General features: G+C 44.4%; 1 protein-coding gene across 1 annotated transcript; it reads left to right on the top strand.

The window, feature by feature from the left end:
• Positions 1 to 37,909: 37,909 nt before the first annotated feature.
• LOC115472531 (UPF0160 protein MYG1, mitochondrial-like) lies at positions 37,910 to 121,450 on the top strand. The gene is made up of 4 exons (XM_030206825.1): positions 37,910 to 38,456; positions 88,340 to 88,503; positions 93,426 to 93,469; positions 120,387 to 121,450. The coding sequence occupies exons 1-4, from the start codon at positions 37,910 to 37,912 to the stop codon at positions 121,216 to 121,218; spliced, it is 1,587 nt and encodes a 528-aa protein (XP_030062685.1). The 3' UTR covers positions 121,219 to 121,450.
• The last annotated feature ends 22,729 nt before the right edge of the window (positions 121,451 to 144,179 follow it).

Here is a 144,179-nt window from a genome sequence, read left to right as displayed (position 1 = left end):
TGGGGCTCCCTGCCTCCCTGCTCCTGGGAAAAAGTGGAAAAAGCCTAGAACATGCTTGCTGCTGCTCTGGGCTCTGAGGAATCGGCATCAGGGCTTGGTTCCACTCCCAGCTGTTCCTGCTGCTTCCTTCTATTGGCCAGCTGACATCCTAGAACGCCCATCTCCCTGAAGATAGACTCTCATTGGCTGGCTGCTGTCCCAACTCCTCCTCCCTGCAGCGCTTCCCTGATGACATCACTCTAGAGCTGCGAGCTGATTGGATCCAAACTTCCTGGTGTCCCCCTCCAGTAGTGAGTGGGCGGGACATCCCAGGCTGACACTGTCCAATTGGTATAGCCCCTCTCTGTTGTGCTTCTAGCGTGGGGGATGCTGTTTCCCAGCAGAGGTTGTTTGAACCTTGTCTTCCTTGCATATTTGGTAAGTCACCATTACTTTTATGCTTTACATTTACTGCCCCCCCCCCCCCCCCCATTTCTTGCCAGTAAAATATCATTTGAGAAAAGAATCATGGCATGGCTTTCATACACAGATTTCATACACGCAAAGAAGTTGCATGTAAGCCGGTGTACTTTTTTTTGTGTGCTCCATCTTCCCTGCCTTGTTTGTCCCCTTCTCCTACTTGCGATAATAAAGAACCGGCAGGTCCAGACCTCCCGTTAAAATTTTCATGGTAAAGGTAGGGACTGTTTTTGTGTGTGGGGTCAGAAACGGCAGTGCATCGCATTGCATGCACATTATAATAGTAATTAGCTCATTATAATAGCTTTGCATTCCATTTTCGTTAGCTGCTACCATGACAGGAAAATGGCTCGGAGAACCCTTTTGTGCATGTCCCGGTTTACTACTTGCGTGCTAAACCAGCTAGAACTAGTTTTAAAACCACGGTGCTGGCTCGTTTAGTGCATCTGGCCCTAAGTTTGTTTGCTTTTGAAGTGTTGCTATTCTAGTCTCACATCCCATGTTCCAGCACATACAAGGAAGCAGGCCATTGAACTCACTGCATGTAGGACCTAATTCCATAAAATGGAGCTCAAATTTAGGTGCCAATAAAAATCAGCACTAAGTACTATTTTATAAATGGTTCTCAGAATTAGGCACTATTTATAGAATACCATTTGGTGCTGAGATCTATGCCCAATTTTGGGCACGAGGATGTACACTAGGTAAAACCTGGTATAAATTCTCATGCCTAAATTACATATGGATCTCCCTTATTCTATAAAAATGCCATAAATTCCAGGAATGCCCTTGATCCACTCATGCCCCTCCCATGGCCATGACCTCTTTTTGGATCTGCATGGATTCAGGCACCTAAAGATGTGTGCACAAATTTCATATAATGTCGACTAGCACCAATAATTGATTATTATGTGCAATTATCAGTGCTAATTGGCTCATTAATCAATTAAATTGTGCACACAAAATTATTATTGTTTTTATTTATTGGGATTTATTAACCACCTTTATGAAGAGATTCACCCAAGGTGGTGTACAGCAGGTACAGTTTAACATAAAACACAATTTTGTTAACAGCATAACAATAGTAAAATAACCAAATATGAACATAAATACAATAAATGAGGTAAACTTGAAAACTGTAAATTGAAACCTAATAATAGAACTACTATGAAACAGTGTAAAAAATATACACATTTAACTACACTGGAATTCAAATATCAGAGATATAATACAATGTTAACATATTTGTGCAGGCAATTTTGAGCACCATATATAGAATAAGGACACAACTGTCTCACTGTTATATTTACAATTAAACCAGTCAGGAGCACATTTACTAAGAAATGAATTAGTCAAGTGCCTATGAAGAGTGGTCTCAGGGGTCCTTTTACTAGGGTGCACTGAAAAATGGCTTGCAGTAGTGTAGGAGTGGAGGAGTGGCCTAGTGGTTAGGGTGGTGGACTTTGGTCCTGACGAACTGAGTTCAATTCCCAGCACAGGCAGCTCCTTGTGAGTCTGGGCAAGTCACTTAACCCTCTATTGCCCCATGTAAGCCACATTGAGCCTGCCATGAGTGGGAAAGCACAGGGTACAAATGTAATAAAAATAGATGCATGTTTTGGGTGCGCGCAGAAATATTTTTTAGCGCACCTACAAAAAAATGCCTTTTTACATTTTTTGCTGAAAATGGACATGCAGCAAAATGAAAATTGCCGTGTGTCCATTTTGGGTCTGAGATCTTACCGCAAGCCATTGACCTAGCAGTAAGGTCTCACTTGGTAACCGGGCAGTAATGGTCTACGCAAGTCAAATTCCACTTGACGCGCGTAGCTGCCACACATCAGAAAATAAGAAATATTTTTCAGATACGCATAGCGGAGGCACGCCAAAATTGAAATTACCGCAAGGGCCACACGGTAACCGAGCACTAACTCCAATTTGGCACACGTTGAGCGCGCATAGTCGCCTACGTGGCTTAGTAAAAGGGCCCCTCAGTGTTTTAACACCCCTACTGAGGTGTCACACCATCTTGTGGATAGAGGGGCTGCTTGTTCATATCCTTAAGGGCAGACATCTGCCACTGGCCAATATACTGCTCAATATTTGCATGTGCAAATTCCCTACCCCCAAGCCAGAGAGGTCATATGACATCGAAAAGGTCACAGTGGTTGGGACAAAGCAATACTGAAATTTTAGTTTCACCAATGCTGTCTACTCAAGGAAGGGAGGAAGAGGACTCAAGAGGTCTTCCAGGAATTGCTTCCTGTAGCTACAGTACTGCCATGAATTCTACATATGAAGGATCAATATCAACCCTTGTTCAGCTTGTAATTCTATCCCTTGTGTGACATCTGTGGGTGTATAAATCATTTCCAGTAGACTGGAACTGAATTCTAAGTCACTGATACTTGCCAATTTGCCAGGACATCTCAATACAAGGGTTACTGAGCAGCACCATTCACTGTTCCCAGAGAAATCCCTGAAAGCAGGGGAAGGAGAGAGGGAACCAGTCTGTAAGATGCACATGAAAGGCTACAAGTCCTTTCATCCTTTGGCCAGGGCAGCTGCCTGATAAAAACCATGAAATGTTTCTGAGATGAAACAGATTACATGCAGTGTTCACTCTCTGATAGTTTGAATGTCAGTGACAGAAAGGAAAAACACATGAAAGGAAAGGAGCCCAGTGACTCAGCAACCTGGAAAAACTGGCATTTCAGAACTAGTTAACCATTTTTCACTATCTAGCTAATCTGGTCCCTGTCTGCTCTGCGTGTTCGGGCTGAATGTGAGCCAGGCTCTATCTCCTCACTGACTAAATGGCCTTTAAAAATTTAACTTCATCTGTTTCTAACATGCACAGTGATCCATTTCATTCTCTATTTACTGTGTTAATATCTTTCTCCTCTGGATAGTGCCAGCTGCCTGCTGATGCTGTTGGAGGGGGAGCAGCCTAGTGGTTAGAGCAGTAGGCTGCAAGCCAGAGAGTCCAGGTTTACATCCCACTGTCACTCCTTGTGATCCTGGGCAAGTCACTTGACCCTGCTTTGCCTGAATTACAACCTAACAGGGCAGTTCTAAAATGGTTGTGTGCAGTTATGTGTGTCTTGCACATAAGTGGTGTCTTAATTGGCATTTGGACACTACAGGCTACCCTGTAAGGAAGCATGAAACTACAAGGGGCTTTACGCATAGCCAGATAACTTTATGCTTCATGCACAAAGTTGGACGTGCAAGTTATAGAACATTACAAACGTACAAGAGAAGAAGAAAGAAAGACCACGCACAGGATCTTCAAGGGAGGCAGAGTAGTGAGGAAAAAAACAGGATGAAAAACATTGCTGATAGCTCACACACTGGAAGCACTCCTCAATGTTTGAATTGTTTTGCATGACTGCTTTTAGAAGCTCACTACTAAATTTGGGTGACATGATCACTGGAACATAAGACTACTGATGCAGGCAGGCCATGTTGAGAGTCTCATTGTTTATGCCACCATCATTTGTAGCTGAATTATAATATTGTGCATTGTTATTTTTGTTGGAAATATAAAAGTTATAGAATACTGTCAGTTATATGTGTAACATGATTAATGAGCTGCTAATTGGCATTAACAGCCAATTATTGGGTATAATTGATGCTAACTGGAGGAGTGAAGGAGTAGTCTAATGGTTAGTATAGCAGGTTTTAATCCTGGGTTCGATTCCCAATGCAGCTCCTTGTGACCTTGGGCAAGTCACTTCATCCTCCATTGCCCCAGGTACAAAAAACTTTGATTGTGAGCCCCCTAGGGACAGAGAAAAGTACCTAAATATGATGTGTACAGAGCTGCGTATGTCTAGTAGCTGTCTAGTAGCCCTATAGAAATGATTAGTAGTAGTAGTAGTACTAACTGACACTGATTAACAGTTACATGCATTGCTGTGAACCAAGGGCAGGGTGGTGGGGGCGGTCTTCTCCGGGTGCAGGCAGCAAGGGGGTGCACTGAGCAGTCAAGCATCTGTCGGCTTTGCTGGTGCCTTGCTCTGGAAGATGAAGTTGACATCAGAAGGGGCAGGGGACTGGCAGAGCCGAAAGCCACACGACTACTTAGCGCACCCCCTTGGTCAGAGAAGAGAGGGCAGGGGGAGGCACCTGGAGGAAGGGGTGCTCCGCCCTGGGTGGCAACCAAGGTAGGTATGCCACTGGCCCTAAGTCAGAATTCTATCAAGTATGAATGCAAAATCCAAAATGCTTAAGTGCAAGGGAGACATGGACTTGGGAGGGGCATTGGCAGGTCAGGGGCATGCCTAGAACTTGCATGCACAGGTTATAGAATACTAGCAGTTAGGTGCAAACATTTACAGCAGCCATCAAGCTAGCATAGTTTATATTTTATTATAACTTGCTAGACCACTGTAGTTGGCAAGACAGTACAGAGCCATGTACATACTAAAAATTAAAACAAAAGTAAAAGGAACTCCTTAAACAGGAAAGATTAACAGTCACACCAAGATAGGTAAGAGAGGGGGGGACAGATAAATAAAAAAGGGGGGGAAGCCTCCTTCTGAGGAATCCAAAACAGCTGATCAGTCTGATCCCTCAAATGCCTGTTTAAAAAGCCAAGTCTTTAAAGAAGACTTAACATTTTTAAAGGAGGATTCAGAGCGGAAAGAGAGGGGAAGGATATTCCAAATGTGAGGGGCGAGAAAGAAAATTGCACTGTGTCTAACAGATACATAATGAGCTGCTTTAGGACTAGGAAAGACCAAACGATGGTCATTTAAGGAACAAAGAAGTCTAGAGGGAGACTAAGGGAGAGGTGCTCGCGCCTAAAGTTAGGCATGTAATTGCAGACTTACGCTAGTCTTCTATAATGGCACTTGCACTCTCAATTGGCAATATAGAATGTGCGCTTAGCACGTATCATTCAAGCGCTTAACTTTAGGTGATCTATATAGAATTACCCCCATATGGATATCACAATATGAAAAAATAAATCATGAGCTAATGAAACTCCAATAATATAGCAACAAACTCCCAGGAGACCTCTTCAGGCACATCACTGATTTTCAGATCGCAATAAAGCTTGTCAGACTGGAGGATATAATTTTTCATTGGAAGACTTATTTTGTCCTCTCAAAACTGTTCAGCATAGTATAGGAATATTAAGCCTAGGGATGGGCAGCCCCCCAATTTTTAAGCAATGTCAAAATTGTATGCTTTCTTTACAAGGAGGTCACACTTTTTCAGAAAGAGTACAGTTTTTCCCGATGGTTCACACATGCACATTTGTGTACTTTCAAGAATGTGCACTCTTTATAAATGAGTGTGCACTCTTTACTAAGAGGGTTCATTCATTGCAAATAGTGACACTATTTTCAAAGAATGTGCACCATTTGTAGAAAGTACATTACTATCTGCAAATATAAAAAACATAAAATGTAATGGTTTTTTTTGCTCGTTTTCATTTGTTAACAACATGAAATGACATGAGACATGTTGCTGACATGTCTTATGTCACTGCAAACAACAGCCCATCCCTAGTTAAATCATCTGCTGGCATTCTTCCCAATGAGGCTGGATCTTGTTGAGCAAGATTAAAATGTGGCTGTAAGAATGGACATTTTTGTTCATTATTGTTGATGAGGTCAGATCAATAATGTCGCCAAAGGACATCAAAGATAAAAAAAAAAAATTAGGCTGGGTATTCCCACATATAGGACTTGGCATTGATTCTTCGATTAGGACTTCCATTCCCTAGCTGGCTGGAGCTAGGAGTGCTGAAAATGCAATGTATACCCCTCCCCTTCCCTAGGGGGAATCAATGTCAGCTGTCATTCAACAGTGACAGCTAGTGGCCTGAATATAGATTTACATTAGTTGAGTTCTTAAGGGAACTGCAATTTGTTGCTCCCTAGCCAGGGATAGTACTATTAAGACTAAGTTACTTTGCAGAGGGGATAAAAATAGGAGGCACAGCCCTTACATTGTTGAAAATGTCCTATAGTCCAGAGGAGACCAGTTTTGAGTGAAATGGAAGCCCAAATGAGTAAAAGGAAATTGCCAAATCAAAAAAAAAAATTATGAACTGAGAAAATGAAATGATTTTTTTTTGCATATTTCTTTCACATAATGTAGGTCCATGATGAAAGGTATTTTATTTTGAATGTTAAACATGCCAAATGCCTGGAAGTTGGTCTGCTAGATTAGGGAACAGTAGTGTCAATCTCATTTCAGTATAACAGCCTAGTCCTGGAAAGGATCAAGCAATTGTATTTCAGATTCCTTATAATCACTGATAACGTGACAGTAATATTAACATTTCGCCTCAACTATTTTCAACGATCAGTGTTTGTTATGAAAGGTAGTTTATGCATATGTGGTTTTAAAGCTCTCTCTCATCTGTGAGAGATCCAGGCTCACTGCTGTATATCTACTGGATAACTCAGGGTGTTACAAAATTAACATCCACTGATAACTACGAGAGGACACATGAATGGTAAATGAGAGGTGAACTGAAATCTAAGGATGAGCCCCTGATAGTTGTAGCCCAGGACAGCTGACTACAGACAAGATGGTTCAGATCACAAATATTTATTTATTTGTTCATTTATTACAGATGCTTGATATTAAAAAAATGAGAAAAGAAATACAATATCTGTATATAAGAAGAGAAAAAAGGGATGACGGATAGAGACAAGACTGCAGGAGGGAAGTGGAGAAAAGGGCAGTAGGATTGGCATGGAGAGGGGAGAGGAGTACAACAGACCACTGTAAATTCTGTAAGAAAGAGCTGGAAATAGTTACTCAACTCCTAGCTAGTTGCAAAGTTCTGATGGCAATTCCTATACAGAAAGGTACAATAAGGTGGCAGGTCTCATCCATTAGAAATTATATAAACATTACCTAGTAATCTAGTAGCATAGTAAATGACAGCAGATAAAGATCTGAACGGTCATTCAGTCTGCTGCCCAACAGTCACACTAGCTACAGTGGGGGAAATAAGTATTTGATCCCTTGCTGATTTTGTAAGTTTGCCCACTGACAAAGACATGAGCAGCCCATAATTGAAGGGTAGGTTATTGGTAACAGTGAGAGATAGCACATCACAAATTAAATCCGGAAAATCACATTGTGGAAAGTATATGAATTTATTTGCATTCTGCAGAGGGAAATAAGTATTTAATCCCTCTGGCAAACAAGACCTAATACTTGGTGGCAAAACCCTTGTTGGCAAGCACAGCGGTCAGACGTCTTCTGTAGTTGATGATGAGGTTTGCACACATGTCAGGAGGAATTTTGGTCCACTCCTCTTTGCAGATCATCTCTAAATCATTAAGAGTTCTGGGCTGTCGCTTGGCAACTCGCAGCTTCAGCTCCCTCCATAAGTTTTCAATGGGATTAAGGTCTGGTGACTGGCTAGGCCACTCCATGACCCTAATGTGCTTCTTCCTGAGCCACTCCTTTGTTGCCTTGGCTGTATGTTTTGGGTCATTGTCGTGCTGGAAGACCCAGCCACGACCCATTTTTAAGGCCCTGGCGGAGGGAAGGAGGTTGTCACTCAGAATTGTACGGTACATGGCCCCATCCATTCTCCCATTGATGCGGTGAAGTAGTCCTGTGCCCTTAGCAGAGAAACACCCCCAAAACATAACATTTCCACCTCCATGCTTGACAGTGGGGACGGTGTTCTTTGGGTCATAGGCAGCATTTCTCTTCCTCCAAACACGGCGAGTTGAGTTCATGCCAAAGAGCTCAATTTTTGTCTCATCTGACCACAGCACCTTCTCCCAATCACTCTCGGCATCATCCAGGTGTTCACTGGCAAACTTCAGACGGGCCGTCACATGTGCCTTCCGGAGCAGGGGGACCTTGCGGGCACTGCAGGATTGCAATCCGTTATGTCGTAATGTGTTACCAATGGTTTTCGTGGTGACAGTGGTCCCAGCTGCCTTGAGATCATTGACAAGTTCCCCCCTTGTAGTTGGAGGCTGATTTCTAACCTTCCTCATGATCAAGGATACCCCACGAGGTGAGATTTTGCGTGGAGCCCCAGATCTTTGTCGATTGACAGTCATTTTGTACTTCTTCCATTTTCTTACTATGGCACCAACAGTTGTCTCCTTCTCGCCCAGCGTCTTACTGATGGTTTTGTAGCCCATTCCAGCCTTGTGCAGGTGTATGATCTTGTCCCTGACATCCTTAGACAGCTCCTTGCTCTTGGCCATTTTGTAGAGGTTAGAGTCTGACTGATTCACTGAGTCTGTGGACAGGTGTCTTTCATACAGGTGACCATTGCCGACAGCTGTCTGTCATGCAGGTAACGAGTTGATTTGGAGCATCTACCTGGTCTGTAGGGGCCAGATCTCTTACTGGTTGGTGGGGGATCAAATACTTATTTCCCTCTGCAGAATGCAAATAAATTCATATACTTTCCACAATGTGATTTTCCGGATTTAATTTGTGATGTGCTATCTCTCACTGTTACCAATAACCTACCCTTCAATTATGGGCTGCTCATGTCTTTGTCAGTGGGCAAACTTACAAAATCAGCAAGGGATCAAATACTTATTTCCCCCACTGTATCAATTCATGATTAAATCAACAATGAATGTGATATATATTATCGCAAGTCTTTCTTTGGCGTTTCTGGGACATAGACTGTAGAAGTCCACCAGGTTCTATTCTTATATTCCATCTACTGGAGTTGCCGTCAAAGCTCACTCCAGCTTATCAAATCCATCTTGTCATTACGGGACCCAGACCGTAAAATTCTACCCAGCACTGTCCTTGGTTCCAGCTACTGAAGTTGTCATTGAAGCCCTTTCCAGCCTATACTAATCTGTATTGCCATATATAGACATAGACTACAACATCTGCCTGGCACCGGCCTTAGTTTTTCACAGCCAGAGTAGCCATACAAGTGTCACTCACACATCCTCCCCCTGCAACCATTTACGGGTTTTTGTTTAATTTATTTTCTACCATTTTATTTTCTAAATAGGGTTCCTCTGTGTTCACCCCACACCTTTTTGAATTCTGTCACTGTTTTTGTCTCTTTCATCACCCTCAGGAGAGCATTCCAGGCATCGACCACCCTCTCAGTGAAAAAGAATCTCCTGACATTACTCCTAAGTCTACCACTCCACAACCTCATCTCATGTCCTCTAGTTTTACCATTTCCCCTTCTCTGGACGAGAATGTATTTAAATGTCTGTATCATATATCCTCTATCCCTTCTTTCCTCTAGGCTATACATATTCAGGTCTTTTTGTTGCCTTCCTCTGGACTGCTTCTAGTCTTTTTAATCCTTAGCAAGATACAGCTTCCAAAACTGAACACAATACTCCAAGTGGGGCTTCATCAATGACTTGTATAGGACATCAACACCTACTTTCTTCTGCTGGTTACTCCTCTCTCAATGCAACCTAGCATCCTTCTGGCTATGGCCACCACTTTGTCACACTGTTTTCTCGCTTTAAGGTCCTTGGACACCATCACCCCAAGGTGTCCCTCACCGTCTGTGCATATCAGCATCTCACCTCCTAGGACATACAGCTCCCTTGGGTTTCTACACTTTGCACTTTTTTCATTAAATTTTAATTGTCAAATGTTAGGTTAATCTTCTAACTTTTGCAGATCCCTTTTCATGTTTTCCGCTCCCTCCTGGATATCCACTCTGTTACAAAACTTGGTATTATATGCAAAAAAGCCAAACTTTACATTTTAATCCTTTAGCAATGTCACTCATAAATATATTGAACAAAATTGGCCTCAGCACCGATCCCTGAGTCACTCTGCTACTCACCTTTCCTTCCTCCGAATGAATTCCTTTCACCATCACCCTCTGGCATCTGTCTGTCAACCAGTTTCTAATCCAGTTGGGTCCTAACTTCAGCCTTACAAGTTTATTTAAGAGCCTTCTATGAGGGACCGTGTCAAATGCTTTGCTGAAATCCAGGTAGTTTACATCTAGCACATGCCCTTGATCCAGTTCTCTGGTCACCCAATCAAAGAATTCAATCAAATTCATTTGGCATGACTTACCTTTGGTAAACACATTGCCTTGGGCCTTGTAACTCATTGGAATCCAGGAAATTCACTATCCTTTCCTTCAGCAATGCTTCCATTACTTTTTCAATAAATGAAGTGAGGCTTACTGGCCTGTACCTTCCCACTTCTTCTCTGTCAACACTTTTGTGAAGAGGGATCACATCCACTCTTCTCCAATCCCTCGGATTTTCTCCCGTCTCCAAGGATTTATTAAACAAAACTTTAAGAGGACCCGCCAGAATCTCTCTAAGCTCCCTCAATATCCTGGGATGGATCCCATTTGGTCCCATGGCTTTGTCCATCTTCAATTTTTCAAGTTGTTCATAAGCACATTCTTCTGCAAATGGTGTGATATCCCCTCCATTCTTATATGTACCTTTACCAGCCAATTGTGGTCCTTCTTCAGGATTTTCTTCCATGAACACAGGATAGAAGTATTTGTTTAGTACGTTCGCTTATTCACCATCACTCTCCACATAGCCATCCACAGTATCTTTCAGTCTCACAATTCCATTTCTAGCCTTCCTTCTTTCACTAATATACCTGAAAAAAATTTTGTCACCCTTCTTTGCATTCCTAGCCATTTGTTTTTCTACCTCTGCTTTTACTAGACATATCTCCCTCCTGGCTTCTTTCGACTTTGCTGAACTGGAAAAAGGCTGGGATCACAACCCAAAGCGAATTACGCACAATGAAGAAGTTCTGATTACTTGGGACTGTCTGATTCCAACCAATAAAAAGGCACCTGCATTTTCATTCCCCTTGCACACATTAATGTATAAAATACTGTCATTTATGTAAGTATGTGCTTTCCCACAACAGTGACAGCAGGATGACTAAACGTTATAATGTAATGGAGCATGTAAATTCAAAGGGGGTTTATGCATGGGAGGAGCATGGGAGCTCTCAGTTATGCCTGTAAATTATGACTGGGGTAACTGCAGGCACATAGGGGCCAATATTCAGATCGCAGGAGTTATCCCAGCTAAGTTCTGCCATCCACGGTGATGCCAGATATTCAATGCCGGGCAATTTCCAATGACCAGCATTGAATATTCAGTTTAGTTTTAGCCGGTTTCAACATAACCGGCTAAGTAGATATTCAGACTTAGCCAGTTATCTTGAAACTGGTCAAAGATATCTCACGTTTTCAAATGGCCATATTTTGCCACTAAACTCGAGCTGAAAATCGGCAGATAGCCAGTTATATTGTCCAATATAACCGGTTATCTGCTAGTCACTAACTGGCTGCCCCCCACTGAATATTGTCAGCTGACTATAGGGCATTTAACTGGCCAGGTGCCGATCCTGGCCAGTTAAACGCTTTTGGAATATCGTTGGGATAAATGTTAGGTGCACAGATGGCACAATACACCTTGGCACCCAAGTGTCATTATACAAGAGGCTTCTCTCACATATTCTTGGGGTGCCTGAATGGAGGAACCCTGTTGTAGAATTGCCTCATGGTGGTGAAGGAGAAAAACACAAGAACTGCATTGATAATAGAGTTGTCAGTTGCAGGTGATTATTTCATGAACCAAAAAATTATTATCATTATGTACTAATATTCCACATATTTCTTGGAAAGTTCAATGCGGATAACAAGATCAAAAGGGAAAAAAACTGGGAATAGCCTAGGAAGTTGCAATTCCAATAGCATAAAATTGGCATACCATAGGGCCAAAAAAATAAAGTAGGTAAATTAACTGAGGTCACGTTTACATAACCACGATTTTAACTGGTTCTAAAAATTCAAATATACTGCTTAACCTCTAAGGTCCTTAGGTAAACTATTCCAAACACTGGCTAACATATGGGTGAATGAAGCTTTAAAGATGGCTAAATATTTAACACCTTTTGATGATGGGAAGTGAAGGATCATGGGATCATGTAATTTGGATAATATTTCAATAGAATGACAAAGAAAGAAAGAAAGCATATCACAACGCAACAATGATTTTACTACTGAGAGAAAAACATGTGATTTATACTAAATTGAACCTGCCGATTCCAAATATGAACTCCGAATTTGCCTGACACATCTAGATTTTAAGTTATACATGCAAAGCCCATTCACTTATAATATTAATGCTTGGGATGCATTTGTGCTAGTAGTGCAGAACTTCCTTGGGAACAGATGAGCTGAAAACTATGCTGAATTAGTAGACAACATGCTTAAAGCATATGAACAACTTGGCTGCCGAATGTCATTGAAAATGCATTTCTTACATTCCCATCTTGACTTTTTCCCACCCAATTTGGGACACGTAAGTGACGAACATGGAGAGAGGTTCCATAAAGACATTTCTACAATGGAGAACAGGTATCAAGGCCACTGGAATCCCAACATGATGGGGGACTACTGTTGGTTTTTGCAATGGGAAAATATGACCGGTCACAAACGCAAAAGTAGATGCCTGAAGCACTTTTAACAGTACTGAGCCTTGCTGAAGTAAGACTTTTAAACTGGAATACGAGACTTTTTTGAAATTTTGTTATTCCATTACATTTTCATATACTGTTTACTATGAAAACTCTGCTGTAGATCAGGTAATTGTTGGAGTAAAACTCGTTCTGTAAAAAATTATTCAATGCTTTCCAAGTGCTTAATTCATTTGGGCAAACTTATGCATAACAAAATTTCCTGACGTGTTACAACAATTCTGACTTCGGATTTGGAATACGCACATGAATTTAGTATAGGACAAATGGTTTTTGCCCAGTAGCACACGAAAAAAAAATTTTGTGTGCTGTGATTCGTAAGTATGATCCGTACAGTATTTTCAATACAATTATACAAATCTTGAATATTATTCTGGCTTGGATGGGTAGCCAGTGAGCTCTGATCAAAAGGGAAATCATTCTATCAAATTTTCAAGCTGAAAAAAATCAGCCTAACTGCCATATTCTGTAACGTTTGTAGCTTCTTCAAAAATGATTTATTGCAACCTACATAAAGAGAGTTGCAGTAATCTAGTTGACTCAAAATGAAAGATTGTGTTAAAATCTTAAACTGAGGATATCCAAAGCAACTATGAAGTCTACTAGTCATCGTAAATATTTTTTTAAAAAACTTTTTATTGGTTGGGTAATATGTTTAATTGAAAGATAGTGTACTATCTAAAATTATATCTGAAATCTTCATTTCAGAAACCAAAACAAAATTAGTTGAGTTAATAATCAAGCTCTGATATAGAGACCATGAAAATGTGGCAGAAAGATACAGAAATATTTCCCATTGTTGTGGGTGCCACAGCTTGATTAAAAGGAATTATCAAGCCCACCTTGATAGGTTGTGTACATGTTACATCTTATGAAATCCAGAAGTGAGCTTTCTTTGGCCCAGTGCAGGAACAATGACGAGTATTAGCAGTACATTTGAGAGACTAAGATCGTGCTCCACAAATCCTGGCTTAGGAGTGAGGTTTGTTATCGCCATGCACAAAACAAACCCATTTGGAGACAGTGCCCCAGGAAGAAGAAAAGAAGATTCATGTAACAGCTTTACTGAAGAAGATTCGTGCATAAAGTAGTTGTATGCCTGTGTATTCTATAAATAATGCACATAAAGCACAATTCCACCTGTACTACTACTACTACTACTCATCATTTCTATAGCGCTACTAGACGTATTCCACCCAGACAACCACAGAATATGCCTGCACACAAAACAAAAAATAAATCTTCTATGCACAAAAAGAAATCTGTTATAAAATTGCCCCTAAACATAGGGCAACCTCCAGAAAAACAATTAAACAAACAGACCTATGAAACTTGTGAGCTATGGTGCCATTCAGGAAGGCTTCAGCCCTAGCTCCTGTCCAGTTGTGTCTCCCTTAGAAATATTTATAATTCAATTACTTTTCCAAAAATTCTGCTTGTGGCAGATGAGGAATAGATGAGGAATGCTAGCTACAAGCTTTTAAAAATTACAATAGAAAATGTGTATATCAATAGGAAATGGGAGTTTACAGGTAAGAATATGAAGGGGTGGCAGATATAGCATCAGGGGTTTTGAGATGTTTTCTGTCACTTAAGAAAACAGATTTGGATTTATTTCATGTGAATGCAGCTATGAAGTTTTTAATATTCTTTAGCATCAGGTTGTATTGCTGCTTTTTCTTCTATGTACAAAATCTGGCTAGTTGGTCTTGGCAGACTCTGGAAAAGAAGGGGGGCATGTGATTTCATCTTAATTCCAACTCTACTTTTTCTAGTGGCAGAGGCAGAAAACAGCCTCTGCACCGCTGTGAGAATGACATATGGCAAGGCTTTGGCACGTGGAGATCCGATGGATGGCACTTGCCAACTCTTTCCCACCTTCCTCTGCTACCATCTGCCTCCGGGAAGCACTGAGAATCCCATCTGTCAGTTTTGCTATAAACACACAATTACCAGAGGCTTCAGGAATGCAGAGCTGAACCTTGGGCATTACAAACTATGGGCAAAGCTATGTTTGTTGTCAGCAGTTGGATGCAGTTCCACTTCACTCCTACAGGGGTCCATTCCATTGGTGGGTCCCTGCTGGCCTTGCCTGAATTGATGTAACAGATTCCTCTGAGCTCTCATCCTAGCTGCATCAGGAAGCAGTTAACCTTGCTGACTCCTGCTAACATAATTGCAGCTTTAAAGGATTTAGGAATCAGTGACACAGCCTTGGAATCAAATTTACAACAGCCTTGAAGCAGTTTCTCGGTTAAACAGCAGGTAGTATTTCTCAATTAAAGATGAACCCCAAAACGCTAGCAAACAGTAACATCTGTGACCAATGGAATGATTAGCTTTCTGTCAGCAATGCTATCATAGTGGCATTCAGACCTCAAGCAGTGTGTGCCTGGTTAACACCCAGCTTCAGCAATCACCATTAGCTTCCTAACAGGAGTGCCATAAATACCCCCCATTATGTGAACTCTGTAATTATGGTATCATACTAATATGACTTGTGTTGCCTCCAGGTTAAATTTCCTTGTACTTCCCTGTAAACTATTAGTGGACCTGCAGAACAGGCTGCCTCTTGTCTTTGCAATTCCAAGGGAGCTGTAGAAAATGGTGCAGCTTTGTATGGCTTGATTTTTCACACAGCAGGTGGCAAGGGTTGTGCTAGTTCAAGGCATCGCAATAGTCGCTGCACAGCTGCAGCCCTGAGATTTGCCATTTCCATCTGCATTTCTATCAGCTAGAAAGGGGCCCTGAAAGCCTGAGTAAGAGGCAGCTGATGGCAAGTGTTCCAAGGAGATAACGCGGACTGAGATCAGAGGTCACTAATTGGGTTTCTCATTGCCTCTCACATTTAATATGAACCACAAATAGAAACTCAATACTTATAATTAGGAGAGAAACTGCAGGATAGATAGACCCTGCAAACAATCTGCACCTGAAAGAGCCACAGACACTTTTCACTCCCCAGCTAAAGCTTTCTATTTTCTCAGTTTCCACCATTCCTGACTATCCCTTCTCAAGCATGCTATGCTAATTTTCTTTTTTTTTTCATTTTTGTTTTGCTTTTTAAGGTACTGGGTTCCCCCAACTTCTACACCAACTGCCAAGGGGGAAAATAAACAAGTTCAAAAAGGTACCAGGGTAGTGGTCTGGCAGAATATTGCCAGTACAATAATGTACCTCCATAATAACATAGTAAAATAGTAAATGATGGTAGATAAAGACCTGTATGGTCCATCTGGTCTGCCCAATAAGGTGGTTAGTGTTGTACATGCTTCTCTATGCAGATACCACCCCTCCATGCATTATTATAGGGTTGTAACTATCACTCTGTGCACTCTCTATCCTTTAGTTTAGGGTTGTACCTGCTGCTCCATGCAGCTTACCCCCTCTATGCCTTTGTACAGAGATGTACCTCTCGCTCTATATAAGTTACACCCCTCTATGCCTTAGTTTAGAGATGTACCTGTTGCTCTGTATAAGCTACATCCCTTTATGCCTTAGTTTAGAGATGTACCTGTCACTCAGTATGTTATATCCTCTATGCCTTAGTTTAGAGTTGTACCTTTCACTCTGTATAAGTTACATCCCACATTGCCTTAGTTTAGGTTGTACTTGTCATTCCATGCAGGTTACATCTCTCTTTGTGTTACTTTAGGGTAATACCTGTTGCTCCATTCAGGTTACACCCCTCTATGTCTTGTTTACTTTACGTATCTCTTCATAACATAAAAATGCCCTCTTGATTCAGACCAGGAGTTCTCAACCTAGTCCTCAGGATACACTCAACCAGTCAGATTTTCAGGATGTCCACAATGAATATACATGAGAGATCTGCATGCATTGACTCTATTGTAAGCAAATCTATCTCATGCCAATTGATTGTGGAGATCCTGAAAACCTGAATGGCTGAGTGTGTCCCAAGGACTGGGTTGAGAACCCCTGGGTTAGACCAGTTGAGCTCAGCCCAACATTGGCTAATACTAGACCACTGGAAAATCCCAGGCAAATTACCAGGCAAATCCCAATAGTTTATGGATTACGATTTCTTTGATTTAATATATCGCACTCCCTATTAGCGGAACTGCAGAACTGCCTAGGTACATAATAGAGCAGTTTACATATTATATGTACACTGGGTCAGTAGGCAGGCAGCAGGCACAGAGAGAAGTCATGGTATATACTGGGTCGGTAGACAGGTGGCAGGCACAGAGTGTAGTCAAAGTCCACACTGGGACAACAGGTAGAATTCAGAGACAAGGGTAAATAGGAAAGAGCACACAACAGAGCTTAGTACAACCTACCGGAGTAGAAGCCGAAGCAACAGGGAGACAGGAAGATCAGCTGATATAGTGCCAGCGTCTGACGTCAGCAGAAGCCAGCTGAGAGAGGGAGAGCAGCCATAGGGTAGGGAGGAGGAGGAAAGAACAACAGGCTGCCCAATAGGAGTGGAGCAGCAGGAGGAGGGAGCAGCAGGAAAGGGAGCAGCCAATAGGGTAGGGACAGCAAGAGAGGAGGAGCCAAGGAGGCAGACCACGGGGACACCCAATCCCAGCAGGGCAGGAGGCGGGACAGAGCATTCAGGATCGCAACAAGTACCCCGCGGATACAAAGGGGGAAAATGGTGCAGGAGCACTGGGAGGAAGTAAAGTGGCCGCGCCACCCAAGGAACTCCGATGCGCAGCGCCGGTTCAGGCGGCGGGAACACCGCGCTGCCCGTGGAGACTGCCAGAGTCACGGTAGGGACTGTGACAAATATCCATTTCTCCCAACTACTATCTTCCCCTCTCTACCAGCAGATTTCTCTTCCCCTACTTGCTTCTTCAAATCTTGTACTCTTCTCCTAGTTACTCCCTCTCTTTCTGATTACTCATCCATCTATCCCTCTGTTGTTAATACCCCTCCACTTCAAATATCATCTAGTTATAACTATCCACTATGTTCTCCCAAATATTTCCCTTCCCTTCCCCACTCCCAAAACCCATCACCACCACCACCACTCCCAACCACCTATATAAGATAGCAGTAAGCTGCAAAAATACAGAGACCACCAAGATGGTGGCAGGAAGGAAAAACACTGGGAGAAGCATGAGAGAGACAGAAGGCCATCTTCTGAGAGAGGAAGACAATATTAACAGTAGGAAGAGAGACACCTGTATGAAGGGAGAAACATATGCTAGAATGAGAGAGGCAGACTCCATTAGAAGAGAGAGAAGGACACTGATATAAGGGTGGCAGACAGTAGAAATTCATAATGTGCTTGCATTGAATCTTACTTTAAAGTACTGAAATATCACTTAATAAAAGCAAGCTACGAGGGAGATTGATTCACTGCCGATTGGTCTCAGTTCCTTCCTGTTTACTACCTCAGACAGAATTTTGTTTCTTTTCACTCCCATTTAATCTGTTGTGCACTTTCTAACTGGCCTCACTCATTAATCACTGTCACCCTGGATAAACGCAGGGCTGTAAACGCAGCAAAGACTAATGACATCATCCATCAGTAGGAGACGGCTTCCATATTGAACAGGTCGTTGGCCATATGGACTGAGCTCGCTTTAGTGACTCTTCCTTCCCTTCCTCCTCTTTCTCTCCCCCAGACTCAAGCCTGGCTATGGAGGCCTGGATGCTGCAGGGAATCTGGTAATTTTCAAGCATAGCACATTGTTATTATCATCAGAAAATCCTCAGAATAACAAGCCCATCACCCATCAGGGATTCCGAAGCCCAGCAGGAAACACAAATGACCATGAATTGCTGCCTTAAGAAAATAAAAACTGCCTGAACTGACAAAATATTGTAAAATGCCATTAGTGTATCTATGAGATGTGAGGCATGCCATGCAGTATTCTGTTTGCATTCTTTTAATAGAATGCATTTCCCAGTGGAGCATACGAATACTGAGCCGTCATATGGCAAGACACTAGTATTGGCTTTCGCAAGGAGTGGCCATGGCCACATGCTCCTAGGCTTGGATACCACAAATCTGGAGCATAGACAAAACTAGTGAGAGACAGTGACATCCAGATACTTCTGATCCCCCAATTCTCAAGTATTGCTGTGCAAGAAGAGACACTACTCTTGAATCATGTACTCTGGACCTCATCATTGGTATCTAAGTGAAGCAGACATGACAAGCTCCCAAGCTGTCATAGATCACATTCACTGTGCCCTCTAAGCTGAGTGGGAATCATCCAACTGCATTGCTGCTAGTGGGGGGGGGGGGGGGGGGGGGGGGGGGGGGTACTTCAGTATTGTGTTTTCAATTACTAGGGACAGGCAGGTTCCCTGAAGTCCTGCAGAGTTTGTCTGTCTCTCACTATGGAAAATGTGATAGTGAAACAGCATCCCCCACTGGCAGGACTGTAGGTGGAGGACTCCCACTCAGCTCAGAGAGAACAGTGACTGCATTACTATAGCACTGATAATCTAGGGCCTGGGCTGTGATTTGCTCTCAAACTGTTTGGCTGCACAACCAGACTGTTTGCTTTTTCCCAAATTCGTCCGTATCTTCTTCTTGAGGGAATTAAGTGGGTGAAACCAGAGGAATACAGTGGCTAAGAGCATACTTCTGCTTTAAAACACAAAATAAATAAATAAATAACTGAGAGTAGCTAGTGGGGCTGAAAACTGAGCAGGGTCATTTGGAATCACAACACTATTTTGTGAATCCTATATAGCTAGATGGCAATTCTATAACTAGGCCCAAGTGTGAGGCTCCACAATGGAGTGCACTGAGCACCAATTCTATAACTCCACCTGTGTGTACAGATGCCATTATAGAATACTGGTTTAAGTCCAAAGATTTGTGCACAATGTTAGGCGCACTCACACCAGGTCAATGGCAGGCGTGAGTGTACCTAAATGTGGAAGATATGCACATAACATACAGTGACCTATAAGTTATACACAGAAGTGGAAGACACTCCTATGCTCATGGCCCATCCACATGAATGCCTCCTTGCAGTTACACAATAAGGGCCTGGTTTACTAAGCCAAGCTAGTGCTTTTAGCACGTGTGTTTAACCATTAGCATGCGCTAACTGTGTAGGCGCCCACAATATTCCTATGGGTGCCTACATAGCGTGCGCTAATTTTGTGCACGTGCTAAAAACGCTAGCGTGCCTCAGTAAACAGGGCCCGAAGGCATTTGTCCTTATATCGTATAAGATACCGCTAAGTACACAGCTCATGCATATGTCAACCTCATTTGCAACTTTTTAAAAATTAGTCCCTTATTTGCTTACTCCTGTTATTCTAACTTATCTAATCTATCTATATGTTCCATCTTTGCTTACACCCTATGCTGTGTATTAAAACATTTTATTGTGTATTGTGTTGATGTAGAGGGGCATAATCGAACGGGGACACCCATCTCTAAGGACGTCCCAGCGAAGGGGCGGGGAAACTCGTATTATCGAAACAAGATGGGCGTCCATCTTTCATTTTGATAATACGGTCGGGGACACCCAAATCTCAACATTTAGGTCGACCTTAGAGATAGTCGACCTAAATGTTGAGATAGTCGACCTTAGAGATGGTTGTCTCCGGTTTTCGGCCATAATGGAAACCTAGGATGCCCATCTCAAAAACGACCAAATCCAAGGTCATGGGAGGAGCCAGCATTTGTAGTGCACTGGTCCTCCTCACATGCCAGGACACCAACCGGGCACCCTAGGGGGCACTGCAGTGGACTTCACAAATTGCTCCCCGGTGTATAGCTCCCTTACCTTCAGTGCTGAGCCCTCCATCCCCCCCAAAACCCACTACCCACAACTGTACACCACTATCATAGCCCTAAGAGGTGAAGAGGGGCACCTACATGTGGGTACAGTGGGTTTCGGGTGGGTTTTGAAGGGCTCACATTTACCAGCACAGGTGTGTGTGTGTGTGTGTGTGTGGGGGGGGGGATAGGCCTTGGTCCGCCTGCCTGAAGTGCACTGCACCCACTAAAACTGCTCCTGGGACCTGCATACTGCTGTCAGGAAGCTGGGTATGACATTTGAGGCTGGCATAGAGGCTGGCAAAAAAAAAAATTAAGTTTTCTTTTTAGGGTGGGAGGGGGTTGGTGACTACTGGGGGAGTAAGGGGAGATCATCCCCAATTCCCTCCAGTGGTCATCTGGTCAGTTTGGGCACCTTTTTTAGGCTTGGTCGTGAAAAAAAATGGACCAAGTAAAGTCGCCCAAATGCTCATTAAGGACACCCTTCTTTTTTCCATTATCGGCCGAGGATGCCCATCTCTTAAGCACGCCCCAGGCCTCTCCTTCGCTATGCCTCTGACACGCCCTGTGAACTTTGGTCGTCCCCGCGACGGACTGCAGTTGAGGGTGCCCAAAATCGGCTTTCGATTATGCCGATTTGGGCGACCCTGAGAGAAAGATGCCCATCTCCCAATTTGTGTCGAAAGATGGGCGCCCTTCTCTTTCGAAAATGTCCCTGATTTTAATGTAGCATACCATGCCATACTATGTATTGTTGTCTCAATATTTTACTCCTGTAATTGTCTATTGCTTATGTTTGACTTAGAGGGGCATAATCAAACAGCGCTGGCGAAATCGATCGCCAGCGATCTATTTTGGCGGCGCCGCAACAGCTGGCCAGAACCGTATAATCGAAAAAGATGGCCAGCCAACTTTTGTTTTGATAATACAGTTGGGGCCGGCCAAATGCCACAGATCGCCGGGCTTGAGATGGCTGACTTTGTTTTTCAGCGATAATGGAAACTGGAACCGGCCATCTCAAACCCGGCCAAATCCAAGGCATTTGGCCGTGGGAGGGGCCAGCATTCCTAGTGCACTGGTACTTCTGGATGTTTAGATCTTGCTGATCAGTTATGTTATGACTTACTTGTTCAGGAGTGCTGTATTTTGTGATACTGTTTTGAGAAATTTTCAAGAAAGACTTCATACAAATGAAAAAAGTCCCTGCCTTGCATTTTCCCCTGATGGCCATCCCTGACATGCACTTCCCTTAATAGCCGTCTTTCTCTTGATGGCCCTCTTTCTCTCCGAAAGTGCACTTCTCTTAATGGCCGTCTTTTTCCCTGAACAGGGAAATCAAAAGTTTTTGCTCACTGCTTTTTTTTGTAGTAACAGTGGGATTTGAACCAGCCACCTCTGCATTACAAGACCAGTGATGTAACCACTTGGCCACAGCTCCACTTACTTGGTTGTCCCTCCCTTTTGATTATACCCCTCCAGGTCTCTCTCAGCCACTCACAGACAGCTTAATGTGCTGTGATTGGCTGAAAGAGACCTGAAGGGGTATAATCAAAAGGGAGGGACAGCCAAGTAAGTGGAGCTGTGGCCAAGTGGTTACATCATGGCTCTTGTAATGCAGAGGTGGCTGGTTCAAATCCCACTGTTACTACTAAAAAAAAAAACTGTGAGCAAAAACTATTTTGATTTCCCTGTTTGGGGAGAAAGCCGGCCATTAAGAGAAGTGCTCTTTCAGAGAGAAAGACGGCTATTAAGGGAAATGCACGTCAGGGACGGCCATCAAGGGAAAATGAACGGCAGGGACTTTTTAAAATTTGTATGAAGTCTTTCTTGAGCATTTCTCAAAACAGTATCACAAAATACAGCACTACAGAACAAGTAAGTCACAACATAACTGATCAGCAAGATCCTTTTTTTTTTTTTTTTACGAGCTGGCCGACTAGCTTCCCCTCCTAGGAAAGAAATGTTTTAAAGGTTTTTTTTGGGTGGGACGGGGATGGTGATCACTGGAGGAGTATAGGGAGGTCATCCCCGATTCCTTCCAGTGGTCATCTGGTCAGTTTGGGCATCTTTTTGAGACTTGGTCGTGAAAATAAATAGACCAAGTAAAACCGGCCAAATGCTCGTCATCGCCGGTTTTCTTTTTTCCATTATCAGCTGAAGCCGGCCATCTCGTAAGCATGCCCACATCCCGCCTTCACTACCCTGCCGACATGCCCCCTTGAAGTTTAGCCACCTCCGCGACGGAATGCCAGCGAGTGTGTCCAAAAATCGGCTTTCGATTATACCGATTTGGCCGGTTTTAGGAGATGGCCGGCTATCTCCCGATTTGTGTCGGAAGATGGCCGGCTATCACTTTCGAAAATAAGCTGGTTATTCTTGCTGTACACCGCCTTGAGTGAATTCCTTCAAAAAGGAGGTAAATTTTAATAAATAAAAAATATGTGCTGGTGCTCTATAAACATACAAATTCAATAATCCTCTTCCTAACTTATCGGTTTATAACAGTTGACATCAGATCATAACTTCCATATCTAGCAAAACATCAGATGGAAAAAGGAGGAACATTGGAGAATGATGCCTCAAAAATTTTCTCTTATTATAAGTGGAACTTATCTGTGCTTGCTGTCCAATGTTACCAGAGTGCCATGGCCAACTATGGCCAGAGTTTCGAACCTTCTTCAGGGTCCGTGACAGGTCTCTCACTGTTCTGGCGTCCTGGGCCCCATTCTTGCAGCTCTAGAGAAAAAAAAAAGAAAAGAAAAAAAGATTAATAAGAAAATTTGTATTACTGAAAATATATAAAAACCAAAGGAGGTGGACGTTTTGAGCCGATGATGAGAGTGAATGCTCCCGGTTAATGTAGGCTGTGCCACAATAAGAGGGTGCACTTTTGAGGCATCATCCTCCAACGTTCCTTCTTTTTCCATCTGCTGTTTTGCTAGATGTGGAAGTTATGATCTGATGTCAACTGTTATAAACCGATAAATTGGGAAGAGGATTATTGAATTTGTATGTTATAAAGTTATCCCCTTCGGCTCATGCTATTATAAAATAGAAGGCTCTGTAAACATACACACACAAACGGTGTTTAATTTTAGGCATTTAACGTATAGAATGAGGGGAGGTAATGCTCTTTCCAGCTGTGAAGTTAAAAGATGAGGCAAACTTCTTCCCCCTTCCACAACATCTAGAATGTCTTAGCATGTTGTACCTGTACTCACCTACATTAAATTCACCCTTGGATCAAGATGCAGACAATACCTGCACCTTGGTCCCACATAAAGCAGGCCTCTGGCCCTTTTAGGGCTTCCTTCAGTGTCTGTGCAAAGGAGGTCCCCCCCCCCCCCCCCCGCCACAAACTCTGCCTCTGCAGCTGTGAATGCTGTCATCCCTCCCCACCTTTGCACAGTATCTGTGGTTATTAGGGTAATAAGGCCCTAGAAGCCTGGATCATCTGCAGGGTGAGGGTCCTGTGCAATGACTCACATTCTAGTACACCCAGGACTTTAATCTAATAGACTTGGTAGGTAGATGTCCTTTGAGGACAGAATGTGAGAGTCTGTTGTTTTGTTGCTGCTCACTCCCATCTCCTGCTGTCTCATTTGCATTTCCATTTGTAATTTTACTTAAAGCAGTTGCTTGATGGGAACCCTCTGTTCTTCTGCATGGACTGGGGGGGGGGGGGCTGCATCATCAGATCCAGAAAGAATGAAAGAGAGGGATTCCTCTTGATCTACAAGGTGAAGCAAAAAAAAAGTAATTCCCTAGTGTTTTTTGCAGTTATCTCAGCAATTGCTTTGAATTTCAACAAGAAATTGTATGTACTTATTTACTTCCCTGTTTACAAAGCCGCACTAGTGGCTGCCAGTGTGGTAATGCCGACACAGCCCATTCACTTTGGGCTGTGTCGGCTTTGCTGTACAGCTTTGTAAACAGGGAAGTTAGTCATCATACTTACATATTACTATTAAACAACATATAATTGTCTTAACCTATGTTGATGTTACTGACATTTTAGTATTTGCATGTTAAATATATTTGAACTAAAACACAATAAAATAGTGTCATTCAAACAATACAGGTAACAATGTGTCAGAATTTTGTAGTCACTGAGAGTGCTCAGTGTCCACCCCCAGCTTTAAAACTGGCCTTCAGTCACGCTGGGAATTTCTTAACAGTCTTGTTGATCTACCCCTGTGACAGAATCATCTACAGCACTTCCTAGAGTTCGGTGATTGGTTGCAGCTTTGGGTGGAGCTTGTGCTAGGTCTCCATCATTGCTCCGCAGACATGATAGTCCAAGGGGTTTAGGTCAGATGAATTTGGAGCTTCTAGTTCTTGAGATGATACACAGCCATTATCGCCTTTGCTCATGCAGAGTATGGATACTCATTTTGTCCGCTACTGCAACCTTGCCTATGATTGTCTTTCCAATCCAAAATGCTTTTAAAGAAATTATCTGTAAATTAACTTGTTATCAAATACAAATTATTCAAATTCAAATTATTGTTTGCAAAAGTCTATGTCACTGTGACATTATTAACAGTAAGTTGGTACTCCTTTTCTTTTTCTTATAATGGTAATTTTAATATGCAAACATTTTTGAATGTGTGAAAATCACTTACCAGCTTATAATTGAAAAAGAAAAATGCCTATATTGCGACCCAAATCGGGAGATAGACGTTTATCTCACAAAAACGAATAAAGCGGTATAATCGAAAGCCGAATTTGGATGTTTTCAACTGCACCCCGTCACGGATGCGGACAAAGTTGATGGGGGCGTGTCAAAGGCGTGGTGAAGGCAGAACTGGGGCGTGGTTATCGGCCAATCAGAGATAGGCGCCTTTCGCCGATAATGGAAAAATAATATGCGTTTTTAGCGAGAATTTAGGGCACTTTTCCTGGACCCTGTTTTTCCACGAATAGGGCCCCAAAAAGTGCCCTAAACGACCAGATGACCACTGGAGGGAGTGGGGGATGACCTCCCCTGACTCCCCCAGTGGTCACAAACCCCCTCCCACCACAAAAATATGCCGTTTCACAACTTTTTATGTGCTGGTAAATGGGAGCCCTCCACACCGCCCCCCAAACCCACTGTACCCACATGTAGGTGCCCCCTTCACCCCTTAGGGCTATAGTAATGGTGTAGACTTGTGGGTGGTGGGTTTTGAGGGGGATTTGGGGGGCTCAACACACAAGGGAAGGGTGCTATGCACCTGGGAGCTCTTTTACCTTTTTTTTTTTTGTAACAGTGCTCCCTAGGGTGCCCGGTTGGTGTCCTGGCATGTGAGGGGGACCAGTGCACTACGACTCCTGGCCCCTCCCATGAACAAATGCCTTGGATTTATTCGTTTTTGAGCTGGGCGCTTTCATTTTCCATTATCGCTGAAAAACAAAAATGCCCAGCTCACAAATTGTCGAATAAAACATGGACGTCTATTTTTTCCCAAAATACGGTTCGGTCCGCCCCTTCACGGACCCGTTCTTGGAGATAAACGCCCATGGAGATAGACATTTTCGTTCGATTATGCCCCTCTTAGTGAGCCTGCTAAAAAGTCTGTAACTTTGCTGTGTTTAAAGATAATCTCATTCCACTCACCAATCTACAACATTTCTTTGAAATAATAAATAGGCATGTGGATAAAGGTAAGCTGGTCAATATTATGTATCTGAATTTTTAAAAGGCATTTGACAAATTACCTCATGAAAGACATAAAAGAGGAAATTAGAAAGTCATAGGATAGGCAGTAATGTCCTTTTGTGGATTAAAAATTGGTTAAAAGCAGTGCTGTAGCGAGGGTGCCTGACACCCGAGGTGGGTCGCCGCTGCGCATCCCCCCCCCCCGGGTGCAGGGCACAGCGCCCCCCCTCCGGAGCGCACCCCCCCCTCCGAAACGCACCCTACCTTGCAGCGGGGGGCAGGTGGGAGGGCCGATCCGCCCCCAGTGCACGACACTGGGAGCTGCATCGGCTCTGCTGCTTTCCTGCTTTCTCTGCCCCGGAACAGGAAGTAGCCTGTTCCAGGGCAGAAAGAGCAGAGAACCAGCGAGCCGACACCTCCCCCCCCAGCGCGTGCACCCGGGGCGGACCGCCCCACCGCCCCCCCTTCCTACGCCACTGGTTAAAAGAAAACAGAGAGTAGGGATAAATGGTCAGTATTCTCAATGTAGAAGGGTAGATAGTGGGGTTCCCTAGGGGTCTGTGCTGGGACTGCTGCTTTTTAACATATTTATAAATGATCTAGAGATGGGAATAACTAGTGAGGTAATTACAGTACATTTGCTGATGATACAAAGTTATTCAAAGTTGTTAGATTGCAAGAGGATTGTGAAAAAATTGCAAGCAGACCTTAGAAGGCTAGGAGACCAGGCATTCAAATGGCAGATGACGTTTAATGTGAGCAAGTGCAAAGTGATGCATGTGGGAAAGAGGAACCCAAACCATAGCTATGTGATGCAAGGTTCCACATTAGGAGTCACAGCCCAGGAAAATGATCTAGGTGTCATTGTTGAAGCTACATTGAAACCCTCTGCTCAGTATGCAGCAGAAGCTAAGAAAGCAAATAAAATGTTAGAAATTATTAGGGAAGGAATGGAAAACAAAAATGAGAATGTTATAATGCCTTTGTTTTGCTCCATGATGCAACTGCAGCTCGAATGCTGTGTGCAATTCTGGTCACTGCATCTCCAAAGAGATACAGAGGAATTAGAAAAGGTACAGAAAAGAGCGATGAAAATGCTAAAGTAGATGGGGAGACTTCCCTATGAGGAAAGGCTAAAATGGCTAGGGCTCTTCAGCTTGGAGAACAGACGGCTGAGAGGAGATATGACAGAGGTCTATAAAATAGAGGAGTCAATCACTTGTTTACTGTTTAAAAAAATAGGACAAATCAGAGAAAATATTTCTTCACTTAACAAGTAATTAAACTCTGGGATTTTTTGCCAGAGAATGTGGTAAAAGCAATTAGCATAGCAGGGTTTAAAAAAGGTTTGGATAATTTCCTAAAAGAAAAGTCATAAGCCATTATTAGGATGGATTTGGGAAAATCCACTGCTTATTCCTAGGATAAGTAGCATCAAATCTGTTTTACTGTTCTAGGACCTTGCCAGATACTTGTGACCTGGATTGGCCACTGTTGGAAACAGGATACTGGGCTTGATGGACCTTCAGCCTGTCCCAGTATGGCAACACATATGTACTTGTGCACATAAGTGTAGATAGTAATAATAAATAAAGCTGAAAACTTTCACATTGAAATTCCAAGTAGTTACTGAGAAAACAGCAAAAAAGGACAATGGGGTTACTTTTTTTTGCCTCCTCTTGTATATCTTTAAAAGTACTTATATGGCCTTAAACATTAGCTGGAGGATTCATGGTCAAGTTTTAGGAAGTGAACACTGTACATTCATTTAATCTGAGGCTTTTCTATGTATTCGTCCTCTTCCCTCCTCTTCTAGTACACCACTTATTAGGTCCTTGGTCTTCACCACCAGTCCTCCAGGGTCGCCAACAGGCCAGGTTTTCAGGATACCCATAACAAATATGTGTGAGAAAGATTTGCATACAGTGGGAACAGTACGCATGCCAATTGTTCTCATCCCTATTCATTAGGGATATCCTGAAAAGCTGAGCCATTCGTGGCCCTGAAGTACTGGGAATGAAGACTAAGGTACTAGATAGAAAATGACACAGGGATGGAGAGACCTGCAGTAACCGCGGGGATAGGGACGGGGACAGAGCTTGCAGGGATGGGGCGGGAATGGGGACAGATCCCACTGGGACAGGGTGGGGATGGGAACAGAGCCCATGGGGACAGGAACAAACTTTGTCACCGTGCCATTTTCTACTTTGAAATCCGTTAATGAACTGGAATATTATTTTTGTTTGAGTGATGCAGACAACGATATTTTGATTTTTTGGAAAAACAAGCAAACATGCTGGCCACAACTAGTAAAATTTGCATGGAGGCTCCTGTACATCCTGCTATCAGCACATCATCTAAGAAGACATCTTCTATTGCAGCAAGGACTGTGGAAGACAGGAGAGATAGACTGAATCCTGAGATTGTTGATGACTTCTTATTCATCCACAGATTAAAAAATTATAACATTGCTTCATAGGGCATATTGGGTTGTATTTTGTACCCCTGGACATTTTAACAGGGTGGATTAGGATTCCTTAGGGTAGTAGAAATCAGCTATTGTTGGGGTTTGACAGGTAGAGGATGGTGATGAGGAGGGTTATTATGGCTGCTCACTGTTATTATTGTTTTCTATTTGTAATTTATACACAGTAGTTGCACAGCATATTGTTCCTTTTTATATTTTAATAAAAAGATTTAAATATAAAATCATAATTGTTCAAGGCTTCTGCAGATGAGGACGGAGCCAATGGGGTGGGAATGGGGACAGAACCTGCAGGGACATTGAGGGGATGGAGACAGGGCCTGTGGGAATGGGGCAGGGACGGAGACAGGACCCACGGGGACGGGGCAGGGATGGGGACAAATTTTGTCCCTATGTCATTCTCTAGGATTAATCCCAACTTGGATTTCTCTGGGGCACCATTTATTCAGAACAGGCAAATGTGGTCCTTGTTTCACACCTCCCCTCCCCCCTACACACACGTATACTGTATGTACATGAATTTTGAGCTCTGATTAGCCAAGAGAAAAATAGCATACAAGTCTACACCTACATGGAAGATAAACCATCCTGTCATGAAAAAAAAAATCCTCATAAGCCTGATTGCTTACTAGTCAAAAGTAATGGATAGATTATTAGAGAGAAAGGAAGAGATTAAAAACTGAAAGAGATGGGAGAAAGATGGAAAAAGTAGAAGGTGAAGAGAAGTGGAGAAAAAGATACCAAGTAAAAGGAATTTGTAGAGAGAAGCAAAAAGTGCTTTAGAATGATGCAGATGTTAATTTTCCTACTGAGCTCTGATCAGCAGCTGATTCACCCCCAAGGACAGATTGACATTTTGCTGCACCTAGTTAGCAAGAATATGTACCAGGAAGTGATATTAACAAGCAAATAAAATTTATGATCAGGATGCTGTGAGTTGAGTCACACTGTTTAGACTGGGAAATCTGTACATGGGTTGAGAGGGTGGAAGAAGAGAAAAATAGAACTGTAAGCAAAACTTTCCCTTCTTTCATCTTGCAAGACCATCTGGAAAGAGATACCAGTGCAGGGCAGGGCAGAGCTTACCTCTACACATCTGTGTCAAGAGACTTTTGAAACTCCCAGAAGCAAAGCTACAATCATGTCACATGGCTCAACAAAGCAAACCCAGTGATCTGGGTCGACTTGCCATCACTGAAAGTCGCTGGGGGACCATGAGCCTTCCAGTACACAACGGAAGAGAAGCCAGAGATGTTAGAACCATGAGATTTAGCATCGATAGCACTGCGTACACTAATGGTGCTATATTAAATTTTGAAAGCTGTCAGTTCCATGGAGTTCTTTCAGGAATGTGAACATAGGGAGAAACAAGCCTGCTTGTAATGAGAAGGCTACATCTGTGCAGCAGATTTGGGAAGCCAGTCATGAAAGGTACAGCTTATGTGTATTAAAAGAAAAAAAAAAGAAAGACTGGGTGCCTATTATCAAAGATCACTTAATCAAAAGATAGTGATAAGCCTCTTTTCTGAGAATGCCATGAGAAACTCCTGACAAGAGAAGACTGAACTCTTAGATTATAATATCAAAGAATAGTCATGTACAAAGAGCAGCCTGCTTGCTGAGTATGTATATTTTAAAAACAGCCTTTGCCAGGAGAAGATGCATTAAAAGGCATAACTATTTAGATACTGTCTTCTGTCAAGGAAAGACTGCTTTTTCACAGGCCATAGCCATGGTGGCAGCTAAGATTAATATTTGATTCTGATCCTCATGTGAACCAGGTCTGGCATGTGTTCCGTTAATGTGGTCCTCACTGAAAAAAAGCTAGAGTGGGCAGTCTCTAAGACAAATATACCTCATAAAGGCCATTGCTTTCTCTCTACAACACCTATCACAAAGTGTTTTATTTATTTATTTTATTTCCAGAACTTGAAGTATAGCAAAATAGGGCCAATACTGGCAGCTAAGCAGTTTACAACAAATTAAAATTAGCAATTAACAATCTGGTGGTGGCTGAGGCATGGGCAAAAAGATAGGAAATGTAAGGGAAGGGAGATATGCTGCAGCAGGTGGAAGAGAAGAAGGAACTAGTTGGAGAGGGCCATAAAAAAACTGAGGAAAAAGGAAGGACTTTAGCCAGTATTTGAATTCTTGGAGAAAAGAGGGTGACCTAAGCAGAGGGAGCCGGGAGTTCTAAATTTTGGGGCCAAGATAACTGAAAGCAGTCTCTCAAGTAAGAGAGACGAAGAATGGAGGGGGCGGAGACACAAAGAGGGTTATCAAAAGAGGAGTGAAGACTACAGGCTTAAATATAGGATTAAAAGTCTATTCAGGTAAGCAGAAGAAGAAGAAGAAGAAGAGGAATTTAAAAACCAGGAGGAGGAATTTAAAATGGATGCAGGAGGAAACTGGGAGCCAATGCTCAAGACGGAGGAGCAGGGTGACACGGTCAAAACTATGGACGCGGTGGATAAGTTTGACTGAGGTAGATTGGATAAGTTGGAGTCATTTAATGGAGTGGAGAGGTAGACCAGCATAAAGAGAATTACAGTAGTCTATGCTAGTGATGACCAAGGTTAGGATAAGCAAGTGAATAGAGTGTCAGGACAAAAAAGGGCAAACAGCACAGATGCATTGGAGGGTGAAGAAAGAGGAGTGCATAACAGAGTCAATTTGTGGTTTAAAGGTTAAGCCAGAGTCAAATATTACATGTAGAATCATGGTGGAAGAGCTGAAGCTGATGTCAAGTAGAGGTGCCGGGGACAAAGGAAAGGAGGATGGAATAAAGGCAATAGCTTCACATTTGGAGGGATTGAGATAAAGGCCATATTCTTTGAGCCACGTGGAGACAGCAGAAGATTGGGAAGAAGGATCAGAGATAGGGCAGAGGACCTGAATATCGTCAGCATAACAGAAAAGGAGACAACCTTGTTCTTGGATAATATCCAGAAGAGGGGCAAGGAAAATATTGAAAAGCATAGGAGACAAGATGGAGCCTTGAGGAACACCTGAGAGGACAGGTAAAACTGTGATACAAGAGATAGAGTTGGTCAATTGAAAAGGTCATAAAGGAGGCTGCGGAGAAGGAGAGAGAGGTCGACTAGATCAAAGCAGAAAAGAAGTCCAAGGAGACAAAGATAACAGAAGTGCTCTGATCCAGAGCCACCCGAATGTTGTCGTGGAAAGCCAGAAAGAGGGTTTCAGTACTGTGACCGACCCGGAAGCTGACCTGAAATGGATGAAGAGCATTTGACTGTTACACAAAGGATTCAAGCTGAACGAGAACAAGTTTATCAAGTAATTTAGCAAAAAAGGGTAGATTAGAGATGGGGCAAAAATTAGCATGGAGAACAGGGTCTAGGTGGGATTTCTTAAGAAGAGGTGTGACAAGGGTATGCTTCCAGGGAGCTGCTGGAACTGTACCAAGAGAGACTGTCATGAAGGGGGAGTAGCAGGAAAGGAAGGAGGGCTTGACAAGACGTTTGACAAGGTGTGCTAGCCAAGGATCCAGGGATGAAGAGGAGAGATTAAGAGACTGAAGGGTCATCAGTACCAAAGTAAAGGAAATAGTATTGAAGAAGGACCAGGAAGAAACCAGACATGATGGAAGAACAGAGGAATGGGGCGATGGGGAGGGGGGCTGGGAACTGGGAGGGGGAGGAGGAGGAGGAGAGAAGCCCAGAGAAGAGTGATCTTGGATGTCCATGCATCAGCTAACACAGAGAGGGGGAGCAGCGAAGGGTCATAAGAAGGCGAAATGGAATTGGATGATGAAATCTGATTGAAATACCAAAAGAGATCCTGGGGGCAGTTTTAGGCCTGGGCAATCCGGCAGTTAAAATATTGTTGTTTGGCTACTTTTACTGTGACTCTGTAAGAATGAAATTGGGCGCTAAAGCAGGCAAGACAGGAAGCAGAGCGATATTTGCACCAGCAGCACTCCAACTGGCACGATTGGAACTTGAGAAGGAGAGAGGAGGAAGAAACCAAGGGGGCACATATGAGCATTAACAGAGCAGGTACACAGAGGGGAGTGTCTGCAATTACTGTCTGGAGGGCAGAAGCCAATTCAAGAGACCAAGCAGTGGGAGAACTGGAAGGGGATAGGGAGAGAGAAGTGAGAGAGCAGGTATTTATTTATTGCATTTGTATCCCACATTTTCCCACCTCTTTGCAGGCTCAATGTGGCTCAATGTAAATGGCAGTTACAGATTCCTCAGAAAGTAATTACAGTGAGGGGCCTCAGTATATTCTCAAGGCTACTGTCCACTTTTGTGCAATTGTTTAAGAGGGGGATAATTTGTAATGGAAAGGGGGTAATTTTTCAAGTTGGCTTTTCCTCACCGGTATAACTAAGGAAGGATTTGGTGAAATTACCAAATTCATAACTTAATTACTTTGAGGGGATGGAATCTTATCTATGCCTTCTTTCTGCTATGTTGACATGTGGGATCACAGGACTGTTGAACAATACCCCGGACAAACAAAAGTGAGAGGACTTTAAGTTTTTCTACTTTTCAGCTGCAAGAAATTTGAGGTTGGCTGAACAGCCTATGGCCAGTGTGAAGTTTATATTGGAGTAGAGGACTAATTGCCTGGAGTTTTCCTGGCATCCTGTGAGATATGTGAAGATTACCAGACTGGAGTCCCTCAGGTTGTGGTGCTTAGAAGTATCATTGCAGAGTTGAGAAGGAGATGTGGTGGGGCATTTTCGATATGACATCTAAGTCGGACTTGACGTTTTGCACTAAATTTCCCAAATCTGAATAGGAAATATAGCCATTTTTGAAAAAGCAAAACGTCTAGCTTTCTTCTTTTTTTTTTTTTTTTCAAAATACCGTATGTAACAACTTTTTGTGCTTTGTGCATTTATCTTTTTGGGCCATATTCGAAAAGAAAAAAAAACATACAAGTGAAAAATGTGAATGTAGGAGGAGCCAGTATTTTTAATGGAATGGTCCCCCTGACATCCCAGGAGAGCAATGGGGCACCCTAAGGGGCACTGCTGTGGACTTTATATAAATGCTTCCAGGTACACATCTCACCATAGTGCTCTTATCTTGTCTCCTGAGCCCTACAAAACCCACTGCTTCCAACTGTACACCACCGTAATAGCCCTTATAGGTGAAGAGGTCACCTAAATGTGGGTACAGTAGGGTTTGAGGGGTGTGGGGAGCTAACACTTTCCACCACAAGGGTAACAGAGGGCGATATGGGCCTGAGTCCTCTTCTCAACAGTGCATGGCACCGCTTGCTGCTGTAATAGGACTGGCCATAACATCTGAAGCTGTCGTAGAGGCTGGTAAGTACTATTTTTATTCACATTTTTGGGGGGTGAGATGGAGTCAGTGACCACTGGGGGAGTAAGGGGGTTCATCTCTGATTCCCTTCAGTGGTAATATGGAGGGGCATAATCGAATGGGGCTGGCCATCTATATGGGTGGCCATTTCTAAGGCCGGTCCTGGAAAACGGTATACCCCACAGTATTATCAAAACAAGATGGCCGGCCATCTTTCGTTTCGATAATACGGTCAGGGTCGGCCAAATCTCAACATTTGGGCCGGCGTTAGAGATGGCCGGTATTAGAGATCGCCGCCATTGTTTTTTGCCGATAATGGAAACTAATGGCGGCCATCTCAAACCTGGCCAAATCCAATGCATTTGGTCATGGGAGGAGCCAGCATTTATAATGCAGTGGTCCCCCTCACATGCCAGTACACCAACCGGGCAACCTAGGGGGCACTGCAGTGGACTTCACAAATTGCTCCCTGGTGTATAGCTCCCTTACCTTCAGTGCTGAGCCCCCCATCCCCCCCAAAACCCACTACCCACAACTGTACACCACTATCATAGCCCTAAGAGGTGAAGAGGGGCACCTACATGTGGGTACAGTGGGTTTCGGGTGGGTTTTGGAGGGCTCACATTTACCACCATAAGTGTAACAGGTAGGGGGGGATGGGCCTGAAGTCCACTGCAGCACCCACTAAAACTGCTCCAGGGACCTGCATACTGCTGTCATGGAGCTGGGTATAACATTTGAGGCTGGCATAGAGGCTGGCACAAAAATGTTAAACAAAATGTTTTTGGGTGGGAGGGGGTTGGTGACCACTGGAGGAGTAAGGGGAGGTGAGGGTTTTTTGAGGCTTGGTCCTAAAAATAAATGGACCAAGTGAAGCCAGCCATGTGCTCGTCAGAGCTGACCTTCTTTTTTCCATTATCGGCCGAAGCCGGCCATCTTGTAACCATGCCCCGTCCCGCCTTCCGTACCCTGCCGAAACGATCTCTTTAACTTTGGCCGGCCCTGCGACGGAAAGCAGTTGAAGCCAGCCAAAATCAGCTTTCGATTATACCGATTTGGCCGGGTTTAGGAGATGGTCAGCCATCTCCCGATTTGTGTCGGAAGATGGCCAGCCTTCTCCTTCGAAAATAAGCAGGATGGTCATTTAGGGCACCTTTTTGTGCCTTATTTATTCTAAAAACAGGTCTAGACCAAAATGATGAAGTTTTCGGCCTAGGTGTTTTCGTTTTGTTCCATTATGGCTGTAAAATGTCCCAGTGTTAGGCATGCCCTAATCCTGCCTCTGCAATGCTTCCAATATGCCCCCTTGTGATTCAGATGCACTTTAGACAAAATGCATAGATTTAAATCTGCAAAATAGGTTTCAAAAATACCAATTTGGACGTTTTGAGAAGACATGGTGCTTTATGACGCTTTTTTGATGTTCTTCTCTTTTGAAAATGAGCCCTGAAGTGAAGCATAGGAGTTATGGCAAAGGATCCAGAACATTCACAGAGAAGAGGCAGAAAAGTTCTAAATAGCAGAGAACAATGAAGAAGAAGTAACTTGGTGTCAATTTTCGTATTGTTTTCTTTTCGCTTTTGGAAACTGAACAGTTGTACTGTATAGTTTTTTTTATTATTGATATTATTATTATTATTAGCCTTCTGAAATGGAGTTAAATGTCTATGATCCCACTTGGGACTCTTGAAGACATTGCTTTGTAAAGGGCTTTTTAGAAGAATGAAATGTATTGAAGTGACTGTGACTGAACTATTTATTTATTTATTTATTGCATTTGTATCCCACATTTTCCCAACTATTTGCAGGCTCAATGTGGCTTACATAGTGTTGTTAACAATGTCATTACAAGATATCATATACAGTTAGTATTGTGCAGAGATTAAGTAGGGGAGAGAGAAGAAGGGAGAGAGTGATCAGGAGTTATGTAGGTGGATCTTCATAACTGAGTGGGTTGGTGAGGTGAATTAATGAGGTTGTCGGTTATCTTGAGTTTCTGTATTAATTGTGGATGGATTCATGGTATTGTCATTTTTCTTTTTATTGATATTATGTATGTTTTATTCTTACCTGCTTTGGGTTAAAGTGGGATATACATGCAAAAATAAATAAATAAATAAATAAATAAATAAATAAATAAAATATTAAGCCCACATAATCTTTATAAAATAAGGGCCATGATTTTATCAAGAGCAGACAGCAGAACTACTCCTTGACCAGAAAGACATTAACACTTAATCAGATATAGCTGGTACAGTACTGCTCCTGTCCAAAATTGTTGAAAATTATTGTTCAGCTTAATAAGAAGTAGTCAACAACTGAATGTAATTTGACTGCTTGGTACATAGAAACATAGAAAATGATGGCATATAAAGGCCATATGGCCCATCGAGTCTGCCCATCCATATCATCCACTATATCTTCCTCTCTCTTAAGAGATCCCACATGCCTGCCCCACAGTTTCTTGAATTCAGATAACAGTCCTTGTCTCCACCACAGTGGTGCAACCAGACAGCCAATTTTGGGTAGGCCTCAGCCCAAAATGGGTGGGCACAAATTTTTCTGTGCCTCCCACCTCAAAATATAAATACATTAGCCAATAAGGATCCTCAAACTCTGTCAGCTGAAGACCTTCTTTGAAGGTGTCCAGAATTCACTTTTACCAAGCTTGGCAGGCAAAACACTGATGCCAGCACCCCACTCATAGTTGTTGGTGGCTCAGGGATGCCACTGTTGACCCCAGAGCTTGGTAAAAGGGAGTTCTGGCCATCTTTGGAAGAGGTCCTCAGCTGAGGATGCTTGGGAATCCCCACCAGCTATACAGCAAGGGTCAGGACCAGTGTTAGACATGTTAGGGCCCAGGTTAGAAAATAAAGGAAGGATCCCCTCTCCTCCCTGCCTCCTCTGTTACTGTTACACATTATTTCTATTCCACAACAACCTATTTAGTTTAATGTGGATTACTATGGTAAGAGGTTGAACACAATACGTCCAAAAATTAACTTTAATAGAAACAGAACCCAACCTTGCTAAGTTTCAGAAAAACCTTTGTTGGGGGACACATAGGTCTCCACAATACATTCACAGATTCAATGCATGTACTGCAAAGAAAAAGCTCTGGTCCAATTTCAAGTCAGTAACCACCAAGTCGACTTGGATAAACTCTTGCTGTGTTTGTCTTTTCTTGGATTGCTGCTGCTGCTGTTTAGTTGTCTCTCAAAGTATCATGCCAGTCTTGAGATATTGGCAGTAATAGAGCAATATCATCTGCGTATATGAAATAAGGACTATCAAGTTGTTCCAGGAGTCTACCTAAATGTTGGAGCAAGACATTAAATAATGAAGGAGATAGAGTGGAGCCCTGGGGAACTCCACACCCAGGGTTCCAATTAGGTGACAATTCTCTGTCTTTCTGAACTATGTAATTACAAGAAGTTAAAAACCCCTAAACCAAGATAAAGTGATCCCTGTGATACCCAATTCACTCAATCTAGTAAGTCTACTATATCAAAAGTGCATGATAGATCGAACTGGATAACCACAGCATTATGGCCCTAAGCCTAGTAGAGCTTTACCACATGCCACTAAATCCCTGATTGCAGTCTCTATACTATACAATTTATGAAATCTGGACTAAGATAAATGTAGAATGTTATAATCAGACAGGTATTTATCAAGAAGTTTAATGATGGGAGGGGGGGGGGGTGTCAAGATGGCGGCACACTGCTGATCGCTGCTTGACTCTCTTGTGGTTAGTGCTGAATTAAAACTTTTCTTCAGACTTAATGCCGCATACAAAACGTAAAGGGACGGTCAAGGCCGGTCCCTCGATGGCCAGAACCTCGTCACCTCAGCAGCAAACCATTGAGAGGTTCGCAACGAGAGCTCCTACCCATAACGCCAAGAAGTTCCCTGCTGTTACTCTGGGAGGAGGAGACCCCAGAGACTTGGGGCTAGATGTCACCCTTTCACCCCCGGCGCTCAACCCTCTGCCTCTCCCCGAAGGACCTGTGTCTCAGTGGAGGCCTCCTAAACTCGAAGATGCTGCAGGAAGTCCTCCGGATCGAGGAATTGAGAATACAGGACCATTGGGAGATCTGAAGCCTTTTTGTGCTTCGACTGAGCGTGTCACGCCATTAAAACAACCAGATTCGGTAATGCTGGAGATTATCTGGGAAGTGCTCCAGCAGTTGGATAATACAGTGGCTAAATCTACAGCTGAAGTTTTGACTTTAGTGAATACTGTTGAAACTTTATCAAATTCCTTAGTAGCTATAAAGACGGAATTTAACATTCAAGTAAATAAAATTAAAGAAGATGTAAAGTACTTGCAAGAATGTGCCGCAATGGTGGTAAAAGATAAAACAATATTACATCGTAAGATTGCACAGATAGAAAACTATAACCGCAAATTAAATCTCCGCTTTTTGAATTTCCCCAAATCTCCGGGTGTTACCCCTTTGGAAGTATTTAAGAATTATTTGCTTGAAGTTTTGAAATTTACCCCGGAAACGATTCCACCGATAAATTGGATATACTATTTACTTAATAAGAAAATCTCATAGAATTCTCTGGAAATGTCTGATCAAGAAAAGGAAGATTTATTGAATACTAGTAAAAAAGGCCCGTTTCTCACACAAATGAAATGGGCCCTAGCAAGGTTTTCCTCGGAGTATGTATGTTTGAGAGAGAGTATGTATGTGAGAGGCAGTGTGTGTGTGTGAGAGAGAAAACGTGTGTGTGAGAGATGGAGTGTGTGTGTGTGAGAGAGAGAGACAGTGTGTATATTTTAGAGAGAGTGTGAGAGACAGAGTGTATGTGTGAGACAGAGAGAGAGAGAGAGAGACTGTGTGTGTGTGACAGAGAGATAGAGTGTGATAGATAGATAGAGAGAGAGAGTGTGTCAGAGAGAGAGTATGTGAGAGACAGAGAGTGAGTGTGTGTGATAGAGTGTGCCTGTGAAAGTGAATGTGTGTGAGATAGAGAGAGAGTGTGTGTGTGTGAGAGAGACAGTGTGTGTGTGTGTGAGAGAGACAGTGTGTGTTATAGACAGAGAGAGAGAGTGTGTGTGTGTGTGTGTGTGTAGAGTGAGAGAAAGAGTGTGTATATTTTAGAGAGAGTATGTATGTGAGAGAGAATGTGTGTGTATGATAGAGAAAGTATGTGTGAGACAGAGAATGAGTGAGAGAGAGAGAGTGAGTGTGTGAGAGAGAGAGAGTGTATGTGTGACACAGAGAGTATGTGTGTGTGTGAGAGAGAGAGAGAGAGAGAGAGAGAGAGAGAGAGACCCCTATTTTTCAGTTGATAGAGTCTGCAAAACTATATCAGAACATGACTGCAGCCTGTCGACATCTGTTCAATAGTCTTGTAAACCCTGCCAGCTGTATCGGGACGTCAGCGGCGAGTTGTCTTGCGAGATCAGCGCTTGCCTGATGTACTTTGAGCGGCACAGTATTTGGAATGTCAACGGATAGTTGTGGCGCGAGTTGCTGCCTCGCGGCCATTCTCAGTTTGACAGCGCTCATTATCACGTACGGGCTCCGAGTTCCATGACCCCCTCCTTCCCTCCCTCCCTCTCCTTCCCTCCGAGTTCCAGGGCCCCCTTCCGTCCAAGGTCCATACCCCCTCCCTCTCCCCCCCTTCGAGTTCTAGGCCCCCTTCCCTCTGAGTTCCATGCCCCCCTCCCTCCCCTCCCCTGCGAGTTCCATGCCCCCCTGTTTTCGGAATTCCAGACCCCCGTGCCTCCCTCTCTCTCTCTCTCTCTCAGTGGCAGCCTGACCTGCATTGGCCGCCCTCTTCTCGCAGTCCTGCGCCTGCCCCTTGCCTTCCTGCGTGCCGGCTGTAATTTAAAAGTTGTTACCTCGTGGTCCAGCGGCAGCACTGTAAGTTGAGCAGGCACGGCGCTTCAGCCTGCCTTCCCTTCTGTCTCAGCTGTGCCTCTGGTCCTGCCCTCATTTCCTGTTTCCTGTTTCCTCAATTGTGGTCTAAAAGAAGATTAATCATTTGTTTTCCTTTGTGCTTATATTATTGATGTAAAAGTATTTTTTCTTTTCTGAATTTCTTGTTCAAGTGTTATGACTTGTGAATTGATTATCTCTTCTATAATAAAAAGCCCCTCCAATGTTCTGAAGCTGACTCAGTGGCTTCACTGAAGTGAAGGGTTCGTAAGGTTCGTCAGATTCGTCAGTCTGTCACCATCTCTCTCGGCCCCACCCTCGCGTCAAAACGTGATGACGTCGAGGGCGGCGGACCTATCAGAGGCGCGAGGGCGGGGCCGAGAGAGATGGTGACAGACTGACGAACCTTATGAACCATTCACTTCAGTGAAGCCACAGAGTCAGCTTCACACAGTTGCAGGTGCGTTTTAGTACACTACACAGCTCCCTAATTTTGCAGTTAAACATCGCAGGATGGCTGGAGGGGGGGGGGGGGGAAAGGGGGCAATGACCCTGGAACTGGGAGGGAGGGAGGGAGGGGGGCAATGACCCTGGAACTTGGAGGGGGCGGCCGAACCCTGGAACTGGGAGGGGCGGGGCCACCCTGGAACTGGGAGGGAGGGAGGGGGGGCCCCTGGAACACACTCTCATTCTCACACACACACTCTCGCACCCAGTCTCACTCTCTCTGTCACACACACTCACACATTCACTCTCTCTCTATCACACACTCTCACACACACTCTGTAAAACACACACACTCCGAGGAAAACCGGAAAACCTTGCTAGCGCCCGTTTCATTTGTGACAGAAATGGGTCTTTTTGCCTAGTATACCAATAAAAAAAAAAAAGAAGTTTAATGACATATCCTTCCATTATTTTTGCGAATACTGGAATTGAATCAACCGGATCAAAAGTCACAGTATCTGATAGCTCTCCTTTTCTATTTTTTGGAATTGGAGTCAGAACTATCTCACTACAGCCCTCCAGTTTCCCCACCTGCAATTACTATCGCACCAACAGACACACACCAATTACAGAACAGGGGATCACAATTTAGAAATAAAAATATTTCGACAAAAATTAAATTGGAAACCCCAAGAAGTTAAAATTAGCATGTACTGCAACACTGGAGAAATAGAAACAAATTAATTAATCACTGCCACTGCTGGGGACCCATTGAAGCCAGAGAAAGAAGGAAATAGAGGGAGATGAATCGGCACCGAGATCACCAACAGGAAGGATGCATGCAGGGCAGCGCTCCGGGCAGGAAAGAGGGGGCTCTTTCCTGCCCCAAAGAGGTCACTAGACCACCAGGGCAGTAGTAAGGTAAGGGGAGGGGGGGTGACGGGGTATGTGATAGAGGGAGGGACAATGTGACAGGGGCCGGAGCGAGGGTGTGACAGGGTGCGGGGCAAGGGTGTGAAAGGGGGTGGGGTGGGTGGGTGGGTGTATGGTGGGGGCGGGGCATGTGTCCTCCTTTTTGGGGGACAAAATATGGTAACCCTACCCCCTCCCTCCCAGTTCCAGGGTCATCCCCTACCTCCCTCCCTCCCTGACTCCGAGTTCCAGGGTCATCCCCTCCCTCCCTCTGAGTTCCAGGGTCGTCCTCCCCCCTCCCTCCCTCCCTCCTAGCTCCAGGGTCATTCCCTCCCTCCCTCCCTCCGAGTTCCAGGGTCATCCCCCCTCCCTCCCTCCCTCCCTCCCTCCGAGTTCCCTGGTCGTCCCCTCCCTCCCTCCGAGTTCCGGGGTCATCCCCCCTCCCTCCCTCTGAGTTCCAGGGTTGTCCCCACCCTCCCTTCCTCCGAGTTCCAGGGTCGTCCCCTCCCTCCCTCCCTCTCAGGGTCATCCCCTCCCTCCCTCTGAGTTCCAGGGGACTGAGTTTCAGGTTCCCCCCTCCCTCCCTCCGAGTTTCAGGTTTCTCATCTCCCTCCCTCCCTCCCTCCCTCCCTCCCTCCCTCCCTCCCTCCCAGTTTCAGGTTCCCCCCTCCCTCCCTCTGAGTTTCAGGGTCCCCCGCCCTCTGAGTTCCAGGATTCCCTCCCTCCCTCCGAGTTCCAGGATCCCCCCCCTTCGGAACGCAACGCCACACGCATGAGGGTGTCGTCATCCCTCCCTTCCTCCCTCCCTCTCTTCCAGTTCCAGGCCCCCTACTTCCAAATTTTAAAAGTCATCTTCACTAACGAAGTCAGGTTTACGGCAGCCAACAGCAGCGGTAACAGGCGTGCAGGCTCGGCCCTTCTCTCTCTCTCAGCTCTGGTCCCGCCCTCATTTCCTGTTTCCGCAAGGGCGGGACCAGAGCTGAGAGAGAGAGAAGGGTCGAGACTGCATGCCTGTTACCACTGCTGCTGTCAGCCGCCGTAAACCCGACTTTGTAAGTGAAGTTGACTTTTAAAATTTGGAGGTAGGGGGCCTGGAACTGGAAGGGAGGGAGGGACGACGACACCCTCATGCGTGTGATGTCGCATTCCGTTGCCTGGCAACTCTGCAGCGTTCCCTTCCAGTGATTGGTCTTTACGAACACGGAAGTACGTGACGTCATTTCAGGAGATGGATACAGCAGGGACATGAATGCTTCAAGGCTTCACTTTCTCGGAGTCAGCTTCAGAACGTTGGAGGTGCTTTTTATTATATAGGAAGGTATTTAAAACCTACCAACTCTCCCATATGAGATTCAAGTAGGTAACAGATTTTAAAAAACAGCTGAACGTTTCTCAGGAATTACAATAAACAAATACTATCAAAAGATGAAAACTACAAAGGCAACCTTTTTATTTTAACACTTGTGAACCTGGTTCTGAGGCCTGGATGACCCAGATAGAGAGTGAGAAAGAAACTTTATGGACTGTGTTTGGGGCATGGCAGTCACAGACTATGGACTGTGTTTGGGCGTTGTCAGCTGCAAACCCTTATCAAGACTTTTCCCTTTGAACTGAAGAAACTCTACCTTTTTGTTACTGGCCTGTGAAGCAACAGGCAGGCTTACTGAATAAAGCATTTACCATATTTCCCCAACCTTAACTAGCTATGTTATTTGGAGGCCTACCCTCAAACCTCGCTCGTTCACAGTATCACATGCTCCCTCGGTGCAAATAGTGTGCACTTTTTAGGAAAGTGCATCCTCTTTGTAAATAATGTAAAGAGTGAGCACACTCAATGACATAGCTCCCTAATAAACAAAAGGAACATTCCTGGAACAACATGAAACAAAAATAAATTTTCCAACTGTTCATCCTTTTTATCTACCTGAGAGGGGGATGATCAAAAGTCAACGCAAGCGCGCAAGCCCATTAGCGCTGTTTTTGCGCATGCTTTTAACAACGTGGGATGATCAACTTGGTTACCGCCATAAACTGCAAGCGTGCCAGGCACTTGCGCACATGACATTTAAATGTAGTCAATCTCATGTAAATAAGGTCATTTTGCGTTCCTCCTGGATGATCGAAAGCTAGCGCTTCATGAACAGAGGTGTTGAACGCTGCTATGCTGAAAAACAGTGCTGCAGAATTATGGCAGGTCCTAGCTGGTGTTCTTGTGTCACAGATCCTACCCAAATTAGAGTATATTCTTTGCTAAGCTTCCATCCCTGTGATGGCAGTTGAGGATGTCCAACATGTGGATGTTTCTGTGAGAAGCGCATCCATGCCTTTGCTATGCTTCTGACACCCTTTTTATTTATTTGGATTTTGGATTACAAGTAGCAGCAGTGGGATTTGAACCAGCCACCTCTGGATTAGAAGACCAATGCTCTAACCACTAGGTCACTCTGCCATTCCTACACTCAATTCCACTCCCTTGAAATTTGGCCATCCCTGGGGGGGGGGGGGGGGGCAGTATGCAGGCCCCTGGGGGGGAGGTATGTGTGTATCAGCGGAGGCATAATGAAGGCATGGACGTCCTTCATTCAAACATTTTGGACGTCCTCAACTGCCCCCCACAGGGATGGCCAAATTTCAAGGGAGTGAAACAGATTAGAGAAGTGGCAGAGTGGCCTAGTGGTTAGCGCACTGGTCTTGCAATCCAGAGATGGCCAGTTCAAATCCCACTACTGCTACTTGTGATCCAAAATCCAAATAAATAAAGCAGGTGTTGGAGGCATAACAGGCATGGATGTCCTTCCCACAAACATCCACATTCTGGATGCAATGACAAGCAGCCCACCACACATGTGTGCTGCTCATAGCCTAGTGCATCTGATTAGTGCACATGCATCCTGGCTACTTAGCTTCATTTAACTACACTGAAGCACCGCTGCAAATATCTGCATACATTAACTTCTGGTCATGCCATAGCACAACACTGTGCTACTACGGCGTTGGAAGAGCGGTATTTTCAGAGTGCTATCTAAAATGGCACAGCGGTTTGATCATCTGCCTGTGAGAAAATAAAGTTAAGCTTTAAGGAGCAATAAATTGATTTCTGGAATGTGGTTGTAAGAGTCCTTCTCATCAACTCCAAGACCATATACATTGGACCTACTCCCTCTTATCCCAATATCAGGCCAGGGGTAGTTTACATTTTCAATTGGATATCCCAAAAACCCAATTGCCTAGGTGTGTCCAAAAGACTGTTTGACACCCATATCTCTAAGGAACAGGAAAATATTTCACCACAGGCTCTCTACCATTAGATTGAAGGTTTCTCAGGGCTTAACATTTCTGCAGCCTCTACTTCCACCAAGAGCATGCACTGACCTGAACAACAGAGCACTCACGTATTCTAAATATCCTAGAGGCTTCATATTTGACATTGCCCCTTTAAAACGATATCAATATTCTGCTGAAAATTTAAATCAAACAAATCATACAGAAGTGAATTACAAAAATACTTCTCTGTTGTGCCAAGTTGCATGAGAGCCTTTGTTTTTGCTAGGTCATTAAGGAAAACTATATTATAACATTTTCATTCAATTTACCAAGGCTTGTTACCTCTAATTAGTTTCTGTGAATCTTTTGCAACCTTAGAAGGCACAAAGTGATTCAGCTTGCTCTTTAATTAAATTGCAAGCGTTCCTGTTGCCATCAATCTTGTGAGGAAGAGAAGGAGGAGGAGGGGGTGGAATGTCTTGGGGTGGGATAACTTTGGCTTGCAAATTATATGCAGGGTCCCTGTGCTGGCAGAAGTGAGAACTGGCACACAGAAAGAGAACACAAGCTGAAGCCCAAAGCTATACATATGCAGACATAAAGAGTGACATAGGGCAGCTATTGTTCATGCACTCTGCACCATAATGAAGGGAATTTGGCAAGGAATTTGGGTCTCTTGGCCTAATGAGATGCACAGGAACTAATTTAATCAATGTCTTTATGAAAAGATCTACAGGTACAGAACCAATAACCCATGGTAGTGTTGTTAGCAAAGGACAGCTGTGCTGCTGCAGTGATTCCACTAGATATATTAATCTATGCACTGGGATGAGGTTTGAATCCCCAAATCCCCTTCTAGCTCAGTGTTTCCTAAGTTGGTCCTAGAGTTACAGAATGACATTGGGACAAAGTTTGTCCCCGTCCACATCCATACCCCGTCCCCATGGGTTCTGTCTCCATCTCCACCCCATCCCTGCAATTTCTGTCTCCATCCCTATCCCATCCCTGCAGGTTTTGTCCCCATCTCTGCCCTGTCACCGCAGGCTCTATCTCCATTCTCACCTCGTCCCTGCGGACTCTGTCCTCATCTGAAGAAACCTCAAACACTTAGGATTTTATATCTAAATCTTTTATTAAAGTATAAAAAGGAACAATGTGCTGTGTAACTATTTATAAATCACAAATAGAAAACAATAATAACAAAGAGCAACTATAATAACCCCCACCCCTATCAACACCACTCTCTACCCTTCCAACCCCAACAATAGCTGACTTCTACTACCCCAAGGAACCCTAATCCACCCTGTTAAAATGTCCAGGGGTACAAAATACAACCCATTCTCTATGCCCTAGTGGGAGAGAAATATGCCCTATGAAGCACTGTTATAATTTTGTAATCTGGGGATGAATAATAAGTCATCAACAATCTCAGGATTCAGTCTAGCTCTCCTGTCTTCCACAGTCCTTCCTTCAATAGAAAATGTCTTCTCAGAAGATATGCTGGTAGCAGGAATATACAGGATACCCCATGCAAATTTTGCCAGTTGTGGCCAGCACTTTTGCTTGTTTTTCCAAAAAATGAAAACATCATCACCTGCATCACTCAAACATAAATAACTGTCAAATTCATTAACAGCCTTCAAAGTAGAGAATGACACACTGTCCTCACGGGCTCTGTCCCCAACCCCGCCCTGTCCCCGCGAGATCTGTCCCCATCCCCATGGTTACTGCAGGTCCCCATCCCCATTTCATTCTCTACCTGGAGTACCCCCTTGTCAGTTAGGATTTCAGGATATCCACAATAAATATGCATGAGATTGATTTGTATATACTACCTCCATTGTATGCAATTAAACCTCATGCATATTCATTGTGGATATCCTGAACAACTGACTGGCAAGGGGGTACTTCAGGACCAACTTGGAAAACACTGTTCTAGCTCACTGATAAGAATGAACTAAGCTAGCTCAACAAAAACAAGAAAGCAGGAAACATTGAGAAGTGCTGGGTGGGAATCTGACCGTCCTCAGTAGAAGGGACGCTACAAGGTATCTCACCACTCTATGATGCTTGTATTTCTGTGTCACTTGAATACTATTGTAACCTGGGTCTCACCTGGTACTAGCTCCAGACCCGGTTAACGAACAAAACAAAACACAAACTCACACTTCAAATTCCACAGTCTCCACTCACTCTCAGGCCACTTGTACTCCGCACTTCCTTCCTGTCTCTTCACAGTCGAGCTGGGGTGGGTAGTGGTCCAGAATAGTGATCTGGGAGTTTAGGAGGCACTTTCTTGTTTATTTAGGGTTACACTCAGCTCTCCAGTCCAGGAACCATGCATCACACCGGGAGGCTTAATAACAAACTCCAACTGCTTATTGTAACTTCTGTAACTGGTAACTCTTGATTCAGTGATCCTTAACACAGTCAATGATATAAATTCCTTTATAACTCAATGTCTGACTTTGGTCATTTTCGGGGGACCACCTTTGCCACTGTATTTCCCAGGAATATTTACAGGAACTTTCTTCCTGGGGCTATTCATCTATATACTGTTTCTCCACTTATGCCTATCCTGCAGTCAGATGTAACCCCAGAGCTATTTCCTCCTCCTCCTCCAGATGCACTCCATTACCACAAGACACAGATCCCTTATGGCTGACCTCTTTCTGTGGGTGTACCTCACAGAGCAGCACCCCGGCTTTTGGCAGGCTTCTTCCTACCCCCAAACCCCGCTCACAGGCCAGACTCCCCAATCTGCCCAAAACTCTGGCTCCTTCTCCAGTTGTTGTAAATGACCCTTGATGTCAGCCCAAACTTAACGTGATGCAAGATCCCCCTTCTCCTTTTTCGGGTCACTTGGCAGAGGGCTTGCAGGCAACCAAAGACCCCTCTAAAGGGCAAACTATCATTTTTATCTCCTCCTAATCTCCTCCCCCTCTGTCACTCTTCCCACTGTCTTTCTGCATTTTATACCATACACACTCCCATGGGCTGGGCTTCCTCCACACAGGGACCATACAGTCACTCCCCCCACCCCAGTGACTCTCTACCAGGACTCATCCCTTCAGCAATCCCAACCTAACAAGAGATTACATTATCAAGTCAACAAAACAGGCTGTCATGACATTAGCGTAAGATGCAAGTTCCAAAACATCTTGCAGTGTACTAGCATAGTGCAATGAAGGTGACACCCACCTTTCATGAAGAAGCTCTTGGAAAATTGTAAGCATTAAATTGTAAACATTTCCGTGTGTCATTCAGATATTACCAGAGAGACCAAACCTTTCTATTTCTCTGTTACAAGCATCCTTTACTATGGGATTAGAGCTACAGCTGCAGAGAATCACAGCGTGGCTGTGGCCTCCTCCTGTTACTTATAATAGAGCACTGCTGCCCCCTGCTGATCAAAAGCTATGCAGAGCAAGTAAGCAGGACTTAAGCTAATAAGTGGGGAGAAAGAGAGAGAGAGAGAGAGAGAGAGAGAGAGAGACCTATGACTCCTTTAACCTACAGGCAGAACCAGCCTTAGTCTGACTGCTTGTATGGATTTTTGGTTCTTTTGACAGCCTGTCATTAAAAAAATGAGTTGATTCATGTCTGGAAGCATACCATCATTCCATGAGGACCCCCTTCTTTCTCCTGTTGGTAGGTTTAGGACTGACAAAGATATTAAAAACAAGAACAAAAACATGCCTCTTTCTCAGCTGCTCCACTACTATGAAAAGTCATTGAATTGTCTAAGGCATTGGTTCCCAAAACTGGTCCTGGAGACATTCTGGCTAGTCAGGTTTTCAGGATATCCACAATGAATATTGATGAGAGAGATTTGCATGCACCGCCTCCACTGCAGGCAAATCTCTCTCTCATGAATTTTCATTGTGGATATCCAGAAAAACTGATTGGCTGGGGTGCCTCCAGGTACAGGTTTGAGAACCACTAGACTAAGGCGTGTACTCAGGTATTCATAAGGAGATGCTTTGAGTCTGAGGTAGACACCAGGGGCTGGTGCCTCCCAAGTGTTTTGTTTCTAATGTTGGATTGGCTCCCCTCCCCTCATTACCAATATGGTTTCTATACATAAGTACATAAGTATTGCCATACTGGGACAGACCAAAGGTCCATCAAGCCCAGCATCCTGTTTCCAACAGTGGCCAATCCAGGTCACAAATACCTGGCAAGATCCCCCAAAAAGTACAAAATATTTTATACTGCTTATCCCAGAAATAGTGGATTTTCCCCAAGTCCAATTTAATAATGGTCGATGGACTTTTCCTTTAGGAAGCCGTCTAAACTTTTTTTAAAACCTCTACTAAGTTTACCACCTTTACCACATTCTCTGGCATTTTTTGGACATTTTTTGCAAAACTTCTAAAGTCGGAAATAGATGTCATATCGAAAACGCCCCTCCACATCTAAGTGGATAGCCCTAGATGTTTTGTGTCAGAGCTAAATATCCAGAATACCTGAATGTAACTCACCTTGAGCTACTACTGAAAAAGGTGTGAGCAAAATCTAAATAAATAAATAAATGGATAGTGCAACACGTTTTGTCCTGCAACTGGGGCACAGTGCTAGACGTTATCCCCTGCAGGCACTGAATAGACACCTGGCACAATATAGGGACCTCATGGATGCAATTTACATGTCCTGTAGGGGTTAGCAATGCTGGTGTGGGCCTATGTGGGTCATTTTCAGCATCATAAGTACCCTTTGGCGTACTTCTGGATTCCTTTGTTTCCATTGCAATCTTTTTCAGAAACTGACATTGATCTCACAGATGTTTTTGTCACCTTTTAGATGTCTTGTTTGGGGGGAGGGGGATTTTTGTCAGTTTTACTTTAGGCTTAGACATACTGCTCTGCATTTGTAAAATATGTCACAAGCTCCAGACATTTTGGTAAAACATCTATATTTCCACTTCCATGACTTATCTAAAATGGTGCTGAAAATGTTACACATGTATCTCCTGAATCGAGGCATGCATCTCCTCTACCTTGTGCTCATACCTAAACTCATATGCCCATATATATACTCAGTTATGCTGAAGTTCTATAAAGGAAAGAAGAAACCCTCTAGGCATATAATTATAGGTATCTGATCTGCCTCCATATTCATGGAAGCAGGGTACATTGTTATGTATGAATACTAAATATACATAACAATGTGTACTAGTTTGTAGTTTCCTCTGATTTGACACCTTCTGAGCATGTGTCCTTACTCCCTGTGTATTGTTGGCAGTCCCTATTGACTCTTAGTTTTGGGCCAAGGTCAGCTCTCTCTCTTCCCCTAGGGGCTCTAGAAGAGAGCCCAGTCTTCCTAGCAGCAGCTGTTCTAGGGGCTGATCCCTCTCTTAAACTACTGTGATTCCATGAAGATTCTTCACCACATTTATTCCTCTTTGATTATTACAGCTTTTCCTCTCAGCTGGGCTGAGGTTCTGGCCATCTCCTTACCTCTGAGTTGGCTAGATACGGACTCTGTTTGCAGAAGGCAACAATTCTTTCCAAGCAACTGATCTGTAAGTTGATTTTTTTTTTTTTTTTGCTATGATTACTACATTAAAGGACAGTTGGATTAAGAATTGAGAGTCTACTGGTAAAGTTTTATTTTGGAATGGTTTATGCTGGCTGTTGAAGCTTTGTGACCACACTTTGCATAGAACAGCATAGGCATCCCTTTCTAGAATTTATCTCATTATGCAAAATTCTTATGGACACTATATAGCTTCATCTCATCAGGAAGAGGTTGAACTTATTTCAAGTGTGCCCCATTGCATTGATGAATGTTTCCTCTTGTGAAAGAAATTAGAACCACACTGAGAATGCCAGGGATTAAAAAAAAAAAACAGACTGAGTCCATGGTAAACCAACTGACAACTACTCAAAGCAATGTTTCTTTTGATCCAGCAAGTAGCATATCACCCAACCCAGGTCAGCCGTGAAAGGCCAATCAAGTTGTGGCTTTGTGCTTTGTATATATCAGTTGTATTCACTGACAGTCCTCTAAGGCTGCAAATAGGTAGAGTAGTCAGGATATCTGTAATCAATATGCAACATACACAAAATACTTGAGTAACTTGATTTCAATCTAGTCACAATATACCAGTGGGCCAGTTTTTACGTATTCGTCAAATTTGTTCAGAAAAGAAGGATTATGTAAAGCAAGCACAAGAGATGAAGTCCCGCTTTAAACAGCGAGGATATCCAAATAGAGTGATTCTTAGAGCATTTAAAAGAGCTTACAATGTACATCATCCATGGTTATTTCACGTTCATCATAAACCAAGTGATTGTAGTGTAACTTGCATGTTACCTTATGTCCCTTATACAGATGCTGTTAGACATATTGTAAGCAAACATTGGTCAATGTTAAGAATTCATTCAGGGTTTCAGGCACTTCCTTGCTTTTCATATCGTAGGGGACAAAATCTAGGGGAGAAATTGATGAAAAGTAGGCACAATCAGATAAAAGTGGAAGGAGGACATTCTAAATGTAAAGGTTGTAGATACTGTATGCATGCTATAGAAACACAATGGATTCCAATTCTGAATCAAAATAAATCATGTAAGTTTTACTTAAGATCAAAAACTAACTGTGAGTCATGAGTCAGACTTTGTGATTTATGCTATTACTTGCCCATGTGGTTTAATGTACATAGGACAAACGGTTAACAAAATTAAATACAGATTAGCATAGCATTTGAGTAATATTAAATTGCAAAAATTGGAAACTCCATTGGTAGAGCATTGGGTTTAAGAACATCATGTAATGGCAGATTTAAAATTTGTAGTGTTACTTCAACTCAATGAAAAAATGGGTGGTAACATTCTACAAAAAATGTTTCAAATGGGACAACAATTTATTTTTAAATGGAAGACTGTGGTCCCTTTTAGGACTGAATAAGGAAATGGAGTGGGTGGGATTATGGATATGACGTACTTCAGTTCAGGTAGTGAAAGCAGCATTTGTTTGGCATTGATAGCAGTAATGGCACCACGTTTTAGGTGGCTGATGCTCTCCCTTGTGATTTAAAATGAGTGGTGAAGAAGTTGTGGATTCACGGTGTTGGTAGTTGGAGCGGTACCATGAATCCTGTTGCCAGTTGGAATTCAAAGTGTAAGGTATAGAGAGGTTAAAGTTTTTTAATATATAAATTGTATTATTTACATTTTTAGGTAGGTATATCTAATATCCCCACCAATTTGTGTTTTCTAGTCAAAACCCCTGATGACGCTATCAGCGAAAAGCAAATTTGTGTAGGGTTTGACAACGTGTTGAGCAGTGAAAGACTTTGTACAGTGGCAAAGGAAGAACTTTGTTACTGCCTAGAGTTGAGCATAGGTGGAACTGCAATTTGTTGAAATCAGAGATACGTGCAGAAGAAAGGATTGTAAGCGAGTACTGAAGATCAGCCAAGAGTGATTATACTTTTGATGGACACATATTGAGACATAAAGAGCAGGGTGTTTAGTTAAATGAAATCTTTTTCTGGGAGTAACAATTACAGCATTTATATATAATAGAAATGATGGAAACATTGAGGGAGATATATAGCAATATGAAGTAGGCAGATGTTTGTGTGGTTGAGATAAGTTTGAATGGTATGAGTGGCAAGTATATATGGTGAGGATAAAAGTTGGATTAAAATGATGATATAAAAATCTTTTAGTTATACTGTGGTTTTCAATAACATTGTTATAAATGTATTGATAAAAGCAGAAGACACTGTGTGTTTGACTAATCAATATGCAAGAGATAAATTTGCATTCAATAGAAACACTATGCATGCAAATCTACCTCATGCATATTTTAATAATTTGAGACCTGTCAATTGATTTGAAAGTGCATGGAAGACAATGGATTTTTAACCTTTTAGTTATTATGCATAACAAGAATGGAGGAGAGCTTTATAGAGTTGTCATCATTTGAATGTGGATCTGCTATTGACTACAACACCTTTCTTGGGAAAGGACTGTTGCTTTTGGATAAAATATGATACAGCGACAACAGGGGTGGTATAATAGCACAAAAGACTTTGCTGCTGGGACATTGGTATAGGACCACTGGATGCTATGTTGGGACTGAAAGAACACATTCAATAGGATGCCAACCATTCCAGTCAATTATAGAGTGATTTGTATGTTGTGAGTGATTATGTTAATATTTAAGATATACTTTAGAAGATATTTTGGTGAGCACCAGATAAGATCAGTAAAGATAAGTAATTTTTTATTTAATTGTATAGAAGTATAGCTGATAATATAGTATCAGCTTGGTGATGCGCTAATTATTCATCATATGATTGGAATATCCAAAAAGGGATATACTGAGCACTAGTTATATTGAGTATGTTTATAACTACAGTATGATTAAACTTTTAATATTGCAAGTTAAAGTTTGTGATAGTCATCTTATGAAAGTATGCATATTTAATAGGAATATTCGGAAGACCTGACCTGTAGGAGTACCACTAAATAGTGCTGATATATGTAGACTTGTAGTTCCAATATTTTTAGAAAAGTTAGAAAGTCTAAAGATGTATTGAGCAAGGGTGGGGGGGGGGGGGGGGGCAAAATCAAGCAAGATCAACCTGTTAGGGTTGGCCTTGAGCATGTGCAATGCTACTGGAGAGTACATGTATTTATAGGATGAGTGGTTTCTTGATTAGAACCCTGAACTATGGATGGTAGAATGTAGGATCAAGTATCTTTGCTTCCATTGACGCTCTACAAGACCCTGAAAAAAGTTACGTTATTTCTGTCTGTCTCTGTTTCTCAACTATGTTTTAAGGACAATGACACTCTGCCATATGCTTGTCACAAGAAACTTTCAGTAGGTTGCCAGAAATCTTTTGACCACCCACCCCAGAGGAGGCTGCACAGACATTCTCAACTTACTGCAATGCAATGTGTGTTGAGAACATGACTGGTTTAAAAGATGGTATGCTAATCCAAATGATTATTTCTTTATTTCATTATAAGCTACCAAACTACAGGCTCTTGACTGTGCCTCCCATGAACAAAAGACATTCATGACTAATGAAATAAATATGTATATGGGTCCTTAAGTGATGTGTTTCTCCACTGGCATGCCAGATTATTTTCACTGTGTGAGGCTGAACTGCACAACTAATTGTCATTTACACTCAGTTTGGGAAAAACATAAGCACAAAATAATTGTATGGTGTTATCTTGCTAATTGCTAGTAATTTAACTCCAGATTCTGCACATGCCATAGCCAGAGATTACCTTAACATCAATTGACGTATTTCTTTTAAAGAGGAGCTGCTACAGTGAGAAAGGCAGCACAGTGTCTGCACTAAGAAATGTTTTCTATTAGTGTATTCATCCACAATGGAATGAATAGACTGTCTGGAAGGATGAGGATTTCTTTATCATGACCATAATGGAATTAAGATGTTTGTTTCTAGTAAAATCATTCACTGATCAGGCTGATAGTGCTGGGAACATATTAGGAATCTGCACTGTATAATATATTATGCTAGTCAAAATTCAGTAGGGGATTCTGCTCTACCTTTTGTAGTGCCTCCTCCATTTTCATTCTTATCCCTTTGTGTCACATGATCTATACAGTCTTCAATCGGCTAAGTAATGTAACTCAGTCCCAGTGCTTCACTTACAGCATATACCAATCCTCATATACCAGGTATTTATTTACTTAATACATTCTTATATAGGTAATGGACCAGCAGTAGTGATTTATTTTTCAATGGTTACTAGAACCCATCACTTTTATCGTCATTAGTCCATCTTTTTATTAACCACTTTTATCCAGTCGTTTTCTATAAATACTTTTTTTGTAGAATTAAATTTTTTTCTAAAATATTCCAGTTTTCAACCAGGTGCCAATCTGGTTACAGGTGCCATCACAGTACGGAGTCTTTTCTATTATCGATCCTAGATGACATGCTTGTGATGGGCGATCAAGGTTATTTTGCTGTCTGGATACAGTTAGACTTAACTGCAGCCTTTGATACAATATCTCACCCTAAGCTGCTAGAACTGATGCGCAGATTTGGCATTGGCTCAAATGTATTGTAGTGGTTTAAATCTTATCTTTCATCATATCGTTTTCAATTTATATGTTGGAAGTATGAGAAGTCCGAAGGTAAGACTTTGGAGAGAGGAGTGCCACAAGGCTCATTACCTTCACCCATGCTTTTTAATTTACACTTAAGGGTCATTTTATCAAGCTACAGTAATAGGGTGTCAGCATGTGTTTTAGATACACGCTGAGGCCACCTTTTACCGCAACGGGTAAAAGGCTGTCTTTTTTTTTTAAGAAATAGCCATGCGGCAAGTGAACCACTTGCCGTGTACCCATTTCAGGTGAGAGAGCTTAACCGCCACCCAATGAGGTGGCAATAAATGCTCCCGCGCTAACCCAGCGGTAAGCAGGCAGCGCCAATTACTGATGGGTAAACATCAGTGCTACAAAATAAAAAATGTTTGTAGCGCCAGAAGTGGTACGCACTGGGGGTGGGAGCTGCCACCGGGCTCTTGCAGTAGCCCAGCAGTAGTTCCGGATTAGTGAACAGAATTACTGCTGGGCTACTGCAATTTATTGAAGCAAGATCATTGCTACCTGCTGTGCTCCTCATAACACTGTTTTCTGCAACTTCTATCCCTTCAGGTTGTAAAATTAACTTCTACATGAAACAGGGCCTTTTGCTACACAAGTCCATTTTTATTTATTTATTGGGATTTCTTAACCACCTTTATGAAGAGATTCACCCAAGGAGGTGTACAGTTTAACATAAAACTTATAATTTTGTTGACAGCATAACAATAGTGCAATGACCAAGTGTAAACATCTCTCTATATAAAACGCACCTCCAACGTTCTAATGAAGCCTCTCTTAGCCAACATTCTAAAAGTGAAGGGGGTGAGATCGCATTGTGTCTGCCCCGCCCACGCGTCAAACGTGATGACGTCGAGGGCGGAGCAATGACACTCAACCAATCGCATCGCTCGGCAGCGAAGCTCAGGGAAGGAGGCGGCGCTCTCGACGTCTAGCCTTCCCTTCGCTGTGTTCCGCCTTCTTCTGACGTCAAGGATGACATCAAAAGAAGGCGGAACACAGCGAAGGGAAACCTAGACGTCGGGAGCACCGCCTCCTTCCCTGACGCTTCGCTGCCGGAACCGCCACGGAGGTAAATTTAAAAACAAGAAAAAAAAAACGCATGTTGGGGGGAGAGAAGAGGGTGGCCAGTAAAGTACAACAATGGGAGCGGGAGGGCAGGGGAGAAACGACAGCATGGATGCGAAGGGGGGGGGGGGGGGGAGAAGAGGGCAGGCCAGGCTGGGACATGGGAGAGAGAGGAGCATGGATGCGAGGGGGGGTCATGGAAGAGAGAGAGGGGACTTGCTGGAAAAGGATGAATGGAGGCGGCAGGGGACAGAGGAGCATGGATGGCCATGGATTGGGAGGGCAGAGCTCAGGGAGAGAGGGCAATTGCTGGAAAGGGATGAATGGAGGGGGCAGGGGACAGAGGAGCATGGATAGGCATGGATTGGGAGGGCAGGCCTCAGGGAGAGAGGGGAATTGCTGGATAGGGATGAATGGAGGGGCCAGGTGACAAAGGAGCATGGATGGGCATGGATTGGAAGGGCAGGACTCAGGGAGAGGGGAATTGCTGGATAGGGATGAATGGAGGGGACAGATGGGCATGGATGGATATGGATTGCAGGGCAGGCCTCAGGGAGACAGGGGAATTGCTGGATAGGGATGAATGGAGGGGCCAGGTGACAAAGGAGCATGGATGGGCATGGATTGGAAGGGCAGGACTCAGGGAGAGGGGAATTGCTGGATAGGGATGAATGGAGGGGACAGATGGCCATGGATGCATATGGATTGCAGGGCAGGCCTCAGGGAGAGAGGGGAATTGCTGGATAGGGATGAATGGAGGGGCCAGGTGGCAGAGGAGCATGGATTGGACTCACACTTTCACTCTGACTCTCAAACAGTCACTCTCACATACACTGTCCCAAACATACACACTCCGAGGAAAACCTTGCTAGCGCCCGTTTCATTTGTGTCAGAAACGGGCCTTTTTTACTAGTAAATACAATAAACTTGAAAACAGCAAATTGAAACTTAATAATAGGACTACCATGAAACTGGATCAAAAATATACACGTTTGACAATACTGACAGTCAAATAGATTTATAATGCAATGTCAACATAATACTAATGAAACATCTAATTCAAATAACATAGCTAAGATACTAATGATTTTCTACAATACAGCTTAGCATATAGTTGAGGGGCCAAGTGCAGATATATAGATGGGGACAAGATGGGTGGTACAGAGTCAGTTGAGATAAACTCAAGGCAAGTTCTATGTACAGTTAAGATATAAGGAAATGATCTAAGATACAGAGGGTCTCTTTTAGCAAGCTGCAGCAAAAGGGGGCATGCACTGGGATCAGCACGTGTTTTTGACACACGCTGAGGCCCCCTTTTACCGTAGCTGGTAAAAGGGTAGTCATTCTTTTCTGCAGAAAATGGCCATGTGGCAAGTAAAGCACTTGCCACGTGGCCACTTCGGGGGGGGGGGGGGGGGGGGAGGGGGGAGAGCTCTTACTGACACCCACTGAAGTGGTGGTAAGGGCTGCCGCGCTAACCCGGCAGTAACCAGGCAGCACTGGATATGACAGCGCGCTAGGGGGTGGGAAGTACTGCTGGGCTGCTGTGGTAGCCCAACAGTACTTCCTATTTAGCAAGCAGGAAGCCCGCGTTCGGCTTACTACCGCTTTCTAAAAGGAGCCCAGTGTGTGTTGCAAGCTAGTCCAGGTGTAGAATGAGTGTATAGTCAGTCACCCTATGTATTAAAGACTTGGGAGAAGAGCCAGGCTTTCATCTGCTTCCTAAGGTAGAGGTAATCTCGAGTTATACGTAGCCCATGGGAGTAAATTCCAGAGTGTGGGGGCTACTCCTGAGAAGGCTCATTTTTATGTAACTCTTTACCATCTAACCTTTGTGACACACTCAGCTATCTTGGATTTCGTAAGGTTTTGAAGACATGGATTTTTGAGCATGTTTTTGCCAGACTATAGCTTTATTAGATTTCCGATCTGAGGAAGAAGGGCAACCTTCGAAAGCTAATCAAGAAATGTATTAAGTTATGTCCAATAAAAAAGGTATCATCTTATTTTCTTTTCCATGTTTTATTTTGTTTGATTTCTATTGATAGCTTTATTAGATAATTGCTTGATTTTATTAATTTTATGTGTTTCTTTTTTTACTATTATTATTATCATTATATTTTGTTTTGTAAGTATTTTAGTTTTTATTGTCAAAACTTTTGTTTAAGCTCTGTAAACCACATTAAAACTTCATTGCATTAAGCAGCAGAGCCGTAGCGAGGGGAGCTGACACCCGGGGCGGGTCACCGCTGTGCACCCCCCCTCTCGGGTGCAGCACGGCACACCCTCCTCCCGCTGGAGCACATACCTCCCCCCCCCCCCCCCCGGAGCGCATACCTGCGACGAGGGACGGGCGGGAGGGCCGATCCGCCCCGACTGCACGTTGCTGGGGTGTGTCGGCTCCGCGCTGGTGCACTGCTCTCTCTGTCCTGGAACAGGAAGTAACCTGTTCCGGGGCAAAGAGGGCAGTGCACCAGCGTGGAGCCGACACCCCCCAGTGGCGTGCACCTGGGGCGGACCGCCCCCCCTGCCCCCCCTTCCTACGCCACTGTTAAGCAGTATATTAAGTAATTAAATCAAATCAAATAAGAGGAACAGCAGCAAGTAGGCCCCAGATTACACAGCAACAAGGAAACTGTTTGTACACCATATGGACTCCTCCCACTGCAAAGAGGAGAGAGCTACTACTGGCTACTTCGAAGGACTCAGAGTTTCAGCCTAGAGGAACAGCCAGAAGTTTTGAGGAAAAAAGGGTTTAGAGAAGTGCAAGTGTGCAAGCTGGAGAGAAGAGAGTCAGCTTCAGGAACTCACACAGAACCTGAGAAATCACAAGAAACAATTTGGACTTCACCAAGCCAAAAGAAAACATACAACCAGTGAATACTTTAGCTCCTGTGCCTTTCACAGAGTGTGGGAGAGAGAAAAAAATGTTATAAACTTGTTTGGAGAAGACAGAAGTGTACAGAAGAAAGGAAAAAAGATATTCTGTCCTTCTAAATTTAAGCACAGAGGGGCCATACTATCCCAGCTATAATACAGCACCGAGAGGGTTTTTTTTTTAAATATCTTCTGTTTGGAATACTATCTAAAAGCAAGAAGAGCTCCAACTGTGCCCTAACACCCTGCTATTATATTCTTGAACTGAATTTATTTTAGTGTAATCCCCCATTATTAATAGGGATTACTAAGAGTCAGAATGTAGATCTCTCCAGAATTTTCTGAGGGGAGGGTTCTGAGTTGTGAGTGGTAAAGAATCCAGCCAAAGGGGGCTGGTTCCTGGGTAAATTGCAGAGGAGAATGTTGAATGACAGTAGGGGAGGAGTTAGGAGTTAATAAATAATGTTGGGGAGTGCACTAGGTCTTTAGTTGCCTGCACCCCATGTGGGACCCTAGGAGGAGAGGGGGAGTCCTGGATGGGTTTTCAAGAAACTAAAGCTGACCAGAGGTAGTTTCTGCAAATTCCAGCATTAACCGTGAGAAGTGGAGGAGTGCTCCAGGTGGGAAGTAAGGGATCCCAGCCTAGGAGTAGGAACAGTAAAGAGTTATTCAGAGCCAAAGGTGGTAGACCGGAGAGGTATTTCCTTTTGAGGAGAGTGTGGACAGACAGGGAGGTCTGGTCCAAAAGAGAAGACCTGCTTGTTGCACAAGTGCTGCAGGCATAACCTTAGATTGGTTCACCCAAAATGGATGGGTATGGACAGGAGGAGCTGTAAATCTATATATATAAAACTCACCCTCAATGTTCTATTCTCTGACGTCACTGAAGCCAAGGTTCGTAAGTTCGTGGTGCTGAAGCCAAGAAAATCACCCAGTCTCTGGGCCCCGCCCTCGCGTCAAACGTTATGAAGTTGAGGGCGGAGCAATTCAGTCACACATCGACGGCGAGCAGGGCGGTGCAATGGCGTCAGTGACGACGAAGATGCGGTGGTTGGGTGGGTGGGTGGGAGGGGGGCAGAGGAAAACCTTGCTAGCACCCGTTTCATTGGCTCCAGAAACAGGCCTTTTTTACTAGTACAGGTATGTACATATTATAGGATTACAATCTGCAATTGAGACAATACACCATATCCCTAAATTTGCTCTGGATTTATAGTTTGCATCTGCTATCAAGTTGGATTATAAATTGTCTGTTTATTGCAAAGAAGATTTGAAATGCCTGTTGGAGAATATTCAGTAAAGTTTGGTTATTTTGTATAACTCTCTGGACTGAAGGCTTTCTTAGAGTGAGAGTGAAACTTCGTTACTCCCCAGACTAGGGTTACCATATTTTGTCCTCTCAAAAAGAGGACATGTCCTGCCCCGCCCATGCCCCCTCCCCTTTCGTATACTCACCCCGCCCCCTGTCACATATTCCCCTCCCTCCGGGTCACATATTCCCCTCCCCTGCCCCCCCCCCCCATCACCTTCCCTCCCCTTACTTACTATCTACTGCCCTGGTGGTGTAATGACTTCTTCGGGGCAGAAAAGAGCCCCCTCTTTCCTGCCCAGAGCGCTGCCCTTGCCCTGCATTCTGTTGCTGTGACGGTCTCGGGATTCAAAATGGCTGCTGAGAGTTCAAGTCTCGCGAGGCCGCTTCAACTCTTGGCAGCCGTTTTGAATCCCGAGACCGTCACAGCAACAGGATGCAGGGCAAGGGCAGCGCTCCGGGCAGGAAAGAGGGGGCTCTTTCCTGCCCCGAAGAGGTCACTAGACCACCAGGGCAGTAGATAGTAAGTAAGGGAAGGGGAGGCTAGGATAGGCCCGCCGCCCACCCGTTTGTCCAGAAATCCAGACAAACGGGCGGACTGGCAAAACCCATCCGGACGCCCGAACATGTCCTCAAAAAGAGGACATGTCCAGGTAAATTCGGACATATGGTAACCCTACCCCAGACTGGTAAAGGAAAGAAGAGAGTAATAGAAATAAAGCCCCACTCAAAACCCTACAGCCTTCCAGGTTTTTATCTGGCCCTGGCCTGCACCCAGTTCAGTGTGAATGACTAGAAAAGCTGCAGTGCTTTTGGAAGTGAATTTGGAGATTTACTTTATGGCCCTGATCTCAGATGGCCCTGACCCACAGATGAGCTAGCTGTTGTCCAGACTCTGTTGTGTGGCAAGACCAGGGTTACATTAGTTAATAGTTTCTTTGTCAGGCATAGCAGCTTGAAAAATAATTTACTGAAATCCCAAGTCTTACAGTAACATTTGCTATTTAAAAGGAAGTACTATCTATCTTTATGTTTATATAGTATTTTTCCCTTGTATAAATGCTCTATTACCTTGCTATTCCTGTTTTTTCTTGTTAAGCCTAGTTCTGTCAGTAAAGTTATTGTTGTGAATTATATCCCGCCTCTCTAGTTAATTTCTGTGTGAAACTGACAGTGAAATCCTCCAAGCAGCCTGTTATACTGCTAGCTTGCTCCAGTGGATCTGTGTCCCAGAACCCTGTTTTTCTAGGTAAGGAAGGAAGGACTCTTGTATATTTATATGCCATCTATATCCAATTGTGTCTTCCGGCCTACCTCCTGTATGCACAAATTGGCACATGGTACCATATGAGACCAGGGGTTACAGTTGCTTTCAACATTATTAGTATCATGAATAAAAGATTTCTTTCTCACCTATCAGTGCATTTCTAGATGACCTGAAGGTTCCTTCCAGTACAACTTTGTAAGTGTTAGGATCAGACTGAATCCTGCCCATACCTTGAAAAGATTATCACAAATGCTGTCCTTTATTAGTGAGCATTGTTTGCTTTCAATACTACTCTTAATCCTGAACAATCAACTTCTAATGCTATGATTTCAACAGTGAAGGTTACTTTTAATGCTATCAACTGGTGTAGGATAGCTCTACTATTGCCCTTTGGTTGATGGAGCTCTTTTATCAGGTGATGTCAAGTCTAATTCTGTTAGTTGATGTGGAACACTTCTACTGTTGAGTGATATATGTAATGCCCTCTATTAGCAGGTGAAGGAAATCTCTATTTCTGTTAGCTGGTGAGATTCACTTCTATTGTTGTTTGTTAGTTAGTGAAGGACACATCTAATGCTGTATGTTAGTTGATGAAGGACACTGTGTTTGCTGGTGAAGGGCACTTCAAATGTTCTTTGTTCACTGGTGAGGGATACTTTTAATTTTGTATAGCTAATATTTCAGATTGAAGAAGCAGAAGAGGAGACTTCTGCTGGCTCGGTGTTTATCTCTAACTTCCCATCTACGTTCATATCTTACAAACTTGTTAGGGCTTGTCTGCCTCCAAGAATACTAAATCTTCACACACCCCCATCCCCTTATAATGAATGTCAGCCTGCCAGTCTGAAACCATGTTCCCTCAAATCATCAATCGTAAGTACATAAGCATTGCAAAAGATCCATCAGTTTCCAACAGTTGCCAATCCAGTCACAAGAACCTTGCAAGATCCCAAACTAAGCCGCGTAGGCGCCTATGCATGGCGAACGCATGCCATATTGGACTTACTACCTGGTTATCATGTGGCCCTTGAGGTAATTTCAATTTTGACGCACATCCGCTACACGCATCTGAAAAATATATTTTTATTTTCTGGTGTGCGTAACAGATATGCGCCAAGTGGCATTTGACGCGCTTGTCATTACCGCCCAGATTCTAAAACCCACACCTACACTACCGCAAGCCATTTTTCAGCGCGCCTTTGTAAAAGGACCTCTTAGTAACTTGTCCAAACATTTTTAAACCCTGCTAAGCTAACTCTTTCACCACAACCCTATGGCAACAAATTCCAGAATTTAATTACACACTGAGTAAAGAAATATTTTCTCTAATTTGTTTTAAATTTACTACATATTTAAGTCTTAGTAGCTTCACTGCATGTCCCCTAGCCCTTGTGAATCACTTGTTTACTCTTTCCAAAAATTCATCAGCCTCTTCCACTCAGTATTTTATAGACCTCTGTCATGTCTCCCCTCAGCCATCTCTTCTCCAAGCTGCCCTAACCTTTTTAGCCTTTCCTTACAGGGAAGTACTCCCATCCTCTTTATCATTTTTATCGCTCTTCTCTGTACCTTTTCTAATTCTGCTCTATCTTTTTTGATACAGGGTGATCAAAGGTGCACACAATATTCACACCATGGAACGAAACAAAAGGCATTACAATATTCTCAGTTTTGTTCTTCATTCCTTTTCTGATAATTGCTAACATTCTCCAGTCAAAATTCAGCCCATGGCGGTCAGCATTTTTTAAAATGCTGACTGCTGCAGACAAAATTAACACCAATTGCAGTTGTGTTGGCCGCCGGAGCTTATACTACTATTAGTACTACTACTCATCATTTCTATAGCGCCATTAGACTCCGGGGGTAGTCAGCACTTAACTGGTTAACCAACACTTAACTGAGTAAACTTAACCACATAAATCGGATTCCATAAAAGGCAGTCTTCTCTTTATGCGGTTCTTTATAGCCAGTTAAGTGCTGAATATCGCTATATTTTGTCCGGCTACATATACCTGGAAATTTAATGCCGGAGCCTGGACATGGCCTGGCATTGAATTTCTGAATAGAATTCTGATAGTGGCCAGCAAAACAATGATTGCTGCCAGCAATCATTTGTCTTGGGAAAAGACCAAGGGTCCATCAAGCCCAGCATCCTGTCTCTGACAGAAGCCAATCCAGGCCTCAAGAACCCGGCAACCCCCCCCCCCCCCCAAAAAAAAAAAAAAAAAAAAAAAATTAAAAATTAAATAATGTTCAATGGACTTTTCTTTCAGGAACCTGTCCAAACCCCCCTTAAACTCCGTAAGGCCAGCTGCTGTAACTACATTCTCCGGCAACGAGTTCCAGAGTCCAACTACATGCTGGGTAAAGAAAAACTTTCTCCTATTTGTTTTAAATCTACCATATTCTAGCTTCATCTTGTGTCCCCTGGTTCTATTATTGTTTGAAAGTGTAAACAAACACTTCACATCTGTCAGTTCTACTCCGCTCATTATCTTGTAGACTTCTATCATATCACCCCTCAGCCGCCTTTTCTCCAAGCTAAAGAGCCCTAAACGTCTTAGCCTTTCATCATAGGGAAGTCGTTCCATCCCTTTTATCATTTTCGTCGCCCTTCTCTGCACCTTCTCCAATTCTTTAATATCTTTGTTGAGATGCGGCAACCAGAATTGGACACAATATTCGAGGTGCTGTCGCACCATGGAGTGATACAACGACATTATAACATCCTCGTGTTTGTTTTCCATCCCTTTCCTAATAGTACCCAACATTCTGTGCGCTTTCTGAGCCGCTGCAGCACACTGAACAGAAGTTTTCAATGTCTTATCAACAATGCAGTGGCGTAGCCAGACCTGACATTTTGGGTGGGCCCAGAGCTAATATGGGTGGGCACTACAGTGGTGGAAATAAGTATTTGATCCCTTGCTGATTTTGTAAGTTTGCCCACTGACAAAGACATGAGCAGCCCATAATTGAAAGGTAGGTTATTGGTAACAGTGAGAGATAGCACATCACAAATTAAATCCGGAAAATCACATTGTGGAAAGTATATGAATTTATTTGCATTCTGCAGAGGGAAATAAGTATTTGATCCCCCACCAACCAGTAAGAGATCTGGCCCCTACAGACCAGGTAGATGCTCCAAATCAACTCGTTACCTGCATGACAGACAGCTGTCGGCAATGGTCACCTGTATGAAAGACACCTGTCCACAGACTCAGTGAATCAGTCAGACTCTAACCTCTACAAAATGGCCAAGAGCAAGGAGCTGTCTAAGGATGTCAGGGACAAGATCATACACCTGCACAAGGCTGGAATGGGCTACAAAACCATCAGTAAGACGCTGGGCGAGAAGGAGACAACTGTTGGTGCCATAGTAAGAAAATGGAAGAAGTACAAAATGACTGTCAATCGACAAAGATCTGGGGCTCCACGCAAAATCTCACCTCGTGGGGTATCCTTGATCATGAGGAAGGTTAGAAATCAGCCTCCAACTACAAGGGGGGAACTTGTCAATGATCTCAAGGCAGCTGGGACCACTGTCACCACGAAAACCATTGGTAACACATTACGACATAACGGATTGCAATCCTGCAGTGCCCGCAAGGTCCCCCTGCTCCGGAAGGCACATTTGACGGCCCGTCTGAAGTTTGCCAGTGAACACCTGGATGATGCCGAGAGTGATTGGGAGAAGGTGCTGTGGTCAGATGAGACAAAAATTGAGCTCTTTGGCATGAACTCAACTCGCCGTGTTTGGAGGAAGAGAAATGCTGCCTATGACCCAAAGAACACCGTCCCCACTGTCAAGCATGGAGGTGGAAATGTTATGTTTTGGGGGTGTTTCTCTGCTAAGGGCACAGGACTACTTCACCGCATCAATGGGAGAATGGATGGGGCCATGTACCGTACAATTCTGAGTGACAACCTCCTTCCCTCCGCCAGGGCCTTAAAAATGGGTCGTGGCTGGGTCTTCCAGCACGACAATGACCCAAAACATACAGCCAAGGCAACAAAGGAGTGGCTCAGGAAGAAGCACATTAGGGTCATGGAGTGGCCTAGCCAGTCACCAGACCTTAATCCCATTGAAAACTTATGGAGGGAGCTGAAGCTGCGAGTTGCCAAGTGACAGCCCAGAACTCTTAATGATTTAGAGATGATCTGCAAAGAGGAGTGGACCAAAATTCCTCCTGACATGTGTGCAAACCTCATCATCAACTACAGAAGACGTCTGACCGCTGTGCTTGCCAACAAGGGTTTTGCCACCAAGTATTAGGTCTTGTTTGCCAGAGGGATTAAATACTTATTTCCCTCTGCAGAATGCAAATAAATTCATATACTTTCCACAATGTGATTTTCCGGATTTAATTTGTGATGTGCTATCTCTCACTGTTACCAATAACCTACCCTTCAATTATGGGCTGCTCATGTCTTTGTCAGTGGGCAAACTTACAAAATCAGCAAGGGATCAAATACTTATTTCCACCACTGTATGTATATATAGGTGTGAGTAGTTTTCTGGGGGGGAATCCTAAATAAATTTTAATAAACAGTCTGCCCAACAGCTGTCCTACAGCAACATAAACCACATACATATTCGGAACCTGTTATAACAAACATTATACCTTTTTGAAATATACGTCTCCCTTATTGATTGGAAAGAGCCTATATTCCCCCACTCTTCTCTTTTTTTCTTCTTGCAAACCTTAAAACCACCATACCGAGAATACAAAACACTGAGGACCTATAGAGCAATTCTACCATACCATAAGCAGTCATTTCTACAAGTCACACAAGGAAAAGGAAAGCATCTTAAACACTACAGTGAGCACTAGAACATCAATTCACCTCTTCCATGTGTTTCTAATCATATACAGCTACCATTGCCCCCAGCTCCAAAAATGCAACAGAACAAAATGCACAAAGAACTGATAAACTGACAATTTTACAAGCGTATAAGTAACAATGTTAAATAAAATATTGTGCATTAAATATTTACACGCATAGAAAACACATAACCGAAGCTAAGCCCCGTTTTACAGAGATGCATCCAAATAACAAAACCCAGAAAACCACCTGAATCAATGGCCGCCCCTTTCCCCTTTTAATTGTCCTGTTGGTTATTTTGAAACCTCCAGGTTAAAAACCTGTTTATCCAGACTGGTTTCCACTCCACCCCGATCCTTCCTTCCCTCCATTTCTCAACCCCTCCTTTGACACAAAGCCATGGATTGCCCTACCCACCTTCTCATCCCACCCCAGCAGGAAGCTGCCTCTGCAGGAAAGCCCCGGGCTTTGCAGGGCCCTTTTGTGTGGACAAGAACAGCATAAAATAAAAATCCTAATTAGAAAAACAACAACACACATACACATCATTCAACTATCTACGACAAGGCACAGCTACCTCCTACAAAAACCAAACAGAAAAACACTCTCTCATCCCTTCCCTTCCCAGGCTCATGTATTTTCTGGCCACACTTAACAGGAGCAAAAATAAAAAATAAAAAATCAAGAGATCAAAGAAAGCCCCAGTTCATTGAATCAGCCATGGTGCTCACCAGCTGCTTCTCAAGAAAGTTGAATCCAGTCCCCATCCAGCCGTGATGCAAACCTCCTCCAACCCCTCTGCTCGGGATAAGGAAAGGAGCAGGCCCCCTTCGGGCCTTCCCTCACTGTGTCCCGCCAGGGCGGGACACAGTGAGGGAAGGCCCGAAGACGAGGCGATTTCTTCTTTTGTGCAATGCACGCAGGACAGACTCCACCCCCTTCTCTGCCTGGCCTGGAGGGAAACCTGCCAAAGTCTCATCTCTGCAGCCAATGGCTGGAATTCGCCACTGCCCCACGTTCGCCTCTGGGTTTAGCGTTTCCCCTCCTCCCCCCGGAGTGCCAAGGCAAGGACCATTGCAGCGGAGGAACAGACGGAGGAACGGAAGGTCCGAAGACGACGAGGCGATTTCCTTCTTTTCCAATGCAGTGCACGCAGGGCAGCGAAGCGCTGCCTGCGAAAGCGAAACAGTTTTTTTTTTAATGCCCGATTTTCCGAGCGCTGACGGGGTGGGCCTGAGTTGTGATTGGGTGGGCCTGGGCCCACCCAGGCCCACCCGTAGCTACGCCCCTGCAACAATGACTCCCAGATCCCTTTCTAGGTCTGTGACTCCTAAACTGGAACCCTGCATGACATAGCTGTAATTCGGGTTCCTCTTACCCACGTGCATCACTTTGCACTTGTCAACATTGAACTTCATCTGCCACTTGGACGCCCAATCCCCCAGTCTCGCGAGGTCCTCCTGTAACCTTTCACAGTCCTCTTGCGACTTGATGACCCTGAATAACTTTGTGTCATCTGCGAATTTAATTACCTCATTAGTTAATCCCATCTCTAGGTCATTTATAAATATGTTAAAAAGCAGCAGGCCCAGCACAGACCCATGAGGCACTTTGTCAAACACCTTCTGAAAATCCAGATACACAATATCCACCAGCTCCCCATTGTCCACATGTTTGTTCACCCCCTCAAAAAAATGCAGTAGATTGGTGAGGCAAGACTTCCCTTCACTAAATCCGTGGTGACTTTGTCTCATCAGCCCATGTTTTTGTATGTGCTCTGTCATTTTATTCTTAATAATAACCTCTACCATTTTGTCCGGCACCGACGTCAGACTCACTGGTCTATAATTTCCCGGATCTCCTCTGGAACCTTTTTTTACAAATCGGCGTAACATTGGCTACCCTCCAGTCTTATGGTACAACACCTGATTTTAGGGATAGATTGCATATTACTAACAGTTCATTTTTCAGTTCTATTAATACTCTGGGATGAATACCATCTGGTCCTGGTGATTTACTACTCTTCAGTTTGCAGAACTGACCCATTACATCCTCCAAGTTTACAGAGAATTTGTTTAGTTTCTCTGACTCGCCTGCTTTAAATATCCTTTCTGGCACCGGTGTCCCTCCCAAGTCCTCCTTGGTGAAGACTGAAGCAAAGAATTCATTTAATTTTTCCGCTATGGCTTTGTCTTCTCTGATCGCCCCTTTAACACCACTTTCGACCAGCGGCCCAACTGATTCTTTAGCCGGCTTCCTGCTTTTAATGTATCTAAAAAAATTTTTACTATGTGTTTTTGCTTCTAACACTAACTTTTTTTCAAAGTCCTTTTTTGCCCTCCTTATCTCTGCTTTGCATTTGGCTTGGCATTCCTTATGTTTTATCTTTTTATTTTCAGTTGGTTCTCTTCTCCATTTTCTGAAGGATTGTTTTTTGGCTGTAATGGCTTCCTTTACCTTACTGTATAGCCACGCCGGCTGACGTTTGGTCTTTTTTCCTCTTTTTCTAATACGCGGAATATATTTGTCCTGTACCTCTAGGGCTTTTACTTTCTGGTTTGGAATAAAACTCAATATGTGGAGAATTTTTGTGATTGAGTGATCCCCTTGTGTATCACAGTGTATGCTAGTCCAGTCCAAGAATCTGCATTTCAGACATACTATGATAGGTTTCAGCATTCAGAAGCCTCTGGCGTTCTCTTGTGTTTGTAGCGAATGCCCTGTGAAAAAGAGTGTTACAACTGAGTCTAAATTCTGCTCTTTTAAGAGACTGGATCATGTATCTTCAAATAAAACACCCTACCCTTAACCATGAGCTCACTATCTCATTGAATAAGCATATAATTTAGGGGGGAAGTTACCAACGTGGGCTAATGCACTGTACAAAAAATTCTCACGAGACAATCCTTGCTCAAACAAGTTTACAATCTATTCAAGACTGACAAATAGGACAAATAAAGGACTGGGGAGTTATTGTGCGAATGATTAAAATAGGCATGGGTACTGAACAGGTCAGTAGTGGTCAATAGTTAAAAGCAGCCTCAAAAGATGGGCTTTTAGCCTAGATTTGAATATGGCCAGAGATGGAGCTTGATGTACCAACTCAGGAAGTCTATTCCAGGCATAAGGACAGCAAGATAAAAGGAACAGAGTCTGGAGTTGGCAGTGGTGAAGGGTACAGATAGGAGAGACTTACCGAATGAACAGAATTCCCATGGAGGGGTGTAGGGAGAGATCAGAGGGAAGAGATACTGAGGAGCTCCAAAATAAATGCACTTGTAAGTCAAGGTAGCAATGTCAAACAAGCAGGCCTGGATTCCTGCAAAAATTTCTGATGTGGAGTGGTAGATCTGGGAGTCATTAGCATAAAGATGGTACTGAAAACCATGAGAGTAGCTCAGAGCACCAAGGGAATAAGTCTACAGAGAACAAAGAAGTGGTACACCGACTGATATTGGGACAGCAGTGAAGGAGGAACCACCAGATCATACCAGGGCTGTGGAGTTGGAGTCAGAGTTGGGAAAAATGTACTGATTCCAACTCCAGCTTCAATATAAAAACATTATAATATATGGTAAATTTATCATTTTATGCTTATATATACATATCTTTATAAGCTATATTTACCAGTACTTCAGATCCAGAACCAAAAATTTAAAGCCTAATCAGTAAGAGCTGGAGTCGAAGTTTTGGTGAACCGACTCCACAGCTCTGGAGCATACATTAAATCCAGGATTCTATATAAGGCATGGCGAGTAGCGCATATTAAATTGTGCATGTGGCCAATTTACTCTTTCTACTCAATTGAGTAACAAGACAATTAGTGATGATAATTGTCCAATAACAATCAATTATCATCACTAATTGACAATAATTGGAATTTAGACACGCTTCTTTTTAGACATACTCTAAAAAGAGCCGTGTGTAAATTCCATCGTGCATAGTTGAAAAGGGGGCACAGCCATGGGAGGAGTATATGCATGTCAGTGATGTCAATCACATTTATGAGCATTGTTATAGAATTTGTGGGAATGCAAGTACATTTAGGTGCAGGCATTTATACCAGGTTTTCACTGGAAATGGCCGCGCCTAAATGTACGTGCATTCCTCCAGCCTATTCGCTATTCTATAAACCATGTCTTACTGTAGACACTGTTTATAGAATAGTGATACACACGTGATTTCAACATATCTGCATTTAAGACGCCTTATATAGAATCTGATCCTAAAAGTGCAATGGGAAGCACAAGGCCCCCTTCCAATCCCCTTTGCAGCCCCTACTCTTTGGAATGTTCTTCCCCTGGAGCTCCAATCAAAAGTTCAAACCAAGCTTTTCCTTCATTAGTGCATGAGCCGAGATCCTTCATACTGACTGTGTACCGCGATACCTTCATACAGCAATCCCTTTCACAGTCCTGTACTCTTTTTCATTGCTCTCTTCCTGTTTTATCTTCAAATAAAATGTATATGCCCTTCTCCTTTATCTCTTCCTTCACAGCTTTTATGATGAACCAAATGTAACTTAGGTTTCCTTATGTGGCTTCCTTTTTTTATTTTTCTTTTTATGATTTTTTTTTTTTAATGTAAACTGCTTAGACTCCGTTCCTTTTATCTTGCTGCACCATATGCCTGGAATAGACTTCCTGAGCCGGTACGTCAAGCTCCATCTCTGGCCATCTTCAAATCTAAGCTAAAAGCCCACCTTTTTGATGCTGCTTTTAACTCCTAGCCCTTATTCATTTGTTCAGAACCCTTATTTTATCATCCTCACTTTAATATTCCCTTATCTCTTGTTTGTTCTGTCTGTCTGTCCTAATTAGATTGTAAACTCTATTGAGCAGGGACTGTCTCTTCATGTTCAAGTGTACAGCGCTGCGTACGTCTTGTAGCGCTTTAGAAATGATAAGTAGTAGTAGTAGTAGATATTATGGGCATAGTTATCAATGTGGGCTACTGTTAAGATTTTATTTTACCACTAACTTGTGCTATTGTAGCACACGTCCCATTCTATGCAATAATATCTAGTTACTAATAACTGGGGGTAACAGTACAATACATCTTTTTGAATTATAATCTTAATTGAAATTTTTTGAAAGCAGCCCTGAATATAGGTAGAGAACTAAAGTAAACTTGAACAACAACCATAGACACATGTTTTTCATAATCAGTAAAAGAATATTTGCAGGCTCTTCTAGATATCTCTCAGTTTACGCCCCCCCCCCCCCCCCCCCCCCCCCCGGATCCTCTCAGATACTTTTGTAGCATATCCTACATATCTTTAAACTTTTCCAGTCTCTGCAACTGAACTGCAGTAAGTCTTTCTCAATCTTTTATGCCACATAAAGATATTCGGGCTTTGGGAACTCTTCCATTTAGAGGCTATGACTGAACCAAATGCCGAAAAACTGCAAGCTTTGCAGCAGCAGCACACAGTGAGGTTACTGAATAAGAGATGATTTTCGGGACGGCCTAAGATTTATTGAATGCCTTCTGATATATGTGCCCAAAAAAGGCTGAACTACTACTACTACTACTACTACTATTTAGCATTTCTATAGCGCTACAAGGCATACGCAGCGCTGCACAAACATAGAAGAAAGACAGTCCCTGCTCAAAGAGCTTACAATCTAATAGAGAAAAAATAAATAAAGTAAGCAAATCAAATCAATTAATGTGAATGGGAAGGAAGAGAGGAGGGTAGGTGGAGGCGAGTGGTTACAAGTGGTTACGAGTCAAAAGCAATGTTAAAGAGGTGGGCTTTCAGTCTAGATTTAAAGGTGGCCAAGGATGGGGAAAGACGTAGGGGCTCAGGAAGTTTATTCCAGGCGTAGGGTGCAGCGAGACAGAAGGCGCGAAGTCTGGAGTTGGCAGTAGTGGAGAAGGGAACAGATAAGAAGGATTTATCCATGGAGCGGAGTGCACGGGAAGGGGTGTAGGGAAGGACGAGTGTGGAGAGATACTGGGGAGCAGCAGAGTGAATACATTTATAGGTTAGTAGAAGAAGTTTGAACAGGATGCGAAAACGGATAGGGAGCCAGTGAAGGGTCTTGAGGAGAGGGGTAGTATGAGTAAAGCGACCCTGGTGGAAGATGAGACGGGCAGCAGAGTTTTGAACCGACTGGAGAGGGGAGAGGTGACTAAGTGGGAGGCCAGCAAGAAGCAGATTGCAGTAGTCTAAACGAGAGGTGACAAGGGTGTGGATGAGGGTTTTGGTAGAGTGCTCGGAAAGAAAGGGGCGGATTTTACGAATGTTGTAAAGAAAGAAACGACAGGTCTTGGCAGTCTGCTGGATATGAGCAGAGAAGGAGAGAGAAGAGTCAAAGATGACCCCAAGGTTTCGAGCTGAGGAGACAGGGAGAATGAGAGAGCCATCAACAGAAATAGAAAACGGGGGGAGCGGGGAGGTGGGTTTGGGGGGGAAAATGAGAATCTCGGTTTTGGTCATATTTAATTTCAGGTGGCATTGAGACATCCAGGCAGCAATGTCAGACAAGCACGCTGAAACTTTGGTTTGGATGCAAGGTGAGATATCAGGGGTAGAAAGGTAGATTTAGGAGTCATCAGCATAGAGATGGTAGGAAAAGCCATGGGATGAGATTAATGAACCAAGGGAAGAAGTGTAGATAGAAAAGAGGAGGGGACCAAGAACAGAACCCTGAGGTACGCCGACAGGCAGAGGGATAGAAGTAGAAGAGGATCCACCAGAGTGAACACTAAAGGTGCGGAGGGAGAGGTAGGAAGAGAACCAGGAAAGGACAGAGCCCTGGAATCCAAGTGAGGACAGGGTATTGAGAAGTATGCTGTGATCGACAGTGTCAAAAGCAGCGGAAAGATCAAGAAGAATGAGGATGGAATAGTGACCTCTGGATTTAGCCAGTAATAGGTCATTGGAGACTTTAGTAAGCGCAGTTTCGGTTGAGTGGAGAGGGTGAAAACCAGATTGTAATGGGTCAAGAATAGCATGTGAGGAGAGAAAATCAAGGCAGCGGCGGTGAACAGCACGCTCAAGTAATTTGGAGAGAAAAGGAAGGAGGGAGATGGGTCGGTAATTAGAGGGACAAGTAGGGTCAAGTGAAGGCTTCTTAAGGAGAGGTGTGACCACAGCATGTTTAAAGGCAGCAGGGACAGTCGCAGTGGAAAGTGAGAGGTTGAGAATGTGACAGATAAAAGGAATAAGAGTAGGAGAGATGGCATTAAGAAGGTGGGTGGGAATGGGATCAGAGGAACAGGTGGTACATTTTGAGGAAGAAAGGAGAAGTGTAGTTTCCTCAATAGTAACTTCAGGAAAGGAGGAAAGGGAATGAGGGGAAGGAGAGAGAGGGGAACAGACTAGTGGAGGGAGAGCTGGTGAGGTAGAGAAAGCAAGGTTTATCTTTTGAACCTTGTTGTGAAAGAATTCAGCAAGGGTCTGAGGAGATAATGAAGGGGGAGTTGGGAGAGGGGGCACCTTGAGGAGAGAGTTCAATGTGGTAAAGAGAAGTCGAGGATTAGAGCCAAGAGAGTTGGTCAGTTGGATATAATAATCCTGTTTGGCATGTAAAAGAGCAGATTGGAAGGAGGTCAGCATGAACTTAAAGTGTAAGAAATCAGCAAGGGCCCGAGATTTCCGCCAGAGGCGTTCGGCGGAGCGGGTACAGGAACGTAGGTAGCGGATATTAGAAGTCAGCCAAGGTTGGGGTTTTGTACGCCTTACAGGGCGGGTCATCAAAGGTGCAAGAGTGTCTAAGGCAGAGGATAGAGTATTGTTGTAAGAAGAAACAGCCTCGTTGACAGACATGGATGGTGCCACAGTAGAGAGGAGGTTTGAAACATGGGAGGATAGAGATGAAGGGTCAATATCGTGAAGATTCCTAGATGAATTAGATAGGATAGGACGTGACTGGGAGGGAGGAGATTTAAGTGTGAAAGTTATAAGATAGTGATCAGAGGAGGGATGATCAGAGGCAAGGAAACTAGAAGGTGAACAGTTGGAGGAGAAGATGAGATCAAGACAGTGACCATTTTGATGAGTGGGGGAGGTGGAGCATAGTTGGAGATTAAAGGACGATGTTAAAGCGAGTAACTTGGAAATATAAGAGTTGGAAGGATCATTAGCAGGAATATTAAAGTCACCAAGGATGAGAGAGGGGGAGGAAGGATCATGGAAGAAGGCAAGCCAGGCGTCAAAGTCACTGAGAAAGGATGAAAGGGACTTATCAGGGGGACAATAAATGACCGCTATTCGAAGAGGTAGAGGAGAGAAAAGGCGGATAGAGTGGACTTCAAAGGAGGAAAAACAGTGAGATTGAGGTGGAAGAAGGGGTTGAAATCTGGAGGAGGGAGAGAGAAGTAGTCCAACACCGCCCCCACGGCCAGCAGGGCGAGGAGTATGTGAAAATAGATAACCGCCATGGCACAGGGCTGCGACTGAAGCAGAGTCATCAGGGCAGAGCCAGGTTTCTGTTATGGCGAGCAGATGGAGGTGACGTGAGATAAAGAGGTCCTGGATATAGGGGAGTTTGTTACAGATAGTGCGGGCATTCCATAGGGCGCAAGAGAAGGGCAGAGAAGAGGAGGGGAGTAGAGGAATAGAGATGAGGTTAGAGAGGTCACGGTGAGATCTGTAGAGTTTGGATAATAGTTGGTGAGGAGGGCCAGGATTGGGATTGATGTCACCAGCTGAGAGTAAGAGAAGGAGTAAAAGAGAGCGGAGGAGAGTAGGAGAGGTGTGGCCACGAAGGCGTCGAAGGCGAGAGGTATTTAGGTGGAATGGGGAAGGCAAAATGAAGGGAAGAAAGAGACGGAGATTAAAAGCCAAGAGGGAGGAAGAGGGTAGGAGAGAAGGTGAGGTGATGAAGTCAATGGATGGGAAGTGAGTTCCTGTAGCGGAGAGAGGTAGGGGGTGAGGGAAAAGATTAGGAAGGGACAGAGCTAGGAAGAGAATGTGAATAGGGGCCATAAATGATTAAGGTACTTTAGCAACTGGAAAAAGATTAGATATAAAGAGAAAAATGCCCGGCGCGCAGCACCTAGAGCGGAGGCCCTGAGTGGATCGGGGTGGACCTGGGTATCACCCCGGAGAAGGCTGTAAGGATATGCAGATGAGCTGCAAATCCTCCACAGCACCTGAAAGGTAGCCGGTGGTAGAGGTGGGCACCTGTCAGCTGAGGAAAGGCTTACCAGGGGTTAGGCCGAAGCCAGCATTCCTCCCCCTGAGGGTCGCCTGATCCTAGCCAAAAAGCACCTGGAAACTCTGTGCACTTGGAGAGAAGGTCCTGGGAAGATCGGGGTGGAACTGGAGTCACCCCGGATACAGCTGTGAGGAAATGCAGAAGGGCTGCAAGTCCTCCACAGCACCTGGTGGAAGCGCTGGGCACCTAGAGCGGAGGCCCTGAGTGGATCGGGGTGGACCTGGGTGTCACCCTGGAGAAGGCTGTAAGGATATGCAGATGAGCTGCAAATCCTCCACAGCACCTGAAAGGCAGCCGGTGGTAGAGGTGGGCACCTCTCAGCTGAGGAAAGGCTTACCAGGGGTTAGGCCGAAGCCAGCATTCCTCCCCCTGAGGGTCGCCTGATCCTAGCCAAAAAGCACCTGAACAACAGGGCAATACCACCACATTTTTTCCATCAATTCTTTGAACTATTCGGAGTAAATGAGCCAACTATTCTGGAGTCAGGTATCACCATAGTCGAACCTTCAAATTTTGCTCCTTTAGCTGGGACATTTCATTGGAAACCAAAATTATAGCTTCCCATTGTTTGAGGCTAAATTCTTGTTCCAGTTCTGTCTCTCATTGACTCATATAAAGCTATTTTAACCTATACTCAGTACTAAGGTCAGGAAAGGACTTTAATCTGATAAATGTCTCTTATGCCCTTAGAAGCCCATTTTGAGAGCTTAGAATCATCCTGGGCCTTATCAATAACCAGCACAGACTGAGGAGAGGCCAACCAAGAAGTCCAGTTAGCACCACTTAACATCTTAACTACCTGCATCTATAGTTTGATAATGTGCTGGGTATATGGATTCAAGATCTTTTAAATAAAGAATTAGTTATTGCCAGGAGACCTGGGCTAATAGGTAAGGGTAAAGCTTGGAAAAGATATAAGAGGAGAGGGAGAATATTTGTTTTCACAATGAGGGATTGTGGGAAAAATAACTTGTTTTAAATTAGCCCATGTTGGTAACTTCCCTCCTAAATTGTATGCTTATTCAATGAGATAGTGAACTGATGCTTAAGGGTAGGGTATTTTATTTGAAGATGCATGATACATGAATTTAGATTCAGTTGCAGTGCTTTTTTTTGTGCCGGTACACGCCAGTACGACGTACTGCCACCTTTTTTCCCAGGGCCGGCTCATCTGCCTGCCTTCAGCTTCCTGACAGCCCTCCTTTCTGTCCCTGCCACTGCCCTGCGTTTAAATCTTTTATTTTACCTCAAGCTGCAGCAGCGGCAGCAGTGAAAGCAGCAGGCTCACCTCCAGCCTTCCTTTCTCTCTCAGTGTCCCGCCCTCGCGGAAACAGGAAATACATCAGAAGAAGGCGGGACATCTGCTGTCTTATTTTGCACTGGGTATACTGGAGCTGTAACAGCTTACAGAAATTATTTATAATGAAAAAAAATCACAAGTTATTATTTTCTCCTATACTGGTGTAGTAATTTCAATGATACCTGTTTATATAATCAATTTTTTTTTCAAAACATATTTTAAATATTTGAATACATATATGTTGTCTACTTTTATATTGTGTTTTTATAATCTAGCTATTCAAATTTTGATTATAGACTCCTGATGCAGGCCTAACGGCCGAAACACAACGTTGTGTCGAGTCTTTATACCTCAATTAACATCTTTATTATTATAAATCTTTTCAGTCTTTGGAATCCTTGGTTAAATTCATCTTTATATGTATTTATTTATCTATTTTTAAATGTATCTATTTCACAATGTTGTCTTATTTTGTCATTATTTATTGTTTTTTATATATAATTACATATATATGCAGAATAATCAATTTTTTTCAAAACATATTTAACCAGCTATAAAGAACCACATAAAGGTAAGACTGCCTTTTATGCAACCCGATTTATGTGGTTAAGTTTAATCAGTTAAGTGTCAGTTAACCTGTTAAGTGCTGACTCCACCCCCGGAACACCCCCACAGTAGCCGGTGTCATTTTGGGTGCTAGCTGGGCATTTTCAGTGGCACTATCCGATTAAATGCTACTGAAAATGCCAGGTTTGCCACAGTCAATTTAAACGGCCAGGAGCCTGTCCTGGCTTTTAAATTATTTTGAATATTGGGCTCTAAATTTATACTAAAGTCCAAAATCAGAAAATTCAATACAAAAAGCAGGGGGGAGGGGAACTCTGAGGACAATTTTGATTATCTTCACAGAAATATACCGTTCAAAAGCAGAAAAATATATCAGATCCTGAACTGGGTAACCCAGTGGTTACAGCATTGGGCTGAGAACCAGAGAAGCCTGCAGCTCCTTGTGATCTTGGGCAAGTCTCTTAACCTTCCATTCCCCCAGGTACAAATTTAGGGCTCCTTTTACAAAGCTATACTACCAATTAGTGGCATGCTGAATGTGAAGAAACCCTTAGATTGCAAGCCTTCCATGGTGAGGGAAATTACCTAGTATATCTGAATGTAACTCACCTTGAACTACAACTGAGAAAAAGAAAGATTCTTGATTGAGGAGGAAAAGGTAAATCACTTAGGCCTTCTGGTGAACTGGGACACAGGAACAAAGTATTCCATCTGTCTTTCTCTTCAGATAATATGTAGCACACTGTATTTGTGGTTCTCAAAGAAAAATGGTCTCTAAAGAAATTTATAGCAAAGAACATATTTACAGAAAATGATCCAGGTACTCTTCTCTGCTGTTATAGAGATAGGCAGGATGAGTTTACAAATGCACTTCTCAATATAATGCATATCTACATGAATTTTAGTCCATCAAGCTGCTGGTAGACACATCCACCAGCTGGCACAACTGTCGTCACAACCCTCCATCACAGCAAATCCTGGACATGCCTTTGTTTGTTGCAACGGATATTTGCTCCATATATATTGCTTCACTTTTGCAAAGAGTGCACATACTTTCTAAAAGTATGTGCACTCTTTCCCAATAGTGCAAGCTAGTACATACTATTCATACATGCACAATGGTTCGGTCATGCATGCACTATCGAAAAAAGTGCAAAAGAGTGCACCTCATTGCAAATAATGTACCTTCTTCACAAATAAAGCCGGATTCAATACGTGGTACTGAAAAATAGGCACCAGAAAAAAAATTCACTATTCTATAAAGGGCTCTCTGGGCTGAGTGCTCTGTATAGAATAGCTCAGTGATTCCCAAACCTGCCCTGGGGGCTCCCCAGCCAGTTGGATTTTCAGGATATCCACAATGAATATTCATGAGAGAGATTTGCATGCCATGGAGACAGTGCATGCGGATGTCTCTCCTAAATATTCATTGTGGATATCCTGAAAACCTGACTGGCTGGAGACCCCCCATGATAGGCTTGGGAGCTACTAGAATAGCACTTAGTGCGTTTTCCAGCACCCAACTTTGGGCACAAGGACTTACACCAACTGAAACCTGGTGTAAATCCTGGCGCACAACTTGGGCATGCAATCCCCAAATTCTATAATGCTGTATGTAATGCTATGGAACACCCCTGACCTGCATATGCCCATCCCATAGCCACACCGGTTTTGGGTTGTGCACAAGAGGATTGAGGAACAGATCTTTATAGAATAACAAACAGGCAGATCTGTGCGCAAATCCAAATTAGAGCCAATAAATATCAATAATTGATTGCTAGCACGGTTTCTTCTAAGCTGAGCGGGTGTCCTCCAACTGCATTGCTACTAATAGGGGGTGGTGCTTCAATATAGTGTTTTCAATCTCTAGGAACAGACAGGTTCCCTGGAATCCTGCAGAACTTGCCTGTCCCTCATTATTGAAAATGTGACGGTGAAACAGCACCCCCCCCCCCCCCACACACACACACACATACACACACTGGCAGGGCTATAGATGGAGGACTTCTGCTCAGTTTAGGGGGAACAGTGATTGTTAACAGCCAATTACTGATAGTTAACATAGTAACACAGTAGATGACGGCAGAAAAAGACCTGCACGGCCCATCCAGTCTGCCCAACATGATAACTCATATTTGCTGCTTTTTGTGTATACCCTACTTTGATTTGTACCTGTGCTCTTCAGGGCACAGACCGTATAAGTCTGCCCAGCACTCTCCCCGCCTCCCAACCACCTGCCCCTCCTCCCAACCACCGGCTCCGGCACAGACCGCACAAGTCTGCCCAGCACCATCCCCACCTCCCAACCACCAGCCCCGCCTCCCAACCCCGGCCCTGGCACAGACCGTACAAGTCTGTCCAGCACTATCCCCGCCTCCCAACCACCAGCCCTGCCTCCCGATCCTGACTAAGCTCCTGAGGATCCATTCCTTCGGCACAAGATTCCTTTATGCTTATCCCACGCATGTTTGAATTCCGTTACCGTTTTCATTTCCACCACCTCCCGCGGGAGGGCATTCCAAGCATCCACTACTCTCTCTGTGAAAAAATACTTCCTGACATTTTTCTTGAGTCTGCCCCCCTTCAATCTCATTTCATGTCCTCTTGTTCTACCACCTTCCCATCTCCGGAAAAGGTTCGTTTGCGGATTAATACCTTTCAAATATTTGAACGTCTGTATCATATCACCCCTGTTTCTCCTTTCCTCCAGAGTATACATGTTTAGTTCAGCAAGTCTCTCCTCATACGTCTTGTAACGCAAATCCCATACCATTCTCGTAGCTTTTCTTTGCACCGCTTCAATTCTTTTTACATCCTTAACAAGATACGGCCTCCAAAACAGTTCATCAACTAATTTATTTGCTCATGGATCCCAGGATTGTGCACAAATTTGGCTGCCATTTATAGAATCCGGGGAATAGTGTGCACTCTTTGTGAAAAGTGTGTGTTCTTTTAAAAGCATGCATACTATTAATTACACATCAAACCCCCCCCAAATTCGGGATTTTTTTCCAGTCATTTTGGGAAGGAAAAAAACACCACAAAACAACATAGGATATATTGTTTTAAAAAATTGTACATTCCTGCTAGATTCCTTCACTTCTGGCCAAATCTTTCTTCCTCATTAGAATTCCAGGCTCGACATCTTTTCCTCTCAGGAGCTGCTGAAGTCTTGAAAAGCTCCAATCTGTCAGTAAGGCTGTACGTTTGTTTTATTTTGTCCTGAAAATGAAATGAAATCAACCCAAACAAAATTGTATTTACTTTTCATTTAATTTTGTTTTCATAGCAAGCAAACACCAGCTCAAGCCTGGTCCAACTCTCTTCCAGTCTCTCAAAGCAGTGTCACCAACAATGAAAACTTCAAGGCTCCAGGGCCTGTCTCCACATCATCTATATATGTCACACCCCTTCCTGGATGACTCATAAGAACATAAGAGTAGCCATACTGGGTCAGACCAATAGTCCATCTAGCCCAGTATCCTGTTTCCAAACAGTGGCCAAGCCAGGTCACAAGTACCTGGCAGAAACCCAATTAGTAGCAACTTTTCATGCTACAAATCCTGGGGCAAGCAGTTGCTTGCCCATGTCTGTCTCAATAGCAAGCTACAGACTTTTCCTCCAGGAACTTGTCCAAACCTTTTTTTTAAACCCAGATACGCTAACCGCTGTTGCCACATCCTCTGGCAAAGAGTTCCAGAGCTTAACTATTTGTTGAGAGAAAAAATATTTCCTCCTATTTGTTTTGAAAGTGTCTTCTAGTCTTTGTACTTTTGCAATGAGTAAAAAATCAATTTACTTCTACTTGTTCTACACTACTCAGGATTTTGTAGACCTCAATCATATCACCCCTCATCCATCTCTTTTCCAAGCTAAAGAGCCCTAACCTCTGTAGCCTTTCCTCATACAAGAGCAGTTCCATCCCCTTTATCATTTTGGCTGCTCTTCTTTGAACCTTTTCTAATTCTATCTTCTTTGAGAAACGGCGACTAGAGCTGAATGCAATACTGAAGGTGAGGTTGCACCATGGAGCATTATAGCATTTTCAGTCTTATTCATCATCTCTTTCCTAATAATTCCTAGCATCCTGTTTGCTTTTTTGGCCACTGAGCAGAAAATTTCAGCGTATTAGCTACGACACCTAGATCTTTTTCTTGACCCCAAGGTGGACCCTAGTATCAGGTGATCATGATTTGGATTATTCTTTCCAATGTGCATGACCTTGCATTTGTCCACATTAAATTTCATCTGCCATGTGGATGCCCAGTCTTCCAATTTCCTAAGGTCTTCCTGCAATATTTCACAGTCCACATTAGTTTTAACAACTTTGAATAGTTTTGTATCATCTGCAAATTTAATCACCTCACTCGTCATTCTGATTTTCATATCATTTATAAATATGTTAAATAGTACCGATTCCTGTGGCACTCCACCCTCCTCTATTGAGAGAAATAACCATTTAACTCTACCCTCTGTTTCTGTCCAATAACCAATTCCTAATCCACACCAGAACCTTGCCTCCTATCCCATGACTTTAATTTTCTCAGGTGTCTCTCATGAGGAACTTTATCAAAAGCTTTCTGAAAATCTAGTTCCATATCATCATGCTGATCAATCCATAGACTGGTGGGTTGTGTCCATCTACCAGCAGGTGGAGATAGAGAGCAAACTTTTGCCTCCCTATATGTGGTCATGTGCTGCCGGAAACTCCCCAGTATGTTCTCTATCTCAGCAGGTGGTGGTCACACACAGCAGCAGCTCTGACTAGGCCTCCAAGCCTAATTTTTAGGTTTTGTTGAGTGCCTGGGGTTGAGGGCTCTTCTTGAGCAAGTGCAAACCTGGTGGCGCCAGGTCCCTCCTTTTCTCCCCCCTCCCGCTGGCTCCGTTAAAAAAAAAAAAAAAAAAAAAAATTTGAACGTCCTTAAAGGCGTTTATTTCGACGTTTATTTAAATGTTTATTGCAGCTACTCACTGGGACACCAGGTCGTTACAGCTCGGAGCGGAAAGCAGGTAATTTTTACCTTTTATGGCGGGCAGGGGGTTCCCCGATTGGTCTCCACGTGGCCTATGGCGTCGGAGGGCGAGGGCGCAAAGAGTCGCTCCCCGGATCGCGTGTGCGCTTCTAGAGGGGATGCGGGGGTCTTAAAGTCTGATCGCCCTTGTTGGGTGACAGTTTCGTGACCGATGAGTGTCCCGGTCCTTCCTTCGGTGTGGCGGTTTTTCCCGCCATAAACTCCCATCCCCCGCGGCTCGCCTCCACCATATTGGCCGGCCACGCGGCTCGGACGGCTTCTTCTTGGGCCGCCCTTGAGGTGGGAGACATTGATGCCATGAACGCCCTTAATTTGGGCGACGGCACAAAAGCGGCTAAAGTTAAGCGCCGTTTTTCCCGCGCGGCTCCTTCGCGGAGTGTCGCGCCGGACGCCATCTTGGATGCGCAGCATGTCTCTCCCCCGCTCTTGCGAGCGCCGGTTGAGGGTGTGTCTAGGGCTGTAGCCCAGGCTGCGGAAGTGCACAGTCTGGGGGGTTTCTCCCCCGAGTTTGTTTTGCTGCTGCATCAGGCCTCCCTTATGCAAAACGCTGCCCCTGCTCCCTCGTCTGGTAAAGAGGTGAGGCCCCGGAGTTAAACGCCCTCGGGTTGATTCCCAGGCCTTGGAGGACTTTGTCTCCTCCGATGTAGATGAGGGCAGCGTATCTGAGTTCTCCCAACGGTCCTTTGCGGATTCCTTGGAGGAGACGGATCCCCGCTCGGATGGAGCGGATGACCCCTCTGCAGCGCGGCTCTTTAGCTCAGAGGATTTGCCCAACCTGTTAATGCAGGCCATGGGCATTTTGAAGATTTCCTCTCCGGAGGACGTCTCTCCCTCAGCCCCTGTTGGCTCTGCCATTATGCTGGGGACGAAGCGCCCGCATAGAACCTTCCACGTGCATGATGCCATGCACACCTTAATTTCGGCTCAATGGGATGTCCCGGAAGCGAGCCTTAAAGTGGCTAGGGCTATGTCCCGCCTCTATCCTTTGCCTGAAAGTGAACGTGAGGCCTATCTGTGGCCTACCGTGGATTCTTTAATCACTGCGGTGACTAAGAAAACGGCGTTGCCGGTGGAAGGTGGCACGGCCCTAAAGGACGCCCAAGACAGAAGATTGGAGGCGGCCTTAAGGTCGTCCTTTGAGGCGGCTGCTTTAAGTTTGTAGGCCTCAGTTTGCGGCTCCTATGTGGCCAGGGCTTGCCTGTCTATGGTGCAGCGGGCTTCCCCCTCGGATCATTCCTTGAGGGCTGATTGGCTGGCCCTGGAATCGGGCTTAGCCTATTTGGCAGACTTGCTGTATGATGTCTTGAGGGCCTCAGCTAAAGGCATGGCTCAGACAATCTCTGCGCGGCGGTGGCTTTGGCTGAAGCATAGGTCTGCTGACCACGCCTCTAAATCCCGCCTGGCTAGATTGCCTTTTAAAGGCAAGCTGCTCTTTGGGGTCGAGCTGGACAAAATCGTGACCGATTTCGGCACGTCTAAGGGCAAGAAGTTACCAGAGGTCAGGGCTCGGGCTAGTGCTCGCCCCGGTACCTCCAGGGGACGGTTTCAGGAAGCCCGTCGGTACCGCCCGGGCAGGTCGGGCTCCTCTGCCCCCTCTTCCTTCAAGAGGAACTTCTCCCCCAAGCAGCATTCCTTTCGCAGAGACCGCCGTCCCGGAGGTGCTCCCTCCGGTCCTCCCCTAGGGTCTTGTACCCAATGACGGGGCCTTGGTCCACGCTCCAGTGCAGATTGGAGGACGGCTGTCCTCGGTTCGGGACAAGTGGACCACAATAACTTCAGACGCTTGGGTGCTGGAAGTCATCAGAGACGGCTACAAGCTAGAGTTCTGCCGACCCTTAAGAGACGGGTTTGACTCTCTCCCTGCAAGTCTCCGGTCAAAGCTGTGGCAGTGCAGCAGACCTTGGACAATCTGATCCGCCTGGGTGCGGTCGTTCCGGTGCCAGAAAATCAGCTTGGCAAGGGACGTTACTCCATGTACTTTGTGGTACCAAAGAAAGGAGGTTCTGTACGGCCTATCCTCGACCTCAAAGGGGTCAATCAGGCACTTTCGCATGGAGACCCTCCGCTCTGTTATAGCGGCAGTGAAGGCAGGAGAGTTCCTGGCATCCTTGGACATCAAGGAAGTGGACTTGCATATTCCCATCTGGCCTCCTCATCAACGCTTTCTGCGTTTTGCAGTACTGGGCCGACACTTCCAGTTCAGAGCCCTCCTGTTCGGGATTGCTACTGCTCCGCGGACCTTCTTCAAAGTAATGGTGGTCATCGCGGCCTTCCTGAGGAAGGAAGGAGTACAAGTCCATCCTTATCTGGACGACTGGTTGATCCGAGCCCCCTCTTATGCAGAGTGCGGCAAAGCTGTGAACCGGGTGGTTGCTCTTTTGAGCTCCCTGGGGTGGATCATCAACTGGGAGAAAAGCCAGCTGCGCCCAACTCAGTCCCTGGAGTATCTGGGAGTTCGATTTGACACCCAAGTGGGCAGAGTGTTCCTGCCAGACAATCGGATTGTCAAGCTTCAGGCTCAGATGGACCAGTTCCTAGTAGCCTCTCCTCTTCGGACTTGGGACTATGTGCAGCTGTTGGGCTATGACGGCCACGATGGAAGTAGTGCCCTGGGCCAGGGCTCATATGAGACCACTACAACACTCTCTGCTGCAGCGCTGGACTCCGATGTCGGAGGATTATGCTGTGTGCCTTCCCTTGGACCCAGCAGTGCGCAAGGCGCTGAGCTGGTGGACGCAGACAGACAAGTTGTCTGCAGGAATGCCTCTGGTGACCCCGGAGTGGATTGTCGTCACGACGGACGCCTCTTTGTCAGGCTGGGGAGCCCACTGCTTGGGAAGGACAGCGCAGGGGCTCTGATCTCCTGCAGAGGCAAAGTGGTCTATCAACCTCCTGGAACTCAGAGCCATTCGGTTGGCGCTTTTGGAGTTCATCCCGGTACTGGCGTTGAAGCCTGTACGGGTCCTGTCGGACAATGCCACGGCTGTGGCCTATGTCAACCGCCAGGGAGGTACCAAGAGCGCCCCTCTAGCCAAGGAGGCCATGAATCTAAGCCAGTGGGCGGAAGCGAACCTGGAACAGCTGTCAGCGGCCCACATTGCCGGGGTCATGAATGTCAAGGCGGACTTTCTCAGTCGCCATACCTTGGAGCCCGGAGAGTGGCAGCTATCTGCTCAGGCGTTCTTGGACATCACGAAGCGCTGGGGCCAGCCGAGCCTAGATCTGATGGCGTCATCGGCCAATTGCCAACTGCCGCGCTTTTTCAGCAGAGGACGGGACCCTCGATCCCTGGGAGAGATGCTCTTCTCCAACAGTGGCCGACACAAGAGATTCTCTATGTGTTCCCGCCCTGGCCCATGTTGGGCAGGGTGCTAGACCGGGTAGCAAAGCATCCGGGCCGGATAATCCTGGTGGGTCCGGATTGGCCCAGACGTCCCTGGTGTGCGGACTTGATCAGGCTCTCAGTGGACGAACCTCTGCGACTGCCAGTGGAGCAGGGCCTGTTACATCAGGGTCCCGTGGTGTTGGAGGATTCCTCCCCCTTTGGTCTTACGGCCTGGCTATTGAGCGGCAGAGTCTGAGGAAGAAGGGCTTCTCAGACAAGGTCATCGCCACTCTGCTGAGAGCGAGGTAGCGCTCTACTTCTACTGCTTACGCCAGGGTTTGGCGTACCTTTGCAGCATGGTGTGAAGCAGGTTCACTTTCTCCATTTACTGCTCCAATTTCTTCAGTGCTGGCGTTCCTGCAAGAAGGTCTGGAGAAAGGCCTGTCGCTCAGTTCCCTGAAAGTCCAGGTAGCGGCCCTGGCTTGCTTCTGGGGCCGCCTGAAGGGTGCTTCCCTGGCTTCGCAGCCAGATGTGGTGCGTTTCCTCAAGGGAGTTAATCACCTGCGCCCTCCTCTGCACTCAGTGGTGCCTGCGTGATGCTAAGATCCTTGCAAAAGCCGCCTTTTGAACCCTTGTCGAGGGCATCTCTGAAAGACCTGACGTTGAAAGCAGTCTTTTTGGTGGCTATCGCTTCAGCCAGAAGAGTTTCCGAGCTCCAGGCACTCTCTTGTCGAGAGCCTTTTCTGCAGTTCACTGAGGCAGGAGTGACTATTCGCACAGTGCCTTCCTTCCTACCCAAGATTGTTTCTCGCTTCCATGTGAGTAAGCAGCTCTGTCACCCTTCCTTTCGTAGGGAGGACTACCCAGAAGAGTATTCTGCTCTCGAATATCTGGATGTGAGACGGGTCATCATCAGATACTTGGAAGTGACCAATGGTGTCCGGAAATCGGATCATCTGTTTGTCCTGTTTGCAGATCCTCGTAAGGGTCTGCAGGCTGCTAAGCCTACAGTGGCAAGATGGGTCAAGGAAGCCATGGCAGCGGCTTATGTGGCCGCGGGGAAGGTGCCGCCTATCCAGCTGAAGGCCCACTCCACTAGAGCTCAGGCGGCCTCGATGGCAGAGGCCGGGTCCGTCTCCTTGGCAGAGATATGCAAGGCGGCAACTTGGGCATCGGCCCATACATTCTCCAAGCATTACCGCTTGACTGTGGCTGCTCGGGCGGAGGCCCGGTTTGGAGCTTCAGTGTTGAGGTCAGGGATTTCAATGTCCCGCCCTGGGTGAGTACTGCTTCGGTACATCCCACCAGTCTATGGATTGATCAGCATGATGATATGGAAGGTAAAATTATGTATCATACCTGATAATTTTCTTTCCATTAATCATAGCTGATCAATCCATAGCCCCTCCCAGATATCTGTACTGTTTATATTCTGGTTGAATTTTAGGTTCAAGTTTAGTCTTCAGTTCCTTCAGGAGGACTTCGTGTTCAAGTTTTTTCACTTGGATTCTTCAAGAGTTGAGACGAGTTTGTGTTACAGTGAGCTGCTGCATTCCTCTCCCCTCCGTTTTACGGGGCTGGATTGAGACTTAAATTCTGCCGGCACTCCCTCCCGCTTCGTGCGGCTGTAGGGCAGCTTTGTACCCCTCCCGCTTCGGCGGTGTTAGGGTCAGTCAGCTCCTCCCGCGGTTGCGGTTGCAGGATAAGCCAGATCCCCCCGCATCGGCGGGTGTGGTGTCCCTCCCCCGCTCCGCGGGGATGAGCTGGACGGATTCCCCTCCCCCACTTGTGTGGGGATGAGCTGGGTTAATTCCCCTCCCCCGTTTCGGCGGTGTCCCTTTGTGGGTGTAATTCTCTAAGTGCTGAGTCCTGCGGATGGAGCTTTGATATCGACATACTGAGGAGTTTCCGGCAGCACATGACCACATATAGGGAGGCAAAAGTTTGCTCTCTATCTCCACCTGCTGGTAGATGGACACAACCCACCAGTCTATGGATTGATCAGCTATGATTAATGGAAAGAAAATTATCAGGTATGATACATAATTTTACCATACACTACATCAACCGGCTCACCTTTATCCATGTTTATTCATACCTTCAAAGAAATGAAAGAAATTGGTGAGGCAAGATTTCCCTTGACTGAGCCCATGCTGACTCTGTCCCATTAAACCATGTTTGTCTATGTGTTCTGTAATTTTATTCTTTATAATAGTTTCCGATATTTTGCCCGGCACTGACATGAGACTTATTGGTCTGTAATTTCCCAGATCACCCCTAGAGCTGTTTTTAAAAATTGGCGTCACATTGGCCACCCTCCAATCTTCAGGTACTACGGATAATTTCAACAACAGGTTTACATATTACTAACAGCAGATCAGCGATTTTATGCTTGAGTTTTTTTGAGTACCCTTGAATGTATGCCATCTGGTCTAGGTGATTTACTACACTTTAATTTGTCAATTGGATCAGTACATCTTCCAGATTCACCAAGATTTCTTTTACTTCCTCTGTATCATCACCCTTGAAAACCATTTCCATTAAAGGTAGATTTCTGACATCTTCTTCCGTAAAGACAGAAGCAAAGAATTCATTCAGTTTCTCCTCTATGGCTTTGTCCTCCCTGAGTACCCCTTTTATTCCTTCATGATCTAATGGTCCAACAGATTCCCTCTCAGGCTTTCTGCTTCTGATGTACCTGAAAAAGTTGTTACTGTGAATTTTAGCCTCTGCAGCAAGTTTCTCTTCATATTCTTTTTAGCCTTCTTTATTAATGTTTTGTACTAACTTGCAAGTGCTTATGTTGCTTCTTATTTTCTTCATTTGGGTCCTTTTTCCATTCTTTGAAGGATAATCTTTTGACTCTAATAACCTCTTTTACTTCACCTTTTAGCCATGCTGACTGTTGTTTTCCAAAGTACAAATAAAGCAGAAACAATCCTAAATTCCTCTAGCTCTACTGGGTCCACATTTCAAAATAGGGAGTTGACGCTGGTGAGATTGGAAAGACTGAAGATTGCTCCTATCCAGTTGCACTTTGGAGACCCCATGGATGGGGTAAGATTGTCCAGAGAGGTGGAAGGTCATGTTTCATTTTCCTTTGGTTTATTTTCTCTATTCATATTCCCTTCTGCCTCTCCAAATATTCAGCCATGGTAATCAGTGTTTGATTTAAAGGCCAGCTACTATGGTTTTTGTACTTGGATAATCAGCATCAGTGTCTTGATACTGGCCAGTGCTCAATATCTGGGTATAATATGGCTGCCTGCAGTACCCAGGACTCCGAGATTATTATGATTATTATTATTATTATTTGTGACATTTATATCCCACATTATCCCAAACAAGTTTGACTTCAATGTGGCTTACAATGAACAGTATGGGATACATAACAAAAAATAATACATAAGAAAGTAATGTGTTGTAAGAATCCAATTTTACAATACAATATCATAAACATACTGGAATAACTATGGAAGTTTAGCATTTAGAAAATCTATTATGAATGAGAAATTGTACATGAAGCAAAGAGAAAGTTAATGGTAAATACAGTAATAACCAATTCAGGTAATAATTAGTTGTTTGAGATATGGTTGTTCTTTGTGGGGTTTGCTTGAATAGGAATGCTATTCAAACTGGTACCTGGATAGCTAGTTGGATAAAGTTAGGACAATCTCTTTGCTGTCTTAACTTTATCTGGGTAGTTGCCCAGTTAGCAGACAATATGGAACGATCTTCCACTTCACATTTTATCAAAGCAGTCATTCACAAAATTAAAATTGCTTAAAAAAAAACATTTCTTTGGTTTTTAGTAGTGCAGTGACAGAATCAGTGAGCAGAGCCTGAATCTTGGTTACCCACATGAAGTATCACATTTGTATTTGTTCTCTTTGTCTGAATGTAAGTTGTTATCTTTCCTATTGATTCTCCTGGTGTTCTTTTCAAATATTTTATGTTAATTTTATATTTGGAAACCACCTTGACCTGCATGCTGGATTAGGCGGTTTATCAAATTCAAGATAAATAATAAACAATATCACCACTAACTGCCAAGCACTACCCAGATAGTGCCAGGGTTGTCAGAAAGAAATTTCAGCAGCATAATCCAGATAATGCCCCTGAAAATTCAGATATGGGCTTGGTAGGATGCATTTACCATAATGTTTCTAATAAATGCCTGGGATATTAATAGAAACATTGGGTTATCTAGAATCTAGGGTGGGTTATTAATGGAGGCACCATTTCTCTCTTTCATCCATCCATCCCATGATGACCACCATTTCTGTCCTCTACCCTGCCCTCCATGGTAACCATCATCGCTTTCCTCCACCCTTGCGATGACCAGTCTCTCTTAACTTTTCTCATGGTTATGACCCTGGGCTGGTGCAGGACCTTGAGCATCTGTGTATGCTCAAGGACTTGCACTGGCCCAGTGTCACAACCATGAGAAGAGCTAAGAAGAGAGATCCAGTCATCACAGGGGGGTGGAAGGTGGAGGACAGCAATGGCAGTTACTGCACATGTCAGAGGGTGGGCTATTATTGGGGGGAATCTACATTTGGCTTTAAGATGAAATTTACAGGGTTTTTCGGCCCTGAAGCGGGGAGTGGACCATTATTAGAGGCGGGCTATTATTATAAACAAACAATATACAGTATTTGGATTGGAGCTGCTCCTACCCACATAGCTGCTGCTGAATATTGACCTGATTGCTTATTTTATTTCAAATAAATGAAGTGGAACAAAATAACCTACAAATGAAAAGTAACAACATGGAAAAAAAAATGTAATTACACACTCCTGCTTTTCAGGGAAAAGATGGAAACTAATTAGCACTTTCCCCATTAGATAAAAGCTTAGACCAGGGATTACTAAGATGTTCTGGGGGACCCAAAGCCCGTTGGGCTTTATGGATATCTGCAATAGATCTACATGAAATAAATTTGCATTCAATGGAAGCAGTGTATGCACATCTACCTTATGAATATTTACTGAAGATAGCCTGAAACCCCAGTTAGTGGGAGATTTCTCTGGACATGTTTGGAAACCCCTGGTTAGACTAAGCTTTTATCCAAAATACTCTCTACTACCATCTACAGGCAGAACGCAAAAACTACTATTTCCTGTTAGCACTGACATATTGTCTAGATCAGGGAATATATTTACTCTTCGCTAACAAAAATCAACCTATAGTAGGGACAATGAGCCTCTACAAGTATCTGGAAATGAAACTGGTGAATTAGTTTTACTGGTGGCATATACTGGTTGACTTGCAGGATACAAAGATTTCTGAATGCCTCTGATTTTTTTTGCACAACAGTTTAGAGCTCTGAACATGACATTCCAGATGACCTTGGACTAATCTTTTAAAAGCTTTTCAATAATCGTTGACATCACTGTGCTTCCATGAACACACTGAATATGAAGGGAGGGGAAGTAACTCCAGGAGATTCCAGGGTACCAGGGAAGAGAGATGGAGCCTTTCATTTTAGCGGCTATTAAATATGTTAAGAATATTTCCCTGGAGTGGCATCAAAAATTCAAACTAGCATTTTTGCTTCATTTGAAATGTCCATGTTTCTCTGCTGGGGCCCATTAGTCCAATCGCTGTATAAAATAAACAATCTACATACTCTGCTGATGGAGGAATAGAATCATCACGTCTCACAGAGCTAAAACAAAGGCAATATTACTTGCAAGGTTCTGATCATCTTGAAAACGAAGGGTGTAATGTTAGTCACTTATGTTCACGGCATTCTTGATGCAAACAGCCAGAAAATGTTTATTTTGTGTAGTATCTTGTGTCATTTCCAGGAATGTTCCTTTTATTTGTTGTCATTTGGCCATTTTGTCATCATGGGAGCAAAGTTGTTGGGTGTGCACTCATGTTGAAACAATGTGTACTCTTTGCAAAGAGGGCACACTCTTCAAAAAAAAGTGTGCACTCTTTTTCTCATAGTACATGTGTGTGCACACTATTCACATATGCGTAGTGCTTCATGCTTTGTCAATGGTCTACGTATTTGCAATGCTGCAATGAGTACACTATCGGGAAAACAATGTGCATGCTTTCGAAAGAATGTGTCTTGTTTGCACATAGTACATAATCTTTCAAAAGACTGCACACACTGTTATGGGCAAATGAAGATAAAACATGAAATGGCATGTTTTTTTTTCTTCTGCTTTTATTCATTAAAGACATGCAAATGATATGCCCATCCCTAATGATACCTAAGAATTGAGTAGCAAGCTACAGGTTATGGTCATTCACATCTTCCTTGAAGAGGACTGCTAAGCATGTCCACTGATCTCTCATGGTAAGCTAAGAAATGTCTCTGTTTTCTGCACTACAGATCATTAGAGAGGAATGTGCAAATCAGACAGCTCAATTGGTAGGCATAGCTCATCCTGACTTTCTGAATGCACTGTTGCATGTGTTTGAATAGCATTTGAACTATTCCTGGGAGAAGCAGCTTAGTGATTAAAGCAGCAGGCTGAGAACCAGGGAAGCCAGAGCTCAAATGTTGCTGATGCCCCTTGTGACATTAGCAGGCAGATGATCAAAAGCCCGCGCTGTTCCAAACAGCGCTCTAAACTAGCTCTGGAACAGCGCGGGCGCTATTAGACCTATGATCAGAGATAATGCATGCAAATTTAAGCATCACAATTATCTCTGATCATGGGGTAGAAGTGCGGGCGAATTGTGCTGAGCATGCTCTCAGCACAATCCTTCCGCACTTGTTTGACAGGTCTGGGCTGTCAAAAGCCCAAACCTGTCAAACACAGGGGCTGGAGGTCCATGGGACCACCAGGCCCTGAGTACCCCTGCCCCAAGCAACGGGGGCTGGAGGTCCAGCGGACCTCTGGTCCCCCCGATGCTCCCATCCCCACAGGTTCAGGGAGGGCTAGAGATCCGGTGGGTCTCCAGCCCCCCCCAAACCCCCAGAAAAGGTTCCTAGTGGTCCAGTGGCCGCCGGTTAAACCTCCCTCCCACCCAGCGGACCTCCAGCCCATCCCAACTCCCCCCACCCCCAGTGTTCTCTGTAGAATTCCTGGTGGTCCAGCGTAAAAAAGAACCCCCTCCCGGCCTCCCTACCTTTTAGTTGGAGGAGGGAGGTAGCCTGCCTCTCTCCTCTTCCTTGGGTTGACGACGCACAAAATGGCGGTGCCCAGCCCCGCCTAGTGCATCCTGGGATGCGCTGGGTGGGGCTACAGACCATATAAGGGAATTGCTCCCTTATATGGCCATTTTGTGCGTCATCAATCCAAGGAAGAGGAAGCAGGCAGGCTACCTCCCTCCTCCAACTAAAAGGTAGGGAGGGGGTTCTTTTTTTCGCTGGACCACCAGGGATTCTACAGAGAACGCTGGGGGGGGGGCGTTGCTCACTGGGTGGGAGGGAGGGAGTTTTGACCGGCAGCCACTGGGCCACCAGGGACCATTTTCTGGGGGTTTGGGGGGGCTGGAGACCCACCAGATCTCCAGCCCTCCCTGAACCTAGGGGTGGGGGGTCATCGGGGGGGGACCGGAGGTCCGTCAGACCTCCAGCCCCCTGTTGGCAGGTTTGCTATGGGAGGGGAAGGGGGCCTGGCAGCATGTAACTGCATGCTGGACAGGGCTCACCATTCCTCCCAATGATCTGCAAACCCTAACGCCAGCTCGGAGCTGGCATAGGGTTTACCGCGGTCAGCGACCAAAATTTTGGTGCGCTGGCCACTGATCATTGGCGATGAATGCGCTTCTCTGTCTCCTCCCCTCCCCCTTCTCACTCAGCGGTATCCACTCCCCCATTCCTTCTCCCTTTTTTTCCTTTCTTTTTCTCCCATTTCTCTTTTTCTTATTTTTGCAAACCGCAATGAAGTCTTGGCTAGGCCCCATGCGGTATATCAAGCATGTGAAATAAGTAAATAAATAAACAAATATGCATTACTAAATGAGGACTTTAGATTGTATGCTCTTTATTTTATTTATTTATTTTAAGGCATTGTACCTGAATGAAAGCCACCTTGAGCTACCAATAAAGAGGTATGTGCCAAATCTAACTAAATATGTATCTCCTTTTTCAATCAATTATTTAGTGGTATTCAAACCTGTCCTGAAGACCCCCCCAGCCTGTCGAGTAATCAGGATATCGCCAATGGATGTTCATATACGTACTAAATAACCACTGTTTGTATATAAATAATCTTTATTATCTTGACTTTAATTATGTATACCTTAAATATGTGTAATCACTCTATTTTCCACCTCTTATTCTATCCCATCACATTTCCTATCTCATTCATTCCAATCATATACACTTCTAAACGCAAATAAAATACATAATCCAGCTATACAGACGAGTGCTAACAGGAAATCGGTCTATGCTAATATCTATTCAAATGTCTTTTTTGTGACTTCTCAAATATCACCACTTAGCTTAAATGTGGCAACTTATGCTGTATATCCAGTGGCGTAGCCAGACAGCCAGTTTTGGGTGGGCCTGAGCCCAAAGTGGGTGGGCACAAAATTTTCTCTGCTCCGCCCTCCCTCCACCACTATACCCACCATTTCTCCCTCCTCTCCACCCCTATGCCTACCATTTCTCCCCCTCCCCACCTATCCCCTCTGTATGCAGCATTTGTCCCTCCCCTCCACCTCATACACAGCCAAGACTTCTCCCTTTCTCACCCCTCCACCCCTTTGCTGCATCTCTCCCCTTTTCCCCGTGCATCTCCCTCACCCACCAACCAAGCCTCATCTTTTTCCATCTTCCCTCCCCCCTGTGCAGCATCTTTCTTTCCATCTTCCCTTCCCCCTGTGCAGCTGCTGTGTCCCCCGTCTTCCCTCCCCCATGCGACATCTTTCCCCCATCATCCCTCCCCCCCCCCCCCGTGCAGCTGCAGCATCTCACCCTCCTTGCAGGCCCGCCCAGCAGCAGTGTACCTGACGGCGATTCTACTCACAGGCTCCGCTCACAGTCGCAGCGATTCCCATATGCTGCCTGCCGGCTGCCGCTCAACAATCTCCTTGCGCTACTAAATGCTAACCCGGAAGTCTCTCCTGCAGAGGAGAGACTTCCGGGTTAGCGCTTAGTAGCGCAAGGAGATTGAGCGGCAGCCGGCACTGGCAGGCAGCGTGTGGGAATTGCTGCGACTGCGAGCGGAGCCTGCAAGTAGAATCGCCGTCAGGAACTTTGCTGCTGAGCGGGCCTGACCCGAAATTGGGTGGGCCCAGGCCCACCCGGGCCCGCCCGTGGCTACGCCCCTGTGTATATCGCAGTCCAATATATGCTGAATTCATTCAAAGAAGATCTTGTCTCCAAATCAAAGTCCTGATTCGTGACTCTCAATATAAAACCGTCCTTTAAAGCTCTTTAAAGAGCTGTAACAGCGGGTTGTTGAACCCAGAATTTGAGAAATTGGGATTGACAAAGGAGAAGCTGGCAGATATAACAGCTATAAGAAATAACAAACTTTGGACACGAGGAAGATATAGGACGGGTTTTTTTTTATGAGTAGCTAAGACCTGACACGGGACTGTGTTTTCGCATAAGAGCCTGCCTTAGGGTTAGCATATGAAATGACAATTGGTTCTCCAATTAAACAAAGAGTAAGAAATTTAACAAATATCTGATAAGGAAATTATTTTTACTGCTCCTTCAACACAAGCGCAGGAAAATGGAAAAACACCTTCAATATAAGTGCAGGAAACATTTTGTGCAGTTCTTCCACCTCAGTGGCTACTTTGTTATAAACCATGCCCAAGTCACATTCCCTTAAAATGGCTACATCCTGGGATGGGGTCTCTACACATGCAAATAACAGCTTTCTAAAAATTGCTGATTGCACTCATATTCAACCTAAGCGAGTAAATGTTGCTTTTTGCTTATCTAGATGCTTATAAAATAAGAGTCTTTTGGTAATACTGTACCAAAGGAAGTTCCACCCCTCCCCCCACCATCCTATACCACCTGTGACTCTCACCCTGTTTCAGGGTGTTCAGTGTGCTCCTCGTACACTTATTATTTTTGGTACTTAGTTTGTTACTTGTCACCAGGTCTCATGTGATTCATAGTGACCTGTAGAGAGCCAGCCAGCACACGCAGCATTCTGCAGGTGTCCCATAAATCTTCCATTTATAGCATTTTATTAGGTTGTTTCAACAGACTCTTAAAACAGAAACAACAAGTGACTGATAGCTGTATTAAATCTCTTTCATGTTCTTTCCATATTACCTTTCTGTATGCTCTTCCCCCCCCCCCTTTTCTTGAATCAAATGTTATATGTCTCCCCCGCCGAGGATGGCCGCAGATCACAACTGCCATTCATGGTGCTTTAAGTTTCTGTGGCAGGCAGGCAGGGACTTCAATTGAATTACAGAAGAGGGTCAGCAAGCCAATAAGAGCAGAGAACATTTTAGTACTAAGAAATGTGGAGAGGAGGTAGAGACTGAAAATTATGAATGAAGAATAAGGAGAAAGGGCCTCACAGAATTCCAGGGCTATCTCGGGGCTCTGGTGAGGAAGTGGAAGGTAGCATAGAGGTAGGACTGAGCTGAGCAGGAGGTAGAGATGGAAGGCAATTTAACTTCTGGTATCCCCCAATTCTTATTTTGTTTCCTTTGGTTTGCACAATTTAGGGCCAATTCTTTAACTAGGCATTTCCAATTAGGTGCTCAGAGAGAACGCAGTAGGACCCTGCAGCTTTGTGAAAGTTACGCCTCTCGTGATATTGCTTAGGGTGTGCTGCTCCATACAGGTTACTCTCTCTTTTGTTTTCTTCACGCAATGTGTAATTAAGCTCTGGAATTCGTTGCCAGAGAATGTGGTAAAGGCAGTTAGCTTAGCAGGGTTTGAAAAAGGTTTGAACAGCTTGCTAAGGGAAAGGTCCATAGATCATTATTAAAATGACTAGGGGAAAATCCACTGCTTATTTCTCAGATATGCAACATAAAATGTATTGAACTTTTTTGGGATCTTGCCAGGTATTTGTGACCTGGATTGGCCACTGTTGGAAAGAGGATGCTGGGTTTGATGGACCTTTGTTCTGTCCCAGTGTGGTAATACTTATGTACTTATGCAATTGCTGCTCCATTCAGTTAACCCCCTTTTATGATTAGAGTTATAACTGCCTCTACATTCAGAGTTATAACTGCCTCTTTTGTTTTGGCTTGTAACTGTTGCTCTTAATAGGTTACCCCTCTTTTGTTTAGAGTTAGAACAGCTGCTCCGTGCAGGTTATCCCCTCTTTTGTTTAGGGTTATAATTGTCACTCTGTACAGGTTACCCCCTGCTTTTGTTTTGGTTTAGGGTTATAACTTCCACTGTGTGCAGGTTACTCCCACCACCGACACCATGCCATTTTTTTGAAGTAGGATGAAAAGCATTTATGTTTTGTTATGAGTGGAAATGCTCTACACTTTGATTCCATTCGATTCTGTTAGTTAACTCTTCATTTGATATCTAAGAGCTCTGCACTTTATCCTGCTCAGTGTTTCTCTTTCTCCATTCCACTGTAATAACTGCTTATCATGCAATTACAGTTGACTCCATATGCCCCAGACCTTACCAAAAGAAGTAAGGAAGAACAACTCCCAGAGCCCATCCAGGAGCAGTTTAATGGGTTCTGCTCCAGACAGACTAATGGCTCTGCAGACCACGGACAGGCTGGCGGCTTCCTTTGCACATAGAGGAGTTAGAGGCAGTAAAGCAAGTGCTGATCTCAAGGCCAGATGAATATATAAGCATGAGTGCCCTGCAATAGTGCTGATTAACAAATGGGATAGTCTGATCATCCATTAGTGTCAAGCCCTGGACATGTTACTTCCTAAATACTACTGGAAATAAGTAACCCTCCAGGATTTGTCTACTGGGGCCCTGTGTTTTGCTGGGTCACATTTCATGCCCATCATAATTTCCCTGCTAGTTGTTCTTTTAGTGTCTCGACCATAGAAACAATTTAATGACCAAATGTATACAGGCAAGAAAAGTCCTTCAACAATGCATTGATTTGGTAGAACTTACAGAAGGTGGCTTCAACAATCCAGTATCATAAAATGAAATGGTACACTATTCTCCAAACTCTGACAAACACTTTAGATATCACTTCTTTTTATGTATCGATTGATTACCTGGCAGATCCTTGTGCCTTTTTCTTCTACTACAGTGAGACCAAGTGTTAGGATCCTGGTACATTTTGCAACTGGAATAGCAATGAAAGGACAACCTAGTGGCCAAAGAAGCAGACTGACCGCAAAGGACACCTAAGTTCAAATCTCATTTCTTCCCCTCGTTACTTCCCCTTCCTTTGCCTGAGGTATAACTTAGATCAGTGGCTCCCAAACCTGTCCTAGAGGTGCACCCCCCCTCCCCCCGCCAAACCAGCCTGAATGCACGGAACAGTGGAGACAGTCCATGCAGAACTATCTAATGCATATTCAGGGTGGATCTACTGAAACCCTAAGTGGTTGGGGAACCTGGGACAGGTTTGACAACCACTGACGAAGATTGTAAGCCCATTTGCACCTGGAAATATCTTGTGTACCTGATTGTGATAGACCTCAAAAAGGATATGTTATTAAAGGCAGTTAATACATTCCAATAAATAAATAATCCAGCTCTCCACAGATTTCCCCCTTATTTTAACAGGCCCATACTCTCACTGTTTCTAGTCTGGTGATTACAGCCCTGGTCCTGAAGTGTCTACACCAGCAGGACCAGCCCAGCCATTAGTCAAGACTAGGCAGTCATCTAGGGCAGCAATTTCTTGGGGGGGGGGGGGGGGCAGCAATAAAAGAGCAGCAGTCAAAGCAAAACAATAGGTCCTGAAAGCCATACAAACTCAAAGAGCCACCAGCACATACTTTAACCTGCATTTTTATAGGATGATTGTGTAAGTATCATGATTATGTGTTGAGTTGTCAAAATCACGGTGGAGCTGGGGGAATAAGGCTGAAGTTTTGTTTAGGACACTGTGCATCAGGGTAATACTAAATACTCCGTATCACGAGCTTTACATCCAGCTGCTAGATGCCACCCTTATTGGTGACATCCTCCTCCCTCTCTAAACTGTGAGCATTGCTTTCCCAACCTTACCATAGGGATATGGAAGATCTGATCCAGGAACTTTCCACTTGGCAGTGTGCACTTTTCGCACTAAGCCCCTGAGTTGTCCATGATGCCAACTTCTGTTGACTCTAATACATAATAACATAGTAGATGACGGCAGAAAAAGACCTGCACGGTCCACCCAGTCTGCCCAACAAGATAAACTCACATGTGCCATTTTTTGTGTATACCTTACCTTGATTTGTACCTGTCTTTTTCAATAGTCAACTTAAAGTGTGCAAACATGCAACCTGTGTCCAAGATGGGCACCATGAATTCTGTATTTTATCAGTGTAGAATCCAGTAGCATCTGCCCAGAGCCTCAGTTATCTGATATCCTTCACTAAGGAAATCAGAAAGATAGTTGAAATGGCATAGATGTGGCATCTGGGAGTGGCAACCTCATTATTGGGCCCCGCCTCCATTGCGTGTGATCAACTGTTCGTCCGAGCGATGACGGTCTCCGGCTGCTGCTGTTTGCCTCAGGTTCCCTCCTCTTCAGGTCGCTTGCTGCTGCTGTCGCGTTTTGGTTACACCTGCGGGAGCTCAGCTTGCCGCCTGTTCGCCCCGGGCCTGTTCGTCTTCTGTCAATCGTTGCGACTGGACCGTTGGGCCTTTTGGAACTGCATCGCCTAGTAGCTGCATCCATTGTCTGGGGAGCTGGAGCGGACGGTTGAACAGCAGCTTTCACCTTCTCTGCAGCCTGCTTTTTGACTTGGCCTGTCCGGATGCCCCCATCTCATCCTGCCACGGTTGCAGTGGCCGGTTGCCACTGTTCAAGCCAACTGAGTCAAATACCCTCTCATCCATCGGAGACTGGCATGGGCAGAAAACAGGGGTTCAGCCTACACCTCAGCCTCAAAACATCACCTGAAGTCCTTCCTACCATCATACTTATGGACCGTTTTGGACTTTTTTACACCTCCCCTTATTGTCTATTTTTCTCTGTTTCTTTGTTTCTATCTAATTAATTTGTGATTTCATTGTAATTGTATCTCCTCTGATCTGCCAAAGCCTTTCATTTTCCCTTCCCTTCTTCCTTTGTCCCTTCCACTGTCATTGTAATTAGCTCATCAGTTCATTGTAAGCCGCTTTGAGGCTGCTTTAAGTGGTGTTAAGCGGGGTATAAATGTTCTGAATAAATAAATAAATAAATTATTGAGGCTTCAGTTCTTATTGCTGTTAAATGTGCATTTAGTCTCCTAAGTATTTAGTCCCCATATCAAGCTCACAAGCACAGGAGCTAAGACAGAGAAAGAGACAATAGGTAAGATGGATACTGTTGTATTGGTGAGGCTAAGGTAGAGAACTGAACGTCAGTATTCTTGTTGCATTCAATACAATACAGTTACTCATTGTCCGTAAATTACCAAATAGGTTCAGTGCAGATTACAAATTAGAAAAATATGACCTAGACACCTCTACTGATTACAATTACACACAAAATAATAATATATAAAAATATTTAGTTGTACAAAAATCTCTGAAAAAAAAAGTTTTCAACAATTTCCTAAACTTAAGGTAAGAGGGTGCCATTCTTATATCACTGGGCAAAGAATTGCAATGCATAGCAACCTGACATGAAAAGGAAGCAGTGTGGTATCACTTAATATAATAGCCAGACAGAAAATTAAGTGACAAGTAATCCCTATTACGAGAACATCTCTTAAAGTGACAAAAAGAAAGCAAATGGAACACATAACCAGGAGTCAGACCATGAAGTATTCAAAAGGTCATAGCACAAATTTTAAAGAAAAAACAAGCTTGGACAGGCAACCAATTAAGTTCTATCATGAATGGAGTAACCCCCTGTCATGCAATGAGCATTAAACAGCAATCTGGCTGCCCTATTTTGAAGGAGTTGTAGGTGAACAAAAGACCTTTTAGTGTAGCTCATATACAAAAGATTACAATAATCCAAAGAGGACAGTTTAAGTGCTTGCAAAGAGGACAGTTTAAGTGCCTGCAAAATTATTTAAGGTGGTCAGGCAAGAAATACTTTCTAACATGTCAGAACATTTTAAGTTCAGAAAATACTCTGAACCATCTTATTTACATGATGGTTCATAGTCAAATTAGAGTCTAGGATAACACCCAACACACTGAGGGACATTTCAATCCCAAACTTCACCCCTCCACCGATATTCAGCAAGTGTCGGGCTGCGCGGTGACTGCCCGACACCAGCGCTCAGACTGGTTATTCAATGACGGCCCATATCTGCTGACTGGCATTGAATATCTGGCTTCACTTTTGACCACAGCAACTTAACCAGTTAAACTGATATTCAGCACTAACTGGTTAAAGATAAGTGGTTAAAGATAAGTCTGCTATTTATACAGCCTATTTTAACCACTAAACATAACCGGTTTGGCATTGAATATCCATCCCAAACTGGCTATGTTATGTAATATAGCCGGTTAGCAATTAGCCACTAACCACAAATATTCAGCAGAGATAATGGGTGTTCTCCCATTGAATATCCACATTTAGGCACTAAAACATTATTTAACCGGCCAAGAATGGTTCCAGGCCAGTTGAATAGTTTCAAATATCAGCCAGTATATTACCAATCACAATCTGTTTCTCGTAGGGGGTGACAGAAAAGAGTGACCACAAATATTTGGTTTTGTCCATATTTAGTTTTATACAAACAGAAGTTGCTCATTCCTTGTCATCAAAACAATCCTGAATTTGCATCATAGCCTCCATCAATGAGAGCACTAAGGGAGCACAGGTATAGAAACATAAAAGAATTGGACTGATGCCACACGCGGCCTTCAGCAAGTCACTTCATCCTTCATCACCTCAGATAAACATAACTTAATTTCCTAATGTGCATTAACATGTTAAGATGCAGTAATATGAGCTATGCAGTGTTAGAAGATCTGTTTTATACTCTGTTAATGTTATGCCTTATATAAGCGAGAGGTGCTCACAGTAAATACAACTTTGCTTGGGAATTAATGTATGACTTTTATTTAACTCAAATTAATAGACAGATTAATTACCAAATTTAATTAAGTTCTGACTAAAGAAATATATAGAAACTTACAATCTCTGTGTTTCAATAAGATGTTATGTTTAATGTTTCCACACAGAGTCAATACCACATATTTGCTCTAGCTTATCCCGTTTGCTCAAATGGCTATCTGCTGTCAGGCTAGTACTGATTTAAAAACAGAATTTCACTGTAGCAGCATTTCTGATGTTAGCTCAATTTAAATAGGAATTTCTCACCTCTTTCCAGGGAGAGATCCTGGTTCCCTCATTTGGTGAGACATCTTTCTCCATGGCACATTGTTCCAGTCCCACTGCAGGGCTGGAGTCCACCATTATTTTTCATACTCCAACTACGCGGCTTAGAATTTACATGCACCATGTTACAGAATACGCTTAGACAGTTCTGCGTGTAAATTCTAATTAATACCAATTGCTAACAACCAATTATCAACACTAATTAGCTTGTTAACCTATTAGCTTATGTGCATTGTTATGGAAAACACTTTGATTTCTGTGACAAAATCTCAGCATGATATATAGAATCCCAGGGATAACCTATGGAGATACAAGAACAATTCTACTATCTGAATATCTGTAGTTATATGGTATAAATGGTAGAATATCCCTTCTATCAATGGTACCTTCACTATGTCCTAAGAAATATGCCATAAGGATAAATGGGATTTGATCAAAGTCCAATGAATTCATAATAAAAATGTTGTGTCCCTTCTTAGCAAAGTTCATTAGCCCTTATTCACTTCTGAGCATTTTTGGGAACACTTAGACGATGGATTATCATCAGGAAAACAATTTTCCTTCTTGTTCAGGAGCTAGTTCAGGTCTGGAAACACAGCTAAGTTGTAGTAAATCATTTCAGGACTTCCTTCACATAAAACAGTCCTGAAACTGGGTTTCTTTCCACATCATAAGCTCAGTCTGTATAGATATTCTTTAGAAACTCCAACACATCTGATCCTTGCAGATGTTTTGTAACTAAGTGCCCTGTTTACTAAGCAGTGCTAAGGGCGCGCTAGCATTTTTAGCACACGCTAAAGACACCCATAGGAATATATGGGTGTCTCTAGCATTTAGCGCGTACTAAAAATACTATTGCGCCTTAGTAACCAGGACCCTTAAGATCCAGCTTCTCCTGAAGCAACAGTGTAAACAATAAAAAATAATGTTAAGACATATCCCAAACAATAGATGAGATGGACTTGAGTGTGTGTGTGTGTGTGTGTGTGTGTGTGTGTGTGTGTAAAGAGAGAAATTGTATTTATGTTCTGTTTAAGGAATAACTGAATATATTCTGACATGTTCTTGAGGTATAACCATACTTAAAACATCAAATAGCAATTAAATTCTCATACTTTCTGTTACCAAAACTGACTAGGAAATCATATGTATAATGATCTGAATATTCCACAATGTATTTAACTTTGAAAGAAGAAAGGATACGTAATTTGAATACATTAACTCAAAAGATATGGCAATTCCTTGAATAAAATTCTTAAAGATAGAAAAATAGTAAATGACAAACATTAACTATGATAAACTGCATTATAAAAACAGGAATAAGTCATGAGTGAATCGTTTATAAAGTATGATACGCACAGCCAATTACAGAAAGGATACTGAAGGTCACTTCAGCTTATCTGTAAAAATTTTACTATATCAAATACTTTATCTGCTGGAGAAACTATCTGGTCAAAATATACCCCCCCCCCCCCCATTTACTAAGCTGCGCTAGTGCGTTCTGTGCGCTAATGTCGACACAGCCCATTCACTTTGAATGGGCTGTGTCAGCATTGCCACATGGCAGCCGCTAGCGCAGCTTAATAAACAGGGGGGATAGTCAGCCAATATTATCAATTTACTAAATAAATTCCAATTTGTATAGAAGTTAGACCACTCATAACTCAGTAATGTACAAAGTATTTCCTACTGTTTTCAAAATTGTCTGTTGCTGTTTACCATTGTTCCAAATTTTTTAAAACTAAACCACTTGCATTCTTTATCACTTCTTCTAAAGAAATTTTAGTAAGTGACAGCAGATAAAGACCTGAGCAGTCCATCCGGTCTGCCCAACAGTCTCATTCATTCTCAATTCCAGATTGAATCAACAATGAACGTGATATTATATACTTGATCATGGTCCTTTTTTGTTGTTTCAGGGACATAGACCGTAGAAGTACACCTGGTTCTATCGTTCTGTTCCAACTACAGGAGTTGCGGTCAAAGTCTATTCGAAACCATCTTGTCATTTGCGGGACACAGACCGTAAAAGTCAGCCCAGCACTGTCTTCACATTCCAAATTACTGAAATTTCTTTCAAAGCTCTCTACAGCCCATCCTAAGCCGGACTGCTATATGCGGGACTCAGACTGAACAAGCCAGCCCAACACAGGCCTTAGTTTATTTAACCAGAGCTGCCATCTAAGCACCACTTGACATACAAACACATATGCAAACATTTAAGCTTTGTTTTTTATACCATTCATTTTCTAATTAGAAATCCCCTGTGTTCATCCCATGTCACCTTGAATTCCACCACAGTTCTCTTCTCCACCACCTCCCTCTTGAGGGCATTCCAGGCATCCACCACCCTCTGCATGAAAAATAATTTTCTGACATTATTCTATGTCTACCACCCCGCAACCTCAAATCATGCCCTCTAGTTATACCATTTTCCCTTCTCTGGAAAATATTTGTTTCTATATTAATACCTTTCAAGTATTTAAATGTCTGTATCATATCTCCCTTGTCCCTCCTCTACTCTAGGGTATACATATTCAGGTCTTCCAGTCTCTTCTCATACGTCTTATGGCACAATCCCAATATCATTTTAATCGCCTTCCTCTGGACCACTTCAAGTCTTCACCACTTCAAGTCTTCTTACATCTTTATCAAGGCCTCACCAACAACTTATACAGGGGCATCAACATTCATTACCAAATGACTCCAAATTGTTCAAAACCGCTCTGGGGATGCCAACACTTTACTGGAAGAAGTTAATGTATTGTGTTAAAGTTAACGTAATATCACAGAATTATATAATTTTAGTAAAGCTGTGGCCAAATTTATGCCAAGAAAGACTGGCAGTGTTATTTGTTGAAGTTAGGTGAAGGATGGGAAAATGAACGACGATGTGTGAATGTCAATGTTAAGAATTCTTCCCTTCTCAACCACCAACAGAAGGAAACAGCACTTAGCTGGTTAGGGGTGATATTCTTTTTAATGTGTTTATGAGTTCTTTGGCTGGTTTTCTGGAATTATCACAACAATTATCAACATATGCAGATGATATTTTTATTTTGATTGCTCTGGGTTTTGATTATGAACAAGATAGATCATTGTTTAATTTTGGATAATATAAAGAGAACTAAAAAATGGACTTCTTTAAATTTCTTAAAATTAAATGCCATCAAAACTAAATTGTTCTATTTTTGCACCTTGGATTACAGCATAAATTTATATATAAACTCCAACTTCTTCAGAACACATCAGCAAAATTCATTTATAGGTGTAAAAGGTTTGATCTGGCATCTCCTTTACTGTGTAAACTACATTGGTTGCCTGTTGAATCTAGGGTGGACTTTAATGTGGCCTGTTGGGTGTATAAAATTATTATGGGAAATTGTTCATTATCTCTTACTGAATTATTAACTTTCCCCACTCCGAGATTTAGTTCTCATTTTAATTCTTTACTTTAACTGGGATTTCCATCAGTTAAGAATATTAATCTAGAATGATTTCATGTAAGCTCTTTTTGTTATCTGACCAGCAAGATTCGGAATGTGGTACCTTTGCAAATTGGATCTTTGTCTAATTATTTACAGTTTTGTAAGGATTTAAAGACCTTTCTTTAATTTGTGAATTTTAGCTTTGATCTGAGTTTTTTTCTTATGGTGAATTAGCTGTCCTGGTATCTGCTTTATGTTACCCGCTTTGATTCCTGAATAGATATAAGCAGGATATAAGCACCAGAATAGAACAGAAAGTTAGGACAGCAAAAAGGCTGTATTAACGTTATGCACTGAGTTAACCTTGAACTAGTCTGAATATTGGCTAGTGCCCTGTTAACTTTCAGGTCAGTGCACATTCCCTGGATTCAATGCCGGGAGTCCTAAATACCCAGGGTTAGTTCAGCCTATGACTTGAAGTGGCTTACAAACTGCATACAGCCATGGATTTTTAATGTCCATTAGCATGTGGCCATTAAAAAGATTAGCATGTCCAGTCCTTACCACCACCTATTTTGTAGGTGGTAAGGGCTCATGCACTAATCAGTTAGCTTGAAGCAATGTAGCTGCGCTGACTACTGCAGACATGCCCCCTCCGCAGTCAAAATAAAAGTAATTTTTTAGCACATGGTGTGCATGCACGCTAACCCAGAACTTACCGCAAGATGCCTCAGCGTGTCCCACAATAAGCCCTTCTAAACTGCAGTAAGAACGCGCTAGTGCTTACCACAGCTTGGTAAAAGGACCCCTAAAATAAGTTAGGTGTACTGTTACAGAATAGAGCTTAGGCACCCTGCTGCACTTTTGTAGATAAGCAGACAGAAACAAAAAAAAAAGGCAAAGATCTGCCACAGAAATAGCAAATCAAAAGAAAAAAAGCAGATCAAAAAAGACAAAAAAATAGAACAGGAGGGTAACAGAAGAAGTGGTTTATTACAAGTTACCCGATGTGGCCACGTTTCGCCCTCAGGCTGCGTCAGGGGTAAAAAAACTAATAGGGGTAAAAATCAAAGTGAATCCCTAAAAGTAGTCATACAACCACCTTACATAAGTGCTTCCCAAGCTTACTCAGCAAACTTCACAATGCTATGTTGACTGGCAGCATTATCACATAATTGTTAGCATTCTATATATTAACATGCAAAAGGTGCACAGAATGCAGGTGCTTAGATTACAGAATTGTCTTTATAGTGCACACTATGGCTTAAGTGTGCCCTATTGCTCAATAGTGCACTATTGCCCAGCAATGCACACTGTTTCTCAATAGGTGCACTAATGAAGAATTGTACACACTATTGAGCAATAGCACTCACTATTTGAGCACTGAGGTGCACAAATGAACAACAGCATGCACTATTGAAAATATTGCTCCGAAATGAAAAAAAAAAGTTTAAAAAAAACAATAAAATAAATTCTATTGACAAGGGAGACTAAATCAACATTTTTAGCCTGCAGATCTCAGAAAGATTTCCTGGGGTAATTTACAAAGCTCTAGTGTGTACGCATGCCACAGTTTACAAGGGCTTACCATGGGTTGCCTCAGCCCATCCCCCGGTAACTTTGCAATCTAGCGCCTATGTTTACTAAGGGGCGCTATGGGCGCTTTAGCGGTTTTAACATACGTAAAAGGTTTACGCGCATTAAATGCTAACGAGCCCATAGAAATGTATAGGCAATTAGCATTTAAAGTGCCTTAATTTTACAGGTGCATTAGAAACGCTAACACACCTTAGTAAACATATCCATTTAAGGGTGCAAGCTATGTGCTAAAAATTATTCTTAGTTTTTTTCACAGAGGGATGTGTCTGAGAACGGAGAGTGGGCATTTCTGCGCTAACCTGTTAGTGTGTCTGCATTACTGCGTAGTAACTGATTAGCGTGTGATTAGCGCATGAGCCTACAAAATAGGTGGCAGTATGGCCTTACACACTAAGTTTTGTTCATGGCCATGCGGTAATGGTAACATTAGTACATGACCATTAATTCGTAAAATGGTAAATCAGCCATTTAGCCTGAAAACAGGAAAGACACTCATAAGTATGTGATATGGCCACTCAGTAAAAGGACCCCAAAGCAATAAGTATATATACCTTGCTTTAAAGATCCAGGAATACTTGCACAGCAAAGAGTATATGAGAAGCTTTTTACTAGTGCATGTAGTTATAATATACCCCCTGAATTGCTAGCAAGCTGCCCCTATCATTTTCTATAAATCAGAACTAATTCTGTAGTTTGTCAATTACTGTATGTTCTAAAACTATTCCTTTTTTCAGATGATTTTTAGTTTCCTTGAATCAGCAGATCCTCCCTAGTGTACATGCAAAACACAATTAACTGAAATTATGCAATCAAATTCCTTGCACATCATGGCCAAAGGAACACTGGGAAATATCTTTGAATTGCAATGTAGAGTAATAACATCACCAGGAATCACTCACATTGCCTAAAAATGTGAATTAAGAGTTGCTCATGATGTGGATAAATAATCTGCCGCTGTGCTAAGCACCAGCAAAAATCACTGGCCAGATAGTTCACTACAAATATCAGATCCTAGGGGTTTTTAAAATAATTTTAAAGCCTTGGCAGTGGGTTATAAGCTCTGTCACCGTGCAGTATTTAGGCTTCCTGTGGATTAAAACTGTCATGATTAGGTACAATATGCTTATATTTGCTCATTTTAATTGTTTCATTTTTCTAACCTCCTTGGATAGTTTAGAAGATTGAATCTAATTAGATCTAGTTATACTCTAACTTGATTGCTTATATAATGACGTAGGCTAAAGTTACCTGTTTTTCCTTTCTAATAATCTATTGAGTGTATTATTTTTCTGATCGGTAAAGTTACTTTTGTAACCCTGATATCAACACACAGTTCTGGGCACCAACTAGCTCTTTGGGTCAGGTACCCAAGCCAGGGCCACAAACAAAAGTGTTATTTTGCTGAGCTGGATGCAGACTGGGGCTAGGTTTGATTCTGGTAGTGCCACAGGGTTTTAAACTACACTTTTAATTACTTTCTCTATCAGTCTGGGAGCAAATTAACTTCACTTGCAGTCCAATGAAACTCTCCACTCCAGGCTCTGTATTTAAATGCAAAACGTTACTGGAACACTGCAACATCAGATGTCCAAACATCATACTTTGTCTTTAACAAGCAGTTCACTTTGTATCAAAACAGTTCAATTTGCTAAAAGAGGTTTTTTTGTGCCAATCCAAGACTTTTGGTGTCATGGGCGTAGTTTGGGGGGGGGGGGTGAGGGGGGCATTGCTCCCCCAAACGCAGGGCCAGTGCAATGCTGCAGGCAGATCTCCCTCTGTCCCGCCCTCAGCTCTCAGCTCCCCGACCGACAGCCCTCCTTTCCGTTCCTTCCCCCCCCCCAGCACATTTAACCTTTTATTTTCAGTGGCAGCGACGGCAGTGAAGAAAAAAGCACTGCAAACTCGCCTCCAGCTTCTCCCTTCCCTCACACAGTGTCCCGCCCTCGTGGAAACAGGAAATGCATAATCACAGAAGGCAGGACACTGTGAGAGAAGGGAGAAGCTGGAGGCAAGCCCACAGTGCTTTCTTCTTCACTGCCATCGCTGCCACTGAAAATAAAAAGGTTAAACGTGCTGGGGGTGGGGGACAGAATGGAGAGGAGGACTGTCGGGGAGCTGAGGGAGGGCAGGGAAAATCACCGGACATGGATGGGAGGGGAGGGCAGGGAGAAAGAAGAGATCACTGGACATGGAGAGGAGAGGAGGGGAGGGCAGGGGGAGAGAAGAAATCGCTGGACATGGAGAGGAGGGCAGGGGAGAGAAGAGATCACTGGACATGGAGAGGAGGGGAGGGCCAGGGGAGAGAAGAGAACGCTGGACATGGAGAGGAGGGGAGGGCAGGGGGAGAAGAAATTGCTGGACATGGAGAGGAGAGGAGGGCAGGGGGAGAGAAGAGATCGCTGGACATGGAGGGGAGGGCAGGGGGAGAGAACAGATTGCTGGCCATGGAGAGGAGGCAGGGGAGAGGAGAGGAGGGCAGGGGAAAGAAGAGATCGCTGGACATGGAGAGGAGAGGGGAGGACAGGGAGAGAGAAGAGATCACTGGACATGGAGAGGAGAGGAGGGGAGGACAGGGAGAGAGAAGAGATCACTGGACATAGAGAGGGGGGAGGGCAGGGGGAGAGAAGAGATCACTGGACATGAAGAGGAGGGGAGGGCAGGGGGAGAGAAGATATTGCTGGACAGGAGGGGAGGTCAGGGGAGAAAGGAGAATTGCTGGATATGGATGGATGGATGAATGGGGGCAGGGGAGAGAGCAATTTTGCTGGATATGGATGGATGAAGCAGAGGGCAGGGGAGAATGGAGAGTTGCTGGACATGGATGGATGGAGGGGAGGGCAGGGGAGAGGAGAATTGTTGAGACATGGATGGATGAATTGGGGCAGAGGAGAGAGGAATTTTACTGGATATGGGTGGATGGAGGAGAGGGCAGGGGAGAGAGGAGAATTGCTGGACATGGATGGATGAATGGAGGGGCAGGGGAGAGGAAATTTGCTGTACATGGATGGATGGAGGGGAGGGAAGTCAGGAAGGAGATGCACATGGATGGAGGGGAGATAAGAGAGGAGAAATGCTGGACATGGATGGAGTGGAGGGGGCAGGGGAAAGAAATTTGCTGGATATAGATGGATGGATGGAGAGGGCAGGGAAGAATGGAGAGTTGCTGGACATTAATGGATGGAGGGGAGGGCAGGGGAGAGGAGAATTGCTGGACATGGATGGATGAATTGGGGCAGGGGAGAGAGGAATTTTACTGGATATGGGTGGATGGAGGAGAGGGCAGGGGAGAAAGGAGAATTACTGACGGATGGATGGAGGGGAGGGAAGTCAGGAAGGAGATGCACATGAATGGAGGGGAGGGAAGAGAGGAGAAATGCTGGACATGGATGGAGGGGAGGGAAGACAGAGGAAGTAGATGCACATGGATGGAGGGAGGGAAGGAGAGTGAGGAGAAATGCTGGATATGGATGGAGGGAAAATTGCTGAATTTAAGGGCTGGATCAGAACACTTTGAGGACAGATGCTGAAACTGGAGGAAGGATAGGGACAGGGCTACAGATGGTAGACAGGACGCATAAAGACACAGGAGGATGGTGGACATGGTGAGAGCAAAAATATCAAATGGAAAGAAGACACTGGGACCAAAGCGAATAAAAAACTAGATGATCAGACAACAAAGGTAGAAAAAAGTATTTTATTCAGAATTTATTAATTGGAATATGTCAGCTTTTGGAAATGTGCATCTGTGATATTTTTCATATGTTTAAATTTTTCTTGTATTGCTGAAGAAGACAGCAAACTGAAAGTACATCAAGAACAAAGTTTGTTTTAGCATGCAGTTTTCAAGGGAAGTTTCCTCTCTACAGAAACAACACAAAGGTCATATAAGGATTTTGCTTGTATAATCAGGACTAACTATAACTGTAGCCAGTTTTGGCTTAATAAGAAGTTCTAACTGCACAAGAGAGATAAGACGTTATAGAGGCTTGAGACCTATGTGGGACTCTGAATTTTCAACAGCGAGTAGTTAGTGGTATTATGTTAGTAATACAGGCTTGAAAACAAGGAAGCTGTTAATACCTTGAAAATATGTATTTGAAACATTGTGGCAAGTTCTGTTGAAAGTATAAGTAAGAATGTGTATGAATGAGTGAAGTGATTGGATGGTGAGGATAATTAGTATATGATATTTACATGAGGTGCATATTAAGATTTGAGAATTGATAACATTTAAGAAATAAAGCATATTGAAACATCAAAGAAAAAATAAGGTGGTCACTATATGGTACATAGTATATTTAGATGAGTGACTAGTTTATGAGTTTGAACTCAGAATTTGGTTTATTTTAATGTATATGTATGAGATATCTCACACATAGTCATTATGGTTATTCCCCAAAAAGCCAGCTTTTTTTTCCTTCCCTTCCTTCCTCCATATTAGCATATTCATTTGCATATATATACTTTTCTTAGAGGACTCAAACCTGCACCTCACTGCATGCAAGGAGGTCAGACTAGGATCAGCTTCTTCAGGATGACTTTATTCTATCTAAGTCATCCTGGAGATGCTGACTTAGATAGAATGGAGTCCCTAGTCATGCAAGGCATGTGAATCCAGTTCTGGTTTTACCCCATTGCATGGATGGAGACGTACCACTGATCTCTCTGAAAAGATCAGGACTCTATCACCCTTAGATAGAGTTCTTGTAACCTCAACCTGGACCATCCCATTTTAGAAATTCAACCATCATGCCCTCCCCCACCCCCTCACACACACACACACTCTCTCTCCTCAATCACCGGCTGACTACTTCCAGCACAAGGTGCAAAAGATCAACCTTGAGTTCACTACCAAGCCACCTCCTCCTCTTCACCCTTCAATCCACTCCCTCAACCAACCAACCCAGGCCTCCTTCTCCTCTTTTCCTGATATCACCGAGGAGGAAACCGCCCACCTTCTTTCCTCCTCAAAATGCACCACTTGTTCCTCTGATCCCATCCCCACCAACTTACTTAACACCATCTCTACTACTGTCACCCCCTCCCCCCCCATCTGTCATATCCTCAACCTCTCTCTCTCCACTGCAACTGTCCCTGACACCTTCAAGCATGCCGTAGTCACACCACTCCTCAAAAAACCATCACTAGACCCTACCTGTCCCTCCAACTACCGCCCCATCTCCCCCCTACCCTTCCTCTCCAAGATACTTGAGCGCGCCGTTCATAGCCGCTGCCTTGACTTTCTCTCCTCTCATGCCATCCTCGATCCACTTCAATCCGGTTTTCGCCCTCTACACTCGACAGAAACAGCACTCTCTAAAGTCTGTAATGACCTGTTCCTTGCTAAATCCAAAGGTCACTACTCCATCCTCATCCTCCTCGACCTATCCGCCGCTTTTGACACTGTCAATCATGATTTACTTCTTGCCACACTGTCCTCATTTGTGTTCCAGGGCTCTGTCCTCTCCTGGTTCTCCTCTTATCTCTCCCACCGCACCTTCAGAGTACATTCTCATGGATCTTCCTCCACCCCCATCCCGCTCTCTGTTGGAGTTCCCCAGGGATCGGTCCTTGGACCCCTTCTTTTTTCTATCTACACCTCTTCCCTGGGCTCACTGATCTCGTCTCATGGTTTCCAATATCATCTTTATGCTGACGACACCCAGTTGTATCTCTCCACACCAGACATCACTGCGGAGACCCAGGCCAAAGTATCGGCCTGCTTATCCGACATTGCTGCCTGGATGTCCAACCGCCACCTGAAGCTGAACATGGGCAAGACCGAGCTTATCATCTTTCCACCAAAACCCACTTCTCCTCTTCCTCCACTCTCTATCTCAGTTGATAACACCCTCATCCTCCCCATCTCATCTGCCCGCAACCTCTGAGTCATCTTCGACTCCTCCCTCTCCTTCTCTGCGCACATCCAGCAGATAGTCAAGACCTGTCGCTTCTTTCTCTTTAACATCAGCAAAATTCGCCCTTTCCTCTCTGAACACACCACCCAAAATCTCATCCACTCTCTTATTACCTCTCGCCTTGACTACTGCAACCTACTCCTCACTGGCCTCCCACGTAACCATCTATCCCCCCTTCAATCCATTCAGAACTCTGCTGCTCGTCTTATATTCCGCCTGGACCGATATGCTCATATCACCTCTCTCCTCAGGTCACGTCATTGGCTTCCGATCAGATACCGTATACAGTTCAAGCTTCTCCTTCTTACCTACAAATGCACTCAGTCTGCAGCCCCTCATTACCTCTCTACCCTCATCTCCAGTGGCGTAGCAAGGGGGGGATGGGAGGAGCGGTCCGCCCCAGGTGTCAGCTTAGGGGGGGGGTGCTCCCTGCCAGCTCCCCCCCCTCGGCGCATCGACACCCCCCCCCCAGTGCCTACCCTCCTCCGTCCAACCAGCTCCCCCTACCTTAAAAAAAATATCGGAATCCGAAGCGAGGCGCAGCGCCTCATGCCTGCACGTAAAAGAAATGTGCAGCTGCTCATCTCCCCATACATTCCCACCCGAAACCTCCACTCACAGGACAAATCCCTCCTCTCAGTACCATTCTCCACCACCGCCAACTCCAGGCTCCGCCCTTTCTGCCTCACCTCACCCTATGCTTGGAATAAACTTCCTGAGCCCTTACGCCAAGCCCCCTCCCTACCCATCTTCAAATCCTTGCTCAAAGCCCACCTCTTCAATGTTGCCTTCAGCAACTAACCTTTTTACCTATTCAGGAAATCTAGAATGCCCCTATTTGACTTCCCCTATTTGATTGACTGTACATTTGTCCTTTAGATTGTAAGCTACTTGAGCAGGGACTGTCCTTCTATGTTAAACTGTATAGCGCTGCATAACCCTAGTAGTGCTTTAGAAATGTTAAGTAGTAGTAAGTAGTAAATTCCAGTGGATAGGTTGCGCTTTCTGGCAGCCCCACCGGTTGAATTTCTAAACTGGGATGGTCCAAGCTGAGGTTACAAGAACAGTGGTTTAGTCTCCCGATGATGCAAATTTGGCAAAACACGCAGTCGTGTAGAGACTAAGGCAGACCACTTTGGACTGTTTGAAGCACTGATCACAACCCTGCACTGGGAGTGCCCTGCCATAATAAGAGACATTGAGCTAAGTTCAACATGGCTTGCAAGCTAAGATGAATGTTGAAGATCATCAGTAGAGAGACTATCAGGCTTGTTTTCGAAAGAAAAGAGCGCCCATCTTTCGACACAAATCGGGAGATGGGCGTCCTTCTCTCAGGGTTGCCCAAATCGGCATAATCGAAAGCCGATTTTGGGCACCCTCAACTGCTTTCCGTCGCGGGGATGACCAAAGTTCCCGGGGGCGTGTCGGAAGCATAACGAAGGTGGGACTGGGCCTGCTTAACACATGGGCATCCTCGGCCGATAATGGAAAAAAGAAAGGTGTCCCTGATGAGCACTTGGCTGACTTTACTTGGTCCATTTTTTCTTGCGACCAAGCCTCAAAAAGGTGCCCAAACTGACCAGATGACCACTGGAGGGATCACCTCCCCTTACTCCCCCAGTGCTCACGAACTCCCTCCCACCCTAAAGAAAACTTTAAAAATATTTTTGGCTAGCCTCTATGCCAGCCTCAAATGTCATACCCAGCTCCCTGTATGCAGGTCCCTGGAGCAATTTTAGTGGGTGCAGTGTACTTCAGGCAGGCCAGGCCCACCCCCCTACCTGTTACACTTGTGGTGGTAAATGTGAGACCTTCGAAACCCACCACAAACCCACTGTACCCACATCTAGGTACCCCCCTTCACCCCTTAGGGTTATGGTAGTGTTGTACAGTTGTGGGGAGTGGGTTTGAGGGGGCTCAGCACCCAAGGTAAGGGAGGTATACACCTGGGAGCAATTTCTGAAGTCCACTGCATTGCCCCCTAGGGTGCCCAGTTGGTGTCCTCGCATGTGAGGGGGACCAGTGCACTACGAATGGTGGCTCCTCCCACGACCAAAGGGCTTGGATTTGGTCATTTCTGAGATGGGCGTCCTCGGTTTCCATTATCGCCGAAAACCGGGGACGACCATCTCTAAGGACGACCATCTCTAAGGTCGACCTAAATGTTGAGATTTGGGCATCCCCGACCATAATATCGAAATGAAAGATGGACACCCATCTTGTTTCGATAATACGGGTTTTCCCGCCCCTTCGCGGGGACGCCCTGCGAGCACGGCCTCATGAAGACTTGGGCGCCCCGTTCGATTATGCCCCTCCACATCAGCTTGTTTTCAGTAGAAATATTTAATGACTGCATCCGAGAAGAATTCCAATTTGAAAGCATGTCAAAATGGATGTATGATTTGAACTCAAAGTACATGTAGCTTGTGCCTTGAGATCCATATATTTTTGTATAAGGTATAATGATTTCCAATTATGGTTTGTATCAGGCTATACTTTATTTTTAATTTTAAAGAAGTGTTTAAAGCATTATGAATTAAAATTGTTTTTTGATATGGTAAAAAATGATGGTCAATGATTATTAGATTTATATTTTAGTATATAATCATTGTGGTATAATAATAACCCTCTGTATATAATCTAATGAATATTCATGAGAGGGATTTGTACACATTGGAGATAGTAGGCATGCAGATCTATCTCATGCATGTTCATTAAGGATATCCTGAAAACCTGGTTGCTGGGTGGCCCTTGAGGACTGAGAGTGATTACCAAGGGTCTAGGGCACTAAATGCCTTTGAATCAACCCTGAGATTTATACATTTTGATGCACAGAATTGTCTTTTTTTACATTTCTTTATGGTACTTAATCCTGTAGTTAAACCCTTGCCTTTTTCAATTTGAATTCACTGCAATTCAATCTATGGTACCAGCAAATCACATAATTACTGGAACTCAGCTTGCACAAGACACGTCAAGATATTTTATCATCGAAGGCAGCTAATGCCCCAGACTGTATCATTTGTCCTAGAATAAGCCTCCCACCATTTCAGAACAGCAAGACTGTTCCTCCACAGCCACTGGCACTGTAATTTTAATAACTGTATTAAAAATAACACCTTAGAGAGCTTGGCAGGTACTACACAGTTCCTGAGGCCTCAATGCTCAAAGTCGCTGTTAAATACCGTAGCTGCTGTTAAACTTACCAATTTCTAAACAACAAACAATGCTCAACGGAAGTCACAGGCAAGTGAGAAGCACGGAAAATCTGCAAGCGGTTCAGTAGGGAAAGTGCCTAGCACATGCGCAGAACAGTCTCTTGGTAAAAGTCCAAGCTCTGCACATGCCCAGGAATCATTTTGTCCTGTTGCTCCTTTCCCCTGCAGTACTCAGCTTATTTGCTTTCTCTCTGGCTGCCCCCTTGATTGATTTTGCCAGTGTGCTTGGAAATCTCCTCCTTCCTAAAGCCCCCCAGTTGACATCATAGGGGCTTTCCCCAGCCCATAGACTGTCTGCTTTTGTTTCTCCACCCCTCTAAGCTGGTCTCTGATCTCTGACACTATTTTGTTCCTCCTGCTACTGAAAAATTCAAGCAGACTGCACACAAGGACACCTCCAGACCTACTGGACAAATTTGCACATTAAAGGTAGGCGCTCCTTTCTATGCATTGCATGGAATGCTCATTGTAATACTAATAAACTCATTGTAATACATTTGCATTGGATTATTGGTGGCAGCTACAGTGAATGGTTAAAGCCATGTAGAACCCCTTTGTGCATTAGACGCTAAATAACATTTGCTTTAGACCAGTGGCATAGCCAGACTACCAATTTTGGGTGGGCCTGAACCCAAAGTGGGTGGGCACAAAATTTTCTCTGTACCCCCCCCCCCCCCCCCCCCCACCAGCAAAATTTAGTCACACTCAGATGCATTTGTCACACAGGGTAAAGTGCTGCTTTTCAGTGCATCCGATTTCAGACAATTTATTTAATAGCCTAATCCTTTTCAGTGAGCTTTCAGAGGCCAAAACCTCCTGCCTCAGGTCAGTATAAAGCTGTTACGGTATCCTCTCCTGACCTAAGGAAGGAAGTATTGGTCTCTGAAACTTTATTAACACCATATTACTTTATCCTAAATTAAAAATAAAATTATTTTCTTTACCTTTCTTGTATGGCCATTTACTTTTTCTCATTGTGTTGCTCCCAGTCTCTAGATTCTGCTTTCCTTCGTTTTCGCTTGACTCTTCTGCCAGGGTTTCCTGGCCATTTGTCATTTTTCTCTCCTTTTTCTTTGCTTTCTTCAATATTTTTCTGCCTCTCTCTGTGTCCAGATTTAATTCATTCTTACTATCCATTCTTTAATTTCCTTCATCTACTTATGGCTTTTCATCTTTTTCTCACCCTTGTTCTCCCCATGCCCCTTCCTCTTATTCTCCAATCTTTCACTACTCCCCTTTTCCATGCAGCAGCTCTCCTCTTTCTCTCCCCATCCTTCCAGTGTCTCCCATCTCTCCCCCCATCCTTCCAATAGTCTCCCCTCTTTCTTTCTGCATCCTTCCATCCAGTGTCACCTCTTTCTCCCTACCCTTCCATCCAGCGTCTTCCCTCTTTCTCTCCCCATCCTTCTACCCATCTACCCTCTCTCCTGATCCTTCCATCTAATGTCTCTCTCCCTCCTTCTAACCAGTGTCTATCTCTCTACCATTTTCTGTTCAGTGTCCCTTCTCTCTCCACATCCTTCCAGTCTCTCCCCTTTCTCTCTGCATCCTTCCATCCAGTGTCTCTCTCCCCATCCATCCGTTTTCCCTCTTTCTCTGCCATCCTTCCATCTGTTTTCCCTCTTTCTCTGCCATCCTTCCATCTTCTTCCATCTCTTTACCTCTATCTTCCTCCATGTTTAGTATCTCCTTTTCTCTGTGTCCCTAAATTACTCTGTCCATCTTCTTCCCTCTCTTTGTTCCCAGTGCCAATATATCTCTACCCTCTCTGACCCTACCCCATCCAGCTTCTCTCCCTCTCACTCCCTCTTTTTTCCAGCATCTGGTTTGGTTGCTTGATTTCCTGCCTCCCTCCCTCCCTCCCTCCCTCCCTCCCTCAAGATGTAGGTTTAATATTCCCTTTTCCTTCATCTCCTTGGTCTGGTATCTCTGTTTTCCTTCCCTCCCTCCTTGTGCTGTACCAGCAGTTCTCTCCCTTCCCTCCAGTTCTCCTCCCATGTCCAGCAGCTCTCTCCCTTCCATCCAGATCCCGTCCTCCTCTTCCTCCCACATCTAACAGCTCTCTCCCTTCCACCCAGATCCCCTCCTCCTCTTCCTTCAGCAGCTCTCTCCCTTCCATCGTCCCCTCCTTCTCTTCCTCCCATGTTCAGCAGCTCTTTCCCTTCCCTCCAGTCCCTTCCTCCTCTTCCTCCCTTGTCCAGCAGCTCTCCAACCCCTTCCTCCTCTCCCTCCCACGTCCAGCAGCTCTCTCCCTTCCATCCAGTCCCCTCTTCCTGTTCCTCCCATGTCCAGGAGCTCTCCCCTTTCCTCCAGTCCCTTCTTCCTCTTCCTAGCTTGTCCAGCAGCTCTCCAGCCCCTTCCTCCTCTCCCTCCCATGTCCAGCAGCTCTCTCCCTTCCATTCAGTCCCCTCCTCCCCTTCCTTCAGCAGCTCTCTCCCTTCCATCGTCCCCTCCTTCTCTTCCTCCCATGTCCAGCAGCTCTCTCCCTTCCCTTCAGTCCCTTCCTCCTCTTCCTCCCTTGTCCAGCAGCTCTCCAGCCCCTTCCTCCTCTCCCTCCCATGTCCAGCAGCTCTCTCCCTTCCCTCCCTCTTCCAGAAGCTTTCCAGCCCCTTCCTCCCATGTCCAGCAGCTCTCTCCCTTCTATCCTGATCCCCTCCTCCTTTTCCTCCCACCTCCAGCAGCTCTCTTCCTTTCCTCCTACAAGTCTGACTCTGTCTCTGGCAAAAGTATCCCTTCCCTTCCCTTCCTTCTCCCCCCCCCCCCCCCCCAACCAACCAACCAACCAACCACAAATCCAGCACTTACTCTTCCAGGCCCGCCATCCAAATCCTTCATCGCTGTCGCTGCCTTTCTCCCGCGGCTTCCGGGAGGCAGCGATCAGCGTTACCTGTCAGTGCCTGCCCTGAAATTGTGCTTCTCTTCTCCCCAGGCTTCGCCCCGCTCGTTTCTTCGCTCGTCGCGCTGCGCTGCTATTCAAACAGGCAGCTCCGCTCCTCTCTGCCGCGTCTATCCGGCCCTACTAAACAGGAAATGCATCAGAGGGCCGGATAGACGCGGCAGAGAGGAGCGGAGCTGCCTGTTTGAATAGCAGCGCAGCGCGACGAGCAAAGAAATGAGCGGGGCGAAGCCTGGGGAGAAGAGAAGCACAATTTCAGGGCAGGCACTGACAGGTAACGCTGATCGCTGCCTCCCGGAAGCCGCGGGAGAAAGGCAGCGACAGCGATGAAGGATTTGGATAGGTGGGCCTGGAGGGAAAGTGGGTGGGCCTGGGCCCGTCCAGGCCCACCCGTGGCTACGCCCCTGCTTTAGACTGGCTATAACCAGTCTAAAGCAAATGTTGCAAGCATGGTAAGCTTTGTGCATCAGCCCCTGAGTGACTTTCTTGAGATTTGAAAGAAAGTAAGATAGATTTATAAAGGAGAGGAAATCTTTAATAAGGGTTGTTTTTTTCCATGTTTAAAAAAAAGACACAGTGAAGCATTTGGGATAAAGAAATACATGAGCCACATATCAGCTTAGAAGGTCAAGAACTGAAAACTGCCAAACTGAAAAGAGATCTATGAGCAATTCTGTCAGATGATCTGAGCATGTTTTCAGATGGGCCATGATAATCCAGTAATATTATAAAGTTTTTCAGGGCTAAAACTGTCACAAGGTTCACTTGTCTGCCCGAGTGTTGACTGGCACATCACACTATAGCCACATTTCTCCAGTGTTGAAAGACCTACATTGGCTTCCCATCAAGTATAAAATTAAGTTAAAATTTTATTGCTGGTTTTTAAAGTTTTGAATAACTTGGTTTCTTCAGTGATCACAGCGAGTTTAAAGATCTATCAACCATCTAGATCTTCAAGGTCTGGATCTACATCTTTCATTGAAATCCCTTCATATTGAGGAGCCCTTTTTACTAAGCCATGTAGGCATCTACGAGCACCCAAATTGCGCCAGAATGGAGTTACTTTCTGGTTACCACGTGTCTCTTGTGGTAATTTCATTTTTGGCGTGCGTCCGATACGCACAGCCAAAAAATAATTTTTATTTTCAGATGCATGTATCGGATGTGCTCCAAGTGGCATTTGATGCGCCTAGGCCATTACCGCCCGGTTACCACGTGAGACTTTACTGCTAGGTCAATGGCTGGTGGTCAAGTCACAGATCCAAAATGGACGTGCGGCAATTTTGATTTTGTTACACGTCCATTTTCGGCCAAAACTAAAAAAGGCCTTTTTTTTTTACAGGCACACACCCAAAACCCACGCCTACACTACCGCAAACCATTTTCAGCGCACCTTAGTAAAAGGACCCCTGAGTGATTAGATTAGAAGAGTATCACTGTTTAAAGTAGCAAGACCTGAATTATGGAATAGTTTACCTTAAGTTTGAAAGCCTTGGTGCATTTAAAAAGAATGTGAGGACATTGATTGCTGTTTGAGCAGGCATGCGGACTGCATTAACAATGATCATCATCAGAGGTCTTTTGCAGAAACCATGAATAGCCTGAGGCCAGACAAACCTTGGCAAACCAAGCTAAGCAGTGCTGGACTGATCTATGTGCACTTTGGCTTGGAAATCCTAGCCAGCCTCCTAGGTACAGATGAGAATGATTCACGGATTTCCATGCTGTATGACAAGCTGTATGACAATTTTATAGAGGAAATTGATGCCATCGACAATGGGATTTCCCAGTGGGATGGAGAGCCTCGCTATGCCATTACTACCAACCTCAGTGCCCAGGTGGGCCACTTGAACCCCCGCTGGAATGACAAGGAGCAGGACACAGAGGCTGAGTTCAGGAATGCAATGAAATTGGTTGGCGGAGAGTTCCTGGACCGGCTTGATTTCTATCAGAACTCCTGGCTGCCAGCTCGCTCCCTGGTGGAAGAAGCTGTTCATAAGCGCTTTGAGGTTGACAGCGGTGGCGAGATAGTGATCTTTGCACAGGGAGGCTGTCCTTGGAAGAAACATATTTTCCATTTGGAGCAGGAGCTGTGCATAGAGAAACCCATCAAGTTTGTGTTGTATACAGATCAGAACAGCCAATGGTGGGTTCAGTGTATTCCAGTGACATGCAACACCTTCCAGAATCGGTTGACCCTGCTTGAGAAGTGGCGTGGACTTCGAGATGAGGAGCTTTCCAAGATCTGTGGGATCCCTGGCTGCATCTTTGTCCATGCCAGCGGCTTTATTGGAGGGAACCAAACGAGAGAAGGAGCTCTGCAGATGGCTCAGAAAACTCTGACTGCACAGGAGACTACCAATGAACAGTGATCCCAGATAGCTTTAGTTATTTTTTTTTATTTCCATTAAATATTTTTATAACTGTCTGAATTTTTCTGTATAATTTGTCATATGCTGTCATAGTTCTCTGTATATCCCATACTTTGGCTAGATAATTCCTGTGTCTTTTCAGTTTGTTTGATTATGTAGTATCTGTTAGAAGAGCTCAGCATTGCTGAAGTACCAGCTGTGTCGGGGTCATTGTTTCTTCCTAAGTTATAATCAGTGGTATGCTGGTAAATGTTTAAACAACAGGCTTTCTCCCCCCCCCCGGTCCACCTCTGCGCCCCCCCCAAAAAAAAAAAAATTGCAGAGCTGGCTATAGTCGGGGAGAGAGCCTGGGGGTGGGGGCAATGCATTACTCCAGGAAAACATTTTTTAATGATCCCAGGTTCCAATCTAATTCATGTTTAATGTGGGATAAAATGTCATAAATAAGTAAATAAATATAAACTTTTAACGTTGAGCACCTGATTCTCAAAGTGAACATACTCCAAACACTATAATGAAAATAAAATGATTTTTTCTACCTTTGGTGACTTTGTTTTTCTGATCATGCTGGTCCAGCATCCAATTCTGCTGCTATCTGTCCTCTTAACTCCGTTTCCAGGGCTTCCTTTCCATTTATTTCTTTACTTTCTGCCTTTCTTCTTCATTTCTTGCCCTACATCCGTAAGTAAAAGCTGGGTCCTCCGCAGACTTGACTGTCCAGTGGATCCAGCTTCTGCCTATTTTCTCTATCCATGTGCAGTTTTTCTCCTCTCTTCCTTTTCCCTCATCTCATCTCCTTCCTCACTATTCTCTCCCCTCCATCCATGTCCAGCATTTATTCTCTCTCCCTTCCCTATCCTTCATCCATGTCCAGCAACCCTCCTCTCCCCTGCCCTCCTCTCCATCCACCCATGTCCAACAACCCTCCTCTCCCCCCTGCCATCCCCTCCATCCACCCATGACCAGCAACTCTCCTCTCCTCTCCCCTGCCCTCCCTCCATCCATCCATAACAATTGATTCTCTTCTCTCCCCTGCCCTCCCTCCAGCCACCCATACCCAGTGATTCTCTTCTCTCCCCTGCCCCCCATCCAGCCACCCGTACCCAGCGATTCTCCTCGTTCTCCTGATTACCTCCGTCGAAGTGGCTGCGTTATTGAGGGCCCTGCCCGTCTCTAGCCTTCCCTTCGAGTTTGTTCCCTCAGAGTCCCGCCCTCACAGAAAGAGGAAATGACGTCAGAGGGCGGGACTCTGAGGGAGCGAACTCACGAAGGGGGGGCTGGAGATGGGCAGGGCTTTCAATGACGCAGCCGGACGGAGGTAATAAAAAAGATTTAACCCCCCCCCCCCCAGGGCGGCGCAAGCAAACGAGTTCAGTGGCGGGAGGTGAGGTAAATGGGGTAAGCATGGCTTGTGGTGCCCTCCTGCCATGCTTGCCTCGTTTACCGGAGCCAGCTCACCCTGCAGAACAACCGGCTCGCAAGATGTTAAAAAATTTAACAACCTGCTCTAGCACACCACTGGTTATAATCCTTTAGGATACTCCTACCTCATCAATGCATTCTGTTATCAAATGACTGGTGCTGTTATATATCATGAACTCATTATATCCAGGAGTTTGGGTGTGTTCCAGTGGGTGGGTTGTGTTGTGACCTGCAGTGGAGCATGTGTTAGGCATACCGAGGAGACCTCTGCTCTTAGTGATCCTCCTTATCTACCTTTTGTGTGATCATTTTGTTTAGCCCCTTGCTTTGAATGCTAGGCTAACAGGAGTAAAAGGAGAAATGTATACAGCTTTTTTGGCTAAGAAAGTATGTCTTCTACAGAGCAGAGATTATTCAGTGGTGATAAAGAGAATGTATTAACTCATCTCTTGGGGGGGGGGGGGGCAGCAGCAGCATAAGGCTTACAGGTACAGGTGAAAATGTCACCTCTGGAAAGCATGTGGATTACAGCTGCCAGTAAACTGTATTTAATTCCCACTGCAGCTCCTTGTGCCTCTGGACAAGTCATTTAACTCTCCATTGTCCCGGGTACAAAAGCTTAGATTATGAACCTACCAATGTCCGAGAAAGTATATGTATAATAAGCTTTGATTGTAACACAGAAATGTGATATATCAAAGTCCTTTACCCTCACAGAATTTCATCCACTTTCTCTGTTAATGTGTAGTGCCAGAGCCGGTGGTGGGAGGTGGGGCTGGTGGTTGGGAGGCGGGGATAATGCTGGGCAGACTTATACGGTCTGTGCCAGAGACGGTGGTTGGGAGGCGGGGCTGGTGGTTGGGAGGCGGGGATAATGCTGGGCAGACTTATACGGTCTGTGCCCTGAAGAGCACAGGTACAAATCAAAGTAGGGTATACACAAAAAGTAGCACATATGAGTTGTCTTGTTGGGCAGACTGGATGGACCATGCAGGTCTTTTTCTGCCGTCATCTACTATGTTACTATGTGAAGCATGACAATACTGGATGCATGATACACAGAAGACTGTAGGACTGTTTTTTAAATTGTAGATTTTAATTTTTAAATGTTAAATTGTAATTTTGGAGAGTAAGATCTTGTGTTCCACTCAATATGATTGTCATGTGAAAAGAGCAGACAAATCTGTCTTGTTTTATTTTGCTTTTATGTTTTGTTCTGATGGAATGTGTATGTTTTTATTGTAATCCACTGAGAATTATAAGATTGAACAGGATATAAATATGATAAATATATGAATAAATATAGGGAGAGATAGATACAAATTAGTGCTTAATAAACCAGAGAATCTGGATTTCTGAAAAAATACTATTGAGTCTCCTTACTACTACTACTACTATAAATCATTTCTATAGTGCTACCAGTCGTACGCAGCGCTTTACAATTGAACATGAAGAAAAGACAGTCCCTGCTCAAAAGAGCTTACAATCTAAATCAAGACAGACAGGACAAATAAGGGAAAGGGTAGGACAGACAGAAGAACACATAGGGAAGGGACTATTGAAGAGAGGAAGACAAGATAAAGTTACGAACAAGTGACAAGTTAGGAGTCAAAAGCAGCATCAAACAGGTAGGCCTTTAGCCCGGATTTGAAGGTGGTCAGGGATGGAAATAACTTGCCAAATTTTAGGCATTAGCTCCCGTTTTAATGGCCTGCCAGTTCCATTTTTCTCCCTTAGACATATATAGACATACCCTGGACTGGGGACTAATATGACAAGTGTGAGCACCTCCAAGGAAGAATTCTTGCACAATAGCAAAGTGCATGCCAGAGCCTATAGAAGGTGGAAACTGGACATGTTTTGGTATGTTCTTCCCTATATCCCACTTCTTATTGGGAGGCAAGGCACATATACCTCTCCTAACCTGGAACCTCTTGGTCCTACATAGCTTCAACTGGGATTAATTGCTAGAGCCCTCCCCCTCTCCAATTGAGATCTGATAGATCCAGGAAGTCATTGAAAGTGAATCACAGACAACTCATCTTCAAGGAAATGTACTGTGAAAAGATGAAACCTACTTGAATAAAAAGGACTGCAGCAAAAAACTCTGCAGCCAGTACCTAGGTGTTCTCTCTGAATCCATTTTGCAAGCCTTCCTGAACCTGTTCCAGTGACCCCCACAGTCAGATGCATTTTCAGAATATCCGCAATGAGTATGCATGAGATGAATTTGCATTCATTGAAGACTTGATATATACAAATGTATCTTACACATATTTATTCTCAACATCCTGAAAACCTAACTGACTTTCAGATCCCTAGAACAGGTTTGGAAAGCTCTGCCTTTTGCAGACATCCCAAGTCACATGAATTTGGCATGTGACACACGCAATTGGACCCCTTCTCCAGCACACATGCTTAAGGGGCCTGATCTCACGCATTGGCATCCCCCACCCCACCCCCCTGCCGCCCAATGTAGCATCTTTCTCTCTCTTTCCTTCTTTCTTCTCCTCTTCTCTTTCTCTGCTTGTCTCTGCCACAGTTGCAATGTCTCTCTCCTCTCCCCAAGTCCTGTGCTTCCCCCTTCTGACCCCCGTGGACACAGCCCTCCTCCCTCTTCCTCCCTCAGCAACCCTCATCCATAGGCTTCAAGCTTTACTTCTTTGTCGGTAAAAAGTAGTGAAAATGCAGCCTGGGATGGCCATGGCTTCTTCCCTCTGCCGCGACCCATAAAACAGGAAGTTGCATCAATAGGACGGGCCGCAGCAGAGGCAAGACGCTAGGGACAGCCCAAACTGCATTATCCCTACTTTTTATCAGCATGGAAGAAAAGCTTCAAGCCTAGGAACGAGTGATGCTGAGGAAGGAAGAGGGAGGAGGGCTTCACCCGCGGGGTTAAGAAGGGAAACATGCTGGATTCACATGGGGAAAGAAGGATTGTGTTGGACTTGCCGGGGACAGGAGAGGGGTGTTGGACTCACCAAGGAGGGGGGGGGGGAAGGAGAGTTTTAGGATAAGGTTCTGATTCTAGACCTGCGGGGGAGAAAGACAGGAGAGATTATGCTGGACTATGGGTAAGGGGACAGGGAGATGCTGGGCTGGGAGGGGGACAGGAGAGGTGGAGGAGACAGGGAGAAATTCCAGCCTGTGGGGAATATATGGAAGAGATGCTGGGCTGAGTCAGAGAGGTGATACCACATGGGTTTGGAGTGGGTGAAGCATTGGCCATAGGGTTACAACCGATACAGGGACCAAAACAATTGGAACAATCAAAACAGATATCAGGGCAGTTGGAGCAACAGGTGCTTACATCTAGCACAAGACAACATGTAAGTAGAGTATTTAACTTATCTGATAGACATCTAGCAGTAGATGGGTGTGCCATTCTGGAAAATGGTATGTTTTTTGCCCCTACCCCGCTATAAAATTGAAAATGATGGATTTTTGTTTTTTTAAATATTAGAAATCATATTGACTTGTCTATTATGAAGAGGAATAGCAGATGGATACCACCTGGGAATGAACACCATGCTATGCAAACATATGAAAGTGTAGTGATAAGAGATATTAGTCAGTTGGAAAAAAAATAAAAACATTATTTTTTTAATGTGAGTAAGAGAGAAAGAGAAGCAATTAAATCACTACAAGATGTTAGAAGTATAGTCATCAAACAGGTGGATAAAGGAGGAGCAATGGTTGTAATGAACGGAGTGGACTATGTGAAAGAGATTGAAAGGAAATTGAGTGACAAGGCTTTTTATAAGCCCCTCTCATCAGACCCTACAGAGAGGATTAAAAGAGTTGGACTCTGTTGAACCACGTTGGCGGCTTGTTATGTGTTTCTTTTTTGTTATGGTTTAAATATAATAACAATTATTTAAACAAAAGAGAGAGAGAGAGAGAGAGAGAGATGTGGAGGGGCATAATCGAACGGGGCGCCCAAGTTTTCCTGAGGGCGTCCTCACAGGACGTCCCCACGAAGGGGCGGGGAAACCCGTATTATCAAAAGATGGGCGCCATCTTTCATTTCGGTAATATGGTCGGGGACGCCCAAATCTCAACATTTAGGTCGACCTTAGAGATGGTCGACATAAATGTTGAGATGGTCGACCTTAGAGATGGTGAAGGTTTTCGGAGATAATGAAAACCGAGGACGCCCATCTCAAAAACGACCAAATCCAACTCATTTAGTCATGGGAGGAGCCAGCATTCGTAGTGCACTGGTCCTCCTGACATACCAGGACACCAACCGGGCACCCTAGGGGGCACCGCACTGGACTAACTGATGCACTAACTGAACAGAAAAAGCCCTTCCCTTACCGATCCCTTAGTGATTCGGAAAGGAACGGGCATGCATGAAGGAAATCGCAAGCAAATGAGCTGCTCACTGTTAGCTCATTTGCACATGATTTCCTTCTTAAGGAGGGGAAGTCAGTGCAGAGCAGCCAAGCATTATGCATGGCTGCTCTGCACATGCCAAAGACGGCTTCATACATGCAGACAAACTGTGTGTATAATAGCCGTCTACAACCTTAAATAAATTGCCATCTACAACCTTAGAAAAATACAAGTCCAGGTGAAAATGTCCAAGTGCTCGTCAGGGAAGTTTTTAATTTTTTTTTAGAGTATGGGTGAAGGACGTCCTTCGGTATGCCTCCGTCCCTGCGATGGCAGTTGAGGATGTCCAAAATGTGGATGTTTCTGTAAGAAGGATGTCCATGCCTGCTATGCCTCCAACACCCACTTTATTTATTTGGATTTTGAATCACAAGTAGTAACAGTGGGATTTGAACTGGCCACCTCTGGCTTGCAACACCAGTTCTTTAACCACTAGGCCACTCCCTTGAAATTTGGCAGTCCCTGTGTGTGGGAGGGGGCAGTTCAGGACGTCCAAAATATTTGAAAGAAGGACGTCCATGCCTTCACTATGCCTCCGCTGACACACACATACTTCCCTTCCCAGGGACCTGCATACTGCTGCGATGGACCTGAGTATGACATTTCAGGCTGCCAAAAAAAGTTTTTAAAGTTGTTTTTTTCAGGGTGGGAGGGGGTTAGTCACCACTGAGGGAGTCAGGGAAGGTCATCCCCGATTCCCTCCAGTGGTCATCTGGTCAGTTCGGGCACCTTTTTGAGGCTTGGTCGTAATAAAAAATGTACCAAGTAAAGTCACCCAAGTGCTCGTCAGGGACGCCCTTCTTTTTTCCATTATCACTCGAGGATGCCCATCTGTTAGGCACACTCCAGTCCCGCCTTCGCTACACCTCCGACATGCCCCTGGGAACTTTGGTCATCCCCGTGACGGGAAGCAGTTGGGGATGCCCAAAATCCGCTTTCGATTATGCCGATTTGGGTGACCCTGAGAGAAGGACACCCATCTTCCGATTTGTGTCGAAAGATGGGCGCCCTTCTCTTTTAAAAATAAGCCTGATAGATTCCCTCTTAGAGGTTGGCATGCAAAGGGGATTTTTGACAAACAAGGAGGTTGATTTCCTGAAAGTACACAACCTAGTGTTGTTACCAGTTTTATATATATATATATATCCTTCCAAAGATTAGATAGATAGATAGATAGATAGATAGATAGATAGATAGATAGATAGATAGATAGATAGATAGATAGATAGAAAGGATATCTTTCAAAGACAATTTAAAGTCTTTAGATTGTCCCCTAGGTAGACCTATCGTATCAGGCATTGGCTCGATTTTTGGAGCCACTATCGATATTTGTGGATACATTTATAAGTCCCCATTTTCCTACAATACCATCCTACATTAAGAATACCTCCCACATGATTTGCAAGCTTGGAAAAGTCACTAATGCGGAAAAACAACTACTAGTTACTATGGACGCAGAGTCCCTGTACACTAATGTGCCACAGGATGAGACTCTAGAAATCATTAGAAGCTCTTTGGTTACAGGAGAAACACATAGAAGAATTCCAACTGAATTTATTTTGGATCTAGGCAACATAGCATTGAAAGAAAATTATTTTGTATTTGAAACTAAGGGCCCTGTTTACTAAGCCACGCTGTAGGTGCACCAACATTTTAGCGTGCGCTAATGATAGAAACACCCATAAGAATATAATGGGTGTCTCTATCATTAGCGTGTGCTAATTTTTAGCAAGCACTAAAAAGTTGCCGCGCCTACAGCGCGGCTTAGTAAACAGGGCCCTAAATTTTATCAACAGATCAAAGGCACTGTAATGGGGTTATCTATGTCCCCATCTTTAGCCAATTTATATGTTGCTAAATTTGAAGATAAATAGGCAAATGCTTTTAAGTAATGTCTTTCTTTCTGGAGTAGGTATATCAATGATGTCATTTTTGTTTGGAAAGGGAGTGAACAAGAACTTTTAAGCTTCCATTCTTGGCTCAATCAGTGTGATCCCAATTTGAAATTTAAGATGTTATGACAAAATAATTTCTTTTTAGACATCTTAATTAAGAACATTAATGGTAAAATTGTAACCATAGGTGCCGACTCCGTGGGTGCTGTGGGTGCTCGAGCACCCCCAATATTTCACCCACCGGAAGTTCGTTCCCTCCCTCCCTCCGAGTTCTAGGGTTGTTCCCCCCCCCCTCCAAGTTCCAGGGTCATCGTCCCTCCCCCCCTCTGAGTTCCAGGGCCGTCGTCCCTCCCTCCTTCTCTCTCTTCGAGTTCCAGGCCCCTCCCTCCGAATTTTAAAAGTCATCTTGACTTACCTCGTCGGGGTTATGGTGGCCGGCAGCAGCGATAAAAAGCATGCAGGCTCAGCGCTTGCTTCAGTTTTCCCTTCTCTGGTCCTGCCCTCATTTCCTGTTTCTGCAATGGCGGGACCAGAGCTGAGAGAGAGAGAAGGGAAAATTGAACTAAGGGTCGAGCCTGCACGCTTTTTACCGCTGCTGCCGGCCGCCGTAACCTCGACGAGGTAAGTCAAGATGACTTTTAAATTCGGAGGGAGGGTCTGGAACTCGAAGGGAGGGAGGGAGGGAGGGAGGAAGGAAGGGACAACGACCCCGGAACTCGGAGGGAGGGAGGGGGGAGGACCCTGGAACTTGGAGGGAGGAGGTGATTCTGTGGAACTCAGAGGGAGGGAGGGGACCCTGGAACTGGGATTTGGGAGACCCTGGAACTGGGAGGGAGGGAGGGGGAACCCTGGAACTGGAAGGGGGGCCCTGGAACTCGGAGGAAGGGGGACCATGGAGGACCCTGGAACTCGGATGGAGGGGGAGGGAAAGGAGAGAGGGGGAGGGAAAGGAGAGAGAGGGGGGACGGGGAGAAGGAGGGGGAGAGGGAGCGGAGGAGGAGGGGAGGGGCGGGGGAGGGAGGGGGACTGCACCACCTGTAAAAAAAAATTTCAGCACCCCCAATCATTTTGAAAAGTTGGCTCCTATGATTGTAACTGATATTTATAGGAAGCTTACAAACACCAACAAGATGTTACATTACACCTCCTTGAAAGTTAATCTACCTTACAGTCAGTTATTGCGCTTGAAACATCTGTGTTCTACACAGGAGGGCTGTCAGAGTAGGTCCACTGTTATGTATGACAGATTTTTGGAAAGAGGTTTCAAAGAGCTGCCCAGTTAGACAGGAAGGGACTTTTGGAATATAAAGATAAAATGAAAGATGGCTGAGTTGTCTGTACATTGCTGTTCAATCACTTATCTAAGGACATTGTTAAGATTTTTAAGAAACACTGGCACATTGTTCAGAATATAGAAGCATTCAGTGATAAAGAATTGCTAGTAGTTTATAAGAAAAATCAGAACGTTGGGGGCCCTTTTACTAAGCTGCGTAGGCGCCCACACGCGCTGAACGCGCACCAAATTGGAGTTACTGCCTGGTTACCACGTGGCCCTTGCGGTAATTTCAATTTTGGTGCACATCTGCTACGTGCGTTTGAAAAATATTTTTTATTTTCTGCCGCACGCAACGGACATGCGCCAAATTACATTTGACATGCATAGGTCATTTCTGCCTGGATTCTTTACCACTAGGTCAATGGCTGGCGGTAAGCTCTCAGACCCAAAATGGACATGTGGCAATATTGATTTTGCCGCACGTCCATCTTGTGCAAAAAAAACCCTTTTTTACAGGCACGCGCTTAAAAATGGATCGGCATACACCCAAAACCCGCGCCTACACTACCGCAAGTCATTTTTCAGCAAGCCTTTATAAAAGGACCCCTTAGAGATTGGTTAGCATCATCTGCACTCCCACATTAAGAAGATATTGAGACATTACCCATGTGGAAACTGCTCAGTTTGCAGTAGTAATCTAAATGTTAAAGGTTTTTTTTAATCTCCCTACCACCAATAAAAGATATGAGCTCAGACAATGCACTACTTGTAAGACAGCTAAGGTGGTCTATGTGACTGTATGTCCATGAGGGGCATCATTGAACGGGGCACCCAAGTTTTCCTGGGGCTGTCCTCGCAGGACAGCCCCATGAAGGGGTGGGGAAACCCATATTATCAAAATAAGATGGGCGGCCATCTTTCGTTTCGATAATACAGTCGGGGACGCCCAAATCTCAACATTTAGGTCGACCTTAGAGATGGTCATCCTTAGGTCGTCCTTAAAGATGGTTGTCCCCGGTTTTCGGCGATAATGGAACCTGAGGACGCCCATCTCAGAAACTACCAAATCCAAGCCCTTTGGTCGTGGGAGGAGCCAGCATTCATTGTACACTGGTCCCCCTCACATGCCAGGACACCAACTGGGCACTGCAGTGGACTTCACAAATTGCTCCCAGGTGCATAGCTCCCTTACCTTGGGTGCTGAGCCCCCAACCCACCCCCCCCAAAAAAACCCCACTCCCCATAACTGTACACCACTACCATAGCCCTAAGGGGGTGAAGGGGGGCACCTAGATGTGGGTACAGAGGGTTTGTGGTGGGTTTTGAAGGGCTCACATTTACCACCACAAGTGTAACAGGTAGGGGGGATGGGCCTGGGTCTGCCTGCCTGAAGTGCACTGCAGTACCCACTAAAACTGCTCCAGGGACCTGCATACTGCTGTTATGGAGCTGGGTATGACATTTGAGGCTGGCATAGAGGCTGGCAAAAAAACATTTTAAAGTTTTTTTTAGGGTGGGAGGGGTTTGGTTAACCCTGGGAGAGTAAGGGGAGGTCATCCCTGATTCCCTCCGGCGGTCATCTGCTCAGTTCGGGCACCTTTTTGAGGCTTGGTCGCAAGAAAAAATGGGCCAAGTCAGCCAAATGCTCGTCAGGGGCGCCCTTCTTTTTTCTATTATCAGCCGAGGACACCCATCTCTTAAGCATGCCCCAGTCCCACCTTCGCTATGCTGCTGACACGCCCCCGTGAACTTTGGTCGTCCCCGCGATGGAATGCAGTTGAAGGCGCCCAAAATCGGCTTTCGATTATGCCGATTTGAGTGACCCTGAGAGAAGGGCGCCCATCTCCCGATTTGTGTCGGAAGATGGGCGCCCTTCTCTTTCGAAAATAAGCCTGCATGTAGGTAAAACAAAGAGAGCACTCAATAAAAGAATAGTTGAACACAAAAGTGCGATTAAGAGAAAAATGATGGAGAAAACACTGGTTGAACACTCATTGAAAATGAACCATAGATTTGAAGAGTACAGGTTCTTAGCTGTTTATAGACTAATGATTCATAGAGGGGAGGAGATATAAACAAGGTGCTTTTGCAAGCTGAACAGAGATATATCTTTAGATGGCAGACATTAATCCCTATGGGGCTAAATCAATAAATTGATTTGTCAATACTTCTATAAGGTATTATTTGTAATAATGTCTATAATCCTCCTAATAAAATGGAACCATGCATTTTGCATTAGGAGGGATATGTATATTTTTATTTTATTTGATAGTGTATTTATTAATGACATTTTTGTTATATTTATGTTTTAGGTAATTATTATTATTTATTGTGATATTTATGAATGATGGTTTTATTATTGTGTCTATGTTATTTGTAATTATTATTATTACTTATTTGTGGTTTTTATATTTAAGCCATTTATGGGTTTATATTGGCTGATTTATATGTATTATCATTTTGTGCATGCCCATCCTAATGTTTATTTTTGAGTTTTTAAGACATTTTTTACTGAGTTTTCTTATGTTTTGGGGGTGTCCCTCCTGTTTGACATGAGATTTGACAATTTTTACTCAATCATGTTTGTTCACCATTCCAATTATATCAAGACATCATTGGAACGCATTTCAAAGTGGCCACCTGGAATGTAAATGTTTTCTTATTATTTTTAGCGATTTTAAGTATTTTAAGGAGCATTTTATGCTGTTTTTAGCAATTCCAGGTGAGGAGCATTGAGTCTGTTGATCTTTAGCCTTTGTATCAGTTTTTTGAATTTTCCACGGATTGTTTTTATTTTTCTCTATTTAATTGTTTTAAAATGTTTTCCTACAATTATACTGCTTGTTCTTAATGTATTTTGATTCAGTTTTCAAGTTTTGATAGTGTTGTGCCAGATTTTTTATTGTGTTCATCACACAGGAAGTATAAAGCAGCCTTCTTGTTTAATGGTTTCCTATTTTATGCTTTTATGCTGAGTGAGGAGTCGTCATATTGTAAGAGGAGATTCTGTTGCCCGCTGTAAATCATGCCATTTTGGATTCTTTTTACTGATCTTCTTTTTATTTTGACTGTGACAATTTATTTGCTGAATATTTCTGGATAAAAAATGTAGGGGTCAATATTCAGCTGGGGTACAAAAAAAATTATTACGTGCAAGTGCCCCTTGGGAACCTAATAGGTATGCTTCCCTTTTAGTTGTTTTATTGTCTCTAATTATTTTTGTGAGCAGATTTTGTTGTTAGAGGTTCTATTGGAGCTGTAGTTTGATTAAGTAATGCCTTATGTTCTGTTCTAGTATTAATATGAGTTTGTCTGCTTGCTTGTGTTTCACTAACATTAGTTCTGTTTTATTCTATATTATCCACATTATTAGTGATTTGTTCATGTGATTTTAATTTCATATTTTATTTATATTTTGTTTTGCTATATAGTGTAGCCCCTGATGCAGCCTTTTAAAAATGAAACGTGGCCACATCAGGCAATGTTATTTTATATGATGCGAATAAAGTCTTTTTTTACGACCTGAAGACATGGATTCTGCTTTTGTAGCCTTCATAGGAGGATAAGGAAACGGGGGCAATCCTAAGCAAGGGGAGGAGGGGACAGGTACACAGAGGAGTGATGATGGATATAGAAAAATGGAGATACAGAGGGATAATGCTGAACATGGGGGGAAGGAAATAGATACACAGACGAAAGATGTTGGATAGGAGAAGATAGGGACAAAGAGGAAAGATGCTGAACATGGGGAGAGGATAGGGACACAGGGGAAAATGGATAATATACATGGAGAACGAATAAATGTCAAATGGACAGGTTGCACTGGCAAAAAAAGACAGAAAAAAAAGAAAACAGAAACCAGAGTCTAGGACCACCACAATAAGAAAAATGAAATAACTAGAAAACAAAGGTAGAAAATATAATTTTATTTTCTATTTATTGATTGCAATATGTCAGTTTTTGGAATATGCATCTGCCAAAACTAATTTTAGACATGGCTGGGGCCCACGAGAAAAACGTTACTCATTGGCCTTCAATCTCCAGCATTGTGGTGGTAAATCTCCACCAACATTGGCGTCTCTGTTTTTAGGGTTTTCCTAGTTCCTCTAAAATCTCCCACAGAGTTGTAGTAAGTCTGACTCTGAGTGCATAATTGCATCACAGAGAAGGCACTGTGTAAGGCAGAAGCTTTTACTATGACTGTACACATTGCTGGGATTATTTAAACAAATGGGGGAATACCATTTACTAAGTTTGATCAAAGAAGCATGGATGAAAAATGTAGGGGTCAATATTCAGCTGGCAGTAGTGAAGAATGTTCTAAATGCTGACATTTTCGGTCAGATATTTAATACCAGGACATGTTCAGGTACTGCCATTGAATATAGGGGTTAACCATGATACCAGGAAATTTTACAGGTATGGCCCAAATTCAGGGGCCATTTTACAAAAGCATGCCAAAAAGTGGCCTGCGGTAGTGTGAGCGCATCTATTGGATGCGCACTGGACCATTTCTCCATCGCATCTGGAAAAAAAGAAGGGTTTGGGCCGGGAAATGGACGTGCGGCCAAATGAAAACCAGCACATGTCTATTTATGGCCTGAGCCCTTAATGCCACCCATTGATTTAGCGGTAGGGGCTCACCCATTACCCTTGCGGTTACCATCCAGCTCACACCAACAACCGATTCCCGCCGGGAACGACCCCACAGTAGAAAATAGAAAATTATTTTCTAACACATGTTTTTGGTGCACACCAAATTCAGAATTACCGCCAAGGGCATGCAGTAGCCTGGCAGTAATGCCGATTTGGTGCATACTGGAAGCGCATAGGTCCTTTCGCACCTTTGTAAAAGGACCCCTCAGTGCTGTATATGCATGGGATAAACATAAAAGAATTCTGCTCAGAAGGAAGGAATCCCCAGAAGCTTAGCCGGTGGTGGGAGGCGGGGCTGGTGGTTGAGAGGCGGAGATAGTGCTGGGCAGACTTATACGGTCTGTGCCAGAGCCGGTGGTGGGAGGCGGGGCTGGCGGTTAGGAGGCGGGGATAGTGCTGGGCAGACTTATACGGTCTGTGCCAGAGCCGGTGGTGGGAGGCAGGGCGGGTGGTTGGGGGGCGGGGATAGTGCTGGGCAGACTTATACGGTCTGGGCCCTGAAAAAGACAGGTACAATTCAAGGTAAGGTATACACAAAAAATGGCACATGTGAGTTTATCTTGTTGGGCAGACTGGTTGGACCGTGCAGGTCTTTTTCTGCCATCATCTACTATGTTATAGCTAACCTCGTAAAGTTAGGATTGCTATTTATGTTTGTTTATTTATTTATTTATTGTTCCATGTTTATATCCTGTTCTAAACCAAAGCAGGTTACAATCAAACATACATACTTTAAAAATACATAACAAGTACATATAAGACCACATCAGTCCATGAGTTCAACCTGATATTCTCTCTCTAAGAAAGCCTTCATAAAACAGTGAGTTTTCAAATATTTTTTAAACTGTTGAACATTCCCACAAAGTCTCAAATGCCCTGGATGCTTGTTCCACATAGTAGGTGCAGCAATCGAAAATACATGTAGAAATAGAAACAGAAACATGACGGCAGATAAATGCCATATGACCCATCCAGTCTGCCCATCCTCTGTAACCCCTAATTCTTCCTGTTCCTAAGTGATCCCACATGCTTATCCCATGCCTTTTTAAATTCTAGAACAGTCCTCGAATCTACCACCTCCACCGGGAGGCAATTCCACGCCTCCACCACCCTTTCTGTGAAATAATACTTCCTTAGGTTACTCCTAAATCTGCAAGTGTGAAACAAGGTGATATGTCGTAACTGCCAGACAACATAATTATTTTGCCTTTTCCGATTCTAAAGATCACCTTGCTATATTTATTTGGAATTTGCTCACACCTTTTCAGTAGCAGCTCAATGTGAGTTACATTCAGCTACACTGGAGGGCTCAAATCTAAGTTGGAGGATTAAGGGCTTCTTTTACAAAACTGCGTTAGTGATTCCCGAGCGGCATAGGAGTTGAATGGACTTTCTCTCATTTGCCGCACCGAGAATCCATAGCGCAGCTTTGTAAAAGGAAGCCCTAAGTGATTTGCCTAAGATCACAATGAGCAGCGGTGGAATTTGTGCTCTAACCACTAGGCCACTCCTCCGGGATATATAGTTGAAATAAATTCAATGTATTTAAAATTACACTGGTACGGTAGCATAAATTTGCTGATGAATCAAAGATAAAATCTTAAAAATAAATCTGTCTGTCACTGGCAATCAATGAAGCTCTTTCAAAACTGGGGTAATATGAACAGATCTCTGCACTCCCACAATCAAATGCGCTGCAGCATTCTGGACGGTTAGCTATGTGGGCACTGAATACTGCTGGTGCCCACATAACTTCCAGGATTGCCTTAACTGTGCCCTCAGACCACCCCTTAACTGGTTGGTTTCACTAAGGCTGGTTAATGCCGATATTCAGCAGCTCTGACTGGTTAATTGCTGCTGAGTGGCAGCAGACAGCCAGCTCATTGGGGTTTAATCAGGAAAGAGTATCCCTTGCCTGGTTAAATCCCTTTTGAATATGAATCCCATACTTTATAGAACAATACTAGTAAAAAAGGCCCGTTTCTGACACAAATGAAACGGGCGCTAGCAAGGTTTTCCTCTGAGTGTGTATGTTTGAGAGAGTGTATGTGAGAGAGAGAGTGAATGTGCGAGTGTGTGTGTGTGTGTGTGTGTGAGTGAGAGAGAGTGAGTCTGGGTGCGAGTGTGTCTGTGAGAGAGAGAGAGAGTGTGTGTGTGTGAGAATGACAGTGTGTGCAAGTGCGTAAGTGAGACACAGTGTGAGAGAGAGAGAGTGTTTCACACAGATACAGTGTGTGCGAGAGAGAGAGTGTGTGTGAGACACAGACTCTCTGTGAGACAGAGTGTATGAGACCAAGAGAGTGTGTGAGTGACTGTGTGACACAGAGAATGAATGTGATACAGTGTGAGACATAGAGTGTGTGAGAGTCAGTGTGTGAGAGTGAGAGAGAGAAAGACATTGACTGTGAGAGAGAGAGTGTGTGTGTGACAGAGATACCTCCCCCCCCTCTCTGGTGTCAGCCCCCCCTCCCTCCCTGTCTCTGGTGTCAGCCCCCCCCCCCCCCTCTCTCTCTCTGGTGTCTGAGCATTACTGTGCAGGACGCTGAGTTCTGGCTGTGCTTCAAGGAACTGACCAATCCTATTTAATAGAATGCACCTCCAACATTCTGAAGCCGAGAAACCTCGTGTAGTTGGTCACTTCTGCTTGTGACGAACCCGGAAGTACGTGATGTCAATTCAGGAGATGGATACAGAGAGCAGGAATGCCTCAGCCATGCAGTCAGCTTCAGAATGTTGGAGGTGCGTTTTATTATATAGGTTATGTAGAGTCCAATAGTCAGTTGGTGACAATCAGAGTTTTGCTGACTGCCGCCAGAATTATACCTGGAAATTCAATACTGGGCCATGTCCGGACACAGGCATTGAATTTCCAGGTATAAGGCATCAGCCACAATATAGCCGGTTAAGTGTGATATTCCGCATTAACCCCCTGGGTTCTATATAGCGTGACTTAAGTTATGCATGCAAATTCAGTCATATTCTGGATTTGCGCATGCAATTTAATTAGTTAACAAGCCAATCAGCACCAATAATTGCCACTTAACAAGTAATTATTGATACTAACTACGCACAGAAATGTCTAAGCATATTCTATAACGTGATGCATGTAAATTCTAAGTCGCATAGTTGAAGAGGGGGCATGGCCATGGGCGTGGACTAGGCAGATCATAGACATTTCTAAAATCTGTGCGCATTGTTATAAAATACACCCAGTCCATGCCTAATTTAGGTGTCAGCATTTTCACTAAGTTTTACTTGGTGTAACTGCCCACAACTAAATTTAGTTGCGCAGATGGGCGCTCAGCACATTTTATAATTAGGCGTACTTTACAGAATACACCTAGGTGTATTTCGTTTCAGCACCAATGTTTTAAGCATGATACATAGACTCTAATCCTAGCCGGCTATAAAGCACCATGTAAAGATAGGACTGTCTTTTATGTGGTCCTAAAAATGTGGTTAATTTCAACCAGTTAAGTGCCAAATATTGCAATTAACCGGTTTAAGGTAAAGGAGGTCATAAATTTGATATACCACCTTTCTATGGATACAACCAAAGCAGTTTACATATATTATATGCAGGTACTCCCTTTGTCCATAGTGGACTCACAATCTAAGAGGTCCTTTTACTAAGCTTCAGCAAAAGGGGGCCTGTACTGGTGTCAGCACATGTTTTTGATGTGTGGAGGCCCCCTTTTACTGCAGCAGGTAAAAGGCTGGGTTTTTTAAAAAAAGAAATGGACGGGCGGCAAGTGAAGCACCTGCTGCACAGCCATTTTGGGGGAAGCACTTACCGCCACCCATTGAGGTGGCGGTAAGGGCTCCCACACTGACCCAACAAACAGCACACGGCACTTCCCTATTACCGCTGGGTAAACATGGGTGCTACAAAAATTAAAATGTTTTGTTGCGTCAGAAATGGCATGCACTCGGGGTGGGAACTACCACTGGGCTGCTGCGGTAGCCCGACGGTACTTCCAGTTTAGCGAGCAGTAAGCCTGTGTTGGGCTTACCGCCACTTAGTTAAAAAAAGCCCTAAGCAACTTGCCTAGGGTCACAAGGAGTTAAGTGCTGACTGCACCCTGAAATGCCCCCAAAGTCGCTGGTTTCAGCTTGGGCACAATCTGGTTAAGTACCACTGAAAATGCCCAGTTAGCCCTGGACAGTGATTTAAACTATCCAGGCCTATCCAGGCCATTTAAATAATTTTGAATATGAGGCCTCCGGTGTCTAATTATGTTATCCACGTAAATGTCACTATTTATCACTAAAGAATATGTATACTGTAAAGAGTATGTAGAAAGGGCTAGGGAACAAAAAGGGAAAAGGAGAGGAAGGAACTACAACTCCCAACATGCCCCAAAGGAACCCTGGGATAGGCAAGAGTACCCCCGTTACCGGCAGGCTTTTCCCAAGAAAGACCTCGAAATGAGAAACTACGACTCCCAACAGGCCCCAAGGGAACCCGGGGATAGGAGAGAGTACGTGCATTCCAGGGAGTCACCAGAAGAGGGCCGCAGGGGAGCGAGTAAAGCTAATTCTCCAACCTGGGAGGGGGGGATGGTGGAACAAGTGGGTGGAGAAAGAAAAGACACCAAAGAATCTTAATGAAGGAAAGGGGCAGCAGCTGGAGAGGGGGCGGGGTGCAGAGAATATGGATTGGGCTCCTGAGGAGGGAGGAGACAGAGAGGAGCCTTGCCCGATGGAGCTGACTGAACCTGAGAACGCCTTGGAAGAGCCGATGGACTGGGCTGCTCTGGCTCAGCGAAGGCCAGAGAAACCGCGGGGCCAAAACGGGTCAGCGGGAGGAGGTCAGGAGAGAGTGTGACTGACCAAGAGGGTGGGACCCTAGGCTTTGAGCCCGCGCAGAGCCATTGTTCGTAGAGAGAGAGAGAGAGATAGAGAGAGAGAAAAGACTGTTGCTTATTTTTCTCAAGAAGGAAAGACTGAACGGTGGACATTGATACTGTGTTTTTTTTTGTGCACCAACTACTGGGACTAAGAGGAGCCCAGGGGAGTTACTATACCTCGTGGGGGCGTCACGGGTCGGGAACTAACCTGGGAGCCAGGAGCTGGCCCTGACTCTCATTGGTTGTTTTTGTTTTGGGTGATCCCAGAGCTACTTACCTTTGAAGCTTAAAAAGGCAAGAAGTTGGTTGCTGTGTTTTTTTTTCGGCAACGCTCCAGTTGAAAAGAGGGAGAGGGAAAGAAGCTGCTGAAGCCTGGACTGTGTAACTGACCGGCTTGAAAAGAGGGAGAGGGGAAGTAGCTGCTGAAGCCTGGACTGTGTAACTGACCGGCTAAAAAAGGAGACTGTGATTGTATGCCTTAAGAGGAATAAAAAGGCTAAAAGACGGAGGGATTAACCTCCTATGCAATAAAAAGCTGTCCTGTGGATTATTTTGGTTTTTTGGAGCTGTACCGGACGAGAGAAGGAGGAGCAAACTTACAATTGGTGTCAGAAGTGGGATCAATGTGCTGACCTGTCGCTCGAGGAGGCCAAGACAAGCAAGCAAATCCCGTCGGAGGGACCAACGCAGAGCAAAGCGCAGACCCGTCTTGGGTTCTGGTAAGCAGGGCCAAGATTGGGGGTGGGGGAGAATAGAGGGAAAACCTAAGTGGTGAAATCGCACTTGGAGTTTGTCCTCTGCTTTTCTTTCCTCAGGAGTAGCGGTTCCGGCGCAAGTATGGATCCCAAGGAGATCTTCGCCTGGATGACTATGCAGTTCCAGAAGCAGCAAGAACTGGCTGCGAAGATGGTGGAGGAGTCCTTGACTGCCGCCCGAGATCAACAACAACCAGTGTTGAATCTGCTCCAGGACTTTTTTCAGAGGGGGAGCAGTACACCTAGGGAGTTTGGATCCGGAACGGCCGGACAAGGGACCGGAGGAAACGGTGCGGTAGGACCTATATCCATGAATTCACTTACCTGGGGGAAGTTATCTGAGCAGGATAATGTGGATGATTTCCTGACAGCATTTGAGAGGGTGGCGGCGGCCGCCGGATGGCCACAAGAACAGTGGGCCATGCGATTAGTGCCTTCACTATCAGGGGAGGCTCTGGCCGCCTTTAGAGACTTGCCTACTGGGGACGCTGCCAACTATTGGAGGTTAAGAGAGGCCATCAAGGACCGATATGGACTAAGTACCCAGGCCTATAGGCGAAAGTTTAGGTCCACGAAATGGGAAAAGGGGGAAACACCTAAAGCGGTGGCCAATAGACTGATGGACTTAGTAAAAAAATGGTTGGAACCCGATCACCACACCACTGCCGAGATTCTGCAAGAACTGGTAGTGGAGCAATTCCTGCAGGGCCTACCCAGGGAGATTAGGGCAGGGCTGGTCCAAAGGGGCTGTAGGACGGTAGAGGGCATGGTAGCGGGGTTGGAATGGTACCTGGAAGCCCAACATTGGGGGGGACACGACCTGGAGGGCGGAAAGTCCCGGCCTCAGGAAGGCGGGGGTCCCAAAGTTTCCTGCCGCAAGAATGATCCCCAGGGAGGGCAGGGCGGTTCAAGTGGCGTGGGTAAAAAGCCAGTAGGGCCTGAAGGCCATGGTAAAAAGGCTACCTCTTATGAGGGAAAACTATGTTATCAGTGTGGAAAACCAGGGCACTTCAAGAGGGATTGCCTAGGTCGGGAGGGGTGGATCTCGTAGGTTGCTCAGGGGTTCAGGCCACGCTATACAGCCAAGGTGGAGGTGGAGGGTTTGCCTATTCTAGCCATGTTAGACTCGGGGGCCGACCAGTCCATGATCTCTAGGCGGTTATGGGAGCAACTAAGAAAGAGGAGGACACGGGGTAAGGATACCTATGAAGGAGCAGTGGCCATTCAGTGTATACATGGCGCCAGTACGCGGTATACCCTCCATAGAGTTAATTTGAAGGGGCCCACAGGAGAGATAGAGATAGCCATGGCTGTTCTACCCAGGTTGCCACAGGAGATGATTTTAGGAAGGGATTGGCCGCCGTTTACAGACTGTATTAGTAAAAAAGAAGTGTTGGTCACTACCCGCGCACAGGCACGACAGGACCCTGAGGCGGAGGAAGAGGGAATAGGAGGTATTTTCCCTTTTCAGGGAGAGGTCTTAGGGGAGCCGGGAAAAGGGAGAAAGGGTAAAGCTTTGAGGAAAAAGGAGCAGAGGGGTAGACGGGAGGCATGGGAGCAGGTACAAAGAGAAAGTTACATGCCGGTAGCCCCGAAAGAATTGAAGGAACAGTTTCCCCAGTTTCATAGGGAGCAGGCCGCTGACCCTACTTTAGAATATGCCTGGGAGAGGGCACGCCGGGGGGGACATTGAGGCTCCGGGTTTCATGGTAGAAGGAGACATATTGTATCGTAGGGTGCCAAACTGGGAGAACGCTGAAGGAGGGAGACAGCTAGTAGTTCCTCAAACTTTTCGTCCCCTAGTGGTAAGGCTGGCTCATGATCATCCTTTGGGGGGGGCATAAGGGTTCTCAGGCGACCCTAACTCAGATATTGGCGCGTTTTTATTGGCCAGGAGTTTATGGGGAGGTGGAGAAGTATTGCAAGTCTTGCCCAAATTGTCAGAAGGTGGCAGAGCATCTCCCTCCTAAGGTACCTCTAAGGCCACTCCCTAGGGTGGAACAACCGGGGAGGAGAATAGCCATGGATATTATTGGCCCAGTAACAAAATCTCCGAGAGGCTTCCTCTACGTGTTAGTGATAATGGATATGGCCACTAGGTACCCCTGGGCCATACCTTTAAGGAGCATATCCGCGAGGGGCATTGCCCGGGAACTGATAAAAAGTTTCTGTGAGGTGGGGTTCCCCCAAGAGGTTTTGACAGATAGGGGATCCAACTTCATGTCAAGCACCTTAAGGCAAGTGTGGGAGGCTTTTGGGGTACAGCATATCCGTACCGCGGCCTACCATCCGCAAACAAATGGGATGGTGGAACGTTTTAATAGAACCTTAAAGGGGATGTTAAAAAAAGCGCTAGGCGAAGATAGGACGGGTTGGGACCAACTATTACCCTTCGTGCTATATGCATATAGGGAGAAGGTGCAGGACTCCTTAGGAGTTTCTCCTTTCGAGCTAATGTTTGGCCGGAGGCCCAGGGGAATTTTAGATATCATACAGGAACATTGGGTACCTCCGGAAACGTCGGATCAGTCAGTGGTAGAATATCTACAGGATCTGAGAGCCCGATTGGATAAGTTACAGGAATATTCCCAGGAGAGGCTGGAACAGAGCCAGTCTCATCAAAAGGAATATTATGATAAAGGTACGCGGGAACGGGAGTTTGTAGCAGGAGATAGGGTCCTTATCCTGGTCTCTGAAGATCCTCATAAGTTTGCCTCTAGGTGGAAGGGTCCATGGGTTGTGAAGAAGAGACTAGGGCCAATTACGTATGAAGTGGCGAACGAGAAGGGTCGTGTCCAAACCTTCCATGTGAACCTTATGAAACCCTGGGTAGCAAGGGTAGACTTTCAGACCCGGGTGGAAGAAAAGGAGGGAGAGGAGTTAGGGCCGCAAATAAGAGATATTTTCAAGCCCGGGGAGCCAGGGATTAATCCCCAGTTGACCCAGGCACAAAAAAAGGAGATCGGAAGGCTCCTAAAAGGGTTTGACGATGTGTTGACGGCGTGTCCGGAGAATACTCACCTGGTGGAGCATGACATTAGAACAGAAAGGGGTAAAGTAGTTCGGCAAAGGCCATATAGGCTGTCCCCCATGAAAAGAGAGAGGTTATTAAACAGGTGCAGGAAATGTTAGATTTCGGGGTGATTGAGGAGTCAAATAGCCCCTGGTCAAGCCCCGTGGTATTAGTGCCAAAGCCCGAGGGGGAGTGGAGATTCTGCATAGATTTCCGCCAGCTTAATACCATTTCTCAAGCAGATGCCTATCCTATGCCCTACATTGAAGAGCTGGTGGATAGGCTAGGATCCGCACAATATCTTACTACCCTGGACTTGACAAAAGGGTACTGGCAGATTCCACTTACCCCAGGGGCTCAAGCTAAGACGGCTTTTAGTACGCCCATGGGCCTGTACCAGTTTAAAAGATTACCCTTTGGCCTTAATTCAGCGGCTGCGAGCTGTCAGAGGTTGCTAGACAGGGTTCTCCGACCTCATCAGACATACGCCGCAGCGTATATGGATGATGTTGTAATACATAGTGGGGATTGGAATACCCATTTAAAACAGGTGGAGGCGGTTCTGCAGGCTTTTAGGGATGCAGGACTTACCTTGAACCCCAAAAAGTGTTATTTTGCTCAGTACCGGGTGAAGTATTTGGGATATAATGTGGGCCGGGGAGAGGTGCGACCCTTATTAAATAAGGTCAAGGGCAT

This window comes from Microcaecilia unicolor, chromosome 6 (assembly GCF_901765095.1).
Source record: "Microcaecilia unicolor chromosome 6, aMicUni1.1, whole genome shotgun sequence".
Taxonomy (NCBI): Eukaryota; Metazoa; Chordata; class Amphibia; order Gymnophiona; family Siphonopidae; genus Microcaecilia; species Microcaecilia unicolor.
Note: the sequence above shows the minus strand (reverse complement) of the source record. Positions and strands in the feature narration are given on the sequence as shown.

Coding starts and splice junctions, on each gene's coding strand:
- LOC115472531 (XM_030206825.1), top strand. CDS start 37,910: ATGGCCAGAACCTCGTCACCTCAGCAGCAAACCATTGAGAGGTTCGCA. Junction 38,457..88,339: donor AGATAAAACAATATTACATC/GTAAGATTGCAC, acceptor TTCACCTTTTAG/CCATGCTGACTGTTGTTTTC. Junction 88,504..93,425: donor TTGGAGACCCCATGGATGGG/GTAAGATTGTCC, acceptor ATTTATTTTAAG/GCATTGTACCTGAATGAAAG.